The sequence below is a fragment of the Cajanus cajan genome, chromosome 7, assembly GCF_000230855.2.
Source record: "Cajanus cajan strain Asha chromosome 7, NIPB_CcT2T_4, whole genome shotgun sequence".
NCBI classification, from domain to species: domain Eukaryota; kingdom Viridiplantae; phylum Streptophyta; class Magnoliopsida; order Fabales; family Fabaceae; genus Cajanus; species Cajanus cajan.
In genome coordinates, this window is record NC_138523.1 from 29,237,012 (window position 1) to 29,381,190 (window position 144,179).

The 144,179-nt window shown below is 38.9% G+C and overlaps 3 protein-coding genes and 1 non-coding gene across 8 annotated transcripts; all 4 read left to right on the forward strand.

Annotated features, from left to right (window-relative positions):
- The first annotated feature begins 16,499 nt into the window (after positions 1 to 16,499).
- Positions 16,500 to 19,758, forward strand: LOC145949939 (uncharacterized). Its single transcript, XM_083060848.1, has 6 exons — positions 16,500 to 16,573; positions 16,823 to 17,720; positions 17,835 to 17,978; positions 18,117 to 18,185; positions 19,391 to 19,494; positions 19,668 to 19,758. The coding sequence occupies exons 1-6, from the start codon at positions 16,500 to 16,502 to the stop codon at positions 19,756 to 19,758; spliced, it is 1,380 nt and encodes a 459-aa protein (XP_082916974.1).
- A 2,619-nt stretch (positions 19,759 to 22,377) lies between these two features.
- On the forward strand, positions 22,378 to 25,132 carry LOC109791246 (chaperone protein dnaJ 6). Of its 2 annotated transcripts, XM_083059493.1 has the most exons (9): positions 22,378 to 22,658; positions 22,761 to 22,856; positions 23,458 to 23,556; positions 23,643 to 23,744; positions 23,911 to 23,970; positions 24,058 to 24,164; positions 24,254 to 24,336; positions 24,558 to 24,648; positions 24,734 to 25,132. In XM_083059493.1, exons 1-9 carry the CDS (start codon positions 22,566 to 22,568, stop codon positions 24,939 to 24,941), a joined length of 939 nt encoding a protein of 312 aa, XP_082915619.1. In that variant the 5' UTR covers positions 22,378 to 22,565; the 3' UTR covers positions 24,942 to 25,132. The 2 variants fall into 2 exon arrangements, with proteins under 2 accessions (XP_082915619.1, XP_020206105.1); XM_020350516.3 differs by lacking the exon at positions 22,761 to 22,856 and having other exon boundaries at positions 22,382 to 22,658.
- A 3,575-nt stretch (positions 25,133 to 28,707) lies between these two features.
- On the forward strand, positions 28,708 to 38,859 carry LOC109795417 (uncharacterized). Of its 3 annotated transcripts, none has more exons than XM_020354919.3 (14): positions 28,708 to 28,854; positions 29,047 to 29,354; positions 29,703 to 29,769; positions 30,586 to 30,651; positions 30,807 to 30,853; positions 32,442 to 32,487; positions 32,754 to 32,834; positions 32,911 to 32,953; positions 33,044 to 33,090; positions 33,320 to 33,401; positions 33,494 to 33,543; positions 33,656 to 33,729; positions 34,846 to 34,897; positions 34,974 to 38,859. In XM_020354919.3, exons 2-14 carry the CDS (start codon positions 29,251 to 29,253, stop codon positions 37,065 to 37,067), a joined length of 2,853 nt encoding a protein of 950 aa, XP_020210508.1. In that variant the 5' UTR covers positions 28,708 to 28,854; positions 29,047 to 29,250; the 3' UTR covers positions 37,068 to 38,859. The 3 variants fall into 3 exon arrangements, with proteins under 3 accessions (XP_020210508.1, XP_020210510.1, XP_020210511.1); XM_020354921.3 differs by having other exon boundaries at positions 28,733 to 28,854; positions 29,053 to 29,354; XM_020354922.3 differs by having other exon boundaries at positions 28,836 to 28,854; positions 29,065 to 29,354.
- Positions 38,860 to 90,806: 51,947 nt separating this feature from the next.
- LOC109791678 (uncharacterized) lies at positions 90,807 to 95,927 on the forward strand. Of its 2 annotated transcripts, XR_014427757.1 has the most exons (8): positions 90,807 to 91,005; positions 92,428 to 92,579; positions 92,664 to 92,711; positions 94,384 to 94,417; positions 94,658 to 94,745; positions 95,044 to 95,086; positions 95,381 to 95,441; positions 95,561 to 95,927. It is a non-coding gene; the product is annotated as an uncharacterized LOC109791678 (transcript). The 2 variants fall into 2 exon arrangements; XR_014427756.1 differs by lacking the exon at positions 94,384 to 94,417 and having other exon boundaries at positions 90,810 to 91,005.
- Positions 95,928 to 144,179: the final 48,252 nt, after the last annotated feature.

Here is a 144,179-nt window from a genome sequence, read left to right on the forward strand (position 1 = left end):
TTACTCAAAACATTGGAAAAAGAAGTTTAAGGCAATCGATTCAAAAATCGACTTCGGCCATGACAACCAGAGTCGGGTAAGGGAGTCGGTTACGCGTGGGGAAGGTGTTAGCACCCCACAGCGCCCCTTTCGGGTTCCCTATGACAGATTATTTCTAAAAATAATAGTGCGAAATTACTAAATTACCCCTATTTATTCTAAACAATTATAACTTAACTATCTACATGATGACAGTTAAATATACACACAGAAAGCAGTAAAAGGAAGGTCTTAAGAAGAAACCTTTGAAGCGTGCTTTTATATTCAAGTAAAACTGGGAAGCTTTTTGGCGTTCCCTCGCTCTACAAGCCCGCTCGCTCCCTCCTAGAAAATTTTAACTATGGAAATCCGGAGGATTTCCCTTCGACTCAGTTTGAGACTCAAGCAAAAAGCTCAGAACTCGAGAACTTTGTCGGATCAACTCTCCGAGTGATTTCTAGGCAGAGCACTGCTCAAAAAAACCCAGAATACTCAAGAAGAGGGTTAAAACTCAGTGTAAAAGTGTCCAATGACGTCCAATTGACGTCATATTTATAGGGATGAGGCGCAGTACGGCCTCTGGGGGTCAATACGGCCCGTATTGAGTTTTTGAACTACAATACGGCCGTATTGAATTCAGTACGGCCGTATTGAAGTTCAAAAAACCTCAATACGGCCGTATTGAGTTCAGTGCGGCCGTAGTGAACTTCAATCCGGCCGTATTGAGTTCAGTGCGGCCGTATTGTAGTTCAAAATGTTCAATACGGCCGTACTGAACTTTTGGGAGGCCGTATTGGGCTTCATTCCCTCCACTTCCTTATTTTGAGCTTATTACAAGACCTCTAGACCTACAGAGAATCCTCCTAGGGCCTTCCATGAGTCCTTCTGGCTGACTTTCCTTCAGTCCTCAAGAGTCTTCAAGCTTTATTTCCGACCCGGACAATTTTAGGGGTCTACATTCATCAGGAAGAACATTATATGCAGATACGGTATTCCCGATAAAATCATCACTGATAATGGATCTAATTTGAACAACAAAATGGTGGAAGAACTGTGCCAAGAATTCAAGATCCAACACCACAACTCTTCCCCATATCGGCCAAAGATGAATGGGGCAGTCGAGGCAGCCAATAAAAACATCAAGAAAATAGTGCAAAAGATGGTTGTCTCATTTAAAGACTGGCATGAGATGTTACCCTTCGCTCTTCATGGTTATAGGACTTCAGTACGCACATCTACAGGAGCTACTCCATTCTCCCTCGTCTATGGGATGGAGGCAGTTCTACCTGTTGAAGTCGAGATACCTTCGCTAAGGGTAATCATGGAAGCAAAACTTTCCGAGGCAGAATGGGTTCAAAGCCAATACGACCAATTGAATCTTATCGAAGAGAAACGGCTAAACGCCATATGCCATGGTCAAGCCTATCAGAGGAAGATCAAAAAGGCTTTTGACAAGAAAGTCCACCCTCGAGTCTACCATGAGGGAGAGCTGGTAATGAAGAAATTGCTACCAGCTCAAAAGGACAAAATCGGAAAGTGGGCCCCGAATTACGAAGGACCATACGTGGTAAAGCGAGCCTTCTCAGGAGGAGCATTGATCCTCACGGACATGGATGGAGAAGAACTTCGATACCCAGTCAACGCTGACGTGGTAAAAAAGTACTATGCTTGAAGACGTTGCTTGCATAGGCCCGCTAGGATGAAAACCCGAAAAGGGCGTCCTAGGCAAAAGTTAGGGCAAAATAAAAAGCCCGCCAGTACAAGGGTACTAGGCAAAACAAAGGCGAATTTATCCCCGCTAGGATACGTCCTAGGCAAAAATTAGGGGCAAAAGAATAAGATACAAAAACAAAGCAAGCAACGATCACTTGAATCGAAAACCGAAAGGCGGTTCAGGTGATTATCTTCTAGAAGCAAGCGTCTTGCAGTATCTACACTCCTGGCTCAGGCATCTCACCCGAAGCAATTAGGGGAACGTAAGAGCAACGATTACAGATATAATTGTTAAGCCTGATGTATATAAGCCTACCCTGGCCAGCCATTCTTCAGAAATTCCTTTTGTATATCTTTCTGTAAAACCATTTGTGAATATCAATAAAATATCTATTCATTTCTCTTCTCTCTTGACCATGTGATTATGCCTCTAAATTGGTGTTTCTAAAAAATTGTATGAAATTCCTTTAATAATCGGTCAATAAAGAAAGTTGGAGGGGTTCCTATAAAATCCGTAATCTCCTGCGTAAAAGGCTCACAAAAATATTCTCTCGCGTCGACGACAGAAATTCCTCCAAGAAGAGGAGGATAGGGAGAGCCATTCATTTTTCTAAAAAAAAAAAAAAAATTAACAAAATGATTAAACTTGCATTTGTGCATCACACACACATTAGTTGCACATTCAAAGACCTTATCATGAGGCAGTCGCATAAAATAGAAAAGTAGGAAAAATTGCTTGTGTATGACAGCAGTCAACAGAAAAAGCCGCAAATCGACAGAAAAGGCAAAAAATCAGAAAATCAACCGCATCGTACAGAATAACTGAGCCTGGAGAGGCTTGCCGAAATAATACTCCCCAAGAGACATCTCAGCTTGCACTCTTGGGCTGAACAGAAAATCAATAAATCGTACAGAATAACTGAGCCTGGAGAGGCTTGTTGAAATAATACTCCCCAGAGACTTCTCAGCTCACACTCTTGGACCAAATCCCCAGTAAGAGCTATCAAAGCAAGATCAGTAAGATCCCCCAATGGAAGCAATGATCATCCAAACGAAATATCCGAGTCAAAGGACTCAGACTTCCTCAGTGGAAGATAGCTTTCCAACTCGAGCGACGAGTGAAGCTAAGCCTGAAGAGGCTTTCTAAATAATACTCTGGGATACATAAGATCCTCAATCCCCATTCGCCTACTCAGAGGCACCCCTTCAAAAAGAGAAAAATCAAAAACATCAACAACCATTCCCCAAGCGGAATCCGGCACTCAGCCGAACACCAAACATCAAGATAATTCGCCTACTCAGAGGCACTCCTTCAAAAAGAGAAAAATCAAAAAGATCAATAACCATTCCCCAAGCGGAATCCGGCACTCAGCCGAACACCGAACATCAAGATCATTCGCCTACTCAGAGGCACTCCTTCAAAAAGAGAAAAATCAAAAACATCAATAACCATTCCCCAAACGGAATTCGGCATTCAGCCAAACACCGAACGTCAAGATAATCCGCCTAACAGAAGAGACCAATCAAGATCAAAACGACAGAATCCCCCAGCGGATAACAGCCTACGCAGAGGTAACAAAACCAGAAAATCAAAAGAGTCACCCGAATAAGGATAACCGGGATACTCCACCAACGTCGAAAGGACGTCAGCCAATCATAAGGCATCGCTCACTTCGGAAAGAGCATCTTTGTGTCTGCATCCCTAAGGAATCAGAAATTCCCCAGTGGGTACCAACTACGCAATGGAAAGTTGGGACACAAGAACCTATGAGTAACTGCACATCCCCTAGACGGATCCCTGCGTTATCCAGCCCTCAGCGGCATCAAAATCAAAAACAACCGTCGAAGCAGCATCGTGGACTGTGGAGACAAAATCATCACAAATCCCTGGAGAGGGCAAACTCACGCTACCAAAGTGACCAGAAGCACGGAGGTATGCAACCCTGGGGAGGGCAAACCGCAGACCCTGGAGAGGGCAAACTCAAGCTGCCAAAGTGATCAGAAACACTGAGGTATGCAATGAGCCTGGAGAGGTGTAGACCCCTAAAATTGTCCGGGTCGGAAATAAAGCTTGAAGACTCTCGAAGACTGAAGGATAATCAGCCAGAAGGACTCCTCGAAGGCCCTAGGAGGGTTCTCTGTAGGTCTAGAGGTCTTAGAATAGCTCAAAATAAGGAAGTGGAGGGAAAAAGCCCAATACGGCCGTACTAAAGTCAATACGACCGTATTGACACTTCAATACGGTCGTACTGAAGTCAATACGACCGTATTGACACTTCAATACAACCGCAGCGAACTCAATACGGGCGTATTGAAATTTCTGAATTTCAATACGACCGTATTGAACTTCAATACGACCGTATTGAAGTTCAAAAATTTCAATACGGCCGTATTGCCCCTGTAGGCCGTATTGCGCCTATTCCCTATAAATATGACGTCAATTGGACGTCATTCCACACTTTTTTACTCAGTTTTGACTCCCTCCTTGAGTATTCTGGGGTTTTTGAGCAGTGTTCTGCCCTAGAAATCTCTCTGGGAGTCGATCCGACGAAGTTCTTGAGCCCCGAGCCATTTTGCTTGAGGATCGAACCTAGTCGAGGGGAAATCTTTTTGATTCCCTTAGTTAAAATTTTGTTCTAGGAGAGCGAGGAGCGGGCTTGTAGAGCGAGGGAACGCCAAAACGCTTCCCAGTTCTTTGCAATATATAAAAGCACGCTTCAAGAGGTTTCCCTTCAATCCTTCCTTTTACTGCTTTCTGTGTGCATATTTAAACTGTCATCATGTAGATAGTCAATTTATAATTGCTTAGAATAAATAGGGGTAATTTAGTAATTTTATACTGTTCTTTTAAAAATAATCTGTCATAGGGAACCCGAAAGGGGCGCCGTGGGGTGCTAACACCTTCCCCACGCGTAACCGACTCCCTTACCCAACTCTGGTTGTAATGGCCAAAGTTGATTTATAAAATCGATTGCCTTATCTCTTTTTCCAATGTTTTGAGTAAAACATTGGTGGCGACTCCACGAACCCTCCTTTTACGAAAACCACTAATCCATGGAGGGTCCCGCTTGGGATTAATATGGATTGGTGAGCCTTTTAATAATATTGCTCGTTTGACGAGGTCTCAGTTTGAGAATAAGTCATTCTAGCAATCCACATTTTTTAAACAAATAAACGAGTCCAACCATCCTTCGCGAATGCCGAAAGCCCGTTTCGGGCCGGTGGCGACAGATGGCGACTTCACTGGGGAAGCTTCGAGGGTCAGTCCCATTTAGTGACAGATTATTTTTAACAAATAATAGTTAAAAATTACTTTATTACCCCTCACTTGTATGATAACATGTTTATCTATTTGGCTTTAATAACTGTTGTATTTTTAAATTTACGCAATTGTTTGAAATAAAAACTGCACACAAACCTTTGCACACAACAGTTCCCTCTATACCCGGGGGCATGAGTGATTAACCATAGGGAGTGGATGTTAGTACGGCCGGTTGTCGAATGGGTCTATAGGTGCCCGTAGACCGTTGTCGGAAAACATCACTCAAGGTGATAACCATGAACTTGAGTCCGACGGTGCGTTGGAACTTTCCATCGACCTACGACGAGAGGAATTGGGTCCCTATAATGGGGGCACCTTGGGGGCCTTGGACTAGTGAGAACAGTTAGATCCTCCTTGAATATGCACTTTTCTGCAGGAGACCCCTACCTCGTGATTCGCTCGTGACTGTTCGTGGATGAGTGAATTGTTTGTGTAAATGCTTATGTGCAATTGTTTGTGCATTAATAAATAACCTCGTGATAAGGTCTAAAAATGATCCCCATGCATAAAAAACCATGACATGAGAGGAAAGACCATGTGTGAAAATATAATAAAAGTAAGGAGCATGTACATCATTACCAATAAGACATCATGCATCCTCATAAAAACATACATTTTTAGGATCACCAATACCTCTTGACATGAGTGAAAGAGACCCATGACTATAGAGATTCTCCGTTGAGGAGAGATCATAAGTCAAGGAGGGTGGTAACACTCTATTTTAAAAAGGCAGCGCCTTAAAAATGGAGGGTTATCGAGCTCATGTCAAGAGCGTATTCATTCCATAAATTAATTAGATTAAATATTCATTTTTAGAAAGTGGCTGGTCATCTCTCTGTCCTCACACGCGCAAAGAAGATCAAGAAAATGGAAGCATTGGAGGAGCAAAACAAGAAGCTCACAACCGAGCTTTCACAGCTTAAAGAGCAAATGGCGCAGATGATGGAACTCATGCGTCATCACAACATCCATGAATCTCATCATAGTGATCATGGGTCCCATCATGAGGGAGAGGAGGAAGAGCATGAAAAAGATCCTCCAAACGCCGTACCCCTTGGGGCAGGAATTATAATAAAAGAGCCCGAGGTCTCAAAGGAACAATTCCATGCCCTCGAGGATCGGCTAAGGGCTATGGAGGGGCATGATTTTGATGTCAAAGATGCCGCCGATATGTGCTTAGTGAGGGACATTCAATTCCCTCCTAAATTTAAAGTGCCAGATTTCCCGAAGTACGTGGGATCGACTTGCCCCAAAAGTCATCTCACTATGTACTGTCGCAAAATGGCTGCATACGCCACAAATGAAAAGCTCTTGATCCACTGCTTTCAAGAGAGCTTAGCTGAAACTGCACTCAACTGGTATATGCAGCTAGATGGAAATCTAGTACACACATGGAGGCAGTTGGCCGACGCCTTCCTCAAGCGCTACAAATACAACATCGACCTAACACCCGATAGGTCTGATCTTCAAGCCTTGAGTAAAAAGAACGATGAATCCTTCAAGGCGTACGCCCAACGTTGGAGGGAGTTGGCGGCACAGATAGAGCCCCCGCTGTCGGATAAGGAGACGGTGTCCTTATTCATCAACTCGTTGACTGGTCCCTATTACGATAAAATGATAGGGAACACAACGACACTCTTCTCGGACATCATCACCATAGGAGAAAGGGTGGAACAAGGACTTAAAAGTGGGAAGCTGGCTAAGCCTTCCCAATCATATGAAGCTAAGAAGGCCTTTGGGAAGAAGAAAGAAGGAGGAGTCAACGCTGTAACCATTGCTCCGTCTTCTTCCGCTTCGAAGTCAGGCAAATCGCAAAACAACTCTGTGAAGAAGTTTGATAGACTTCCGACCACTTACAGCGATCTCCTGCCGAAGCTAGTAGAGGCGCGTCTTATAGCTTACATTCCACCAAAGAAGGTGAATCCACCCTACCCCGATTGGTACAATCCACAAGACAAATGTCTATACCACTCGGGGGCACAAGGGCATTCAACGGAGAACTGCCGAGCTCTCAAGTATAAGGTCCAAGACCTTATCGACGCTGGGTGGGTCACTTTCGATTCGACGGCGCCCGACGTGAGCAAGAATCCTCTACCGTAGCAGGAGTAGAGAGAAGGGCAAGCCATGATAGGGCCCCTCCACATTTTTTTTTTCTTTTAGGGACTCATGATCAGTACCCGAGATCATGAGGACCTTTTCATGTAAATAAAGGGTTTTGTACAGTTTTACACTCATATATCAATAAAAAGGCATCTTTCACACATTATTCTCTCATTTTGTTCTATTCTCTCTCTCTCATTAATATTAATAAACTCTAAACCTAAACAGAACCAATAAATAATTATGTCTGTGATTGCTCGCTCTGACCGGGATCCGAAAGCCGAGGGTGAATGGGTTGAGTTGGACAGTGATGAGGAGACCATCTCTCCGGATCTGCAAAGACTGCTAGATCAAGAAGCTCGTCTACTCCAACCGAATCAAGAAGAATTGGAGACCGTGAATTTGGGGCAGGGTCAAGAATTGAAAGAGGTCAATATTGGGACCCGTATCAGTGATGGAATAAAAACGCAATTGATTCAATTGTTGAGGGAATACAAGTACGTATTTGCATGGTCGTACCACGATATGCCCGGTTTGGACTCCAACATCGTTGAACACAAGTTGCCCTTAAAAGAGGGGTTTCGACCTATTAAGCAAAAGCTTCGACGAATCAAGCCCGAATGGTCCTTAAAGATTAAGGAGGAGGTGGAAAAACAATTAGACGCGGGATTCTTGGTTGTATCCCAGTATCCCGAATGGCTGGCTAACATTGTGCCAGTCGTCAAAAAGAATGGGAAGGTTAGAGTGTGTGTTGATTATAGGGATTTGAATCGTGCCAGTCCAAAGGACGATTTTCCCTTGCCACATATTGATACACTCGTGGATCACACAGCCACAAACACGCTCTATTCCTTTATGGATGGATACTCGGGATATAATCAAATCAAGATGAATATAGAAGACCGCGAGAAAACTTCTTTCATTACACCCTGGGGAACTTTCTGCTACAGGGTGATGCCTTTTGGACTTAAAAATGCGGGTGCCACCTACCAACGAGCGATGGTGACGCTATTCCACGATATGATCCACAAAGAAATTGAAGTATACGTGGATGACATGATCGCAAAGTCAAAAGACGAGATGGACCACGTCCAATATTTGAGAAAATTATTCAATCGGCTTCGTAAGTATCAGCTTAAGCTAAACCCGGCTAAGTGTACTTTCGGAGTTCGGTCGGGTAAGCTTCTTGGGTTCATCGTCAGTGAAAAAGGCATAGAGGTGGACCCCGATAAAGTAAAGGCAATAATGGAAATGCCTCCTCCTAAAACTGAGAAAGAAATTAGAGGATTCCTCGGCAGGGTGAACTACGTCGCAAGGTTCATCGCACAGTTGACTGACACGTGCAAACCGATATTCAAGCTATTGCGCAAGAATCATTCCGAAACTTGGGATGAGAATTGTCAACGAGCTTTTGACAAGGTCAAACAGTGCTTGGCCAATCCACCAGTATTGGTGCCACCTGTCGAGGGAAGGCCATTAATCCTCTATCTGACAGTGCTTGATGAGTCCATGGGAGCCGTGCTAGGGCAACAGGACGAAACTGGAAAGAAAGAACAAGCCATCTACTACCTGAGCAAAAAGTTCCTTGATTATGAAATCCGCTACACGCCGTTAGAAAAGACTTGCTGTGCGTTAGCGTGGGCAACACAAAGGCTCAGGCAGTACATGATAAGGCATACTACTTGGTTGGTTTCCAAAATGGACCCAATTAAGTACGTGTTCGACAAACCAATAATCACTGGGAAGATTGCCCGATGGCAAGTGCAATTATCAGAATTTGACATCATACATGTCACACAAAAGGCCATCAAGGGTAGTACCTTAGCTGATTACCTAGCACACGGGCCGACCAATGACTATCAATCCCTTCAGGATGATTTCCCCGATGAGCATATAATGAGTATACAACATGAAGAACCAAAAGACGATGCGTGGACCATGTATTTTGATGGAGCCTCCAACATGCTTGGACAAGGGATTGGGACAGTGTTAATCTCCCCACAAGGAAGGCATATCCCTCTAACAGCAAGACTCAATTTCGACTGTACAAATAATATGGCCGAATACGAGGCTTGCGCGTTAGGAATCCAAGCGGCTATCAACAATGGTATCCTCAAACTCAAAGTATTTGGAGATTCGGCTTTAGTCATCCATCAGCTACGAGGTGACTGGGAAGTCCGAAATCCTAAACTGATACCATATGTTGAGCATATCAAAGATTTGACACAATTCTTCCAAAGTGTCATCTTTGAATACATTCCAAGGGAGGAGAATCAGTTTGCTGACGCCCTTGCTACACTATCATCGATGTTCGCCTTGGATAAGGAGCATGAAATGCCCATCATCAATATCCGGCGGCACGATAAGCAAGCGTTCTGCCTACTGATAGATGAAGCTGTTGACGATCATCCATGGTTCCATGACATCAAACAATATTTGTCAAAAGGGGAATATCCTGATATGGCTAGTGATAATGATAAAAAGCATATCCGAAGAAGGGCCATGGGATTTCTGTTGATTGGAGAAACCCTCTACAAAAAGAATTATGACTCGGTCTTGTTGAGATGTATAGACCAAGTCGAAGCTCAAAATGTAATCAAAGAAATACATGAGGGGGTTTTCGGTACCCATATTCCCGGGCCTGCAATGGCTAAGAAAATCCTCAGAGCAGGGTACTATTGGTCGACCATGGAAAGGGATTGTTACCAATACGTTCGGAAATGCCACAAATGTCAAACATATGCCGACAATATTCATGTCCCACCAACGCCACTCAATGTGTTGGCTTCACCTTGGCCATTTGCAATGTGGGGCATGGATGTTATTGGACCCATCGAGCCAAAAGCATCCAACGGACATAGGTTCATCCTTGTGGCCATTGACTATTTCACCAAATGGGTAGAAGCGGCATCGTATGCTCATGTGACCCGAAAGGTGGTAACGTCCTTCATCAGAAAGAATATCATATGCAGATACGGTATTCCCGACAAAATCATCACTGATAACGGATCCAATTTGAACAATAAGATGGTGGAAGAGCTGTGCAAAGAGTTCAAAATTCAGCACCATAACTCTTCCCCATATCGACCAAAGATGAATGGGGCAGTCGAGGCAGCCAATAAGAATATCAAGAAGATAGTACAAAAGATGGTTGTCTCATTCAAAGACTGGCATGAGATGCTACCCTTCGCTCTCCATGGTTATAGGACTTCAGTACGTACATCCACAGGAGCTACTCCATTCTCCCTTGTTTATGGAATGGAGGCAGTTCTGCCGGTTGAAGTCGAGATACCGTCTCTGAGAGTAATCATGGAAGCAAAACTTTCCGAGGCAGAATGGGTTCAAAGTCGACACGACCAATTGAACCTTATCGAAGAAAAACGACTGAACGCCATATGCCATGGTCAAGCCTACCAAAGGAAGATCAAAAAGGCTTTTGACAAGAAAGTCCATCCTCGAGTCTACCATGAGGGAGAGCTGGTGATGAAGAAATTGCTACCGGCTCAAAAGGACAAAATCGGAAAGTGGGCCCCAAATTACGAAGGACCATACGTGGTAAAGCGAGCCTTCTCCGGAGGATCATTGATTCTCACAGACATGGACGGAGAAGAACTTCGATACCCAGTCAACGCTGACGTGGTAAAGAAGTATTATGCTTGAAGACGTTGCTTGCATCAGCCCGCTAGGATGAAAACCCAAAAAGGGCATCCTAGGCAAAAGTTAGGGCAAAACAAAAAGCCCGCCAGTACAAGGGTACTAGGCAAAACAAAGGCAAAATTATCCCCGCTAGGACACGTCCTAGGCAAAAATTAGGGGCAAAAGAATAAGATGCAAAAAGTAAAGCGAGCAACGATCACTTCAACCGAAAACCGAAAGGCGGTCCGAGTGATAATCTTCTAGAAGCAAGCGTCTTGCAGTATCTACACTCCTGGCTCAGGCATCTCACCCGAAACGATTAGGGAAACGGGAAGAGCGACAATTACAGATATAATTGTTTAAGCCAAAAATGTATAGCCTACCTTGGCCAGCCATTCTTCAGAAATTCCCTTTGTAAATCTTTCTGTATAAACATTTGTGAATATCAATAAAATATCCATTTGTTTCTTTTCTTTCTTGACCTTGTGATTATGCCTTTAAATTGATGTTTCTAAAAATTGTACGAAACTCTTAATAATCGGTCAATAAAAGAAAATTGGAGGGGTTCCTGTAAAATCCATAATCTCCTGCATAAAGGCTCACAAAAATACTCCCTCGCGTCAATGACAGAAAGTCCTCCAAGAAGAAGAGGATAGGGAGAGCCACTCACTTTTCTAAATAAATGAACAAAAATAAAAAATTGTATTGCATTTGTGCATCACACACACATTAGTTGCACATTCAAAGACCTTATCATGAGGCAACTGCATAAAATAGAAAAATAGAAAATTGCTTGTGTATGACAGCAGCAAGCAAAATACAAAGATTCAGAAAATCAGCAGCATCATACAGAATAATTGAGCCTGGAGAGGCTTGCCGAAAGAATACTCTCAAAATAACTGAGCCTGGAGAGGCTCGCCGAAATAATACTCTCTCATAATAACTGAATTTAATTTCTTTAGCAATTTAAATTCTGTACAGCAAAAGCCAAAAACATAAAAAGGCAAAATACAGAAAAAAGCCAAATCTAAAGAAAAGGCAAAATACAGAAAAAGCCGAAAATGAAAAAAGGCAAGGATATAGAAAATCCGACAAACAGTTTATACAGAATAACTGAGCCTGGAGAGGCTTGCCGAAACAATACTCCTCATCCCCCACATCAAAGAATAACTGAGCCTGGAGAGGCTCGCAGAAATAATACTCCCCAGAGAAACCTCAACTCACGCTCTTGGACTCAAAATCCCCAGCAAGAGCTATCAAAGCAAGATCGACGACATTCCCAATGGAAGTACGATCACCCAAGCAGAATATCCAAGTCAAAGGACTTAAACTTCCTCAGTGAAGATAGCTCTCCAGCTCAAGTGTCGAGTGAGGCTAAGCCTGTAGAGGCTTCCTAAATAATACTCTGGGATACATAAGATCCCCAAATCCCCAGTCGCCTACTCAAGAGGCATCCCTGCAGAAGGAGAAAAAATAAAAAAATCAATAATCATTCCCCAAGTGGAATCTGGCTCTCAGCCAATCATTGAACGTCAAGCTGATACGCCTAACAGAAGAGGCTAATCAAAATCAACGACAAAATCCCCCAGTGGATAACAGCCTACACAGAGGCAGCAAAATCAGAAAACCAAAAGAGACACCCGAACAAGGATAACCGGGATACTCCACCGACATCGAAAGGACGTCAGCCAATCATAAGGCACCGCTCACATCAGAAAGAGCATCTTTGTGTCTGCACCCAAAGGAATCAGAAATTCCCCAGTGGGAACCAACTACGCAATGGAAAGTTGGGACACAAGAACCTATGAGTAACTGCACATCCCCTAGACGGATCCCTGCGTTATCCAGCCCTTAGTGGCACAAAATCAAAAAACAACCGTCGAAGCAGCATCGTGGACTGTGGAGACAAAATCATCACGAATCCCTGGAAAGGAGATATTCACGCTACCCCGTCGTCACAAACACGGAGGTATGCAGCTTCCGGCTCGGGCAATGAGCGAAGCTATCTCTGGAAAAGGGGTACTCACCACTTACCGTTGTCACAAAGGTACTTAGCTTCCGGCTCAAACGAAGAGTGAAGCTAAGCCTGGAGAGACGGTACTTACAGCTTCCAGCTTGGGCAACAAGCAAAGCAAGGCCTGGAGAGGCAAAACTCACACTGCTCACCGTCGTCACAAAGGTGCTTGGTTTCCGGCTCGAACAAAGAGCGAGACTAGGCCTGGAGAGGCAAAACTCATACTGCTCACCGTCGTCACAAGGATACTTAGCTTCCGGCTCGAACAAAGAGTGAAGCTAAGCCTGGAGAGGCGGTACTCAACCATCATCGTCATCAGAGGCGCGTTGATGTCCAACTTCCGGCTCGGGCGTCGAGTGAAGTTGACCTTGGAGAAGGTAAACTCAGCTACCGAGGATGTCAGAAGCGCCGAGGTATGCACCCACCTGGGGAGGCTACTCAACATTTTTCCACCGGAAGACGCTACAAGTCAGAAGGTCGGCACAATACCCGGACAATTGGGTCAACTCCTTTACTTGTCAGCCGATACACCAAAAGGCCGTCCGACTAAGTAAAGGGGGGGCAGCTGTAGACCCCTAAAATTGTCCGGGTCGGAAATAAAGCTTGAAGACTCTCGAAGACTGAAGGATAATCAGCCAGAAGGACTCCTCGAAGGCCCTAGGAGGGTTCTCTGTAGGTCTAGAGGTCTTAGAATAGCTCAAAATAAGGAAGTGGAGGGAAAAAGCCCAATACGGCCGTACTAAAGTCAATACGACCGTATTGACACTTCAATACGGTCGTACTGAAGTCAATACGACCGTATTGACACTTCAATACAACCGCAGCGAACTCAATACGGGCGTATTGAAATTTCTGAATTTCAATACGACCGTATTGAACTTCAATACGACCGTATTGAAGTTCAAAAATTTCAATACGGCCGTATTGCCCCTGTAGGCCGTATTGCGCCTATTCCCTATAAATATGACGTCAATTGGACGTCATTCCACACTTTTTTACTCAGTTTTGACTCCCTCCTTGAGTATTCTGGGGTTTTTGAGCAGTGTTCTGCCCTAGAAATCTCTCTGGGAGTCGATCCGACGAAGTTCTTGAGCCCCGAGCCATTTTGCTTGAGGATCGAACCTAGTCGAGGGGAAATCTTTTTGATTCCCTTAGTTAAAATTTTGTTCTAGGAGAGCGAGGAGCGGGCTTGTAGAGCGAGGGAACGCCAAAACGCTTCCCAGTTCTTTGCAATATATAAAAGCACGCTTCAAGAGGTTTCCCTTCAATCCTTCCTTTTACTGCTTTCTGTGTGCATATTTAAACTGTCATCATGTAGATAGTCAATTTATAATTGCTTAGAATAAATAGGGGTAATTTAGTAATTTTATACTGTTCTTTTAAAAATAATCTGTCATAGGGAACCCGAAAGGGGCGCCGTGGGGTGCTAACACCTTCCCCACGCGTAACCGACTCCCTTACCCAACTCTGGTTGTAATGGCCAAAGTTGATTTATAAAATCGATTGCCTTATCTCTTTTTCCAATGTTTTGAGTAAAACATTGGTGGCGACTCCACGAACCCTCCTTTTACGAAAACCACTAATCCATGGAGGGTCCCGCTTGGGATTAATATGGATTGGTGAGCCTTTTAATAATATTGCTCGTTTGACGAGGTCTCAGTTTGAGAATAAGTCATTCTAGCAATCCACATTTTTTAAACAAATAAACGAGTCCAACCATCCTTCGCGAATGCCGAAAGCCCGTTTCGGGCCGGTGGCGACAAGAGGCGACGACTAATACTCAGCTACCCCGTCGTCAGAAACACGGAGGTATGCAGCGGCCAACGTCGTCAGAAACACGGTAACCGCAGACCCTGGAGAGGGCAAACTCATGCTACCGAGGTTGTCAGAAACACCGAGGTATGCGACGAGCCTGGAGAGGCGACGACTAATACTCAGCTACCCCGTCGTCAGAAACACGGAGGTATGCAGCTGCCAACATCGTCAGAAACATGGAGGCATGCAGACCCTGGAGAGGGCAAACTCATGCTACCGAGGTTGTCAGAAACACCGAGGTATGCAACGACCCTGGAGAGGCGACGACTAATACTCAGCTACCCCGTCGTCAGAAACACGGAGGTATGCAGCGGCCAACGTCGTCAGAAACACGGTAACCGCAGACCCTGGAGAGGGCAAACTCACGCTACCAAGGTTGTCAGAAACACCGAGGCACGCGACGAGCCTGGAGAGGCGACGACTAATACTCAACTTGGAGAGGCTACTCAACAGTTTTCCCACCTGAAGATGCTACAAGTCGGAAGGGTGGCTTGCTCCCCGGACAATTGGGTCAACTCCTTTACTTGTCAATCGGTACACCAAAGAAGCCGTTCGACTAAGTAAAGGGGGGGCAGCTGTAGACCCCTAAAATTGTCCGGGTCGGAAATAAAGCTCGAAGACTCTCAAAGATTGAAGGAAAGTCAGCCAGAAGGACTCCTAGAAGACCCTAGGATGATTCTCTGTAGGTCTAGGAGTCTTAGAGTAGCTCAAAATAAGGGTGTGTGAGGATTGGAGCTCAATACACCCTCCTAGAGGTTCAGTACGGCCGTACTGAGCCATTTGAACTGCAATACGGTCGTAGTGAACTCAATACGACCGTACTGAAGTTTTTGAACTTCAGTACGGCCGTACCAAATTCAATACGGCCGTACTGAAGTTTTTGAACTTCAGTACGGCCGTACCAAATTCAATACGTACGGCCGTACTGTAGTTCAAAAAACCCAGTACGGGCCGTATTGACCTCCCAGGCCGTATTACGCCCCAATCCTATAAATAAGACGTCATTTGCACGTCCTTACACACTTTTTCCAGACTTTTGGACCCTCTTGCTGAGTATTCTGGGGTTTTTGAGCAGTGTTCTGCCCTAGAAGTCTCTCCGAGAGCCGATCCGACAAAGTTCTTGAGTTCTGAGCATTTAGCTTGAGGATTCGAACTAGTCGAAGGGAAATCTTTTTTATTTCCATAGTAAAAATTAATCTTTAGGGAAGGAACGAGCGAGCGTGTAGTGGGAAGGAGCGCCAAAAATCCTCCTAACGTCTGTTTAAATATATAAAAGCACGCTTCAAAGGTTTCTTTTTCAAATCCTTCCTTTTATTGCTTTCTGATTGTTGCATTGCATTTTTCATCATGTAGATATCTCGTTTATAGTCGTTTCTAATAAATAGGGGTAATTTAGTAATTTTACACTGTTATTTATAAAATAATCCGTCATAGGGAACCCGAAAGGGGCGTTGTGGGGTGTTAACACCTTCCTCGCACGTAACCGACTCCCTTACCCGACTCTGGTTGTAATGGCCAAAGTTGATTTATGAAATCAATTGCCTTATATCTTTTTCCAATGTTTTGAGTAAAACATTGGTGGCGACTCCAAGAACCCTTCTTTTGCGAAAATCACTAATCCATGGAGGGTCCCGCTTGGGATTAACATGGATTGGTGAATCATTTAATAAAACTGTTAGTTCGATGAGGTCTCAGTTTGAGAATAAGTCGTTCTGACAATCCATCATTTTTCAAACCTTTAAAAAGAGTCCAACCATCGTCGCGAATGCCAAGGTCCGTTTCGGCGGGTGGCGACATATACTAAAGATGTTGTTACTTTTGTAGACAATGACTAGAACCAATGAGCAGATAGCCCGTGCCATGGAGATGATGGCCATGGCTATGCAGCAACAAAATGCCTATTTTGCTCGGATGGATGCTGATAGAGCTACAGCTGGTGCAGCAAGGCCCGTGAGGTCATAGGAGAGTCGGGATCTAGCTGAGTTCCAGAAATGTCATCCTCCACAGTTCAAGGGAGATGCAGACCCAGAGGTAGCTGACCACTGGATCTGAGCTGGAGAAGATCTTTGCTATTTTGGGATGTTCTCAGGAGAGGAGGCTGGCATATGCTGTGTACATGCTGGTTGGGGAGGCTGAGCATTGGTGGAGGGGTACTCACCATATGCTTACTACTAGAGGAGTGGTTGTTGACTGGGAGTCTTCAGGAGAGTGTTCTTGGAGAAGTACTTCCCGGAGAGCGTGAGGCACGCCAAGGAGGCTGAATTCATGCGGTTGCACCAGGGAGGGATGATAGTTTCTGAGTATGCGATGAGATTCGAGCACCTAGCTCGTTTCTATTCGCAAGCTATATCTGAGGCCTGGAAATGCAGGAGATTTGCTGAGGGGTTGAAACAGGAGTTGAAGAGGGTGGTGGTGCCTATGGCCATCACTGAGTTTTCGACCTTAGTTGAGAATGCGAAGGTTGTTGAGCGGTTGGAAGGTGGCAATCGTGTGATGAAGACTGCTGAGGGACCAGCTGGGTCCAAGAGAGGAGGAAATCAGAGGAATCCATATGATATGCCCCAACCACAGCAAGGGGGTCCTGTCATTAGGCAACCTGCTGATGTTGCTAGAGGAGGGAGACAGGGTAAAGGTGCTACCCTTAGATGCTACAGGTGTGTTGGGCCCCATTTTGTCAGGGATTGTCCACACGTAGAGAGCCGGTGTTTCAGGTGTCAGCAGATGGGCCATGAGTCGTTCAATTGTCCCACCAGAAACAGACCGGAGAGGGGTGCCCAGAGGAGTGATACTCAAAGAGGCGACGCTCAGAGGGGTGACAAACCCATTATAGCTGGTAGAGTATTCGCTTTGACTGGGACTGAAGCTTCTACTTCCTTAGATCTTGTGAAGGGGAAAGGTAGAGCTGCTGGTAAGGATGTGATGTTTTTGTTTGATTCTAGAGCTTCCCACTCCTTTATTTCTTATGCTTGTGCTACTATGCTGGGTGTGCCGGTATGTGATTTGGGGTTGAGACTACTAGTGTCGACGTCCGCTTCTGCTTCGGTAGTTGCTTTGGAGTTGTGTGCTGGTTGTCCGATTGAGGTGAATGAGAAGAGATACAAGGTGAACTTGATCTGTTTACCTTTGGTGGACATTGACATAATCTTAGGGATGAATTGGTTGTCTGCCAATCGCATCCTTATAGATTGTGCCAATAGGAGGCTGATCTTTCCTCAGGTGGAGGAGGAGCTGTTGATTTCAGCTGGTCAAGCTGAATCATTGCTGAGAGATGGAGTAGAGTGCTATCTTCTGCTTGATGCCATGAGTGTGGAGACCGAGAGAGTCATTGCTGAGATTGATGTGGTGAGGGATTTTGCTGAGGTGTTCCCTGATGAGGTGCCTGGGTTGCCTCCTATTAGGGAGATGGAGTTTAGCATTGACTTGGTTCCAGGTGCAGGGCCAGTGTCGGTGGCTCCCTATAGGATGGCTCCTGCTAAGTTGGTTGAGTTGAAAGGTCAGCTGGAGGACCTGTTGAAGAAGCAGTTGGTGCGGCCAAGTGTTTCGCCATGGGGTGCTCCCGTGTTGTTGGTAAAGAAGAAGGATGGTGGTAGTCGACTGTGTGTTGATTACCGACAGTTGAATAAGTTGACCATTAAGAACAAATATCCACTTCCCCTGATAGATGACTTAATGGGTCAACTAAAGGGAGCATCGGTTTTCTCGAAGATTGACTTGAGGTCAAGTTATCACCAAATCAGGGTGAAGGAGGGTGACATACCGAAGACTGCTTTCAGGACTAGGTATGGTCACTATGAGTATGTTGTGATTACATGAACAGGATCTTCCGGCCCTTCTTGGATAAATTTGTGGTGGTATTTATTGACGACATCCTGATTTATTCAAGGACCCCGGAGGAGCATGGAGAGCACTTGTGATTGGTGCTGGAGATTTTGAAGGCGAAGCAGCTGTACGCTAAGCTTTTAAAATGTGAGTTTTGGTTGGATGAAGTGAAGTTCTTGGGACATGTGATCTCAGTTGAGGGGATTGTTGTTGATCCGGCCAAGGTGGAGTCGGTGTTGTAGTGGGAGCGTCCAAGAACTGTCACTAACATTCGAAGTTTTGTGGGTCTAGCGGGTTACTATCGAAGGTTCATTGAGGGATTTTCCAAGATAGTAGCGCCTCTAACCCAACTAACAAGGAAGGAGCAGCCATTCATTTAGACTAATGCCTGTGAGCGGAGTTTTGATGAGTTGAAGAGGAGGTTGACTACTTCTCCTGTGCTGGTGTTGCTCGATTCTGGTGAGCCCTTTGATGTGTATTGTGATGCTTCTCACTAGGGCCTGGGGTGCGTGTTGATGCAAAACAGGAAAGTGGTGGCATATGCTTCAAGGCAACTGAAGAACCATGAGAGGAATTATCCTACTCATGACTTGGAGTTAGCAGTTGTGGTGTTTGCCTTGAAGATATGGAGACACTATTTGTATGGTGCTCGGTTCAACGTCTTTAGTGATCACAAGAGTCTGAAGTACCTGTTTGATCAGAAGGAGCTAAACATGAGGCAGAGGCGGTGGATGGAGTTTCTGAAGGATTATGACTTCCAGTCGATGTATCATCCTGGTAAGGCCAATGTTGTGGCGGATGTGCTGAGTAGGAAATCCATCCACATGTCTGGTATGATGGTGGAAGAGCTGGAGCTGGTGGAGAAGTTCAGAGATTTGAATCTCTATGTGGAGTTAGCTCAGGATCACATTAGTTGTGGGATGATTACCATAACTAGTGAGTTCTTGAGGCAGGTTGGACTTAAGAAGTTGCAAGATGTTGAGCTGGTGAAGCTTCTTGGTTTGCTGGGAACTGAGAAGGCTCTTGGTTTTGAGCTGGGCGGAGATGGAATCTTGAGGTTCAAGGGCAGAATTTGCCTACCTCAGGATGCTGAGCTGAAGATAGCTGTGTTGGAGGAAGACCACAAGAGCAGACTTAGCATACATCCTGGTATGACTAAGATGTACCAAGACCTCAAGAAGACCTTCTGGTGGTCTGGTATGAAGAGGGAGATAGCTGAATATGTGGCAGCCTGTCTGACCTATCAAAAGGTGAAGGTGGAGCATCAGAAGTCGAGTGGGTTGATGCAGAAGATGGAGATTCCGGAATGGAAGTGGGATAGTATCACTATGGACTTCATCGTCGGGTTGCCTAGGTCGGCTAAGAATAGTGATGCTATCTGGGTGATAGTTGATCGGTTGACCAAGTGTGCGCATTTCTTGCCTGTCAACATCAAGTGGTCCTCGGAGAAGCTGACGCAGTTGTATTTGAGAGAAATAGTACGATTGCACGGGGTGCCTTCTAGTATTATTTTAGACAGAGATCCGAGGTTCACTTCTAGATTTTGGCAGAGTCTACATCAAGCCTTAGGCACGAAGCTGAAGCTGAGTTCTGCTTACCATCCACAGGCGGATGGTCAGTCAGAGAGGATAATCCAGTCCTTGGAGGATCTGTTGAGGGCTTGTGTGTTAGACCACTTGGAAAGCTGGGAGGAAGTCCTATCGTTGGTGGAGTTCACTTACAATAATAGCTTTCATGCTAGTATTGGGATGGTGCCGTTTGAAGCCTTGTATGGCAGGAGATGTAGGACTCCTCTATGCTGGTATCAAGATGGTGAATCAGTGGTTGTGGGACCGGAGCTAATCCTACAGACTACTAAGAAGGTGAAGCTGATTCAGGAGAGAATGAAGACTGCTCAGAGTAGGCAGAAATCCTATGCTGATAAAAGGCGAAAACCTTTGGAGTTTGCTGAAGGGGAACATGTGTTTCTGAAGGTGACCCCGACTTCTGGTGTGGGTAGAGCGTTGAAGGCTGAGCTATTGTAGGCCGTAAGGCTGAGCTGTTGTAAGAGATCTCCGAGATGATATGCGTGACGACGCATTGTGTGTTTTATCGCTGTTTATGCTGATTAGTTGATGAATTGTATGTTGATGATGTGTTGATAGCTGTAGTTGTTCACTACATGTATATTTTCATATATGTATGTTGATTCTTTTCACTAGCTTACCCTTTGTTGTTTCCATGTGTTTGGACTACGATGATCATACGTTATATGGGAGCAGAGCAGGGTTCGGTTGGTGAGTTAAGGCAGGTCTACAGCTGGCAGATAGAGTTAATTCTTTTTGATGTTTTGGCCACTAGTTTGGCTACTTTGGGTTGTATTTGTATACTCTGATGTTAGCTCAGATTGGACCTTGTGTATATATGTATATTGTAGCTACTTATGTATATGCATGTCCTTTCTGTGTGATTCTGTGGTGTTGAGTAGTGTGTAGTGGTCAGCCGGGTCATTACACTATTTGCATTAAATGTGTTTCACCAAATTGTTACTTTTTATCTAATTAAGGAAGTTACTTATCACCCTTTAAGTACCAAATAGATGGAGTCATGCATGTGTTAGTTCAAAACAAACTTTTTATTTAGAATTTTTGTGATTCAAGGCATCTGCTTATCTTTTTATGATGAAAAACATATTTTCCTTCTCTTTTGTTATTGTGGGTACCAAGGAAGCTATTTTACTTCGAATTAAGGAATCATATATACAAAGATTGACTTATTTATCAAACATCTTAAATGATATGAATTCAAAATAAATTTCTTATAGATGAATTGTTTCATCTGTTAGACTTTTTATGTCAAGATAATTTATCGTCTTAGGGCATTCATCTTATTGAATGATTTGAAAAAAATCTTTTAAATTGTCAACTAATAAAATATAATGTCTTCATAACTTTTTAAAATAGTTACTTTAAAAGTCAACAAATGCAATAATAGATTGTAATTGAATCACCTTATAAAACTACTTTATACTCACATTGCATAACCTTTTTATTCAAAAAGATGCAATTTAGGGTGGAATAGTATCGCATATCTTTCATCCCTAGACCACCAAAATTACTGGTTATTAAAGGTTTAGCGGGTATCCAGTCAATTTTGTACAATATTTTTAAGGTTTTAAGAAATTGCAAAATAGTCCTGTTGTTACTATTTGGCCTTTTTTATCCTAAAATTTTATTTTTGGAATTATTTCCTTTTTGATTTTTTTGCAAGGATTCTCACATTGAGGGTGTTAAATAATATTTCAATGTGTAGTAGACCGAAACAATCAATAAGAAACAAATCAAAAACTAAAACGTGGGAGAGAAGGAGAGAGGAAACACTAACAAAAAAGGTTACATTTGCAATAGTTTACCAAAATTGTGAGTGAAAGGAGTACGTAAGGAGAAGTGAGAAAGAAACAAAAATTAAGACAACAAAAAAAAAAAAAGAAAGAGAAAGAAGTGGTAGAGAGAGAAAATATAAGTATAAAAAGTGAAAGAGGGGTGGTGGTGGTTGAAAGTTAATGTGATGGATGTTATGGAAACTTCCATTTTTTGCTCAAGCACTTCTATTTCATTTTTATTTTTATTTTCATATCTTTTCTTGTTAAAAATTATCCATTGCCAATTTTTTCTTATTTGAGTTGATTAATTTGTACACTAATAAATTATATATCATTTATATAAATCATCATTATTAAATATTTGTCGAAGAAAGAGAATTTCAAAAATAAAAATTAATATTATTTATTATTTTCTTGATTAACAAAAAGATGAAGGACATATATGAAATTAAAAATAATACTTGAGTATCTATTACCATTTTATAAAATTTTACTAATATTACATATACTAGTAATTAAAGATAATTAATCTACATCCTTTATTATATTATTGTTATATCTAATGGTTGTGAATACAAGTATACCCTAAACCAGTCCGTAGCAGAAGATGACGGCGGGAAAAGAATGAGAAGATAAGCGAATGGCGGGAAGAAATTGAGGAATTCCCAATCCCATTTCATTTTATTTTAATTATTTATGATTTTAAAGCCATAAAATTGATTTAAATAAACCAACCAAAGCAGAACCAATATCAACTAGTTATAAAAATGGGGAAGAAGAAGAGAAGTAGGGTTTCCGAAGACGAGGAAATCGAATCCGATGTCAACCCTTCCGATCACAACCAAAACACCCTCTATCAGGTACCCTGCATTTTCTTAATCCTTCAATTACGTTTCCCTTTAATTCCAATTTGTACTCGCTTTAGATTGTTTATAAGTTGTAGGATCGATTTATTTTGCCAGGAATGTGTTATTCGAGCTTGTGGCAGTTACACTGCTATTAGAGGGTTTGGTTCTACCCAGTGGGGTAGCGGATTTTTTTTATTATTTTTTATTAAGGTTAGTAGATTAATCTTCTCTTGATTCGGTTTATAACCCATGGGTAGTGTTTGCTGGGATTCGTATTCTAAGCTTTTACATTGTTGGGGGTATTGGGTAGGTTGGAGACTTTGGGGTGAGGTTTTCTTACTTCGTGTTTGAAAGTTGTGAAACATCTTATCATATCTCTTATAGGATGTAAAGACATGTTGATTGTTGAGCTTATGTTTTTGTATATCCTCAAAGTTCCCTACATTGATTTATAGTGATTTCACCAACATCGGGGTCCTTAGGCATGTGATTATGGTCCTGGCCCGTTAGAGATGTCTTACTTCTTGGACGGGAATATGCTATAGAAATCAGAAAAATAATTACTCTAATTTCCCTTGTTATAGAAATTTAGGGACCTCAAGACACAACCTTGGTATAGTTCACTCTCTAATCACTTTACAAAAGGAGAATTCAGTATTTCTAATGTTTCCTATCCTAGTCTTCTGTGCGTTTGCCATGCTGAAGCTAATGGGTGTTCCACTCATCGGTGTTGTATTTGTGGTGCTTGTGACATGGTGATGTATGAACAAGGATGTTTTGGAAATGACCCATTTCTTGATATTGTTCTTAGGTTCTTGGTGTGGAGAGAACAGCATCACAACAGGAAATAAAGAAAGCATACTACAAGTTAGCATTGAGGCTGCATCCTGATAAGAACCCCGATGATGAGGTGTTTTGTCTAGTGTTTACTGTTGTTCTCCAATTGGTATGCTGAAATTATACATGTTTCCGGTTGTAATTGATCAGTTTTTACAGGAAGCTAAAGCAAAGTTTCAACAATTGCAAAATGTTATCTCAATTCTCGGGGATGAAGAAAAACGAGCAGTTTATGATCAGACTGGTTGTGTTGATGATGCTGTAAGCGTTTCACATGGTTTATCTTTATGTCTGTTAGCTCATTGGAGGGAACTGTTCTCATTATATCAATTTCATTGTAACTCACCACAACAAAATGAAAGATTAGATTTCAGGATACTTTAGCATTTTCCTAGACATTTGCAACTCAGTTATATTTTAAAATCAGGAGCTTGCAGGGGACGTTGTTCAGAATCTTAAAGAATATTTCAGAGCAATGTACAAGAAGGTACATGTTTTAGCTATGATCCCCTTTTTTTCCTGATGCCTTGCGGTATGTTTTTTTTCATCCGTGTGGTCTTGTATATGCTAATAGGTCACTGAAGCTGACATTGAGGAGTTTGAAGCAAACTATAGGGGATCTGACTCTGAGAAAAATGATTTGATTGATATGTACAAGAAGTGCAAGGGTAATATGAACAGGTAAAACATTGTGATTACTGATAATTAAGAACCTTTTGTTGGGTAAAGGATTTCACTTCAGCTTGATATCTTGTAACTTCCCTTTGCAGGCTATTCTGTTCGATGCTTTGTTCAGATCCTAAACTTGACTCTCACCGATTCAAGGATATTCTTGATGAGGCTATAGTTGCTGGTAAGAATACCACTAGCTATTCTTGCCCCAAATTTCGACCAGACATTTGATCTAGATGTAGGTTTCATTGTTAGAAAAGAGATGTACAGAATTTTAAATGTTTGGGATATATCTTGAAGTTCATAAGATAATGGGAGACCATGTAGTAATATAGGCAAATATTTTACTTGGGTTGTTCAACAATTTCCTTGATGCTTGTTTTCTTCTCTTCATGTCTTTAGGAGAGTTGAAGGATACAAAAGCTTACAAGAAATGGGTAAAGAAAATATCTGAAATGAAGCCACCGACAAGTCCCTTAAGAAGAAGGGCAAAGTAAGTTTATCAGTAGGGTTTGGTTTGGTTTATGTTATTCAGTTGTGCTGTAATATAGAAATACTCATGCTTAAATCTTCCACAGATCATCAAATAAGCAATCAAAAACAGATCTGTATGCTATGATATCACAACGCCGAGATGAGAGGAAAGAGCGCTTTGATTCTATGTTCTCATCTCTAATTTCAAAGTATGGTGGCGGTCCGATGCCAGAACCCTCCGAAGAGGAATTTGAAGCTGCACAGATAAAGTTGGAAAGCCGAAGGCCCTCAAAAAAGTCTAAGCGAAAATAACCAACTTATGGTTTTGTTTTGTGTAAAATTTGGTCGAGTTTGAACAGTACATCAGCTATTGTTAGTGGAAGTTCTTGTGAACTAGGGGTAATTTGTTAATGTGACTGGTTAGTGGATAATGTGAATGCTGAAACAGCATGAACTTTACTAAAAGCTTTAGGCTTATGTTATCTTCTATCATTTTTCTCTGATCCCTGTTATTTGTTTTTGATGCTTCAGTACCTAGATCACAATTTGATCTCAGTGAAATACTAGTATCAATTACCTTCAATGTTATCAGTAAATTCATGCGATAAAGCAGCCGTGGGCAAAAAGCTAGTTTAAGCTTTAAATATGTTTAAATATAAGTTAAAGGTGTTTTTTTAAAAAAATTTTTAATTTATTGAAAAAGTTCTTTATTTTTAGTAAAAAAATGTTCTAAAAAGTATTTTTAAACTTGAATTAAAACAGGTTCATCTTGCCCTTCAGAAATTTGGTGAACTATAAGCTTATCTATTTGCTGATTCTTTTTCTAAACACGCACAAACTGAGATATGAAGTTGTGGACTATAAAAAAGCCGTTGGTTTAAAATTAAACCGTTGCAGCTATTAGTTGGCACCTGCACATGTGTGTTCCGTATCAAATGTGTATCGATTATTTAATGACCCTTTTGGTTCCATCTTAAGAAATGTGACTTGGAGCCTATCATGCGATGCAGTCATGTGAATTGTTGCACCTCTATTTTATTTATTTTTTCTCTTCCACAATATTCTTAACGTGATAAGTGTTGGAAAAACACTGGAGGGTGTCCACCGGTGGTTTTAGACAATATATACATATTATGTCCTAAAATGAAAATTAATAATTAATAATTGAAGGTTAAATAATAGCAATATATATGATGCCCTTATGTGTGTGTTTACTTATTTAAAAAAATTGAACGTTTTATTTTAAAGATTTAGAAGAACATTTTTTCTTCTAAAGAATATGGGTTAAAACAAGTTTTCTGCCATCAATACTTTAGCTTTGACAAAAGGGTAATTTTGTCATTTGAACACAATTTATATCTTATTTCATTATTATCAAGTTTATCATGTCAAATACAAGACATAGTAACACCTCAATATTATCTTGTTCCTTGTATGATATCAAACAGGTGATAAAATTAAAATTTATTCTATTCTTATTTTATTTATATATTTTATCTTATCCTAATATATTGCGACCATTATACTATACATGTCCTAAAATAGGATGTAAGGTTTCTTCAATGCATAAATATATTTTTCTCAAAAATAAATTGTTAAACGCATAACAAAATGACATTACATTAATAAAACGGTCAACCCATTTCATTTCCAGTACAACATTTTGGGGGGAAAAAAATAGCTGTTGGCTTTATATTCCAAAATTTAGTGATTTTTTAAAATTTATTTTCTTTTAGGGTACAAAGTGTTGCCATCACAACTTCTTGCTATTGTGAGTGACCTTGCTGAAATTTGTACTAAATCCTAGTAAGTTTATCTTTTTTTCATCCATGCCTTTTATCTCCTCCATGAAAGTTTGCAAGCATGCATATATTTTACATCAATCACCTACATTTTGATTGATTAAATACTTTTCATTGCAATATTATTATTACTTTTTTATAAGCAAATAAAGTTAATCTTATTATTAAATGTTTGAGTGCATATTTATGAAAAGTTAATTTCTAATAAAAGTAATAGATTATTTTTTAAAAACTCTCGCTAAAACTCGATAAATAAGAGATTATTTCCCCAACTTAAGTTCATAATATTTTTTCAAATTCAATAAAACCTTAATATTGTTTTTACTTAATATGTCTTTTTCTTATCCATATAGCCAAATTTAGTTTTTTATTTATTTATTTTTAATTTCGGTCATCGTAATTTTTATAACTAAAATTGTTTCTGTCATCATTAAAGGGGATGTAACTTGCATATAGTTATACAATTTCAGTTATCATTCTGAAAATCATATGGTATGATAAGTTTATATACATACAACATTATCATAGCATCATCTTCAAAAAAAATTTGAAAAATTATATGGAACACATGTAACAATTTTATTAGAAGACTAAAATAAAATTTTGCAATATTTAGAAGCCATTAAAAGTATATCAAGTAAATTTGTTTTTTTTAAAGTACAATACCTAATAAAAAGTAATATAATCATCGAGACACTGTAAAATTAATATATATATATATATATACATACATATATATATATATATATATATATATATATATATATTAATTTAGTCAAATGAAAGTAAAAAAAGATCAATCTAATTTTATCAAGTTTTACTCATTCTAACCAACTCCCTTATTAGAAGAATTAGAAGGTTGTGCCTACTTTGCACAAAGAAACAACCTTGACATTAAAGATGAAGTCAAAATAGATAGTATTTTGAAGTCATTTTTCTATAAGAACATCTTTAAATAGGTTATAAATGCAAGATTTTATGAAAATTTGAAGGAAAGAATAACACTAACAAAGTTGTGTAAAACTCTATTGAAATGTTTTCTCAAGCTCTTGTAAATTCTTTAAGTTAATTGTCTAGTAAAACTTGTATAAACTTGAATAGCTCTATCATTGTCTTAGTAAGTTATGGTACATCGAATCTAAACTTATATATTCTCTTTATGAAAGTAATATTTGAAATACCAATCATTTATTTAGTTAAGCATGAAAAAACTTGGAAATAATATTTGTGTAAATGTGTAGTTTATGACATCACCCAAAATATATTATATAACTAGAAATGATAGCTGAGATATTCGTTGTAACCGGTTGTGGTTATTGAAACCTTGTTGAAAAATAACAAAATATAGTTCAAATGGAATAAACCAATACAAAAACAAACAAAATTTTACTATTTCATCCTTTATGTTCCTTGGAAGAAAGTGTTTGAGTTATATCTAGTTATAACTATTATATTTATCTTTTGCAAAAAAAAAAAATGTTTTTTTGAAAATTTTTACACACACTCAACCCTTCACTGAATTTGTTTAACTTTCACAATTATGCGAAAACATAAATATTTTTATTTTTTAATTTATAACTTCATCATTCCATCAAATAAAATAATTATATTTCATTATAAAAATAAACAAAAGTTATATGACATTTTCTATCACATATATATAATAAATAATTATATAATTTGTTAAAATTAATAATATAATTAACTCACTTTCAGAAATATCCGTAGCATTAAATGATTTAAGGCAGCATAATTATGGACACTAATTCAAAGGATAATTAGGACAAAAAATTGGAATATTTAACGAGCGATATTTAATGAAACTAATACATTCAAGTGTTATTTATATTTATATTTTTCTCTATATATATGCTTTTTTTTTCACTATGTTAAAAATTATTTTTTTTTTATAGAATTTCGTTTTTTAAATGACTATATTAAAAAATAAACTTAAAAAATAAAATAAAAGATTGGCAATATATAAATAAATAATAAATAAAAATAATTAATAAAAATTATATAATATTTTGATAAAATAACTTTACTATTGTATATAAATAAGCTAATAATTTTATAACACAATTGATATAAATCGGAAAAAGTAATCGTTTATTTTAACTCAAACAAATAATTATTTCTTCAAAAACAAACTATACTAAGCACATTCATATTGACATTAACTTTTCAAGCCATGAATAGTCTTAAAAGTAATTTATATGGATAAGAAATTTTCGAAACGAAATTAGCATAAATAGCATCCTTTGGTGATGCCTTAAATTATGGTAGCCACAACTATGCTAAACATAGTCACTGTTACACGCTTATCAATTAAAGCAATATTAAAGTGACAACATGTCTCTTCTGCATTTCTTTACTTGACTTTGTTGTCCTTCCATCACTTTCTCTCTCTCAACTTTCTTTCGGTAAGTCATCAATCAAACTCTCTCAATTTGTTTTTGGTATATTCCACTTTCTCTCTCTCTTCAATCTCCTGAGAAGCTAGTTTTTAGTGTCAATATAGTTGTGAAAGTTGATACCTGATACGCCTTCATGGTTGCTGAAGTTCATTCAATACGCACCTAAAGTTAGTCTCATAATAATTGTTGCTATTGAAGCTATAGGTTTGTGTTCAGTTACAGCATTTGGAAGAAGCAAAAGGGTTGGTGGTAGCTGAAATTCACACTCACAACAGCAAAGCTTTGTCATAGAATAAGGCATCAAAGGTTTTCCTGAATTGGGTTCTCAGCGAATCAGGATCTGCTGCTTGCTTCAGTGCTCCACTGTTTTGTTTTGTCTTCTAGCTTCTTCTGGAGTTTTCCATGGAGAGTAGTGGCAAGATGGAAGACTATGAAGTGATTCAGCAAATTGGAAGAGGAGCACTTGGTGCAACTTTTCTTGTTCTACACAAGATTGAGAAAAAGAGGTATGGCACTGTTCCTTTTTGTGTGTTCTGTGTAATTGCTGGAAGGAACCATGCAACATGAACTCTTCAAGATCTTTTCTTTGGTCAAATTTTGACAACCGCACAAAGAAATTTTCAATCTTTTTGAGATTTTAGTGGTCAATTGAGGCAATTGATACTCTACAAGTTCAATAGAAGTTAGCTTTTAACATGGGCCATAGAAGAATCCATTTTCAGTTCAGAAATGGACAACCCCAGAAAAAATTATAATTTTTAGGACTAAAAGCTGCGCTAATTAACTAGCAGTTTTTCTTTCCGGCTTCAGTTTTTTTATCGCTTTTCATGATGAAACTTTCATGTCTCCGGTAGGTATGTGCTGAAGAAAATTCGCTTGGCCAAACAAGCAGACAAGTCCAAAGTGACAGCTCAACAAGAGGTTGGTGTAACAAATTCTTCCACTTAATGCATATATTCAGTATCAGCCAGGAAATTATTTAATTATTGGTATTATCTTCTCTTGTTTTCTTACTTTCTATTATAATTGATAGGACAAGTTACTGTTTTGTGCTAATTATGAACATTGATGTTTGGGTTCTTCCTTTAACTTTTATTGTTTCTTTTTGGAAGTGGTTTTTAATCTGTACCATCACCAAAGAATAAATAGTAATGATTGATCCATTTCCTACTATCTTTTGAGTCATGCATGGCTTGAATAAGATCAACCTAACTAGTTAATTGTATTTCTCAAAATCTTTCCCTATCTTTCATGATTATATATGAACAATGCATAGCTGGTTATGCTTCATTCCTGCTGTGCTACAGTTAAACCAGTCATCTGAAATGAGTTAATTCCAGAAGCAGCATTCTTTCTCCAAAGACATAGACACATACTTAAAAACATACTAGTGAGTAGTAACTCAAATTGAATTTCATCTCATTTGATGAAATTTGTAGAATTGTAGGTGCTCTGCTACATCATCATTGTCTGTTTCAAGTACTGCTCAGACATCTACTCCAGAGTAGAGGATATTTGTTTTGTGAATTTTATTATGCCTACAAAACGCTATGAGCACTGTGTGATATGCAATTTTTATTTGAGCCAAGAACCATCCGAATTTTGAAACTAATTTTTATATAGTATTATTGATAATGGTTGCATTGCTGAGAGATTCCCCTTCATGGTTTTGAATGAGTGTTCCCTTACCTTCTTAGTTCTGACAAAATGCTAATATTGTCTCTCTTTCTGTCTCAGATGGACCTGATAGGAAAACTAAATTACCCTTATATTGTGGAGTACAAAGATGCTTGGGTGGAGAAGGTAAAGATTAACCTTTTCTTTCCTTTAGTCTTTTAGAGTTTTCAGTTGTACTTTTACATATTGCTGTAAATTGAAGTTTGAAGTTCTGTAGAATTTATAGGCTTATTTAAATGTTCATCAATCCTTAATATTTGTGGTATTATCATGTTCTGTAGGAAGACTACATATGCATTATAACTGGCTATTGTGAAGGAGGTGACATGTAAGTATGGTAATATCTGTTAGCAATACTGATTGTTTCTAGCATAAGGAGCTGAGTTATTCATTGTTTACGGAGAATGACATATAATGGTAACTAAGAAGTAAAATGATTTATTAGCTATCTGCATCAAACCTATTTACCTAAATGCTTAAGCATTTGGTAAGATTCCAAGAATGATTTTCACAACTCTTAAATCTTAACACACCCCTTTGTGTGAAGGCCTACTAGACTTGAAATGTGGATAAAAGACAAACTTCTACGATCTATCTTGTATGGAGGCTACACTTAACTTTATAGTGAATTCAATCCTTGGGAGGAAAATGTTATTTTAAAACTTCAATTAGTAGACAGGGAGTGACAAGTATTGAATTTTAGATTTGTTCAATTTGATTGTTGTACCTGCTAGGGATACACTCACGAACTTCTAGGCGGTATTGAATTTTAGATTTGTTCAATTTGATTGTTGTACCTGCTAGGGATACACTCACAAACTTCTAGGCTTTTGATCAAGCTTCTTCTTCCATTTCTACCTCCACGTGCTGGAGTGTGAGATACTTGCGAAGACACTCTGACGCTTAATTAAGGCAATAGATATGTATTAAATGAGTGAACAGTACAATAATGAACAATATCTATTTCTTGACCTGTTCTCAATTTATGCTAACCTTAGTGGGCATTGGGATTTACACTTGATTACCAAAATTAGTGGGCATTGGGATTTACACTTGATTACCAATTAAGTAATGTGTTTGTTAATGGGGGTTAAGGGTAGTTTACCTTAATGTAAGTATCTTGTTAATCCTGCCTTATTGTCTCTTTCCTTAATTATACTGGCAAGGTAACTGCTTGTTTATGTAGCCGAACAGTCTTCGGCCCTTGGAATGGCCAAACTGTGTTCGGCCTCTTCAAGGACTGAGGGGTCCTCATCATCGGGCCTCACCTGAAGGGGTTTCCAGTGTTCAGCCATGATAGGGACTGATGGGGTATATGCTTGTACGTGGGGTTTGGGAGGAAAAATTTCAGCCTTTTTGGTGGTGGCTAGAACTTGTTCAGCCTTGCTGATGGCTGGAATGTGTTTGGCCTTGCTGGTGGCCGAACCACGTTTGGACTATGCGGGAGCCGAAGGGTGTAATTGTAATACATTAAGTAAATTGTAATATCTGGTATAATTGTAATACATTAAATAAATTCTTGACCTAAAAGTTTAAGCTGTTAGATAGTGGCCTAGAATTTTTTTAAAAACTCTGGAATATAAGTGATCTGTAATATACTAATATGTCATGCGGAGATTTTTATAGGATTTTTGTTTATTGATGTTTATTTTTTGCAATAATATAAATAAACTTTCTACATTGAATCTTGACACACACACACATATATATTGACAAGATTATTTATAACATTGGTAATTTTAATCACATTCTAAGACTGGAATGGAGTACTTGGGATAAAGGCTTTGGGGTTCCATGGTTCTCATGTATTATAAAGCATATCATATGTGTTTAGCATACATTTATATGACACTTGGGAGAATTATTACTTGTTACCTGGTGTCTAAATCATGGAATACTATATTCTTCTGGAGCAGGGCTGCGAATATAAAGAAAGCTCGGGGATCTTATTTTTCGGAGGAGGTAACTAATAAGGTTTTATGTTCCATTGCTTAGTGTTTGTTTGGCTGGGGGACAATGGGAGGACAGGGAGAGGAGGAAAAGTCTTAAGTAAACCTCCCCCTTATTTGGGAGTCTTTATAAATTAGGAATTATCATGTAACCCTTGGCCCAAAAAAATGGAGGAAGGAAATTTTGTACTTAACCTCTCATCTTCCGTTTGCCTTCATTCTCTCTGGATTCCTTTTCCTTATTCCTTACCCACTCTGCATTGCCATTTTCTGCAATAGAAAGTCTGCAAATGGTTGACTCAGTTGTTACTAGCTGTTGACTACCTTCACTCCAATCGGGTACTCCACAGAGATCTTAAGGTACCTTTTATTCTTATATCCTGGCAATGAAATCCATACATGGTGTTTATGTTAATGCAACTTCATCTAATTTCAGTGTTCCAACATATTCCTTACCAAAGAAAATAACATTCGGCTAGGTATGAAGGCGTATCCTTTGAATGCTCATCACTTTAGGTTTCCATATAACATGTTGTCTAAAGAAAAAATGTATTACATGGACATTGCAGGTGAATTTGGTCTTGCGAAGCTTCTTAACGAAGACCTTGCTTACCCGGTAATATATATGTTAATGTCTTAGCATTATCTGCTACCTTCTTCAAGAAACTCTTTTGCAGTTGTTCCCCTGATAGTGAATTGTCATGCCAAGTAATTGATGATTTTTAACTAAAACTGAATAAATTTTTCTTTCTTTCCTTAAACCTTGTATTACTAATGATAATTCTACTTAACTAAATTTACATATTGAAGTATGTTTGTCGTTTGTATCCTTATATATTTTGTAGGCTGTTGGAACTCTAAACTACATGTGTCCTGAGGCCATTGCTGGTATGCCTTATGGTTATAAATCTGATATGTGGTCACTTGGTAAGAATTACAGATGCCTTGCTTCTAGTTGACAAAGTCACATGCCATGATATCTGACCTTGTGTAAGAATGATGTCCCTTTGCATGTAAAGGTTGCTGCATGTTTGAAATTGTTGCACATCAACCGGCATTTCGTGCTCCAGTAAGAACAAAACTGAACGATCTATGATAGTTTGATGTTATTACTGACAATGAAGTGTCTCCAATATATGTTTAACTGAAATAATTTGGTGAATAATGAATGAATCAAACAGGACAGGGCTGGACTTATCAATAAAATAAATAGATGCTCCATTTCTCCTCTACCAATTGTTTACTCTTCCACACTGTAAGTAACTTCATTTGATAATATCTACAAAGTATTCAGAATATATCTACTGTATCTTAGAATGTTGTAGGATACCTTAACTCTTAAGATTTACGAAGTCAATTAGTCATCTAATCGAGGAACCAATCTTACAAGTGGTTTCCTAATTTTATTATGTTTCCTTATTTAATGATAGGATTTTTAATCTTATTCTATTTGTGAGCTTGGGTATATACTGGTAATGCTATCCCAATACTTAACCTAATTTATGTTTATGTTGGAAATTATCATAGTTAATGTACCTGGGAAGTATTATGTTCAATTATCACATGATAAAATACGTTTAGTAATCATGGGTATCTGTGTATCTTAGACTGTTGAATTTAGAGAGATTTAGAGGAAGATAGAACATAATATTATAGAAGAATTTACTAATGGAAATGCTTTGTTATTTAGTAAAAATATAGAATCATCGTGTTAGCATTTTTCAATGTATACTAGTATACTACCCCATATTAATCTCATATAGAATGATTGTTATATGGATTTGATTCACTGTCTGCTTCAGGTTTTAAGTTTGGGGGCTACTAAATTTTCTTTCAACTCGAAGATTCCAAATGCTATTTGTGATGATTTTGAAGATGTTTGGGCCTTGTCTGTTAGTCATTCTAGCCATGCATCTCTGGAGTTGTCTTATCAACTATGTTCTTAGCTGACGCCATTTTCAGAATTATTTTCTTTTAGTTTTTTTTCATTGTCACAAGCTTAGAACTTTAGTAAGCTTCAGCTTCAAGGGAAGTGTTAGAATACATACAAAATATCTCGGTATATATTAATGCGTCTTAAAATATTTTAGAATATATCTGAATGTAATACAAGTCCTTAGAATAATATTGTAATCAATTAGACATCATGTTTCCTCCTTCACTACCAAAACCTCATAATTTGAACACCTAAAAACCATTAGCAGTCACACTGCTGTCATGCTTTTTCCCACCTGAGCTTTCAAAAATTATTATATCTATTTAAATCAAACAAAAATCTACCAGTCAATTCCTCCATTTCCTTTAAATATGTGATTGAAATGATAATTGATAAAACTGAAGCTATAAGATTTATGTCATTTATGTGCAACAGGAAACAACTTATCAAGAGCATGCTGAGGAAAAACCCAGAACATAGACCAACAGTGAGTTCAACTGAACTCTTCCTGTGTAATTCATTTATGTGGAGCTGTTCATTCTTACAGTACACTTTGTTGACAGGCATCTGAATTATTAAGGCATCCTCATTTGCAACCTTTTGTTCTCCGCTGTCGTAATGCATCATCTATTTTTCTACCGGTACATCTTATATCTAGTAACTCAAACTCAAAGGAAAAAACAAAAAACAAATCTAGTGGTGATCAACACCTTTGGGACAAGGAGGCAGGATTAGCAGGATTAGTAAATCGTTTGGAGCGAATTTATCCAATTGAGGGAAATGGAGATGTACAGACACAGAACCGGCCTAATGATGGCAAGCTAGCAGTGTCAACCAGTGCAGAAGACAACCTTGAGATTAAAATGGTTGATTCTACCAGCAACACTGTGGAATTTTCTACTAGTATTAGTGGCTCGAAAGATGGCTCAACAACATCTGAATCAACCGTATGCAGTGTGTGCAAGGAAGGAGACTTTAAAAATAGACTTGCAAGGGACGCGGCTGACAGCGAGATCACTTCAAAGAGTACACTAGATTCTGTGCTTGAAGAACAAGGATTTGCTGCTCATAAGTCATATGCAGCTGACATAAATGAAGCAATTAATCAAGTTGAAGATACTTTTTTCAATGAAGACTTAAATACAGATGAAGCACTGAGTGAAGGTGCCAAACCTGAGGACTCCAGTAAATCAATAATGTCCAGTGAAGACAGCAACAGTAATGATAAAGATGAGTCCATTGATGAAATCACATCAAAGAGTACTCTAGATTCTATGCTTGATGAACAAGGATTTACATCTCAACATTTTCAGAACTCAGATGTGATTGACACAGATGCAGTGGCTACAAAAGTTGATGATAATTTTTCCAATGGTTTTGATCAAACTGAAGCAGAGAGGGAAAATGCCAAGTCTGATGACTCCAGAAAATCATTAGCATCCATTGAAAACAGCAACAGTAATGTTAATGAAGGATCCATTGATAAGATCATATCAAAGGGTATGCTCGACTCTATGCATGAAGAGCAAGGGTTTGCTGCTGAACATGTTCAGAAGTCAGATGTGATTGACCTCAATGCAGTGGCTACAAAAGTTGAAGATAATTTTTCCATTGAAGATTTTGACAAAACTGAAGCAGAGAGCGAAAATGCCAAACCTGAGGACTCCAGAAAACCAGTAATGTCCGGTGAAAACAGCGACAATAATGATGAAGATAGGTCCATTGATGAGATTGCTTTAGAGAGTACGCATGATTCTGTGCATGAAGGGCAAGGGTTTATAGCTGAACATGTTCAAAAGTCAGATGTTGACATAAATGCAGCAACTTCAAAAGTTGAAGACTTATTTTCTGATGAAAGATTTGATAAAGCTGAAGCACAGAGGGAAGATACCAAGCCTGAGAGCTCCAGCAAATCAATAATTTCCTGTGAAAACAGCAATGGTTACGATAAAGATGGTTCTGGCGATGAGATCACGTCCAAGAGTATGCTAGATTCTGTATGTGAAGAACAAGGACTTGCTGCTGATCATTTTCAGAAGTCTGATGCAATTGACATAAATGCAGAGACTACAGAAGTTGGAGATAAACTTTCCAATGAAGGTTTTGATAAAGCTGAAACACAGAAGAAAGATGCTAAACCTGAGGACTCCAGTAAACCAAAATCCATTGAAGACAGCAACAATAATGATAAAGATGGGTCCATTGATGAGGAAAGTTCATCACCAATTGCACATCCTGTTAGGGTTGAACATGACACTGAAACTGGAAACAGCTTGAAGGAAAATGAAAATCCTGAAGCATTTATGGAAGGCTCATGCATGGACAGCTTGACTTCTGAGAGTGACAAAACACATACGTTCAGTTGTTCAACGCATAAAAAAGATGACAATGCCGTTGTTGCCGATAAGCCACCCAATGGCATTTCAATAAGGACACGTATATCAAGAGGCAGTGATAGTACCTGCCAGCAAAGAGCTGATGCTCTAGAATCTCTGCTCGAGTTATGTGCACAGCTACTTCAGCAAGGAAAGCTTGAAGAGCTTGCTGCTGTGCTGAGTCCATTTGGAGAAGATGCTGTATCTGTATCATCCAGAGAAACAGCAATATGGCTTACAAAAAGCCTCATGGCCTCACAAAAACTTAATCCTGAAACATAGTTTGTGAAAGGTGCTGTGCTGCATATTATTTATACATTATTGTAAGCAAAACGTGTATTTCCAAATGTTACATGAGTTTGTTTCTTTGAGACTTTTGCTTGATTGAAGATTCGAGGCTGGAAAATAACATCCCATATATTCTTTGCTGGTAAACGGTGTATTGTAAATGGATTAAATTATATTTGAAATGGTTGGGTTGAATATTAATTGGTGTTTTTTTGTAAGCTATGGCCATTGATTGCATGAACATTGATATCGTCATAGCCACCCTCCCCTCTCAAACTAGGAAAAATGAGGCCCTGAGCTTCATGTTTTATTTATTTGGTGGATTTGTTTGTAAGTTATCTTTATTTTCTTGGCCTGATTAGCCTGTTTTTCTGGTTATATTTGACATACTAGTATTGAATAATATACTAAATTAGTTCTTGAATTGAGTATCGGTTAATTTATTGTTAAAATTATATAATAATATTTATTTAAATTCTAAAAGGACTAAACATTGGTGATTTTACTTCATAGTAATGATTTCATGGATTAAAATGATTATTGTTATGATAATATTAGGAACTAAAATGATATTTTCAAGTACTCAATTAATCGATGCTGGTTATTTGAAGGACTAAATTGATATATTATTATCCCTATGTTTTGTCGTCTTGTATATTTTCAATCATTTTAGAACACCAAAGCTATTGAGGAGACAACAGTAAAAAAAGAAAAATAAAAGAAATGAAACAACTTCATATTTTTGTAATTGATCAAATTTTTTTATTTATATTTAATTACTTTTTGTTGCTGGTCAGATAAAGTGGTGTGAGATTTCAAAAGATGTTTTGTCATGTGTTAATTAATGTTTTTTGCTATAACTTGTTAGAGTTATGTTATGATAATTGTTTAAGAGAAAAAGATATATTTATCAATAGAAGGGTTATTTTATCTTATTTTTATTTATTACTTATGGTATTTGCACTCACATCTTCACAATAAAAAATATATATTCATTTTGAATCTAAGTTTTTATTATTTTATTTTTAGTCATTATTTTAAAGACTTTTTTATCAATAAATTATTTTGTTTTATAAATTCTTATTTATTTTTTTTATTCTAATGATCTTATTTGTATTCCAACATAATCTTCATACATATGTTTCCTTTGTATGTATGCATAGCAGAATAGATTCTGATATCATGTTAGATATTATCTTAAAACTAATTCACATTATCTGATTTTTTCTAATATATATATTGGTTGCATGTATTCCTAGAATTGAGACTTGCCATATTAGATCTTCCAATACATATAGCGGGTTCAAAGAACCGAAGCTTGTGAGATTTCTTCAGGATCCCACCAAAATTTGTGGGAGTACCGTGAGATATAAATTGAATGAAACATTAAGGCCGAAGGAAGAAAAAATGCTTAATATAATAAATTTTTCATTATGAACACAAAACAATTACATTTTCAAAATGGTAAAGATAAATTGATATTACATATCAACGCACATATATAATTGATGTGTTCACTCTTTATTCCATACTAATAAATAAGCATATGCAGCCTCCTTCCTTAAAGTGCATGTTCCTTAGTGGAAAAGGGCAAAGAATGACAAGACTGAAGCACCAACAATGGAGCCAACAGCAGTGGCTGAGGCACCACTGCTAGGGCCAGGAGCAGGTGCAGGAACCTCAGTGGCAGCCAAGACTGCACTCATGGAGGCAGCAGCAATGAGAACAGCACAGGTAACCTTCCTCATGTCCATGATGAAGTTTGTGGATAGTTGGGGAGACCCGCTTGGTGTTTGTGGTGAAAGAAGCTGCTCTTTATGGTGCTTTTTTTGTTGTTTTTGTTGCAGGTCTGAGGAAGAATGGAGTCTTGGAAGGGGTTTTATAGGGTAGGGGTTGGAGCTGTTGTGGGGTATGCTCCTTGGTTGGTTGTGGAAGGGTCTTGCATGTGTGGTTTTGCATGGTTTTAGGGTGGATTAGTAGGGTTGTGTGACAAGTGTTTGGTTGGACTAGGATTGTATCTGTGGCACATAAATTTGGTCAACCTTTGCTATGTTGGTGTTGCTGTGCACACTTTTTAATAATTCATTTGACCAAAATGAATAAAAAAAAAAACAGAAATACTAGTACATAATCCATCCTCAATAAATGCATTGACAAATTGGGATTTCGTTTTTCTTCATTTTTCTTGATAGTAGTTGATTTTTCTTGGTCGATTCATTACACTAAAATTATTTTTTTGTGACAATTAATTTATTATTTAATGGCCATTTAAATGACCATTATTTTTTTTACCAACATTTGTGACACCCTCTATCCCAATATACATATATAATAATTATATAAAATAAATAAAATAAAATACAATTCTTCAACATAAGACAGTCAAATTTCCAACAACATAAGGGTAAAGAGTTCACATTCATAAACTTAATCCAAATAACATATAGAGAAATTACAAGGAAATGAAACTGATTTTTTTAAAAATGATTTAATAAAAATAACATTTCAATCTAATCCTATTTATGCCCCAATGTCATATGTCCTATCAGAGCAAATCCCACGTAGAAGCCTAAGCTTCATCACCAACATCCTCAGCCTCATGCTGGTAATAACCTGTATGACAGTTAGAGAAAACAACACAAGAGAAAAGGGAGTGAGAAACATCTCACTCTGGCTCATAGTGTAGAAATATACGCCGAATAGCTAAACACAAACAAAATAAGTATAACATAGATAAATTAATAATAACATCACACTCATCCAAGACATAAACCATCACTTTATCATATAACATTAAGAATGCATATGCATGGACACGGACTACATATTATCATGCATGTGGCGCCAGTAAAACATCACATGACATATTGCCGCTAGCAATACACGAAGAGTAGTCTAGGAGTACATGCTGGGTCACACCCTCTGCGCACTCTCACTAGAAGGACATACTACCAGAGTCTCGTCGGGATAGCTAAGCCGCGCAAGATACATCCCATGCACACGATGGGCGAGACTGAGACTTCCAAACCGAGCTATCCCCAAGGACTAATCCCCAAAGCTTTTACACTAGGGGGCCTTCTCTGGCAGTGTATTCCATATCGTATCCTTAAAAACATTTATGCATATGATGCATGTCAATCAAGACTCCATGCTTTTCTCATATCACATTTTCATGTCTCATTCCCATATCACATTATCATGTCTCATTATCACTTTTCACATCATCTCATCATATTCACATAGTCATCACTTTTCACATCATCTCATGATATTCACATAGTCATCACTTTTCACATCATCTCATCATATTCACATAGTCTCTACAGAGCACTCAAAATCATATCAAAATTAGTCTATTTTTAAAAATAAACACATATTTATACATCTCATTCAATAAGAAATACATCAGAACAATCAGAAAGCAAAACAAAAAACATTCATATTTTGCCTGTTTCTCATAGGGTTCTTACAGTAACCCACAGAGCACTCTAATTCATATCAAAACTTGTTCATTTTCAAGATTAGACACACATTTACACTCAGCAAATATCAAGAAACATAATAGAAAACTCAGAAGGTAAAATAGAAAACTTTTAAAATTTGCCTCTTACAATTATCAATGCATTCCCTTAGGGTTTCCCATAGGAACCCATAGAAATCTCAATTCATACAATTAATTACATATAAGAAAAAAAATAGGCAAAATAGATACAATTGGGAAAAATCCCTCATACATAAGCATACAAAAAATACAACAAACACAGGATTGGGGCCAATCTCACTACCCTACATACAATCCCACACTCAGAGCAAAGTTTCTCACTCCCCCCTTACCTCGATAAGCAGGAGCCAAATCTTGCTGGTCGCCCCCTCTAGGTTCACCTTCGTCTTCAGAGAAGAAGGAGGAAAAATATTAGAAAATGAAAAAAATGAGTTTTAGAGAGTGCAAAACGCTTTATTTATAGGCATCAGGCCACGGCCAGAACGACCCGTTCCGAATCCGGAACAGACCCGTTCCGAATCCGGAACGGCCTGTTCTGGGCACACAGAACAGGTACAAAAGACTCTCCCAGAACGTCCCTTTCCAAAACCAGAACGGCCCGTTCCCAAAGTGGAACAGCCCGTTCCGGGCTATGAAAATCGAGAATTATTAATTAATAAATAAATTATATATATATATATATATATATATATCAAATGAAAATAAAATATCAATACAATTTAAAACATAATTTTCTTCAAATAATAATTATAACAAAATATCATAATTAATAATATTATACAAAATAATTTTCATAAATGATTATTAATAAAAACCTTTAAAAATTCAATCAAACCCATTTAATTAATCAAAATAATTATAAGGAAATAATTTTCATAAATACAAAAATAAATAATAATTATTCGTAGTATTAGTAGAAAAATTTAGGATGTTACAATTCTCTCCTCCTTTTAAAAATTTCGTCCCCGAAATTACTTGAGGCAAATAAAAATGGATGTCTCCTACATTTGACTTTCTAATGTTCCACCTTAGACTTCTGGAATACTACACACGAGTCCACAACTTCCTCTACCCCTTTCTTCACCTTAGACCATCACGCTTCCGCTACGCCACTCTCATACATCCTTCTAAGGTCCTAATCCATCTTAATAACTCCTAAGTGAATACTAAGAGTACTCTTATTGTCTTCTTCTAAGATCATCTTTCTTAATTCGGGATTATTAGACACATAGATTCTATCCTGAAACCACAAAACACCATCAACTTCCACTCGAAATGGGCTATATATACCCTTACCAATCTTCTCCACTTCGTTCACTAAGAAAATGATGGAATAACACTAAGGCCGAGAAGACCAAGAGGTGATATATTAAAGGAGGCAAGAGGAATGGGTTAGTGAGGCCACTTTTGGACCTTAGATCCTAAGTTCTTTTTAATCATAGAATTTATTTTACTTGTATTTCCAATTTTACCCTTGTATTTTGGGGTGTTTAGGACTTAGAATTTATTTTCCCTTGTATTTCCCTTTTTACCCTTGTATTATGGGGTGCTCTAGATGATTAGTGTAACGACCCACCCTAGGCCGTCACATCAATAACCAACCAAAATAAAATAATATAAAATAAAGAAAATAGAGCAAAAGCCAGCTACGCTAGAGTGTAATTATACAATAACATATAAATTGTTTCCAAAATATATAATATAATCTTCTATAGCAGAGTCATCATCCTTAGTAAAGTTATACAGTAATCCAAAAAGATAATATAATTACAATGTCATGAAAACATCAAAATAAGACACCCTAGGTGCTGGTCAAGCTCTAAACCTAGCCACTTCTCAAAGCAGCTATCCAAAAGACTCCTTGTTATCCCAAAGCCTCATACCTGATCTGCTCCCCCACATAGTGAGATCATCACAGTCCACATCATGGAAATATAAGGGTTAGCACATATAAAACCAATCATAGTACATCATAATAAAATATCATTAAACAAATATTTATCCACAATATTTATCCAGACCAACAAGTCATTTTCAAGCTAAATATAGACCAACCCAAAATATAATGTATACACGTCCATGCCAATGTATACATATTTTATGATAATAAAATAATCCATAACCAATGTATACAATCCATACCATATGTATACATATTCCATATCCAAAACAAAGTCACACCACTGTATAATCCATGATGTAACCAACACATCCAAACCAAATGTTGGCCTCAACACCATCCAAACCAAGTGTTGATACGGTGAAACATGTCAGCAACCCATGTCCCACGCCTAACCTCTCATGGAAAATATACAGTTGGATTACGTCGTCACGTAACCCTGGTGGGGCCACCTCAACCATCGGTATGACTCGGCCTAGACCCATACCGGTAGCAAATAGAATACTTAGAGGAGTACTTCAGAATCCACCTAACATCTGAAGTGGTTTATTATATAACCTTTGGAAAAGTTTCACATTGGAATCCTCACCATGGGATTCCCAAATTCCATATTTTTCCAAAGATTATATCCTGATCTCACCAAGAGATCTAATCCATACCATAACCTTACTCCTTTAAGTCCTATTTACTTTTCCAAACCACATACACATAGCATATTCCATAATTAAACATAACCATAACCATGCCAATTTGTCAATATAATAATAATATAAATAATTAAATATCCAAAACAACCATCAATTGATCCAAATTATATTATGTGAAATGAAAATCTCCACATAAAATAGCATATTAAAATTATACTATTCCTATCATGCTCATACACACTAGATTAATTTTATAAGCACTACCCTTACTTGGATAAACCTGAACTGAAACTCGGGCAGAACCTTCTCCTCTTTCTTGCTTAAACAAGAACCGAAACTCGGGCAGAATCTCCTCTTCTCCCTCCTCTTTTCTCTCCCCTGGCAGAACCTCCTCTACTGGATTCCTCTTTCTCTCTCCTCTTTTCTTTTCTTTCTCTCTCTCTCTCCCTTCTCTTTCTCTCTCTCTCTCTTCTCTTTCTCTCTCTCTAAGATTTTCACTTCCCTCCGTATATTTTTTTTTCACCCCCCCTGGCCCCTATTTATAGGCGACCAGAGTCACCCGGAACGGCCCGTATTGAATTCGGAACGGCCCGTTCCGAATCTTTCAAATGTACGCAAATTTTTAAACTGGAACGGCCCGTTCCAAAATCGGAACGGCCCGTTCCCAAAAAGCAGAACGACCCGTTCTAAAATCAGAACGGCCCGTTCCGAGACTCATCCAGAACGGCCCGTTCTCCCTCCGGAACGGCCCGTTCTCCCTCCAGAACGGCCCGTTCTCCCTCCAGAACGGCTCGTTCCAAAACCAGAACGACCTGTTCTCCTTTTGGAACGGCCCGTTTGGGCCCGTTCTCACTAAAAAAATTTAGTATAATTTTTAAGCTTGGAACGGCCCGTTTTGCTTTTGGAACGGCCCATTCCAAGTTACCAAAACACCCCTTAATTTTTTTTTTAAAATTGCGAAAATGCCATCAGTAATAAAATTACAAGAATACCCCTATACCTTTATAAAATTTACGAAAATGCCATTGATAATTAATAATAATAAAAAAAATGGGTATTACAATTCTCTCCAACAACAAAAATTTTCGTCCTCGAAAATTCACTTACTCTAAAAGAGATATGGGTATTGATCCTTCATCCTTTCCTCCAACTCCCAAGTAGCTTCATTAGTAATCTCATCCCAAATAACTTTCACCAAATTGATAGATTTACCTCGCAACTGTTTAACTTTCTTATCTGCCACTGAAACTGGCTGTTTCTCAAAAGTTAAATTCTCCTTAACTTGTACTGCCTCTGATTCCAAGACATGACTTGGATCGTGAATATATTTCCTCAGTTGTGAAACATGGAACACATCATGCAGATTAGAAAGGAATGGAGGTAATGCATTCTGATATGCCACTGGTCCAATCCTCTTGAGAATTTGATACGGCCCAATAAACTTAGGATTCAACTTCTTAGCTTTGATAGCTCTTCCCACACCTGTGGTAGGAGTTACTTTCAAAAACACATGTTCTCCTTCTGAAAACTCCAAAGGTTTCCTCCTTTTGTCTGCATAAGACTTTTGCCGACTCTGAGCAGCTCTCATTCTTTCCTGAATTTGTTTCACCTTTTCAGTAGTCTGTAAGATGATCTCTGGCCCCACCATCACTGATTCTCCCTCTTTAAACCAACACAAAGGTGTTCGACATTTCCTCCCATACAGAGCCTCAAATGGTGCCATTCCTATACTTGCATGAAAACTGTTATTATAAGTGAACTCGACCAAAGGCAACATCTCTTCCCAATTCCCTAGATGATCCAAAATACAAGCCCTCAACAAGTCCTCCAAAGATTGGATAGTCCTCTCAGACTGCCCATCAGTTTGTGGGTGATAAGCAGAACTGAGCCTCAACTTAGTCCCTAACGCTTGATGCAAACTTTGCCAAAATCGGGATGTAAAACGAGGATCCCTATCAGAGATGATACTGGAGGGTACACCATGTAATCTAACAATCTCCTTAATATACAATTGAGTTAACTTTTCCAAGGACCACTTTATATTCATTGGAAGGAAATGAGCACACTTAGTTAATCTATCCACGATCACCCAAATAGAATCACAATTCTTAGCAGATCTTGGTAATCCAACAACAAAATCCATGGTTATACTATCCCATTTCCATTCTGGCACTTCCATCATTTGTAACAAACCTCCTGGTTTTTTATGTTCTACTTTAGCTTTTTGACACACAATGCAAGATGCAACATACTCAGCTATCTCCCTCTTCATACCATTCCACCAAAACATTTTCTTCAAATCTTGATACATTTTTGTCATACCCGGATGTACACTCAACTTACTTTTATGACCTTCCTCAAGTATCAACTTCTTCAACTCCTCATCTTGTGGAATACAAATTCTACCCTTGTACCTCAAGATTCCATCCATATCTTGTTCAAATCCTTCAGCTTTCTCAGAACCCAACAACTCTCTAACCTTATTCAATCTCGTATCCTGAACTTGTTTTTGTTTCACCATCTCCAAGAAATCACTAGTAATGGTAGTCATACCACAACTAATAAAATCTGAGGCAATCACAACATTAAGATTCATATCCCTGAATTTCTCTACTAACTCCATCTCTTTAACCATCATGTAAGACATATGAAAAGATTTTCTACTCAAAGCATCTGCCACCACATTTGCTTTACCTGGATGGTACATTAACTGAGTCATAATCTTTCAAAAACTCAATCCACCTCATTTGCCTCATATTTAACTCTTTCTGATCAAACAAATATTTCAAACTCTTATGATCACTAAACACATCAAACTTTGCTCCATAGAGATAATGTCTCCAAATCTTCAAAGCAAAAACCACCGCAGCCAACTCTAGATCATGCGTAGGATAATTTCGTTCATGAGTCTTTAACTGCCTAGATGCATAAGCCACAACCTGTCTATCTTGCATAAGAACACATCCTAAACCTTGATGAGATGCATCACAATAAACCTCAAAAGATTTATTAGGATCTGGCAGAATCAACACTGGAGACGAAGTCAACTTTTCCTTTAACTCTTGAAAAATCCTTTCACACTCCTCCGTCCATATAAAAGGATGATCCTTCCTGGTTAGCTGTGTCAAAGGCATAACTATTTTAGAAAATCCTTCTATGAATCTTCTATAATAGCCAGCCAATCCCACAAAACCTCTAATTTCAGTAACTGATTTTGGACGCTCCCACCTCAAAATCGCTTCCACCTTAGTAGGATCAACTGCAATTCCTTGTGCAAAAATCACATGACCCAAGAACTTAACTTCAGATAACCAAAACTCACATTTTGACAACTTTGCAAATAACTGTTTCTCCTTCAATACCTGCAAAACTATCCTCAAATGTTCTCTATGTTCCTCCATAGATCTAGAATAAACCAGAATATCATCAATAAACACCACCACAAACTTATCCAGAAAGGGTCTGAAAATCCTGTTCATATAATCCATGAAAATAGCTGGAGCATTCGTCACTCCAAAAGGCATGACAACATACTCATAATGGCCATACCGAGTCCTGAAAGCAGTCTTTGGTATGTCCTCCTCCTTTACCCGAATTTGGTGATATCCAGATCTCAAATCAATCTTGGAGAAAATAGTAGCTCCCCTTAACTGATCCATCAAATCATCTATTCTTGGCAATGGATATTTATTCTTGATTGTCAATTTATTTAACTGCCTGTAATCCACACATAACCTCACACCACCATCCTTCTTCTTTACCAATAACACTGGTGCTCCCCACGGAGATACACTAGGTCTGATCATCTACTTCTCCAAAAGTTCTTCAACCTGCTTCTTCAATTCAGATAACTCCGCTGGTGCCATTCTATAAGGAGAAATGGACACTGGTCCCGCCCCTGGTATAAGATCAATACTAAACTCTAACTCTCGCTTTGGTGGTAATCCCGGAACATCATCCGGAAAAACCTCTGGAAATTCTCTAACAACATCAATACTATTCAACAACTTTTCATTCTCTACACTAATAAAAGATAAGATCATAAACCCAAGAGCTCCATCCTTCAACAACCCATCCACCTGTCTATTAGAAATAAATCTCTCATGTTCATCAGTAGGAAAGATTAATTTCTTCTCTGAACAATCTATCAAAATCCTATTGGCAGAAAGCCAATCCATCCCTAAAATCACATCCAAATCGGATAGAGGTAAACAAAACAAATTCACTTTATAACAACGCCCTTCCACCTCCACTGGACATCTCAAACAAACCTCAAAAGTCAAAATAGACCCTGAAGCTGGGGTAGAAACAACTAGATCCACACACAAGGAACTCACAACTAAATTTAACCTTGCCACGCATTCATAAGAAATAAAAGAATGTGAAGCACCAGAATCAAATAAAATAGAAATATCATTACCATCAGCTTTGCCCTTTCCCTTTACCAGCTCAGATGTCGTTTCAGCTTCAGCACCTGTTAAAGCAAAGACACGACCTGCTGCAGTAGGCCGATCCACTTTCTGGTTCTCTCTAGCTGGAATATTTTTGACATTGCAATCTTTAGCCATGTGACCCACCTTGCCACATTTAAAACACGTATAGTTCTTTGTAGGACAGTCCTTCATCATATGTGGGCCTCCACAGATATAACATCTAATACTCTGAACATCTCTTGTGGTAGTAGTCCCCATCGGTTTCTTATTAGCATTTCCAATTTGAAACTGAGATGGTCTCTTTTGAGGATGTTTCCCCCTCCCAAATCCAGATGATCCCTCTAGACCCTTTGCCACTCTATTTCCTCCTTCAAATCTCTCAACTGTTTTTGCCTTTTCAACTAGAACTGGGAACTCCATAATTTCCATAGGGACAATAGTCTTTTTCAGCTCAAATCTTAGACCCTCACTAAACTTCCTGCATCTCCAGGCTTCAGTGATAGCTTGAGAATAATACCTAGCCAAGTGTTCAAACTTGACCACATACTCTTGTACTGACATATTTCCTTGTTGCAATCTCAAAAATTCAGCTTCCTTAGCATATCTGGCGCTATCTGGAAAATATTTCTCTAGGAATACCTTTTTGAAATTTTTCCAATTTATCACCTCCCCTCTAGCTTCCATCATAGCTTGAGCACCTTTCCCCCAGAAACTAGCCTCACCCACCAACATATAAACAGCATAAACTAGCTTCCTTTCCTCAGGACAATGCATCACCATAAAGATTTTCTCCATCTCCTCAATCCATTGATTGTAGACCCCTAAAATTGTCCGGGTCGGAAATAAAGCTTGAAGACTCTCGAAGACCAAAGGAAAGTCAGCCGGAAGGACTCCTGGAAGACCCTGGAAGACCCTAGGATGACAATCTGTAGGTTTAGAGGTCTTAGAGTAGCAAAAAATAAGAAAGTGGAGGGAATGAAGCCCAATACGGCCTCCCGAAAGTTCAGTACGGCCGTATTGAACATTTTAAACCACAATACGGCCGCACTGAACTCAATACGGCCGTATTGAAGTTTCTGAACTTCAATACGGCTGCACTGAACTCAATACGGCTGCACTGAACTTCAATACGGCTGCATTGAACTCAATACGGCCGTATTGAGGTTTTTTGAACTTCAATACGGCCGTACTGAATTCAATACGGCCGTATTGTAGTTCAAAACTTCAATACGGACCGTATTGACCCCGAGAGGCCGTATTGCGCCTCATCCCTATAAATATGACGTCAATTGGACGTCATTCTACACTTTTACACTGAGTTTTAACCCTCTTCTTGAGTATTCTGGGTTTTTTTGAGCAGTGCTCTGCCTAGAAATCACTCGGAGAGTTGATCCGACAAAGTTCTCGAGTTCTGAGCTTTTTGCTTGAGTCTCGAACTGAGTCGAAGGGAAATCCTCCGGATTTCCATAGTTAAAATTTTCTAGGAGGGAGCGAGCGGGCTTGTAGAGCGAGGGAACGCCAAAAAGCTTCCTAGTTTTACTTGAATATAAAAGCACGCTTCAAAGGTTTCTTCTTAAGACCTTCCTTTTACCGCTTTCTGTGTGTATATTTAACTGTCATCATGTAGATAGTTAAGTTATAATTGTTTAGAATAAATAGGGGTAATTTAGTAATTTTGCACTATTATTTTTAGAAACAATCTGTCATAGGGAACCCGAAAGGGGCGCTGTGGGGTGCTAACACCTTCCCCACGCGTAACCGACTCCCTTACCCGACTCTGGTTGTCATGGGCGAAGTCGATTTTTGAATCGATTGCCTTAAACTTCTTTTTCCAATGTTTTGAGTAAAACATTGGTGGCGACTCCATGAACCCTTCCTTTTTATGAAAACCGCTAATCCATGGAGGGTCCCGCTTGGGATTAACATGGATTGGTGAGCCTTTTAATAAAATTGCTCGTTTGACAAGGTCTCAGTTTGAGAATAAGTCATTCTAGCAATCCATATTTTTAAACAAATAAAAGAGTCCAACCATCCATCGCGAATGCCGAAAGCCCGTTTCGGGCCGGTGGCGACAGATGGCGACTCCACTGGGGAAGCCTCGAGAGTCAGTCCCATTTAGTGACAGTTTATTTTTAACAAATAATAGTTAAAATTACTTTATTACCCCTTGTTTGTATGATAACATGCTTTATTTATATGGCTTTAATAACTGTTGTATGTTTAATTTTACGCAATTGTTTGAAATAAAAACTGCACACAAACCTTTGCACACAACAGTTCCCTCTATACCCGGGGGCATGAGTGGTAAGCCATAGGGAGTGGATGTTAGTACAGCCGGTTGTCGAATGGGTCTATAGGTGCCCGTAGACCGTTGTCGGAAAGCATCACTCAAGGTGATAACCATGAACTCGAGTCCGACAGTGCGTTGGAGCTTTCCATCGGCTTACGACGAGAGGAATTGGGTCCCTATAATGGGGGCACCTTGGGGGCCTCAGACCGGTGAGAACAGTTAGATCCACCTTGAATATGCACTTTTCTGCAGGATACCCCTACCTCGTGATTCGCTCGTGACTGTTCGTGGATGAGTGAATTGTTTGTGCATTGATTATGTGAAATTGTTTGAGCATACATTGCATTTCTTTAAACATACAACATTCCTATTCTTTAAAAAAAAAATAAGAATAAATAGGAATAAGAATCTTCCATTATATGGTGTTAACATCTACCTTCATCACATTCATATAGGTAGTTTCCCTTTTCACCCAAAAAATACAAAAAATACCCAAAAGAAAAATAAAGAAAAATATTATTTATCCAAACCAAGCAATATCATGCATCATCTTAGGGACATCCTAAAAAACATGATAATGTTTAGTTGAATAAACACAATGCATGCATATTCAACGTCATCATCTCATGTCATGCATTCTTATCAAAGATCATGGAGGGATCTAGGTTTGCATTTAATACATCCCTCCCAATAAATCATTAATAAACATTAATAAAAAGAAAGAAATAATCGATGCGTATGTTCAAGATGGATTGCACGCCATTTGTTATTAAGTGTAAGCCAACAACCGCGCCAAGCGAGCATACGTCAACTCCGTTGTTGGTAATCAAGACAAACAAAGGGGAAGGTCCAACGCCGTTAAGGATCATCTCTCCAAGGCCTTTTCCCTACGAATCAAATAAGGCTGTGCCATGGATATACGACATCCATTCTTCTGCCGACAACGATATTTCCAACATCGCTGGACTTGGGGGCATGACTAGGAGTGGCAGGATCTACACTCCCGAAGATCTTCATGATAAAGCCCCCAAGAATAAAGAAAAAGAAGAAAAGAAAACCGAGGAAAAAGAATCCGAGAAGGAGACAGACGAGCTGTTAAAGTTTATCCGACAGAGCGAGTACTCCATTGTGGATCAACTTCACAAGACACCAGCAAAGATCACTTTGTTGTCGTTGATCCTAAGCTCCGAACCGCATCGGCAAGCTCTGTTGAAAGTCTTGAACGAGGCATATGTGTCGCATACTATCTCCCAAGACAAATTTGAGGGGATTGTTAGTCACATCACGGCTAATGATCACCTCTCTTTCACCGATGAAGAGATCCCCGCTGAGGGACCGAACCACAACAAGCCCTTGCACATCTCTGTAAAGTGCAAGGAGTATAACATCGCAAAGGTCTTGGTGGATAATGGATCTTCCTTGAACGTAATGCCAAAGAGAACGTTCGACCAAATGACAATCAAGGAAGTCCAAATGCGCCCGAGCAACATGATCGTTCGAGCTTTCGACGGCTCTAAAAGAGAAGTGGTGGGAGAAATCAGTCTTCCAATCCAAATTGGGCCCACTATCTTTAATGTCGAATTCCAAGTAATGGATATTACTCCTGCATACAGCTGTCTCCTCGGCCGACCTTGGATTCATGATGCGAAAGCTGTACCCTCTACGCTCCACCAGAAAGTCAAGTTCATAGTGGGTGACAAACTGGTGACCGTACAAGCTGAAGATGACATACTCATCAGCAAGCCATCCACCATACCTTATGTGGATGCAGCAGAGGAAGCTTTGGAAACCGCCTTCCAAGCATTGGAAATTGCCAATGTTGAGACGTTTCCCCGAGAAATGAAGAAGGTAGCCCATATGCTCACTAAGAACGGATACTTGCCAGGACAAGGATTAGGCAAGGACTCCCAAGGAATCCCGGAGCTACCCATTATCAAGGATAATCCGGGGAAACAAGGGTTAGGATACAACCCTGTTAAAGATCAAAGAACGAAGAGGAATCAAGATCCTTCTCGACGTTCTTTAAGCCAGATCTTTAGGAAGGCCGGTTCACAAGCATCAAGGCCGGTCGTCGTCATCAAGTGCTCTCCTCCTTCCGATAGGGATGTGTAAACCTGATGACTATTAGAGATTACTCCTCGGGGACAGCCCGACCCCCGAGCCTCGATAGGGCACATGTTTCCACTATGATTATAATAAAATCATTCTTCATTATTTCTTATTGCTTCTTTTCTTGCTTACAATAAAATTCTAGACCGCATTATTTAACCTTGTTTGAATAAACATAAATGAGGTTAAAATCGTCTTAATAAAAATAAACCCGCATCTTTTTTATGTGGAAGTGTGTGACAACTTGGAGCACCTTTCCTTGGCCTCAATAAGTGCCGTCATGGATAAAAAGAAATCCATTCAGGACAAAAATCCTAAAAAACAAAAAGCTCGGCAGGAAACCCAAAAAGGGGACTGCGCAAAAATAAGAGCAAAAGACCCGCTAGGAATCCCACAAAAGGGTGACCTAGGCAAAAATTAGGGTTACAAAATAATGAACAAAAACAAAAGCCCGCTAAAACTCCACAAATGGGTGTTTTAGGCAAAAGTTAGGGCAATCGAAAAACAGAATAAATCCATGATGGTACCACCAACTGAATTCAACAAAAGGGGCTCAAGAAAAGCTATCCAAGTTGTCAAATCACAAATGTTAATAACCAAGACGTGCTTAACTTCATAAGTGTTTAATCAAACAAGCCTAAACACTTAAGCCTACCATTGGCCAAGCCATTCTTACAAAATCCATTTTTCAAAAAATAAATAATCCCCTCTAAAACACAAACTTTCGAAAAAAAAAATATAACCTTTCCTTCTTTTCTCTCTTGTCCCAAACGATTTTTGAATAATCTAGTGGAAACATGGAGATATAGTAGTCAATAGGAGGGTTGACACATCTTCTAAAGGAAAGGAAAATCATTTGGTTGATGACACCAAATCTCAATATAACATGCATCATTCCTCGGTTACAGAAATCGGCAGCACACAGCCCGTCTAGAGGAATGGCAAAAATCCAAACAGAGAAACGCATCGGTTAATTCTTTTGAAAAGTGAATCAAATAGAATTAGGTGCATCATACTGCATACATGCATACAGATGATAGGTGTAATGGAAGATCACTTATTCTCTGTTTATTGAAAAAAACAAAAAATATAAACTTCAGAAAAACAATACGCCCGTATCATGTTCAGTATGCCCGTACCAAAATTAGGGTTATGAACAAATTTTCAATTCAATACGGGCATACTGAAATGAATAACGGCCGTATTGGCAATAACATAAATCCTCCCTCACGTCAATGACAAAATTCCTCCAAGAAGAAGAGGATAGGGGGAGCCATTCATTTTTTCCAAAAATAAAATAATTAAACTTGCATTTTGTGCATCACGCACATTAATTGCACATTCAAAGACCTCATCATGAGGCAGTCGCATAAAATAGAAAAAATAGAAAAATTGCTTGTGTATGACAGCAGCAAACAAAATGCAGAAATAATACTCATACAGAATAACTGAGCCTGGAGAGGCTTGCCGAAATAATACTCCCACAGAATAACTGAGCCTGGAGAGGCTTGCTGAAATAATACTCCCACAAAATAATTAAGCCTGGAGAGGCTTGCCGAAATAATACTCTCCAAAAGACGTCTCAGCTCGCATTCTTGGGCTGAACAAAAAACCAATTCTTCATACAGAATAATTGAGCCTGGAGAGGCTTGCCGAAATAATACTCCTTCAGAATAACTGAGCCTGGAGAGGCTTGCCGAAATAATACTCCTTCAGAATAATTGAGCCTGGAGAGGCTTGCTGAAATAATACTCTCTCAGAATAACTGAGCCTGGAGAGGCTTGCAGAAACAATACTCCCTCTTAGAATAATTGAGCCTGGAGAGGCTCGCCGAAATAATACTCTCTCAGAATAACTGAGCCTGGAGAGGCTCGCAGAAATAATACTCCCCAGAGAAACCTCAGCTTAAGCTCATGGAACAAATCCCCAGCGAGAGCTATCAAAGCAAAGATCGTCAAAATCCCCAATGGAAGTGCGATCATCCAAGCAAAATATTCAGTCAAAGGACTTGAAACTTCCTCAGTGGAAGATAGCTCTCTGACTCAAGCGCTGAGTGAGGCTAAGCCTGCAGAGGCTTCCTAAATAATACTCTGGGATACATAAGATCCCCAAATCCCCAGTCGCCTACTCAAGAGGCACCCCTACAAAAGGAGAAAAAAAAAATATATATATATATATATTCCCCAAGCGGAATTCGGCATCCAGCCAAACACCGAACATCAAGATGATTTGCCTAACAGAAGAGGCCAGTCAAGAATTGAACGACAGAATCCCCTAGTGGATAACAGCCTACGCAGAGGCAACAAAACCAGAAAAACGAAAAGAGTCACCCGAATAAGGATAACCGGGATACTCCACCATCGTCGAAAGGACGTCAGCCAATCATAAGGCACCGCTCATCTCAGAAAGAGCATCTTCGTGTCTACACCCCAGGGAAAAGAAATTCCTCAATGGGCACCAACTATGCAAAGGAAAGTTGGGACACAAGAACCTATGAGTAACTGCACATCCCCTAGACGGATCCCTGCGTTATCCAGACCTCAGTGGCACAAAAATCAAAAACAATCGTCAAAGCAGCATCGTGGACTGTGGAGACAAAATCAAAATCAACATCCAGAATCCCCCAGTGGATAATAGCCTACACAGAGGCTACAAAATCAGAAAATCAAAGAGAGACACCCGAATAAGGATAACCGGGATACTCCACCAACGTCAAAGGACGTCAGCCAAACATAAGGCATCGCTCAATTCAAGAAGAGCATCTGTGTCTACACCCCAAGGAGTCAGAAATTCCCCATGGGTACCAACTATGCAAATGCAAGTTGGGGCACAAGAACCTATGAATGACTGCACATCCCCTAGACGGATCCCTGCGTTATCCAGCCCTCAGTGGCACAAAATCAGAAAAACCATCGAAGCAGCATAGTGGACTGTGGAGACAAAAAATCATCTCAGATCCCTGGAGAGGGTAAACTCGCATTGCCGAAGTGATCAGAAGACACGGACGCAGACCCTGGAGAGGGCAAACTCAGTTGCCTAGGTCGTCAGAGACAACCGAAGCAAAGTCTGGAGAGACGGTACTCAAAGTCTGGAGAGACGGTACTCAAAGTCTGGAGAGACGGTACTCAAAGTCTGGAGAGACGGTACTCAAAGTCTGGAGAGATGGTACTCAAAGTCTGGAGAGACGGTACTCAAAGTCTGGAGAGACGGTACTCAAAAGTCTGGAGAGACGGTACTCAGAGTCTGGAGAGACGGTACTCAGAGTCTGGAGAGGCGGTACTCAGAGTCTGGAGAGACGGTACTCAAAGTCTGGAGAGACGGTACTCAAAGTCTGGAGAGACGGTACTCAGAGTCTGGAGAGACGGTACTCAAAGTCTGGAGAGACGGTACTCAAAGTCTGGAGAGACGGTACTCAAAGTCTGGAGAGACGGTACTCAAAAGTCTGGAGAGACGGTACTCAAAGTCTGGAGAGACGGTACTCAAAGTCTGGAGAGACGGTACTCAAAGTCTGGAGAGACGGTACTCAGAGTCTGGAGAGACGGTACTCAAGGTCTGGAGAGATAGTACTCAACCATCAGCGTCGTCAGAGGCACATTGGTGTTCAACTTCCGGCTCGGGCGTCGAGTGAAGTTGACCCTGGAGAGGGTAAACTTAGCTACCGAGGTTGTCAGAAGCGCCGAGGTATGCAAACAACCTGGAGAGGCTACTCAACAATTTTCCACCGGAAGACGCTACAAGTCAGAAGGTTGGCACATCACCCGGACAATTGGGTCAACTCCTTTACTTGTCAGCCGGTACACCAAAAGGCCGTCCGACTAAGTAAAGGGGGGGCAGATGTAGACCCCTAAAATTGTCCAGGTCGGAAATAAAGCTTGAAGACTCTCGAAGACCAAAGGAAAGTCAGCCGGAAGGACTCCTGGAAGACCCTGGAAGACCCTAGGATGACAATCTGTAGCTTTAGAGGTCTTAGAGTAGCAAAAAATAAGAAAGTGGAGGGAATGAAGCCCAATACGGCCTCCCGAAAGTTCAATACGGCCGTATTGAACATTTTAAACCACAATACGGCCGCACTGAACTCAATACGGCCGTATTGAAGTTTCTGAACTTCAATACGGCTGCACTGAACTCAATACGGCTGCACTGAACTTCAATACGGCTGCATTGAACTCAATACGGCCGTATTGAGGTTTTTTGAACTTCAATACGGCCGTACTGAATTCAATACGGCCGTATTGTAGTTCAAAACTTCAATACGGACCGTATTGACCCCCAGAGGCCGTATTGCGCCTCATCCCTATAAATATGACGTCAATTGGACGTCATTCTACACTTTTACACTGAGTTTTAACCCTCTTCTTGAGTATTCTGGGTTTTTTTTGAGCAGTGCTCTGCCTAGAAATCACTCGGAGAGTTGATCCGACAAAGTTCTCGAGTTCTGAGCTTTTTGCTTGAGTCTTGAATTGAGTCGAAGGGAAATCCTCCGGATTTCCATAGTTAAAATTTTCTAGGAGGGAGCGAGCGGGCTTGTAGAGCGAGGGAACGCCAAAAAGCTTCCTAGTTTTACTTGAATATAAAAGCACGCTTCAAAGGTTTCTTCTTAAGACCTTCCTTTTACCGCTTTCTGTGTGTATATTTAACTGTCATCATGTAGATAGTTAAGTTATAATTGTTTAGAATAAATAGGGGTAATTTAGTAATTTCGCACTATTATTTTTAGAAACAATCTGTCATAGGGAACCCGAAAGGGGCGCTGTGGGGTGCTAACACCTTCCCCACGCGTAACCGACTCCCTTACCCGACTCTGGTTGTCATGGCCGAAGTCAATTTTTGAATCGATTGCCTTAAACTTCTTTTTCCAATGTTTTGAGTAAAACATTGGTGGCGACTCCATGAACCCTTCCTTTTTATGAAAACCGCTAATCCATGGAGGGTCCCGCTTGGGATTAACATGGATTGGTGAGCCTTTTAATAAAATTGCTCGTTTGACAAGGTCTCAGTTTGAGAATAAGTCATTCTAGAAATCCATATTTTTAAACAAATAAAAGAGTCCAACCATCCATCGCGAATGCCGAAAGCCCGTTTCGGGCCGGTGGCGACATTGATCAGCAACTTCAGGTCCATTAACACCTGTAAATTGAGGTGGATTCCCTTTTCTGAACTCTAACAAGCCTCTATACTCATCAGGTATCTCAGTCCTAGCTGCTTCAGCTGCAGCCCGGTTGGTCTCCATCTGAGCCAACAAAGTATTCTGTTGTCCAATAGCAGCAGCAATTAGCTCCATAGCCTGAGCAATCTGCCGCTCATCTACACCTGAAGAAGGATGAGAATGGTTTCCCCTACCAACCATCCTAATAAAGATAAAAGATCAAGGAACCCATGAGTTTACACTAAAACACATAAGAAATTCCTTTCAAAAAAATCTATTTCCACTCAACAGAAACATAATAAGACCATTTCCCACAAACCCTAAAGAGACTCGACCAGCTCTGATACCAAAATTGTAACGACCCACCCTAGGCCGTCACATCAATAACCAACCAAAATAAAATAATATAAAATAAAGAAAATAGAGCAAAAGCCAGCTACGCTAGAGTGTAATTATACAATAACATATAAATTGTTTCCAAAATATATAATATAATCTTCTATAGCAGAGTCATCATCCTTAGTAAAGTTATACAGTAATCCAAAAAGATAATATAATTACAATGTCATGAAAACATCAAAATAAGACACCCTAGGTGCTGGTCAAGCTCTAAACCTAGCCACTTCTTAAAGCAGCTATCCAAAAGACTCATTGTTATCCCAAAGCCTCATACCTGATTTGCTCCCCCACATAGTGAGATCATCACAGTCCACATCATGGAAATATAAGGGTTAGCACATATAAAACCAATCATAGTACATCATAATAAAATATCATTAAACAAATATTTATCCACAGTATTTATCCAGACCAACAAGTCATTTTCAAGCTAAATATAGACCAACCCAAAATATAATGTATACATGTCCATGCCAATGTATACATATTTTATGATAATAAAATAATCCATAACCAATGTATACAATCCATACCATATGTATACATATTCCATATCCAAAACAAAGTCACACCACTGTATAATCCATGATGTAACCAACACATCCAAACCAAATGTTGGCCTCAACACCATCCAAACCAAGTGTTGATACGGTGAAACATGTCAGCAACCCATGTCCCACGCCTAACCTCTCATGGAAAATATACAGTTGGATTACGTCGTCACGTAACCCTGGTGGGGCCACCTCAACCATTGGTATGACTCGGCCTAGACCCATACCGGTAGCAAATAGAATACTTAGAGGAGTACTTCAGAATCCACCTAACATCTGAAGGGGTTTATTATATAACCTTTGGAAAAGTTTCACATTGGAATCCTCACCATGGGATTCCCAAATTCCATATTTTTCCAAAGATTATATCCTGATCTCACCAAGAGATCTAATCCATACCATAACCTTACTCCTTTAAGTCCTATTTACTTTTCCAAACCACATACACATAGCATATTCCATAATTAAACATAACCATAACCATGCCAATTTGTCAATATAATAATAATATAAATAATTAAATATCCAAAACAACCATCAATTGATCCAAATTATATTATGTGAAATGAAAATCTCCACATAAAATAGCATATTAAAATTATACTATTCCTATCATGCTCATACACACTAGATTAATTTTATAAGCACTACCCTTACTTGGATAAACCTGAACTGAAACTCGGGCAGAACCTTCTCCTCTTTCTTGCTTAAACAAGAACCAAAACTCGGGCAGAATCTCCTCTTCTCCCTCCTCTTTTCTCTCCCCTGGCAGAACCTCCTCTACTGGATTCCTCTTTCTCTCTCCTCTTTTCTTTTCTTTCTCTCTCTCTCTCTTCTCTTTCTCTCTTTCCTTAAGATTTTCACTTCCCTCCGTATATTTTTTTTTCACCCCCCCTGGCCCCTATTTATAGGCGACCAGAGTCACCCGGAACGGCCCGTATTGAATTCGGAACGGCCCGTTCCGAATCTTTCAAATGTACGCAAATTTTTAAACTGGAACGGCCCGTTCCAAAATCGGAACGGCCCGTTCCCAAAAAGCAGAACGGCCCGTTCTAAAATCAGAACGGCCCGTTCCGAGACTCATCCAGAACGGCCCGTTCTCCCTCCGGAACGGCCCGTTCTCCCTCCAGAACAGCTCGTTCCAAAACCAGAACGGCCTGTTCTCCTTTTGGAACGGCCCGTTCTGGGCCCGTTCTCACTAAAAATTTTTTTATAATTTTTAAGCTTGGAACGGCCCGTTTTGCTTTTGGAACGGCCTGTTCCAAGTTACCAAAACACCCCTTAAATTTTTTTTTAAAATTGCGAAAATGCCATCAGTAATAAAATTACAAGAATACCCCTATACCTTTATAAAATTTACGAAAATGCCATTGATAATTAATAATAATAAAAAAAATGGGTATTACAATTAGGGTTTTTAATTTTGGGCTAGGGTGTTAACTAGAAGGGTGACGCATTTTTTTGGTGTTCATTGGATCTATTTTTGGTGTTAGAAAGGCTTAGGCCCAAGTGGAGGGCAAAGGTTGCATGGTCTTATCATGCACCTAGATATAGCCAATCTAAACCCAAAGATTCCATCCTTGGCCACCAAGTTGCATCTAGGGTTCATTTGCATTTCATTTGGAATGCATTTGCCTACTCCAAATGCAACCCTAGATGCCTCCCCTCCTATAAATACCCAACACCCCACACCTTGTAAATACTTTGGATATTGAATATAAAGAGAGCCTTTAGTGCCTTTATATCTTTCCTTAGTCACCCTTGGCTATCTTCGGCCAAACCCTACCATCTCCACCTTGAGAGAAACAACCCTAGAAGTGGCCTTCATCATCATGAAGTGAGCCAACCCTAGAGTACCATTCTCAAGCATTTCCTCAAACACCTTCTACCCAACCTTCATTTTCGTCCATTCCATCATCATCCACCCTAAAACCTTGGTCCACCTTTGAAGAACTTGATCCTTGGAGAAGGCGTCCTCCTCCTTACTCATCATCTCAAGTTCATGCAAGTAAGGATGCCATCAAGTGGTATCTAGAGCCTTGGTTCTTCAAGGGTAACAATCTCTTTATCTCTAAAAATATTCAGTCATGTCATGTCTTCCTTACATGTCTCCTAAGTGTGCCTAAATGAATCATCTTAATTGCTATATTTTGATGATCCATAAATCTCTTCTCATGTGTTGATTCATACCATATGTTCTTTGTGAATCATCTTGGCATTTTAGGCTTTCTTATTTAGGTTCTTGCTTTTTTCTTTAAATTTTTGAGTTGCTGGAAATTTTGGGCTGCATGTTATACATTAATGTTTTTATTTTTTTAATCCATCCGGTTTTGTCATAAGCTTGTCTCTTTGAACTACCTTGAAAGAAATTCCAAGTTTTTTATGCTTAGCCTTTGAAATGAACAAAAAATGACATGCATGCCACTTGTTTGATAAAATGGCCGTGAGTCCTTGATGTGCTTTAGAGAGTCAATCATGCATGCTAATTGTAGACCCCTAAAATTGTCCGGGTCGGAAATAAAGCTTGAAGACTCTCGAAGACTGAAGAAGGATCAGCCAGAAGGACTTCCAGAAGGCCCAAGGAGGGTTCTCTATAGGTCTAAGAGGTCTTAGGATAGCTAAAAATAGAAAATAGGAGGAATTGGGACCAATACGGGCTGCTTGGGGACCAGTACGGCCTGTATTGAAGTTTTGAACTTCAATACGGCCGTACTGGACTCAATACGGCCGTATTGAAGATTTGTGAACTTCAATACGGCCGTATTGAGTTCAATACGGCCGTATTGAAGAACAAATTCTCAATACGGGCCGTATTGACCCCAGCGCCCGTATTGCTCCTATTTCCTATAAATATGGCGTCATTTGACGTCAATAGACACTTTTGAACCATTTCTTGACTCTCTTATTGAGTGTTCTGGGGTTTTTGAGCAGTGCTCTGCCTTAGGAACCTCTCTGGGAGTCAGGACCGGTTAAATCCTCGAGTTCTGAGCGCTTTGCTTGAGTCTCGGATTTAACCGAAGGGGAAATCTTTTTGATTCCCTTAGTCAAAAATTTTCTTCGAGGAGAGTGTCGAGCGAGCTTGTAGAGGGAAGGAGCGCCGCAAAGCCTCCTAGCATTTATTGAGATTTATAAAAGCACGCTCCAAGAGGTTTTCTTTAATTCCCTCCTTTTACTGCTTTCTGTGTGTTTAATTTAAGCATCATGTAGATATTTAAGATAATAATCGTTCATAAATAAAAGGGGTAATTTAGTAATTTTGTGCTATTATTTGTAAAATAATCCGTCATAGGGAACCCGTTAGGGGCGCTGTGGGGTGCTAACACCTTCCTCACGCGTAACCGACTCCCTTACCCGACTCTGGTTATAATGGCCGAAGTCGATTTTTGAAATCGATTGCCTTAACTTCTTTTTCCAATGTTTTGAGTAAAACATTGGTGGCGACTCCACGAACCCTCCCTTTTTACAAAAACCACTAATCCATGGAGGGTCCCGCTTGGGATTAAATTGGATTGGTGAGACTCTTTCAATAATAAATTGGATAAGATCGACGAGGTCTCAGTTTGAGAACAAGTCGTTCTAACAATCCAATACATTTTCAAACAAAAAATAAAAAGAGAGCTCGACCGTCTTCGCGACCGCCGAGGCCCGTTTGGGCCGGTGGCGACAGATGGCGACTCCGCTGGGGACGCCTTGAGAGTCAGTCCCATTTAGTGATGGATTATTTTCAAAATAATAGTCTAAAATTACTTCACTACCCCTCACTTGTATGATAACATGATTTATTATATGGCTTTAATAACTGTTGTTTGTTTAATTTCCGCAATTGTTTGAAATACAAACTGTACACAAACCTTTGCACACAACAGTTCCCTCTATACCCGGGGGCATGAGTGATAATCCATAGGGAGTGGATGTTAGTACGGCCGGTTGATGGGTTTATAGGAGCCTATGAGACCGTTGTCGGAAAAACATCACTCAAGGTGATAACCATGAACTCGAGTCCGACAGTGCGTTGGAACTTTCCATCGACTTACGACGAGAGGAATTGGGTCCCTATAATGGGGGCACCTTGGGGGCCTTTGACCAAGTGAGAACAGTTAGATCCTCCTTGAATATGCACTTTTCTGCAGGAGACCCCCACCTCGTGATTCGCTCGTGACTGTTCGTGGATGAGTGAATTGTTTGTGCATTGACTATGTGACATTGTATGAGCATACATTTGCACCTTTTAAACATACAACATTCTTTTTTAAATAAAAAGAATAAATAGAAATAAAGATCTTCTAGTACATGGTGTTAACATCTACCTTCATTGCATTCATATAGGTAGTTTCCCTTTTCACCCAAAAAATATAAAAAGATACAAAATATTCAAAAGAAAAATATGTATTTACCCAAACCAAGCAATATCATGCATCATCTTAGGAAAATCCTAAAAACATGATAATGCTTAGTTCAATAAACACAATGCATGCATATTCAACATCATCATCTCATGCATATAGATCATGGAGGGATCTAGGAGTTATTCATTTCATACATCTCTCCTAGTATTCCATTAATAAACATAAATAAAAAGAAAGGATTAAATCGATGCGTATGTTCAAAAATGGATCGCACGCCGTTCGTCATCAAGTGTAAGCCAACAACCGCGCCAAGCGAGCGCACATCAACTCCGTTGTTGGTAATCAAGACGAATAAAGGGGAAGGTCCGACACCATTAAGGATCACAGTTCCAAGGCCTTTCCCTTACAAATCAAATAAGGCTGTGCCGTGGATATACGACATCCACTCTTCTGTCGACAGCGATATCTCCAACATCGCTGGACTTGGGGGCATGACTAGGAGTGGCAGGATCTACACTCCCGAAGATCTTCATGACAAAACTCCCAAGAATAAAGGGAAAGAAAAAGAGGAAAAAACCGAGGAAAATAAGGAATCCGAGGAGGAGACAGACAAGCTGTTAAAATATATCCGACAGAGCGAGTATTCCATCATGGATCAACTTCATAAGACGCCAGCAAAGATTACTCTGTTGTCGTTGATCCTATGCTCCGAACCGCATCGGCAAGCTCTGTTGAAAGTCTTGAACGAGGCATACGTGTCGCACACTATCTCCCAAGACAAGTTTGAGGGGATTGTTAGTCATATCACGGCTAATGATCACCTCACCTTCATCGATGAAGAAATCCCCACCGAGGGATCAAACCACAACAAGCCCTTGCACATCTCTATAAAGTGCAAGGAGTATCACATCGCTAAAAGTCTTGGTAGATAATGGATCTTCCTTGAACGTGATGCCAAAAAGAACTCTCGAGCAAGTGGCAATCAAGGGAGTCCAAATGCGCCCGAGCAACATGATCGTTCGAGCTTTTGACGGATCTAAAAGAGAAGTAGTGGGAGAAATCAATCTTCCAATCCAAGTTGGACCCACTATCTTCAACGTCGAATTTCTAGTGATGGACATTACTCCAACATACAGCTGTCTCCTTGGCCGACCTTGGATTCATGATGCAAAAGCTATTCCTTCTACGCTCCACCAGAAAGTCAAGTTCATAGTGGGTGACAAACTGGTGACTGTACAAGCTGAAGATGACATACTCATCAGCAAGCCATCCAATATACCATATGTGGATGCAGTAGAGGAAGCTTTAGAAACCGCCTTCCAAGCATTGGAGATCGCCAGTGTTGAAACGTTTCCCCGAGAAATGAAGAAGGTAGCCTCCATGCTCACAAAGAATGGATACTTGCCAGGACAAGGATTAGGCAAGGACTCCCAAGGAATCCCGGAGCTACCCATTATCAAGGATAATCCGGGGAAACAAGGGTTAGGATATGACCCTAGTAAAGATCAAAGAACGAAGAGAAACAAAGATCCATCTCGACGTTCTTTAAGCCAGATCTTTAGGAAGGCCGGTTCACAAGTATCAAGGCCGGTCGTCGTCATCAAGTGTTCTTCTCCTTCTGATAGGGATATGTAAACCTAATGACTATTAGAGATTACTCCTCGGGGACAGCCCGACCCCCGAGCCTCGATAGGGCACATGTTTCCACTGTGATTATAATAAAATCATTCATTATTATTTCTTATTGCTTCTCTTCTTGCTTGCAATAAAATTCTAAACCACGTTATTTAACCCTGTTTGAATAAACATGAATGAGGTTAAAATCATCTTAATAATCAATAAACCCGCATCATTTTTATGTGGAAGTGTGCACGACAACTTGGAGCACCTTTTCTTGGCCTCAATAAATGCCATCATGGATAAAAGAAATCCTAAAAAAACAAGAGAGGCTCAGCAGGAAACCCAAAAAAGGGGGCTGCACAAAAATAAGAGCAAAAGACCCGCTAGGAATCCCACAAATGGGTTACCTAGGCAAAAATTAGGGTTACAAAAAATAAACAAAAACAGAAGCCCGCAAAGACACCACAAAGGGGTGTTTTAGGCAAAAGATAGGGCCATCAAAAAGGAAAAACAAAAATAAATCCATGATGGTACCGCCAACAGAATTCAACAAGGGGCTCAAGAAAAGCTATCCAAATTGTCAAAAGCACAATCATTAATAACAAAGATGTGCTTAACTTCATAAGTGTTTAATCAAACTAACCTAAACACTTAAGCCTACCATTGGCCAGCCATTCTTTCAAAATCAATTTTTCAAAAATAAAATTGAATCCCTCTAAAACACAAACTTACAGGAAAAATATATTCTTTCCTTCTCTTCTCTCTTGACCCACGCGATTTTAGAATAATCTAGTGGAAACATGGAGATATAGTAGTCAATAGGAGGGTTGACGTATCTTCTAAAAGAAGGGAAGTATCATTTGGTTGATGGCGCCAAATTCAAACTCAATATGCATCATTCCTCGGTCATAAAAGTCGGCAGCGCACAGTCCGTCTTGAGGAATGGCAAAATCCAAACGAAAAACGCGTCGATTAATTCTTTTGAAAAAATGAATCAAATAGAATTAGGTGCATCATACTGCATACATGCATACAGATGATAGGTGTACTGGAAGATCACTTATTCTCTGTTTATTGAAAAAACAAAAAAATAAATAATATAAATTTCAAAAAAAAAAACAATGCGCCTGTACCATGTTCAGTACACCCGTACTAAAATCAGGGTTATGAACAAAATTTTCAACTCAACATGGGCGTACGGAAATGGATGCGGCCGTATTGGCCATAAAGAAATTTTCAAAGACCTCGTCATGAGGCAATTGCATAAAAATAGAAAAAAATAGAAAATTGCTTGTGTATGACAGCAGTCAACAAAAGCCGAAAATGGAAAAAGGCAAGGATATAGAAAATCCAACAAACAGATTGCATAGAATAACTGAGCCTGGAGAGGCTTGCCGAAAGAATACTCTCAGAATAACTGAGCCTGGAGAGGCTTGCCGAAAGAATACTCTCAGAATAACTGAGCCTGGAGAGGCTTGCCGAAAGAATACTCTCAGAATAACTGAGCCTGGAGAGGCTTGCCGAAACAATACTCCCACAGAATAACTGAGCCTGGAGAGGCTTGTCGAAATAATACTCTCTCAAAATAATTGAGCCTGGAGAGGCTCGCCGAAATAATACTCTCTCATAATAACTGAGACATTTCTGTACAGAAAAAGCCGAAAAACAACAGAAAAGGCAAAAATACAGAAAAAGCCAAAAAATGACAAAAAAGGCAAAAATACAGAAAAAGCCAAAACATGACAAAAAAGGCAAACATACAGAAAAAGTCAAAAGTCGACAAAAAAGACAAAGATTTCACATCTTTCAGAATAACTGAGCCTGGAGAGGCTCGCCGAAATAATACTCTCAGAATAATTGAGCCTGGAGAGGCTTGCTGAAATAATACTCTTTCAGAATAATAAAGCCTGGAGAGGCTTGCAGAAATAATACTCTCTCAGAATAAATGAGCCTGGAGAGGCTTGCAGAAATAATACTCCCCCAACTGTATAGAATAATTGAGCCTGGAGAGGCTTGCTGAAATAATACTCTCATCAGAATAACTGAGCCTGGAGAGGCTTACTGAAATAATACTCTCTCAGAAATAACTGAGCCTGGAGAGGCTCGCCGAAATAATACTTTCAGAATAATTGAGCCTGGAGAGGCTTGCAGAAATAATACTTCCTCAGAATAATCGAGCCTGGAGAGGCTCGCAGAAATAATACTCCCCAAAGGGAACCTCAGCTCATGAAGCCAATATCCAACAAGAGCTTTCAAAGCAAGATCGTCAAAATATCCCAAAGGAAGTACGATCATCCAAGTAATATATCCAAGTCAAAGGACTTCAGACTTCCTCAGTGGAAGGTAGCTCTCCGACTCAGGCATTGAGTGAGGCTAAGCCTGTAGAGGCTTCCTAAATAATACTCTCCCGATCAGACAGAATAATCGAGCCTGGAGAGGCTCGTAGAAAGAATACTCCCTTCAGAATAACTGAGCCTGGAGAGGCTCGCAGAAAGAATACTCCCTCAGAATAATTGAGCCTGGAGAGGCTCGCAGAAAGAATACTCCCTTCAGAATAATTGAGCCTGGAGAGGCTCGCAGAAATAATACTCCTTCAGAATAATTGAGCCTGGAGAGGCTCGCAGAAAGAATACTCCCTCAGAATAATTGAGCCTGGAGAGGCTCGCAGAAACAATACTCTTCCTTCAGAATAGTTGAGCCTAGAAAGGCTCGATTCACCAGAGATATCTCAAGCTTACACTCACGGGCCAAATTCCCCAGTGAAAGCTATCAGAATGCGATCAGCGAAATCCCCAAAGGAGGCCTGATCATCCAAGAAAAATGTCTAAGGACTTTAAACTTCCCCAATGGAGGATAGCTTTCCAACTCAAAAGCGATGAGTGAAGCTAAGCCTGAAGAGGCTTTCTAAATAATACTCTGGGATGAATAAAAACTTCAAATCCCCAATCGCCTACTAAAGAGGCATCTCTTCAAAAGGAAGACCAATAAACTATTCCCCAAGTGGAATTTGGCTCTCAGCCTAACAAATGAACGTCAAGATGATCTGCCTAACAAAAGAGGCCAATCAACATCAATCCCCAATGGATGATCGCCTATCCAAGAGGCATCCCCACAAAAGGGGAAGAAAATCAAAAAGATTAATAAAATTCCCCAAGCGGAATTTGGCATCCCGCCAAAACATCGAACATCAAGACTATCTGCCTAACAGAAGAGGCCAGTCAAAAAAATCAACATGTCAACATCCCTAGCGGATAACAGCCTACACAGAGGCTACAAAACCAGAAAAGTCAAAAAGAGTCACCCGAATAAGGATAACCGGGATACTCCACCAACGTCGACAGGACGTCAGCCAAACATAAGGCATCGCTCATTTCAAAAAGAGCATCTTTGTGTCTACACCCCAAGGAAACAGAAATTCCTCAATGGGCACCAACCATACAATGCAAAGATGGGACACAAGAACCTATGAGTAACTGCACATCCCCGAGACGGATCCCTGCGTTATCCAGCCCTCAGCGGCATCAAAATCAAAATCAAACCGTCGAAACAGCATCGTGGACTGTGGAGACAAATCAATCACAGATCCCTGGAGAGGGCAAACTCGCCATGCCGAAGTGAACAGAAACACGGAGGCAGACCCTGGAGAGGGCAAACTCACTTTGCCAAAGTGATCAGAAACACGGAGGCAGACCCTGGAGAGGGCAAACTCAGTACCGAAGTGTTCAGAAAGCACGGAGGTATGCAACTTTCGGCTCGGGCGGCGAGTAAAGTTGTATCTGGAGAGACAGTACTCACAGCTTCCGGCTAGGGCGTCTAGTGAAGCTACCCTGGAGAGGGCAAACTCAGTACCGAAGTGTTCAGAAAGCACGGAGGTATGCAACTTTCGGCTCGGGCGGCGAGTAAAGTTGTATCTGGAGAGACAGTACTCACAGCTTCCGGCTAGGGCGTCTAGTGAAGCTACCCTGGAGAGGGCAAACTCAGTACCGAAGTGTTCAGAAAGCACGGAGGTATGCAACTTTCGGCTCGGGCGGCGAGTAAAGTTGTATCTGGAGAGACGGTACTCACCCTGGAGAGGGCAAACTCAGTACCAAAGTGTTCAGAAAGCACGGAGGTATGCAACTTTCGGCTCGGGCGGCGAGTAAAGTTGTATCTGGAGAGACAGTACTCACAGCTTCCGGCTAGGGCGTCTAGTGAAGCTACCCTGGAGAGGGCAAACTCAGTACCGAAGTGTTCAGAAAGCACGGAGGTATGCAACTTTCGGCTCGGGCGGCGAGTAAAGTTGTATCTGGAGAGACGGTACTCACCCTGGAGAGGGCAAACTCAGTACCGAAGTGTTCAGAAAGCACGGAGGTATGCAACTTTCGGCTCGGGCGGCGAGTAAAGTTGTATCTGGAGAGACAGTACTCACAGCTTCCGGCTAGGGCGTCTAGTGAAGCTACCCTGGAGAGGGCAAACTCAGTACCGAAGTGTTCAGAAAGCACGGAGGTATGCAACTTTCGGCTCGGGCGGCGAGTAAAGTTGTATCTGGAGAGACGGTACTCACCCTGGAGAGGGCAAACTCAGTACCAAAGTGTTCAGAAAGCACGGAGGTATGCAACTTTCGGCTCGGGCGGCGAGTAAAGTTGTATCTGGAGAGACGGTACTCACCCTGGAGAGGGCAAACTCAGTACCAAAGTGTTCAGAAAGCACGGAGGTACGCAACTTCCGACTCGGGCAGCGAGTGAAGTTGTACTCACAGCTTCCAGCTAGGGCGACTAGCGAGGCTAACCTGGAGAGGCTACTCAACCAATTTTCCACCGGAAGACGCTACAAGTCAGAAGGTTGGCACATCACCCGGACAATTGGGTCAACTCCTTTACTTGTCAACCGGTAAACTAAAAGGCCGTTTGACCAAGTAAAGGGGGGGGCAGCTGTAGACCCCTAAAATTGTCCGGGTCGGAAATAAAGCTTGAAGACTCTCGAAGACTGAAGAAGGATCAGCCAGAAGGACTTCCAGAAGGCCCAAGGAGGGTTCTCTATAGGTCTAAGAGGTCTTAGGATAGCTAAAAATAGAAAATAGGAGGAATTGGGACCAATACGGGCTGCTTGGGGACCAGTACGGCCTGTATTGAAGTTTTGAACTTCAATACGGCCGTACTGGACTCAATACGGCCGTATTGAAGATTTGTGAACTTCAATACGGCCGTATTGAGTTCAATACGGCCGTATTGAAGAACAAATTCTCAATACGGGCCGTATTGACCCCAGCGCCCGTATTGCTCCTATTTCCTATAAATATGGCGTCATTTGACGTCAATAGACACTTTTGAACCATTTCTTGACTCTCTTATTGAGTGTTCTGGGGTTTTTGAGCAGTGCTCTGCCTTAGGAACCTCTCTGGGAGTCAGGACCGGTTAAATCCTCGAGTTCTGAGCGCTTTGCTTGAGTCTCGGATTTAACCGAAGGGGAAATCTTTTTGATTCCCTTAGTCAAAAATTTTCTTCGAGGAGAGTGTCGAGCGAGCTTGTAGAGGGAAGGAGCGCCGCAAAGCCTCCTAGCATTTATTGAGATTTATAAAAGCACGCTCCAAGAGGTTTTCTTTAATTCCCTCCTTTTACTGCTTTCTGTGTGTTTAATTTAAGCATCATGTAGATATTTAAGATAATAATCGTTCATAAATAAAAGGGGTAATTTAGTAATTTTGTGCTATTATTTGTAAAATAATCCGTCATAGGGAACCCGTTAGGGGCGCTGTGGGGTGCTAACACCTTCCTCACGCGTAACCGACTCCCTTACCCGACTCTGGTTATAATGGCCGAAGTCGATTTTTGAAATCGATTGCCTTAACTTCTTTTTCCAATGTTTTGAGTAAAACATTGGTGGCGACTCCACGAACCCTCCCTTTTTACAAAAACCACTAATCCATGGAGGGTCCCGCTTGGGATTAAATTGGATTGGTGAGACTCTTTCAATAATAAATTGGATAAGATCGACGAGGTCTCAGTTTGAGAACAAGTCGTTCTAACAATCCAATACATTTTCAAACAAAAAATAAAAAGAGAGCTCGACCGTCTTCGCGACCGCCGAGGCCCGTTTGGGCCGGTGGCGACACTAATTAGTTCTAGCATGTTCTACATCACTTAAAATATCATGTGTGATTAATTCCTTTACACATACTTACTTCAAATTTTCGGCCAATTTTTTGTGTATTCCTTGGTGAACTTGTATGCCTACATGATGTTTGATAATTTGAGTGTGAAATTGATTTCAATATGCCTATCTTTGCTGCTGGACGTGGGCTATTAAAAACTTAAGAAAAACACTCAAATTTTGTCTCATTGAGCTAGTGTAAGTTGCTAAAAGAATACTCCAAAAAGTTGCTAACAAAACCACCAAAAACAAGTGTAAAACCCAAGCAAAGGAATAGTATAAAATTCAAAAGAAAAAAGAGAAAAGTGGATGGACTTTGAACAAAAAAAAAAGCCAAGACTTGGACAAGCCCAAAAAGAACAAAGAAACCAAAAACAAGAAAAAGGGAACCTTTGCTAGACTTGTGGAGTTTTGGACCAACTTTCATACCATAGCATTTGGAGTTAATTCTTGGACCATTGGACAATACTTAATGGCCGAATGAGACAATAAATCAAACATGTTAAGTGCATAATATTTCTTTTAAGCCTACTTGCTAAATTCTATTCTAGTGCCATTCTAGGAATTACTCTTTTGTGTGCTTTCCTTTTATTAATGTGCCTTAATTTCAGTTTTTGAGTCTTTCTTCTACTCTTAAGTTTGTCTCATAAATTCCATTTGAGTTTAGCCTTTTCTTAATTGTGCCTTTTTAGTTTTTCTTTCTTGGCCTCTTGTACTCTTGGGTTGTGTTTTCTTCTTGATCTAGGTGTGGAAAACTTCTAAAACACTACACACTTTCTTGGTGGATTGAGTGGAGGGGTTGTCCGATTGGAGTTCAAGGAACTTTGGAGGATCACACCAATTCAAAGAGTGCAAACACCATTTCAAGACTAACATTGGGTGTTCATTGTGAAGGGGTGGAGAATTGAAGACTTGGAGACTTCCTTTTTTTTCTTCTACTTATTTCTTTCTTGTTAAATTTTGGCCTCTTGTGTTTTTGGCCTTGGTTTCATTCATTTTTGGTTTGTAATTGGCCATTTTTAAACCTTTTCAATTTGGTGGTAGTTTCGTGTAGTTTGAAGGTGATTTGAAAACCTTCACCTAGGAAACCGACTAGCATATGCTTTAAGTGCTTTCCTTTGCATGCTTTAAAGCTTTGGTAGTATATTTGCCTAGGACTTTACATTGTTTATTTGTTTCGTTAGAAGGCTTCATTTGCCTACTAGGGGGGCGTGCACATCACACACCTTAGTATTGTGAAAATTGTTTTTGTGAGAAAAGTGTGAAAAGGCTTAGTGATTTTTACTTGAAAAGGCTTGGTTTTTAAGTGATTCTTAGTAGTCCACCTCCCTTGATAGTTCACTTTGTACACTTAGGCCTTTTCATACCTATCTTGCACCTTGAAAATCCTTTTTTGTGAAAACCCTTTTATCACTCACTCTTTGTGAAAACTTTTTCAAACCTTTTTGAAAACACTTTCTGAAAACCTTTTTGGATCAAAGATGAGTGATCATTCTAGTGTCCATGGTCATAACTCTTGTAGTACTAGGTCTAGTGTTAGGGAAGAAATTAGGCAACTCAAAGAGTACCTAAGAAAAAAAGAAGAGGAAAATATAAAAAGAGAGGAAGAATTGAGAAGAAAAGAAAAAGAGTTTGAAAAAAATAATGAGGAAATAAAACAACTACTTGCAAAATTAGTTGAGAGGAGAGAAACTAGTGGATCCCAACCTAGGATTGTTCCAACTAGATCTCAAAAAAGCAAAGAAGTTAGAGTTCCTAGGAGTATGCATGAGCAAGAAAATACAACAAGAGAGGAGGAACTTAGAAGGAAAGAAAAAGAAAAGAAAATAGAAAAGAAAGAAAAAATAAAGAAAAGTATAGAGAAAGTTAAAGAGTGGCTAGAAAATGAAAAAAAACAACCAACACTCTTAGAGAAGAGTAAGGAGGATAATGTTTCTTTCAAAGGGCTTATGCTTGAAGAGAGTCACTTTCCCATTGAAAATGATTTTAAAAAGACTTTCTTCATTCATCAAGACCTTAACTCTTTCTCTCATGTTGCCACTAGTCATGAAGTGGAGATTCAAAAACAAATCCTTTTTAAAGAAAAAGAATCTCAACTTCAAGATTTAGTGAAGAAGAAGTGGACTTCACTTAGTCCCACTTCTTGTGCTACTTCCTTGGTGGTGCCCAAGGAAGATAAGCCTTCTTTCTTTAAGACTCTTTCTACTTTAGTTTTCTTCATAAAGCACCCAACTTTTGGTTTGTATGGTTTGTTGGATACATCTCATGGTGTTGTATCTTCTATTTTTGATCTTGAAGGAAGTTCAAACTTATTTGAACTTAACTTGAATACTTTCCTACAAGACAAACTTAGATTATATGAGTTTCCTAGACTCCTCTTAACACCTTTTTCTCATATGTATCTAACAAATTATGCAACATAAAGTTGTTTAGGTAATTTTTTAGTTAAGTTTTCTTTATTTTCCAATACATACCTAGGTCATTACATTGGGCACCTCCAACAAGATATTTTAGTTTTTAGGACTAATACATTAGTGTGCGATAGTTTTAGTCTTTTTACCTTTTTAGGTTTTAGTTATACACCTAGACTTCACCGTGGGGAGGATCCTATCCTTAACATTAGAAAGTCTAGTCCTTTTAATTTAGACAATCTTTTTAGCATTTTTAGTAGAACTCCTCTTAGGATACACTTTCCATTTCTATCATATACTATTACCTCTAATGCTTATTTTTATGTTTTTGTTGGTCATGATGCCCACCATGAGGAACCTCTTGATTTGAGGTCAAATCCTTTTCAAGAGGGAGGGAATGATGGAATAACACTAAGGCCGAGAAGACTAAGAGGTGATATATTAAAGGAGGCAAGAGGAATGGGTTAGTGAGGCCACTTTTGGACCTTAGATCCTAAGTTCTTTTTAATCATAGAATTTATTTTACTTGTATTTCCAATTTTACCCTTGTATTTAGGGGTGTTTAGGACTTAGAATTTATTTTCCCTTGTATTTCCCTTTTTACCCTTGTATTATGGGGTGCTCTAGATGATTAGGGTTTTTAATTTTGGGCTAGGGTGTTAACTAGAAGGGTGACGCATTTTTTTGGTGTTCATTGGATCTATTTTTGGTGTTAGAAAGGCTTAGGCCCAAGTGGAGGGCAAAGGTTGCATGGTCTTATCATGCACCTAGATATAGCCAATCTAAACCCAAAGATTCCATCCTTGGCCACCAAGTTGCATCTAGGGTTCATTTTCATTTCATTTGGAATGCATTTGCCTACTCCAAATGCAACCCTAGATGCCTCCCCTCCTATAAATACCCAACACCCCACACCTTGTAAATACTTTGGATATTGAATATAAAGAGAGCCTTTAGTGCCTTTATATCTTTCCTTAGTCACCCTTGGCTATTTTCGGCCAAACCCTACCATCTCCACCTTGAGAGAAACAACCCTAGAAGTGGCCTTCATCATCATGAAGTGAGCCAACCCTAGAGTACCATTCTCAAGCATTTCCTCAAACACCTTCTACCCAACCTTCATTTTCGTCCATTCCATCATCATCCACCCTAAAACCTTGGTCCACCTTTGAAGAACTTGATCCTTGGAGAAGGCGTCCTCCTCCTTGCTCATCATCTCAAGTTCATGCAAGTAAGGATGCCATCAGAAAGGGTCTAACTCTTAGGTTCCTCTAATCTCATCCATTAATTCACTAGTCACCTTCGACATACTCAATTCAATGCTTCTAAGGGTAAGCTCACAAATCAAGCTTAAATCTCTAAACTCTTCAATCAAATTTAACCTTTAAATCCTCAAAATGATAGATGAATGATCATCCTACTCAAGGCATCTGTCACCACATTGCCTTTACCTAGATAGCAACTGAGATTAAAATCCTAGTCCTTAAGAAATTCCAACTATCTCCTTTGGTCAAAAGATATTTAAGACTCTAACAATCGCAAAATACCTCAAGCTTAGAATCATATAGGTAGTGTCTCCAAATCTTAATGTAATATCATAACCACTAACTCATAGATAAGGTAGTTCCTCTCATGAAGTTTCAATTTTTAGAAACATAAGCTACTACCTTTCCTTCTCGCATCAACAATGCATCCAAATTCATCATATAAGTACTACTATATACCACAAAAGGCTTACTAAAATCCAATAATATTAACACTAGTCAATCTTGCCTTAAGAGTTGGAACTACTCTCATACTTACTATCCCACATAAAGACAATACTCCTCTCCTAGTGAATGTAGTTAAGGGCAATGCTATCTTAGAAATTTTTTCAATAAATCTCCAATAATAATAAGTTAACCTCATAAAACTCTTATCTCACTAACTGGCTTAGATATCTCCCCACTTAAACACAACTTCTACCTAAGACAGATCCATGTTTACCTCAACTGGAATTTACAGGAACTAGAAAACTTACCTCATACAATAAAAATAAATAAAATAAGATAAAATAAAATAGTAATACTTAGATAACTTAACATACAACCATCTTGGATATATCTCCACCCTCAACTACAATATGATCATATCACACCCTAAGATCAATCTCACTAACCACACGACATTCACCAAATGATGGAATCATGCTTTGGAGTGCAAGAGGTGACATACTCAAAGATCCAAGAGGAGTTGGCTAGACATGAAGGTTTGGGCCATCCAGGGCCCAATGGGCCTTATGGGCCTGGGAAGGCCCAAGTTGAACTTTTCATGGGCCATAGTTTGTTATAGCTATCTTCATATGTTTTGTATACATCATGTTAGTATAGGTATCATATATTTTGGTCTTGTATTTTGGACCACATAGAGTAGCATTTTAGGTTTTAGGCTAGTTGGGCCTAGTTTTGGGCTTCATGGGCCTTTGGGCTTTTGGTACCCAATATTGGGCTCATTTTCATTCTTGTAATTTTTCCTTTCCATTGTATTTGTTTGGCCATTGTAATTAGGCCATTAGATTAGGATTAAAGGAGGATTACTAGTTTAGTTAAATTAGGGTAAACTAGGTTTAATTTAGCATGCATTTAAGTTGCATTTTGAGTCACATGGATCATGCTACCTTGGCTGAACATGTGTGACTCAAATTCAACCCTAAATGCACACTAAATCAAAACCAAATGCACCAAGCACTCATGGGACCGGTCATACACATGTGTGACAAGATTTGAATTCAAATTCAAATTTGAATTCAAATCTTGGCGCCAACATGGTGACCACTCATGTGGCGCCAAGTGTATTCATATTTTCGGATGCATATATGTTCCCTCCTTCACCTATTGTACTCACTTTGAATATTGAATAGAAATTTGAGAGCCTTTGGCCGAGTTTCTCCCCTTCAAAGTCACCAAGATTACTCACCTCAAAACCTTAGGAGTTCATCTTCTTCTTCTCTTTGAAGTGAGTAATCCATTGCTTCTTGAGCTTGGATACTTCCCTCCATAGCTTAGGAAACCTAGATCCGAGTTTCTCTTGTCTTCAAGTGTTCTTCATCACGGTTTCTAATCTCCTTTGAAGAAGATCCTAGCATTGGCGGATTCAAGGAGGAGGTCTTACTTCACTTCTCCTAGTCTTCTCCATCATTTTTGGTATCAAGAGCAAGGTTCTTCAAGGAGATAAGTTGTTTCACTTTTGAGTCCGTTTCTTCTTGTGTTCTAGTGTGTTCATTGTGTTCTTCTTGTCTTGTTTGAGTTTATTTTCGGATCTATATGTTTTGAATCACATTTTGTTCCATAGATCCATTGGTTGATTGTTTTTGAATTTTCTTCCACAATCAACATGTTTAGGACCTATTAGCTTGTGCTTGTTTTGATTTAATTTGAGTCTCTCCATTCTTGTATGTGTCCGTGATTGGACTTCATGCATTTGCATTAGATTTTGGTTTTTAATCCATGTTTTGTCTTAGAGTTTGTGTTTAGTTCTTATATGTTCAAAAACTCCTTGAATAGCATGTTGACCTAATTGTTTTTTTAGTACATTGTTCATCATTTTTTTTGATTCGGTCATACTTCTAATGTGCCTACCTATATGTGCTTTTTCTTTTACCTTATTGTGTTCATGATTTGCTATTAGTCCTAGCAAGTTTCCTTAGAGTTAGGTTTCCTTTGTGTCTTAAGTTTTCAAATCACATTTCCATTGAAAATCTTCTAAAAAAATTTGTGACTCAAAATTTCAAGTGTAATCCTACTTCTAGTGCACTTTTCTTGTGGATTCAAATTTAAAAAAAAAATGATGAGTTAAGAGGCTGGAAAACAGAGTTTAAAACAGAGCCTAAAAGACATAAAAGTTGAAAAGAAAAATAGTTCAAAAGGAATCCAAACCAAAACCTAAAAACTAGTGCACTAGTTTCTCATTTTCACTTGAAATTTGACCTAATTTTTGGCTGATTTGTATTCTCATTTTCTATAGCTTGGAATCATATAAAAATTTGAAACAAAAGGCAAATATACTCTCTGGACTCTTAACTTGATACTGGAAAAAGAAAGAATAAAAAAAAAATATAGAGAAGACAATTTAAAAGGAAAAAGCCGAGAGGTGTACAAGCTGAAAAATCCACTTGATTCCTTGTTATTGTTTTGGCTACTACTTTTGCTATACTTGTCCAATTGTCTTCAAATTTTTTTTGTTTTGTTCATCTATTCTAGTACCTATCTAGGAACTCTTCTCTCTGAGTGCTAGCTTTTAGTTGGAGTCTTAATATTCAGTTTTACTTGTTGAACCTCTTTGAGTCTTGTCATATTATTACTCTTAGTTTTGGTATAAGCTTTTCAAATTGTGCTTTTATTGCTTGTCTTGTTTTCTTTCAATAAATTCCTGTGCTGGAAGTGGCCTCAAATCCTTGCTCAAGGATCAAGCATTGCTCAACAAAGATTAGGAAAAGTTTGGACACTAAGACCTAAAAATTTGACCTAATTTAGTGGCCAAAACTTATCCTAAACTTCCTTCACTTGAGTGACCTTTTCCTTCACCTTGTGAGGCAGCCACCCTTAACCTCTTGTTGTGTATCTTTTGCAGGTCCAGTAGCATCCATTTGAAGGATTAGTGGTGGATTAAGACACTTAAACAAGTGTTAGAAAAGTTGAACACAAAACCGCCACTAATTGGTCACCAAAGCTGCCACTTTATTGCTTTTTAGGCTAGTTTAATTTTTGTCAATTCTCTTGTATTTTTAAACCAATTTGTAAAGCTTGGAGGGAGTATTAAGAAGCTGGTCAGGTATATCTACATCCTTGATAGACTCTCACGTGTAGTACTAGTGGAAGTGGCTTGGAAATTTCATATGTTTCAAGCTTCCACTTAGGATATCCGACTAGTTGCTTAACTTGCTTCTTTTTAAGTTTTCTTGTACTTAATTGCTTTACTTTGTTGCCTATAAACGTCTAGAATTGTGTAGTTTTATTTGCTCACGCTTAGTTAAGTGTCAAAAACAAACAAATTTGTGAAAAGCATACAAAATTTTTGTGAAAAGTTTTGGGGAATTGAAAATACCACAAAGGAGTTTAGTGATTTCCACTTGAAAAGGCTTGGTTATTAAGTGGCTCTTTGTAGCTCACCTCCCTTGATAGTGCAACTTGTACACTTAGACTTCCAAGTGCTATTTTCATTCCTAGAAAATACCAAAAATATTTTATACCTTTTTGCATAGCATATAAACTCTTATTGCTTAATCATGAGTCAACATTCTCAAAATAGTAGTGACTTTCAATCTCCTAAAAGTTTTAAAAGAATTGTAAAGGAGGTTGAAGCACTAAAACTTTGGAAGCAAGATGAAGTACTTCAAAAACAAAAAGAAAAACTTGAAAAAGAAGTACAAATCATGGCTTTAGAACAAGAGATTCAAATGATTAAGCAACGAGAAGAAAAACTTTTGAAAAGATTAAATAAAAATAAAAGTCCAAAAGGTTCTTCTAGGAGCTCAACCAAGAGCTCCAATGATTCTCAAAGCCAAGAATATGATGGTAGTTTGCACATGGATGCATACTACCAACCTCATCCTAGGAGAGTCATTAAAGAACACAAAGTGAGGGAATCAAGGGTTGATCTCCCTTACTTTCATGGAAAAGAAGATGTGGATGCCTACTTGGACTGGGAAATGAAAGTGGAGCAAATCTTCACTTGTCACCAAGTAGGTGAAGAAAGAAAAGTTCCCTTGGCCACCTTAGCTTTCCAAGGACAAGCTATGTATTGGTGGACATCCTTAGAGAGAGAGAGAAGACTTCACAATGACCCTCCAATCACTTATTGGAATGAGTTGAGGAGTGCTATGAGAAGAAGGCACATACCTTTTTATTATAGTAGGGAGCTTATGGATAAGCTCCAAAGACTCCAACAAAAGAATATGAGTGTTGAGGAGTATAGACAAAAGATGGAGTTGTATCTCATGAGGGCTGGCATAAGGGAAGAGGAAAGATTGACCATTGCTAGGTTTTTGAGTGGTCTAAATTTTGACATAAGAGATAGAGTTGAGTTACTCCCTTATAGGGATCTTGATGATTTGGTCCAACTTTGTATAAGGGTGGAACAACAAAATTTGAGAAAAGGAAAAACTCAAACTAACTCTTATATCAAGAATGACTACATGAGAGAGGGTCAATATGACTCTTCTAAAAACTCTAGTAAGGGTCAAGAAAAAGAAATAAAAAAAGAAAATGATAAAAATGTTGTCACTTCTAGTAGTAAAACTAGTGACATCAAATGCTTTAAATGTCTTGGGAGAGGCCATATAGCTTCTCAATGTCCCACTAAAAAGGTCATGATTTTGAGAGGACAAGACATTTATAGTAGCCTTGATGAATCTAGTTCTACCACTTCAAGTGATAGTGAGACTAGTAAGGAAGATCCTCAAATTGAAAAGCTATATCCTGTTGATGGTGATCTTCTTATGGTCAAAAGGCTTCTTGGAAGTCAACCTTGTCCCACTTCACTGTCACAAAGAGAGAACATCTTTCACACAAGATGTTTAGTTTCCAAAAGAACTTGTTCTCTCATTGTTGATAGTGGATCATGTTCAAATTGTTGTAGTACAAGGTTGATTAACAAGTTATCCCTTACCACCATTCCTCACCCTCACCCTTACAAACTTCATTGCCTCAATGAAGGTGAGGAATTGGAGGTGAATCAACAAGTGAAGGTCAAGTTTTCTATAGGGGATTATAAAGACAAAGTTTTATGTGATGTGATCCCTATGGAAGCTTGTCATATTTTGCTTGGTAGGCCATGGCAATTTGATAAACAAACTATACATGATGGCCTCACTAACAAAATATCCTTCACTCATAAAAATAAGGAAATTGTTTTTAATCCTTTAACACCATCCCAAGTGTTTGAGGATCAAAAGCAAATGAAAAAGAAAAGAAACAAAGAAAAGAAAGAAGGAAAGAGTGTGGATAAAGGGGACTCCACTAAGACCTTTATGACAAAAGAGAGTTATTTTATGACCAAACAAGACTTGAAAAGAACTCTCTTTATTCACAAAAGTCTTGACTCTTATCCTAATGCTGCCACTTATCTTAAAGTTGAGAATGAGGAACAAAATGAATTTCAAGTAAAGAATTCTTCTCAACTTCGAGATATAGTGAAGAAGGAGTGGACTATACCTAGTGTTACTCCTTATACTACTTCCTTGAAAGTGCACAAGGAAGGAAGTATTTCTTTCGATTTCATAAAGCACCCAATTTTCGGTTTACATTGTTTAGTAGATATAACTTGTAATAATCTATATTCTATGTTTGATCTTATGGGAAGTTCTTATTTTTTTGAACTTAATATGTTTCCTTCCCTACAAGACAAAAATAGATTATATGACTATGAGTATCTAATAAACAATCAAATCCAAAATTGTTTAGGACGTTTTTTAGTAGTATTTTCTTTATATTTTAGGAAAAGCCTAGGCTACCATTTAGGGTACTTTAGGCAAGATATTGTAGTATTTAAAAATCAGTCTTTTCATTGTCTTAGTCATAGTGTTCTTACATTTTTAGGTTTTACTTCTAGGTTATGCTTAGAAGAGGAGCCTATTTCTAGAGAGTCTAATATTTTATCTTTCTTTAGGTTAGATACTAGGACTCCTCTTAGGATCCATGATCTTTTCTTTTACCATGTTACTTCTTATTCCTTGCATGTTTTATATGTAGGTGTTAATTTTTCTTTTTCTTCTTCCATTCATCCTCGAGATTTGAGGACAAATCCTTTTCAAGAGGGAGGGGATGATGGAATCATGCTTTGGAGTGCAAGAGGTGACATACTCAAAGATCCAAGAGGAGTTGGCTAGACATGAAGGTTTGGGCCATCCAGGGCCCAATGGGCCTTATGGGCCTGGGAAGACCCAAGTTGAACTTTTCATGGGCCATAGTTTGTTATAGCTATCTTCATATGTTTTGTATACATCATGTTAGTATAGGTATCATATATTTTGGTCTTGTATTTTGGACCACATAGAGTAGCATTTTAGGTTTTAGGCTAGTTGGGCCTAGTTTTGGGCTTCATGGGCCTTTGGGCTTTTGGTACCCAATATTGGGCTCATTTTCATTCTTGTAATTTTTCCTTTCCATTGTATTTGTTTGGCCATTGTAATTAGGCCATTAGATTAGGATTAAAGGAGGATTACTAGTTTAGTTAAATTAGGGTAAACTAGGTTTAATTTAGCATGCATTTAAGTTGCATTTTGAGTCACATGGATCATGCTACCTTGGCTGAACATGTGTGACTCAAATTCAACCCTAAATGCACACTAAATCAAAACCAAATGCACCAAGCACTCATGGGACCGGTCATACACATGTGTGACAAGATTTGAATTCAAATTCAAATTTGAATTCAAATCTTGGCGCCAACATGGTGACCACTCATGTGGCGCCAAGTGTATTCATATTTTCGGATGCATATATGTTCCCTCCTTCACCTATTGTACTCACTTTGAATATTGAATAGAAATTTGAGAGCCTTTGGCCGAGTTTCTCCCCTTCAAAGTCACCAAGATTACTCACCTCAAAACCTTAGGAGTTCATCTTCTTCTTCTCTTTGAAGTGAGTAATCCATTGCTTCTTGAGCTTGGATACTTCCCTCCATAGCTTAGGAAACCTAGATCCGAGTTTCTCTTGTCTTCAAGTGTTCTTCATCACGGTTTCTAATCTCCTTTGAAGAAGATCCTAGCATTGGCGGATTCAAGGAGGAGGTCTTACTTCACTTCTCCTAGTCTTCTCCATCATTTTTGGTATCAAGAGCAAGGTTCTTCAAGGAGATAAGTTGTTTCACTTTTGAGTCCGTTTCTTCTTGTGTTCTAGTGTGTTCATTGTGTTCTTCTTGTCTTGTTTGAGTTTATTTTCGGATCTATATGTTTTGAATCACATTTTGTTCCATAGATCCATTGGTTGATTGTTTTTGAATTTTCTTCCACAATCAACATGTTTAGGACCTATTAGCTTGTGCTTGTTTGGATTTAATTTGAGTCTCTCCATTCTTGTATGTGTCCGTGATTGGACTTCATGCATTTGCATTAGATTTTGGTTTTTAATCCATGTTTTGTCTTAGAGTTTGTGTTTAGTTCTTATATGTTCAAAAACTCCTTGAATAGCATGTTGACCTAATTGTTTTTTTAGTACATTGTTCATCATTTTTTTTGATTCGGTCATACTTCTAATGTGCCTACCTATATGTGCTTTTTCTTTTACCTTATTGTGTTCATGATTTGCTATTAGTCCTAGCAAGTTTCCTTAGAGTTAGGTTTCCTTTGTGTCTTAAGTTTTCAAATCACATTTCCATTGAAAATCTTCTAAAAAAATTTGTGACTCAAAATTTCAAGTGTAATCCTACTTCTAGTGCACTTTTCTTGTGGATTCAAATTTAAAAAAAAAATGATGAGTTAAGAGGCTGGAAAACAGAGTTTAAAACAGAGCCTAAAAGACATAAAAGTTGAAAAGAAAAATAGTTCAAAAGGAATCCAAACCAAAACCTAAAAACTAGTGCACTAGTTTCTCATTTTCACTTGAAATTTGACCTAATTTTTGGCTGATTTGTATTCTCATTTTCTATAGCTTGGAATCATATAAAAATTTGAAACAAAAGGCAAATATACTCTCTGGACTCTTAACTTGATACTGGAAAAAGAAAGAATAAAAAAAAATATAGAGAAGACAATTTAAAAGGAAAAAGCCGAGAGGTGTACAAGCTGAAAAATCCACTTGATTCCTTGTTATTGTTTTGGCTACTACTTTTGCTATACTTGTCCAATTGTCTTCAAATTTTTTTTGTTTTGTTCATCTATTCTAGTACCTATCTAGGAACTCTTCTCTCTGAGTGCTAGCTTTTAGTTGGAGTCTTAATTTTCAGTTTTACTTGTTGAACCTCTTTGAGTCTTGTCATATTATTACTCTTAGTTTTGGTATAAGCTTTTCAAATTGTGCTTTTATTGCTTGTCTTGTTTTCTTTCAATAAATTCCTGTGCTGGAAGTGGCCTCAAATCCTTGCTCAAGGATCAAGCATTGCTCAACAAAGATTAGGAAAAGTTTGGACACTAAGACCTAAAAATTTGACCTAATTTAGTGGCCAAAACTTATCCTAAACTTCCTTCACTTGAGTGACCTTTTCCTTCACCTTGTGAGGCAGCCACCCTTAACCTCTTGTTGTGTATCTTTTGCAGGTCCAGTAGCATCCATTTGAAGGATTAGTGGTGGATTAAGACACTTAAACAAGTGTTAGAAAAGTTGAACACAAAACCGCCACTAATTGGTCACCAAAGCCGCCACTTTATTGCTTTTTAGGCTAGTTTAATTTTTGTCAATTCTCTTGTATTTTTAAACCAATTTGTAAAGCTTGGAGGGAGTATTAAGAAGCTGGTCAGGTATATCTACATCCTTGATAGACTCTCACGTGTAGTACTAGTGGAAGTGGCTTGGAAATTTCATATGTTTCAAGCTTCCACTTAGGATATCCGACTAGTTGCTTAACTTGCTTCTTTTTAAGTTTTCTTGTACTTAATTGCTTTACTTTGTTGCCTATAAACGTCTAGAATTGTGTAGTTTTATTTGCTCACGCTTAGTTAAGTGTCAAAAACAAACAAATTTGTGAAAAGCATACAAAATTTTTGTGAAAAGTTTTGGGGAATTGAAAATACCACAAAGGAGTTTAGTGATTTCCACTTGAAAAGGCTTGGTTATTAAGTGGCTCTTTGTAGCTCACCTCCCTTGATAGTGCAACTTGTACACTTAGACTTCCAAGTGCTATTTTCATTCCTAGAAAATACCAAAAATATTTTATACCTTTTTGCATAGCATATAAACTCTTATTGCTTAATCATGAGTCAACATTCTCAAAATAGTAGTGACTTTCAATCTCCTAAAAGTTTTAAAAGAATTGTAAAGGAGGTTGAAGCACTAAAACTTTGGAAGCAAGATGAAGTACTTCAAAAACAAAAAGAAAAACTTGAAAAAGAAGTACAAATCATGGCTTTAGAACAAGAGATTCAAATGATTAAGCAACGAGAAGAAAAACTTTTGAAAAGATTAAATAAAAATAAAAGTCCAAAAGGTTCTTCTAGGAGCTCAACCAAGAGCTCCAATGATTCTCAAAGCCAAGAATATGATGGTAGTTTGCACATGGATGCATACTACCAACCTCATCCTAGGAGAGTCATTAAAGAACACAAAGTGAGGGAATCAAGGGTTGATCTCCCTTACTTTCATGGAAAAGAAGATGTGGATGCCTACTTGGACTGGGAAATGAAAGTGGAGCAAATCTTCACTTGTCACCAAGTAGGTGAAGAAAGAAAAGTTCCCTTGGCCACCTTAGCTTTCCAAGGACAAGCTATGTATTGGTGGACATCCTTAGAGAGAGAGAGAAGACTTCACAATGACCCTCCAATCACTTATTGGAATGAGTTGAGGAGTGCTATGAGAAGAAGGCACATACCTTTTTATTATAGTAGGGAGCTTATGGATAAGCTCCAAAGACTCCAACAAAAGAATATGAGTGTTGAGGAGTATAGACAAAAGATGGAGTTGTATCTCATGAGGGCTGGCATAAGGGAAGAGGAAAGATTGACCATTGCTAGGTTTTTGAGTGGTCTAAATTTTGACATAAGAGATAGAGTTGAGTTACTCCCTTATAGGGATCTTGATGATTTGGTCCAACTTTGTATAAGGGTGGAACAACAAAATTTTAGAAAAGGAAAAACTCAAACTAACTCTTATATCAAGAATGACTACAAGAGAGAGGGTCAATATGACTCTTCTAAAAACTCTAGTAAGGGTCAAGAAAAAGAAATAAAAAAAGAAAATGATAAAAATGTTGTCACTTCTAGTAGTAAAACTAGTGACATCAAATGCTTTAAATGTCTTGGGAGAGGCCATATAGCTTCTCAATGTCCCACTAAAAAGGTCATGATTTTGAGAGGACAAGACATTTATAGTAGCCTTGATGAATCTAGTTCTACCACTTCAAGTGATAGTGAGACTAGTAAGGAAGATCCTCAAATTGAAAAGCTATATCCTGTTGATGGTGATCTTCTTATGGTCAAAAGGCTTCTTGGAAGTCAACCTTGTCCCACTTCACTGTCACAAAGAGAGAACATCTTTCACACAAGATGTTTAGTTTCCAAAAGAACTTGTTCTCTCATTGTTGATAGTGGATCATGTTCAAATTGTTGTAGTACAAGGTTGATTAACAAGTTAGCCCTTACCACCATTCCTCACCCTCACCCTTACAAACTTCATTGCCTCAATGAAGGTGAGGAATTGGAGGTGAATCAACAAGTGAAGGTCAAGTTTTCTATAGGGGATTATAAAGACAAAGTTTTATGTGATGTGATCCCTATGGAAGCTTGTCATATTTTTCTTGGTAGGCCATGGCAATTTGATAAACAAACTATACATGATGGCCTCACTAACAAAATATCCTTCACTCATAAAAATAAGGAAATTGTTTTTAATCCTTTAACACCATCCCAAGTGTTTGAGGATCAAAATCAAATGAAAAAGAAAAGAAACAAAGAAAAGAAAGAAGGAAAGAGTGTGGATAAAGGGGACTCCACTAAGACCTTTATGACAAAAGAGAGTTATTTTATGACCAAACAAGACTTGAAAAGAACTCTCTTTATTCACAAAAGTCTTGACTCTTATCCTAATGCTGCCACTTATCTTAAAGTTGAGAATGAGGAACAAAATGAATTTCAAGTAAAGAATTCTTCTCAACTTCGAGATATAGTGAAGAAGGAGTGGACTATACCTAGTTTTACTCCTTATACTACTTCCTTGAAAGTGCACAAGGAAGGAAGTATTTCTTTCGATTTCATAAAGCACCCAATTTTCGGTTTACATTGTTTAGTAGATATAACTTGTAATAATCTATATTCTATGTTTGATCTTATGGGAAGTTCTTATTTTTTTGAACTTAATATGTTTCCTTCCCTACAAGACAAAAATAGATTATATGACTATGAGTATCTAATAAACAATCAAATCCAAAATTGTTTAGGACGTTTTTTAGTAGTATTTTCTTTATATTTTAGGAAAAGCCTAGGCTACCATTTAGGGTACTTTAGGCAAGATATTGTAGTATTTAAAAATCAGTCTTTTCATTGTCTTAGTCATAGTGTTCTTACATTTTTAGGTTTTACTTCTAGGTTATGCTTAGAAGAGGAGCCTATTTCTAGAGAGTCTAATATTTTATCTTTCTTTAGGTTAGATACTAGGACTCCTCTTAGGATCCATGATCTTTTCTTTTACCATATTACTTCTTATTCCTTGCATGTTTTATATGTAGGTGTTAATTTTTCTTTTTCTTCTTCCATTCATCCTCGAGATTTGAGGACAAATCCTTTTCAAGAGGGAGGGGATGATGGAATCATGCTGTGGAGTGCAAGAGGTGACATACTCAAAGATCCAAGAGGAGTTGGCTAGACATGAAGGTTTGGGCCATCCAGGGCCCAATGGGCCTTATGGGCCTGGGAAGACCCAAGTTGAACTTTTCATGGGCCATAGTTTGTTATAGCTATCTTCATATGTTTTGTATACATCATGTTAGTATAGGTATCATATATTTTGGTCTTGTATTTTGGACCACATAGAGTAGCATTTTAGGTTTTAGGCTAGTTGGGCCTAGTTTTGGGCTTCATGGGCCTTTGGGCTTTTGGTACCCAATATTGGGCTCATTTTCATTCTTGTAATTTTTCCTTTCCATTGTATTTGTTTGGCCATTGTAATTAGGCCATTAGATTAGGATTAAAGGAGGATTACTAGTTTAGTTAAATTAGGGTAAACTAGGTTTAATTTAGCATGCATTTAAGTTGCATTTTGAGTCACATGGATCATGCTACCTTGGCTGAACATGTGTGACTCAAATTCAACCCTAAATGCACACTAAATCAAAACCAAATGCACCAAGCACTCATGGGACCGGTCATACACATGTGTGACAAGATTTGAATTCAAATTCAAATTTGAATTCAAATCTTGGCGCCAACATGGTGACCACTCATGTGGCGCCAAGTGTATTCATATTTTCGGATGCATATATGTTCCCTCCTTCACCTATTGTACTCACTTTGAATATTGAATAGAAATTTGAGAGCCTTTGGCCGAGTTTCTCCCCTTCAAAGTCACCAAGATTACTCACCTCAAAACCTTAGGAGTTCATCTTCTTCTTCTCTTTGAAGTGAGTAATCCATTGCTTCTTGAGCTTGGATACTTCCCTCCATAGCTTAGGAAACCTAGATCCGAGTTTCTCTTGTCTTCAAGTGTTCTTCATCACGGTTTCTAATCTCCTTTGAAGAAGATCCTAGCATTGGCGGATTCAAGGAGGAGGTCTTACTTCACTTCTCCTAGTCTTCTCCATCATTTTTGGTATCAAGAGCAAGGTTCTTCAAGGAGATAAGTTGTTTCACTTTTGAGTCCGTTTCTTCTTGTGTTCTAGTGTGTTCATTGTGTTCTTCTTGTCTTGTTTGAGTTTATTTTCGGATCTATATGTTTTGAATCACATTTTGTTCCATAGATCCATTGGTTGATTGTTTTTGAATTTTCTTCCACAATCAACATGTTTAGGACCTATTAGCTTGTGCTTGTTTTGATTTAATTTGAGTCTCTCCATTCTTGTATGTGTCCGTGATTGGACTTCATGCATTTGCATTAGATTTTGGTTTTTAATCCATGTTTTGTCTTAGAGTTTGTGTTTAGTTCTTATATGTTCAAAAACTCCTTGAATAGCATGTTGACCTAATTGTTTTTTTAGTACATTGTTCATCATTTTTTTTGATTCGGTCATACTTCTAATGTGCCTACCTATATGTGCTTTTTCTTTTACCTTATTGTGTTCATGATTTGCTATTAGTCCTAGCAAGTTTCCTTAGAGTTAGGTTTCCTTTGTGTCTTAAGTTTTCAAATCACATTTCCATTGAAAATCTTCTAAAAAAATTTGTGACTCAAAATTTCAAGTGTAATCCTACTTCTAGTGCACTTTTCTTGTGGATTCAAATTTAAAAAAAAAATGATGAGTTAAGAGGCTGGAAAACAGAGTTTAAAACAGAGCCTAAAAGACATAAAAGTTGAAAAGAAAAATAGTTCAAAAGGAATCCAAACCAAAACCTAAAAACTAGTGCACTAGTTTCTCATTTTCACTTGAAATTTGACCTAATTTTTGGCTGATTTGTATTCTCATTTTCTATAGCTTGGAATCATATAAAAATTTGAAACAAAAGGCAAATATACTCTCTGGACTCTTAACTTGATACTGGAAAAAGAAAGAATAAAAAAAAAATATAGAGAAGACAATTTAAAAGGAAAAAGCCGAGAGGTGTACAAGCTGAAAAATCCACTTGATTCCTTGTTATTGTTTTGGCTACTACTTTTGCTATACTTGTCCAATTGTCTTCAAATTTTTTTTGTTTTGTTCATCTATTCTAGTACCTATCTAGGAACTCTTCTCTCTGAGTGCTAGCTTTTAGTTGGAGTCTTAATATTCAGTTTTACTTGTTGAACCTCTTTGAGTCTTGTCATATTATTACTCTTAGTTTTGGTATAAGCTTTTCAAATTGTGCTTTTATTGCTTGTCTTGTTTTCTTTCAATAAATTCCTGTGCTGGAAGTGGCCTCAAATCCTTGCTCAAGGATCAAGCATTGCTCAACAAAGATTAGGAAAAGTTTGGACACTAAGACCTAAAAATTTGACCTAATTTAGTGGCCAAAACTTATCCTAAACTTCCTTCACTTGAGTGACCTTTTCCTTCACCTTGTGAGGCAGCCACCCTTAACCTCTTGTTGTGTATCTTTTGCAGGTCCAGTAGCATCCATTTGAAGGATTAGTGGTGGATTAAGACACTTAAACAAGTGTTAGAAAAGTTGAACACAAAACCGCCACTAATTGGTCACCAAAGCCGCCACTTTATTGCTTTTTAGGCTAGTTTAATTTTTGTCAATTCTCTTGTATTTTTAAACCAATTTGTAAAGCTTGGAGGGAGTATTAAGAAGCTGGTCAGGTATATCTACATCCTTGATAGACTCTCACGTGTAGTACTAGTGGAAGTGGCTTGGAAATTTCATATGTTTCAAGCTTCCACTTAGGATATCCGACTAGTTGCTTAACTTGCTTCTTTTTAAGTTTTCTTGTACTTAATTGCTTTACTTTGTTGCCTATAAACGTCTAGAATTGTGTAGTTTTATTTGCTCACGCTTAGTTAAGTGTCAAAAACAAACAAATTTGTGAAAAGCATACAAAATTTTTGTGAAAAGTTTTGGGGAATTGAAAATACCACAAAGGAGTTTAGTGATTTCCACTTGAAAAGGCTTGGTTATTAAGTGACTCTTTGTAGCTCACCTCCCTTGATAGTGAAACTTGTACACTTAGACTTCCAAGTGCTATTTTCATTCCTAGAAAATACCAAAAATATTTTATACCTTTTTGCATAGCATATAAACTCTTATTGCTTAATCATGAGTCAACATTCTCAAAATAGTAGTGACTTTCAATCTCCTAAAAGTTTTAAAAGAATTGTAAAGGAGGTTGAAGCACTAAAACTTTGGAAGCAAGATGAAGTACTTCAAAAACAAAAAGAAAAACTTGAAAAAGAAGTACAAATCATGGCTTTAGAACAAGAGATTCAAATGATTAAGCAACGAGAAGAAAAACTTTTGAAAAGATTAAATAAAAATAAAAGTCCAAAAGGTTCTTCTAGGAGCTCAACCAAGAGCTCCAATGATTCTCAAAGCCAAGAATATGATGGTAGTTTGAACATGGATGCATACTACCAACCTCATCCTAGGAGAGTCATTAAAGAACACAAAGTGAGGGAATCAAGGGTTGATCTCCCTTACTTTCATGGAAAAGAAGATGTGGATGCCTACTTGGACTGGGAAATGAAAGTGGAGCAAATCTTCACTTGTCACCAAGTAGGTGAAGAAAGAAAAGTTCCCTTGGCCACCTTAGCTTTCCAAGGACAAGCTATGTATTGGTGGACATCCTTAGAGAGAGAGAGAAGACTTCACAATGACCCTCCAATCACTTATTGGAATGAGTTGAGGAGTGCTATGAGAAGAAGGCACATACCTTCTTATTATAGTAGGGAGCTTATGGATAAGCTCCAAAGACTCCAACAAAAGAATATGAGTGTTGAGGAGTATAGACAAAAGATGGAGTTGTATCTCATGAGGGCTGGCATAAGGGAAGAGGAAAGATTGACCATTGCTAGGTTTTTGAGTGGTCTAAATTTTGACATAAGAGATAGAGTTGAGTTACTCCCTTATAGGGATCTTGATGATTTGGTCCAACTTTGTATAAGGGTGGAACAACAAAATTTGAGAAAAGGAAAAACTCAAACTAACTCTTATATCAAGAATGACTACAAGAGAGAGGGTCAATATGACTCTTCTAAAAACTCTAGTAAGGGTCAAGAAAAAGAAATAAAAAAAGAAAATGATAAAAATGTTGTCACTTCTAGTAGTAAAACTAGTGACATCAAATGCTTTAAATGTCTTGGGAGAGGCCATATAGCTTCTCAATGTCCCACTAAAAAGGTCATGATTTTGAGAGGACAAGACATTTATAGTAGCCTTGATGAATCTAGTTCTACCACTTCAAGTGATAGTGAGACTAGTAAGGAAGATCCTCAAATTGAAAAGCTATATCCTGTTGATGGTGATCTTCTTATGGTCAAAAGGCTTCTTGGAAGTCAACCTTGTCCCACTTCACTGTCACAAAGAGAGAACATCTTTCACACAAGATGTTTAGTTTCCAAAAGAACTTGTTCTCTCATTGTTGATAGTGGATCATGTTCAAATTGTTGTAGTACAAGGTTGATTAACAAGTTAGCCCTTACCACCATTCCTCACCCTCACCCTTACAAACTTCATTGCCTCAATGAAGGTGAGGAATTGGAGGTGAATCAACAAGTGAAGGTCAAGTTTTCTATAGGGGATTATCACTACTACAAAAATACTATTTTACATCACCATTTTTACATCGGTTAAGCAAGAAACGATGTAAAAAGAAAGCACGGTGGCATTATTGTAGTTAAGGGTATAATATTAAGCATATTTACATCGGTTTTTAGTGGGACCGATGTAAATATTACATATTCTACATCGGGTTTAAGACGAACCGATGTAATATTAAAATCACGGTGGCATTTTTGTGAATAAGAGTTTCAATCATAAAGAGATCTACATCGGTTTACATAGTGACCGATGTAATATTGAGAACTCTTTCCTACCCCGCGCGTGCCCAAGAGTAGGCATTCTCCCTGAAGCCCTTGCTAGCTACTGAATATTGAGAAGGTTTCCCTGTGCGCGCGCATGAGCCTTTGCCCCCCATTGCACCACCGTCGCCCCGCCGTTGCCGCGCCCTTTCCGCGCCCTTTCCCCTGAATAACCCTCTGTAAGCATCATCGATTCATTTCTCTCCTTTTCTCAGTTTAGGGTTTATTTCCTTTTTTTTTGTTTCTATCAAATTGGGCCGCGAAGGTTAAGTGAAGGGAGGGAGAGGCCCACTACTCTACCGTTTGGGGAGCATTCGACGCCGCGCCATGCGGCGGAGCAGGCGTCGGCGGTGGTCCAGTTGGTGAGGAGGTTGCCGTGGGTGTCGCTTTGGAGGCGGAATTGGGTGAGGGCGTGTGTATCATTCTGGTATGCTCCCTCTGCGATGCAGAGGATGGACAGGGCCAAGGTTAAGGCCAGTTCGGGGTTTATGGGAGAGAGAGAAAGCCTTTTCATGTTAATGTTATGGTGTGTGGGAAGGGAGGGAAGGCGGGTGCACCAAGGTAGCAGGTAGGGCCGCACCCAAGTGGGGACGCATAGTGCTTGGTGGCGTTGTGAGGGTTTTGGGGAATGTCATCTGTAAGTGACAGAATGTGAGTTATTAGTGTGTGTGTGTGTCTCAAATGCCTATGTGTATGTATGTGTGGGAGACAGAGACAGTAATGCAAATCTTTGACCGTTGACTTTTCACATTACATACTTATAAATTTGTATAAAGATGGAAACTATCCTATCTTTATTATGATCCATTTAACATCTCGAGAAAAATCCTGACATCTAACATATAGATTGGGATTAAATTATAAGGTGTGTGGTGTTTTTATAATGCCCCTAATTGCCACTGTGTGTGTTTGTGTCTCCCATTACCCAATTTGCCACTATTACTTTCCTTGTTATCTATATTGTATACACAACCATTGCATAATTGGATGTTTCATTTGCAAAAGGGGAGAAAAACCATTACTTTATTTCCCTTTTTTTCTGCTGGTCAAAATATCAGTTTTATATCTCAATCTTTGGACCCCTACCCTCACCGGAATTTCATTACTAGGCACTAGCTAGGCTGGGAGTAGAAGTCAAAAACAATATGAGATTGAGTGAGGGAAAAGGATTTGTTGTGAGATGAAATAAAGTGACTTAATTTGGCATTAGAAACATAGGTTAATCCGATTAAAATACATGGTTAGAAAATCAATTTCCAAAAGCTTGTGTATAAAAAAAACATTTGTCATAATATGTCAATGCCCTAATTAAGAAGGAAAAAAGTTGTGAATTTGTAATATGAAACAGTTTTACATCTCATTTAATTACAATCCGTCATATATTTTATTAAGAAATTAACATATTAATTAACTTTTCAGGAGATATGTTTAATGCTAATAACTTAGTTTAAAGAAAGAAAGTGTTGATAAAGTATTATGGGTAAAAAAATGTCATCATTTTCTCATTGAAAGTCATAAGAAAATTTATTTCTGTCATGACCTGCAAATCCTGGACCTCAGCAAAAGTTTCAAGCTTACTGATCGTTCATTGTATGCTGTAGGCCTTGGTTGCCGTGATCTTACAAAACTGAACATCAGTGGTTATTCAGCCTTCAGTGACAGTGCCCTGGCTTACCTTGCCAGCTTCTGCCGAAAGCTGAAAGTTTTGAATCTCTGTGGATGTGTTAAAGCTGCATCTGATACTGCTTTACAGGTATGATTGAGACTTGTTGGTTTGTCATCTTCATAGAAGAACTAAGATGGTTGAGTATTAATCCAATAAATAAATGAAATGCAGGCTATTGTCGTAGCATTCTGGGATTCCTCCTAATTAAAAAGGCCAAAGGTTCGTAAAAAGAAGTTTATTTACCCTTTGCATTTTGACATTTCTTTAAATTTGATCTTGTTTTAGTGTAACTCTGTTTTATTTGTTTTAGTGTAAATCTGTGATTTGGGTTTTTTGATTGTTTTTCGTTTGTGGGGGTCTTGAATTCTCTCTAAGTTTTGAACCAAAATTCAGAATTTAGAATTGAATATAAGCCTATTATAATAGGAATTTTGTGCAGTACTGAATCTACCTATTGCTTATTTTGAAAGTTCAAAAATTAGTAATGAGAATTTTCAGTTTAGTGCTATAACCACTAATACTATATCAAGTTCATAAACTTGATTTTATTTAGAAATATAATAATCAACTCCTATCTACTTAAAAAACCACTTTTGTTTTATAAGTACATTTTTTAATTTTAAACAAACTGGTCCATTGTGGTAGCATACTATAGTGGAGTAGCATAGCAGTGGTCCTGGGTCGCTATGAGATTCAAATAGTGAATCAGTTTTCAACAGCAGCCATTGTTGCTACAAAATAATATTAACAAATTCATAATCAAAAAAGGATCCAAGTAAAGTTACTGCAATGGCTGGAACGGATGATAATTGTGCAGCCGGGAATGAGGCTGCTGGTCCTAAAAAGGATGCAGTTGCTGCTGCTGGACATGATCAGGATAATACACAAGCAGGTGCTGGCCCTGGCGGTGCTGCCACACCTGCAGTTGGTGCCTTGGTGGTCACGGCTGATACACTAACGCAAGGTGATGCAGCAACTATTGCTGAAGGTGACTCAGCTGCTGCACCAAAAGTTACAGACGGAGGAACACTAAATGCTTCTGTTTCGGGTCCAACATTGGAACTGACTTGCGTTGATAACCACACTAAGGCTGCTCCTGCAGTAGGAGCTGTCCAATATGCAGCTGATCCAGCACCGTTTGGGAAGCAGCTAGTTAGCACCGCAAGTAGAAACACGCAGCAGCTAAACCAGCTTCACCAACTTGCCGTGGACAACAGTAAGAGAGATAATTCACTTGAAGGAATGCCATCCTTGGAAGATATATCTACTGAGCAAAGACAGTCTGGCTCGGATGATAATGAAGATGCCTTAGCATATCCACCTTTTTTCAAAAAAAAAAAAAATTCATCCAATCCTCTAAAATTTGGTAATCACATCTAATTTGGTAAACTCCCCTACGCTGATATCCAATTGGATCATTTCTTTTGGGGCTCCTACTTTTCATCATGAAGCTCTACTGATTCTTTCTACTTCTGAATTATTTTAAAGTATGTTTGTTATGGTTGGAAATATTGAACGATTATAATGATTAATGCAAAACATATGGTCATGTCAAATTTTTATGACATTTCAGTTTTGAAAACTTGTCTAGGTCATTTTATCTTAGTTTGGTATCCACAGTAAGATGTTTTACTTTACTTTTTATGAGTACAAGCCGCTTTGATTTTTTATTTATCTGTTTATTTTTTTGTTGGTAATTCTTTTTTTTTTCCTTGGTAATTCTTGTTATTATTGTTGCATTTGAAGTTTTTAAATGCTTTCTTGGAAAAGAATTGAATTAGTAGTTAGCAATGGTGAACTGCTAGACTTGTAATGTTCCATATGTGGTGTGTTGCTTTTCATGATATTAGTATTTTGTCTCTACAAATAGCTTACATATGTTCGTTAACAGCCAAGGCATCACTGCAGTAGATTTTGACAGCAAGGTAAATACAAATTGATATTGAAAGGCTTTAGTTGAAAAGAGAAACTGTTTAAGTAAATGTCATTGTGATGCTTGATGCTTCAAAAGTAAATAATTCGTGTGTAATGTTCTAAAATAAGAAAAACATCACATTCAAATATACTTAAATTTAATGAGAGCTAGCATTTGAATTAATCTTTATTTCTGTGTTCATAAAATTCTCAAGCCTTTCCTGGTTTTAAAACCTTTCATTTTGGTGCAGGAGTATTTGAAGGAAGACCCATATATAGGTGTAGAAATTACTGGGTAAAAGTTGGTGCAGGAGTATTTGAAGGAAGACCCATATCCTGGTGAAGTTTCCTCTAGTTCTATTTGTTTCTACATTGCTACTTAATGAGTTTTGCAATCTATTTATATATAGTATTTTATATATTTCACAAAAGTCTATCAGGTATATATGGTTTACTTGTTCTGCCCAGGCAATTATCAGACAGTTGAAAACATGAATTTTCATGTAGTAAAGCTAATGATATTTGTGCCCAGGCAATCCATATTAATGTGTTTTCTTGGCAGCATATAACATGTATTTAATTTTGGCCATATTATTTATTTAAATTTCCAGTTTAATTATGATAATGTTATGTACAGATTGCAATTCAAGTAGTGAAGGTGAACACCAAGACACATGATGGTACTAGTTACTTGTAAATAGTTGGTTACTTGATTTGGATTTTTTATGTTCCTTTCAAGACATGAAAACAAAATCAATCTTTTTAAACTTAGCCAAAGAATCAGTTTATTATAAAATAGAACCTGCTCACTATTCTGTTGTAACTGGTCTCACTATTCAGTTGTAACTGGTAAACTAATTACCTTTTATAACAGATTGGCACTCATAGGACAAAGACTGTTGAAATGATTTGTATTGTCTTATTATTGCATATATATTTTATGTGATTAGTTATTAATTTATCTTTGATAGCAGAAATACAGGATCAGTAAAAATATGCATGGACAAACCAATTATACTGGCAACAATAAAATTGGTGAGGGAACATTTTCTTTTTTAATTTTCTTTACATGTATTTCATAAGCAAAATATGAACTAAGAAGGACCTATCTTTTACCAAGCATTAATTTTTTGAAAATGAATTTCTCTTACCAGCATCAACCACAGAAGCAACAGGCAGAATGCCAGAAGCAAGTGGAATTCAAATGAAACATTTAAACATAGGCCTCCAGACAAGGGTGAAATCATCAAAGAACACATAGTCACTCAATTAGATTTAGAAATTGTACTATGAATGACTTTTGAGAGTCTGTTCAGAGACATTGTTTTTGTTTTGGCTCTTGGTTCAATGTTTTCATTTTGGCTCTTGGTTTCAATGTTTTCATTATTTTGTAATGATTTTATTCTGGGAAATGCTTCTATATAGCAGCTGGCATAGCACTTAGAAATGGTTCAACAAACATGGATGTCCTCCTTGCTTTAGGAACTACAACATCTAATATTTATTCTGTTTGTGCTCTTCTGGATGGTGCCTTTACTGGATTTTGGTCTCCAATATACTTTGAAACAAGTGTTGTATTGTTGGGCAAGTATTTGGTGTGCCTTGTTTTTTTCACAGAAAATGAAAGTGAAACTACTTTTGTTTTGTTTATTTTATACTTAAGGATCAAAACTTGTCAATCAGGGGTGTTTTATATTTCATGAAATCTGCTTGATTAACAAACTTGATTACTAAATTTTCAACTATTTTAACATATACTTTTGTTTGTAGGTTATCATGATTATATGTCATTGTCGCCACCGGCCCGAACGGGCCTCGGCGGTCGCGAAGACGGTCGAGCTCGCTTTTATTTTAGTTTTGAAAATGTATTGGATTATTAGAACGACTTGTTCTCAAACTGAGACCTTGTCGATCTTATCCAATTTATTTATTAAATGTCTCACCAATCCATATTAATCCCAAGCGGGACCCTCCATGGATTAGTGGTTTTCGCAAAAGGAGGGTTCGTGGAGTCGCCACCAATGTTTTACTCAAAACATTGGAAAAAGGGATAAGGCAATTGATTTTATAAATCAACTTCGGCCATTACAACCAGAGTTGGGTAAGGGAGTCGGTTACGCGTGGGGAAGGTGTTAGCACCCCACAGCGCCCCTTTCGGGTTCCCTATGACAGATTATTTCTAAAATAACAGTGTAAAATTACTAAATTACCCCTATTTATTCTAAGAAATTATAAATTAACTATCTACATGATGACAGTTTAAATATGCACACAGAAAGCAGTAAAAGGAAGGACTTTAAGAAGAAACCTTTGAAGCGTGCTTTTATATATTTCGTAAAACTGGGAAGCTTTTTAGCGTTCCCTCGCTCTACAAGCTCGCTCGCTCCTTCCTAAAAACTTTTAACTAGGAAAATCCGGAGGATTTCCCTTCGACTAAGTTCGAATCTCCAAGCTAAGTGCTCGGAATTCCAGAACTTCGTCGGATCGACTCCCAGAGAGATTTCTAGGGCAGAACACTGCTCAAAAACCCCAGAATACTCAAGGAGGGAGTCAAAACTGAGTGTGAAAGTGTCAAATGACGTCCAATTGACGTCATATTTATAGGGAACAGGCCCAATACGGGCTACAGAATCAATACGGCCGTATTGAAATTTTTGAACTTCAATACGGCCGTATTGAGTTCAATACGGCCGTATTGAAGCTCAGAAATTTCAATATGGCCGTATTGAGTTCACTGCGGCTGTATTGAAGCTTCAATACGGCCGTATTGATTTCAGTACGGCCGTATTGAAGTTTCAGAAACTTCAATACGCCGTATTGAGTTCACTGCGGCCATATTGAAGCTTCAATACGGCCGTATTAAGTTTAGTACGGCCGTATTGGGCTTCATTCCCTCCACTTCCTTATTTTTAAGCTATTCTAAGACCTCTAGACCTACAGAGAACCCTCCTAGGGCCTTCCAGGAGTCCTTCTGGCTGATCTTCCTTCAGTCTTTGAGAGTCTTCAAGCTTTATTTCCGACCCGGACAATTTTAGGGGTCTACAGCTGCCCCCCCTTTACTTAGTCAAACGGTCTTTTGGTGTACCGGCTGACAAGTAAAGGAGTTGACCCAATTGTCCGGGTGATGTGCCAACCTTCTGACTTGTAGCGTCTTCCGGTGGAAAATTATTGAGTAGCCTCTCCAGGTTGTTGCATACCTCGGCGCTTCTGACAACCTCGGTAGCTAAGTTTAACACCAACGTGCCTCTGGCGACGCTGATGGCTGAGTATTGTCTCTCCAGACCTTGAGTATTGTCTCTCCAGACCTTGAGTACTGTCTCTCCAGACCTTGAGTACTGTCTCTCCAGACCTTGAGTACTGTCTCTCCAGACCTTGAGTACCGTCTCTCCAGACTTTGAGTATCGTCTCTCCAGACTTTGTTTGAGTACCGTCTCTCCAGACCTTGTTTGAGTACCGTCTCTCCAGACTTTGTTTGAGTATCGTCTCTCCAGACTTTGTTTGAGTATCGTCTCTCCAGACCTTGTTTGAGTACCGTCTCTCCAGACCTTGTTTGAGTATCGTCTCTCCAGACTTTGTTTGAGTACCGTCTCTCCAGACTTTGTTTGAGTATCGTCTCTCCAGACTTTGTTTGAGTACCGTCTCTCCAGACTTTGTTTGAGTATCGTCTCTCCAGACCTTGTTTGAGTACCGTCTCTCCAGACCTTGTTTGAGTACCGTCTCTCCATACCTTGTTTGAGTACCGTCTCTCCAGACCTTGTTTGAGTACCGTCTCTCCAGACTTTGTTTGAGTACCGTCTCTCCAGACTTGTGCATACCTCGGTGCTCTCGACAACTGGGTAGCTGAGTATTGCCTTTTAGGCTTTGAGATGATTTTGTCTCCACAGTCCACGATGCTGCTTCGACGGTTTTTTCTGATTTTGTGCCACTGAGGGCTGGATAACGCAGGGATCCGTCTAGGGGATGTGCAGTCATTCACAGGTTCCTGTGCCCCAACTTGCATTGCATTGTTGGTACCCAGGGGGAATTTCTGACTCCTTGGGGTGTAGACACAGATGCTCTTTCTCTCTGAGTTGAGCGATGCCTTATGTTTGGCTGACGTCCTTTGACGTTGGTGGAGTATCCCGGTTCATCCTTATTCGGGTATCTCTTTTTGATTTTCTGATTTTTGCTGCCTCTGTGTAGGCTGTTATCCGCTGGGGATTCTGGATGTTGATTTTGTCTCCACAGTCCACGATGTTGTTTCGACGATTGTTTTTGATTTTTGTGCCACTGAGGGCTGGATAACGCAGGGATCCGTCTAGGGGATGTGCAGTTACTCATAGGTTCTTGTGTCCCAACTTTCCATTGAGTAGTTGGCGCCCATTGAGGAATTTCTGTTTCCTTGGGGTGTAGACACGAAGATGCTCTTTCTGAGATGAGCAGTGCCTTATGATTGGCTGACGTCCTTTGGACGTTGGTGGAGTATCCCGGTTATCCTTATTCAGGTAACTCTTTTTAATTTTTGGATTTTGTTGCCTCTGTGTAGGCTGTTATCCGCCAGGGGATTTTGTCATTGGTTTGTGATTGGCCTCTTCTGTTAGGCAGATCATCTTGATGTTCAATGATAGGCTGAGAGCCGGATTCCACTTGGGGAATGATTATTGATCTTTTTATGATTTTTCCTTTTGAAGGAGTGCCTCTTATGTAGGCGACTGAGGAATTGGGGTTCAGTGTTCGGCTGAGTGCCGGATTCCGCTTGGGGAATATTTATTGATATTTTTTTGATTTTTCTCCTTTTGCAGGGATGCCTCTGAGTAGGCGATTGGGGAATGAGGGATCTTATGTATCCCAGAGTATTATTTAGGAAGCCTCTGCAGGCTTAGCCTCACTCAGCGCTTTGAGTCGGAGAGCTATCTTCCACTGAGGAAGTGTTAAGTCCTTTGACTTGTATATACTGTTTGGATGATCGCATTTCCATTGGGGATTGCGTCGATTTTGCTTTGATAGCTCTCGCTGGGGATTCGTTCCGTGAGCTTGAGTTGAGGTTTCTCTGGGGAGTATTATTTCTGCGAGCCTCTCCAGGCTCATTTATTCTGAGAGAGTATTATTTCTGCAAGCCTCTCCAGGCTTTAGTTATGATGAAAGAGTATTATTTCGACGAGCCTCTCCAGGCTCAATTATTCTGAAGGAGTATTATTTCGGCAAGCCTCTCCAGGCTCAATTATTCTGCGGGAGTATTATTTAGGCAAGCCTCTCCAGGCTCAATTATTTTGCGGGAGTATTATTTCGGCAAGCCTCTCCAGGCTCAATTATTCTGTATGATTTGTTGGATTTTCTGTATTTTGCCCTTTTTTCGATTTTGGCTTTTTCTGTGTTTTTGCCTTTTTTATTGATTTTGGCTTTTTCTGTGTTTTTGCCTTTTTTGTTGAGTTCGGCTTTTTCTGTATTTTTGTTGATTTCTGTATTTTTGCCTTTTTTGTTGGTTTTGGCTTTTTCTGTATAGAAATGTCTCAGTTATTCTGAGAGAGTATTATTTCGGCGAGCCTCTCCAGGCTCAATTATTCTGAGAGAGTATTATTTCGGCGAGCCTCTCCAGGCTCAGTTATTTTGAGAGAGTATTATTTCGGCGAGCCTCTCCAGGCTCAGTTATTCTGAGAGTATTCTTTCGGCAAGCCTCTCCAGGCTCAGTTATTCTGAGAGTATTCTTTCGGCAAGTCTCTCCAGGCTCAGTTATTCTGTATGACGCTGTTGATTTTCTGAATCTTTGCATTTTGTTTGCTGCTGTCATACACAAGCATTTTTTCTATTTTTCTATTTTATGTGGTTGCCTCATGACGAGGTCTTTGAAAATTTCTTTATGGCCAATACGGCCGCATCCATTTCAGTATGCCCGTATTGAATTGAAAATTTGTTCATAACCCTGATTTTAGTACGGGTGTACTGAACATGGTACGGGCGCATTGTTTTTTCTGAAATTTATATTTATTATTTTTGTTTTTTCAATAAACAGAGAATAAGTGATCTTCCAGTACACCTATCATCTGTATGCATGTATGCAGTATGATGCACCTAATTCTATTTGATTCTTTTTTCAAAAGAATTAACCGATGCGTTTTTGGATTTTGCCATTCCTCCAGACGGGCTGTGCGCTGCCGACTTCTGTAACCGAGGAATGATGCGTATTATATTTGAGATTTGGTGTCATCAACCAAATGATCCTTCTCTTTCTTTAGAAGATGTGTCAACCCTCCTATTGACCACTATATCTCCATGTTTCCACTAGATTATTCAAAAATCGTTGGGACAAGAGAGAAAAGAAGGAAAGGGTATATTTTTCAAAAGTTTGTGTTTTAGAGGGGATTATTTTATTTTTTGAAAAATGGATTTTGTAAGAATGGCTGGCCAATGGTAGGCTTAAATGTTTAGGTTTGTTCGTTTAAACACTTATGAAGTTAAGCACATCTTTGTTATTAATGATTGTGCTTTGACAACTTGGATAGCTTTTCTTGAGCCCCTTGTTGAATTCAATTGATGGTACCATCATGGATTTATTTTGTTTTTTTTCTTTTTTTGACGGCCCTAACTTTTGCCTAAAACACCCTTTTGTGATGTCTTAGCGGGCTTTTGTATTCATTTTGTAACCCTAACTTTTGCCTAGGTCACCCTTTTCGTGGGATTCCTAGCAGGTCTTTTGCTCTTATTTTTGTGCAGCCCCCTTTTTGGGTTTCCTGCCGAGCTTCTTTTATTTTGAAAGATTTCTTTTTACCCATGATGGCACTTGTCGAGGCCAAGGGAAGGTGCTCCAAGTTGTCACACACACCTCCACATAAAAATGATGTGGGTTTATTATTATTAAGATGATTTTAACCTCATTTATGCTTATTCAAACAGGGTTAAAATAATGTGGTCTAGAATTTTATTGCAAGCAAGAAAAGAAGCAATAAAGAATTAATGAAGAATGATTTTATTATAATCGCAGCGGAAACATGTGCCCTATCGAGGCTCGGGGGTCGGGCTGTCCCCGAGGAGTGATCTCTAATAGTCACTGAGTCTATACATCCCTATCGGAAGGAGAAAAACATTTTGACGACGACGACCGGCCTTGACGCTTGTGAACCGGCCTTCCTAAAGATCTGGCTTAAAGAACGTCGAGAAGGATCTTGGTTCCTCTTCGTCCTTTGATCTTTGTTAGGGTTGTATCTTAACCCTTGTTTCCCCGGATTGTCCTTGATAATGGGTAGCTCCGGGATTCCTTGGGAGTCCTTGCCTAATCCTTGTCCTGGCAAGTATCCGTTCTTAGTGAGCATATGGGCTACCTTCTTCATTTCTCGGGGAAACGTCTCAACATTGGCAATTTCCAATGCTTGGAAGGCGGTTTCCAAAGCTTCCTCTGTTGCATCCACATAAGGTATGTTGGATGGCTTGCTGATGAGTATGTCATCTTCAGCTTGTACAGTCACCAGCTTGTCACCCACAATGGATTTGACTTTCTGGTGGAGCGTAGAGGGTACAGCTTTCGCATCATGAATCCAAGGTCGGCCGAGGAGACAGCTGTATGCGGGAGTAATGTCCATCACTTGGAATTCGACATTAAAGATAGTGGGTCCAATTTGGATTGGAAGATTGATCTCTCCCACCACTTCTCTTTTAGAACCATCGAAGGCTCGAACGATCATGTTGCTCGGGCGCATTTTGGACTCCCTTGATTGCCAATTGCTTGAGCGTTCTTTTTGGCATCACATTCAAGGAAGATCCATTATCTACCAAGACTTTAGCGATGTGATACTCCTTGCACTTTATAGAGATGTGCAAGGGCTTGTTGTGGTTTGATCCCTCGGTGGGGATCTCTTCATTTGTGAAGGTGAGGTGATCATTAGCCTTGATGTGACTAACAATCCCCTCAAACTCGTCTTGGGAGATAGTGTGCGACACATATGCCTCGTTCAAGACTTTCGACAGAGCTTGCCGATGCGGTTCGGAGCTTAGGATCAACGACAACAGCGTAATCTTTGCTGGCGTCCTATGAAGTTGATCCATGATGGAGTACTCGCTCTGTCGGATATATTTTAACAGCTCGTCTGTCTCCTCCTCGGATTCTTTATTTTCCTCGGTTTTCTTTTCTTCTTTTTCTTTATTCCTGGGGGCTTTATCATGAAGATTTTAGGGAGTGTGGATCCTGCCACTCCTAGTCATGCCCCCAAGTCCAGCGATGTTGGAAATATCACTGTCGGCAGAAGAATGGATGTCGTATATCCACGGCACAGCCTTATTTAATTCGTAGGGGAAAGGCCTTGGAGCGATGATCCTTAATGGTGTCGGACCTTCCCCTTTGTCTGTCTTGATTACCAACAACGGAGTTGATGTGCGCTCGCTTGGCGCGGTTGTTGGCTTACGCTTGATAACGAACGGCGTGCGATCCATTCATACGCATCGATTATTTCTTTCTTTTTATTAATGTTTATTAATGGATTACTAGGAGAGATGTATGAATGACTCCTAGATCTCTCCATGATCTATATGCATGATATGAGATGATGAGGTTGAATATGCATGCATAGTGTTTATTCAACTAAGCATTATCATGTTTTTAGGATGTCCCTAAGATGATGCATGATATTGCTTGGTTTGGATAAATAACCCTTTTTTTCCTTTTTTTGGGTATTTTGTTTTTTGTATTTTTTTGGGTGAAAAGGGAAACTACCTATATGAATGCAATGGAGGCAGATGTTAACACCATGTACTAGAAAATCTTTATTTCTATTTATTCTTATTTTTTTATTGTAAACAAGAATGTTGTATGTTTAAAAGGTGCAAATATATGCTCATACAATGTCACATAAAAAATGCACACACAATTCACTCATCCACGAACAGTCACGAGCGAATCACGAGGTAGGGGTCTCCTGCAGAAAAGTGCATATTCAAGGAGGATCTAACTGTTCTCACTTGGTCAAAGGCCCCCAAGGTGCCCCCATTATAGGGACCCAATTCCTCTCGTCGTAGGTCGATGGAAAGCTCCAACGCACCGTCGGACTCAAGTTCATGGTTATCACCTTGAGTGATGTTTTCCGACAACGGTCTACGGGCACCTATAGACCCATTCGACAACCGGTCGTACTAACATCCACTCCCTATGGTTAATCACTCATGCCCCCGGGTATAGAGGGAACTGTTGTGTGCAAAGGTTTGTGTACAGTTTGTATTTCAAACAATTGCGGAATTTTAAACATACAACAGTTATTTAAAGCCATATAATAAAACATATTATAATACAAGCAAGGGGTAATGAAGTAATTTTAACTATTATTTGTTAAAATAATCTGCCACTAAATGGGACTGACTCTCGAAGCTTCCCCAGCAGAGTCGCCATCTGTCGCCACCCGGCCCGAACGGGCCTCGGCGGTCGCGAAGACGGTCGAGCTCGCTTTTATTTTAGTTTTGAAAATGTATTGGATTATTAGAACGACTTGTTCTCAAACTGAGACCTTGTCGATCTTATCCAATTTATTTATTAAATGTCTCACCAATCCATATTAATCCCAAGCGGGACCCTCCATGGATTAGTGGTTTTCGCAAAAGGAGGGTTCGTGGAGTCGCCACCAATGTTTTACTCAAAACATTGGAAAAAGGGATAAGGCAATTGATTTTATAAATCAACTTCGGCCATTACAACCAGAGTTGGGTAAGGGAGTCGGTTACGCGTGGGGAAGGTGTTAGCACCCCACAACGCCCCTTTCGGGTTCCCTATGACAGATTATTTCTAAAATAACAGTGTAAAATTACTAAATTACCCCTATTTATTCTAAGCAATTATAAATTAACTATCTACATGATGACAGTTTAAATATGCACACAGAAAGCAGTAAAAGGAAGGACTTTAAGAAGAAACCTTTGAAGCGTGCTTTTATATATTTCGTAAAACTGGGAAGCTTTTTGGCGTTCCCTCGCTCTACAAGCTCGCTCGCTCCTTCCTAAAAACTTTTAACTACGGAAATCCGGAGGATTTCCCTTCGACTAAGTTCGAATCTCCAACCTAAGTGCTCGGAATTCCAGAACTTCGTCGGATCGACTCCCAGAGAGATTTCTAGGGCAGAACACTGCTCAAAAACCCCAGAATACTCAAGGAGGGAGTCAAAACTGAGTGTGAAAGTGTCAAATGACGTCCAATTGACGTCATATTTATAGGGAACAGGCCCAATACGGGCTACAGAATCAATACGGCCGTATTGAAATTTTTGAACTTCAATACGGCCGTATTGAGTTCAATACGGCCGTATTGAAGCTCAGAAATTTCAATATGGCCGTATTGAGTTCACTGCGGCTATATTGAAGCTTCAATACGGCCGTATTGATTTCAGTATGGCCTATTGAAGTTTCAGAAACTTCAATACGCCGTATTGAGTTCACTGCGGCCATATTGAAGCTTCAATACGGCCGTATTAAGTTTAGTACGGCCGTATTGGGCTTCATTCCCTCCACTTCCTTATTTTTAAGCTATTCTAAGACCTCTAGACCTACAGAGAACCCTCCTAGGGCCTTCCAGGAGTCCTTCTGGCTGATCTTCCTTCAGTCTTTGAGAGTCTTCAAGCTTTATTTCCGACCCGGACAATTTTAGGGGTCTACAGTCATTCTTGTGTGTTTGATATATATATATATATATATATATATATATATATATATATATCTGTTTATTACAGGTAACCAGAAAAAATAAAAAATAAATAATTTTTTTTTAAAACTACAATCTACATCGGTTGTAAATAAAACCGATGTAGATTAATCTACATCGGTTTTATTTACAACCGATGTAGATTGGTGTACAAAATCTACATCGGTTTTTTAGAACCGATGTAGATTTGTACACAAATCTACATCGGTTTTTCTGACAACCGATGTAGATTTTGCACAAATCTACATCGGTTTTAAAACCGATGTAAAATAAAATGTGTTTCTACATCTCCCAATTCTACATCGGTTTTCAAACCGATGTAGATTACCTATTTGAACCGATGTAGATGATAGATCTTGTAGTAGTGTATAAAGACAAAGTTTTATGTGATGTGATCCCTATGGAAGCTTGTCATATTTTGCTTGGTAGGCCATGGCAATTTGATAAACAAACTATACATGATGGCCTCACTAACAAAATATCCTTCACTCATAAAAATAAGGAAATTGTTTTTAATCCTTTAACACCATCCCAAGTGTTTGAGGATCAAAAGCAAATGAAAAAGAAAAGAAACAAAGAAAAGAAAGAAGGAAAGAGTGTGGATAAAGGGGACTCCACTAAGACCTTTATGACAAAAGAGAGTTATTTTATGACCAAACAAGACTTGAAAAGAACTCTCTTTATTCACAAAAGTCTTGACTCTTATCCTAATGCTGCCACTTATCTTAAAGTTGAGAATGAGGAACAAAATGAATTTCAAGTAAAGAATTCTTCTCAACTTCGAGATATAGTGAAGAAGGAGTGGACTATACCTAGTGTTACTCCTTATACTACTTCCTTGAAAGTGCACAAGGAAGGAAGTATTTCTTTCGATTTCATAAAGCACCCAATTTTCGGTTTACATTGTTTAGTAGATATAACTTGTAATAATCTATATTCTATGTTTGATCTTATGGGAAGTTCTTATTTTTTTGAACTTGTCGCCACCGGCCCGAAACGGGCTTTCGGCATTCGCGAAGGATGGTTGGACTCTTTTATTTGTTTAAAAATATGGATTGCTAGAATGACTTATTCTCAAACTGAGACCTCGTCAAACGAGCAATTTTATTAAAAAGCTCACCAATCCATGTTAATCCCAAGCGGGACCCTCCATGGATTAGTGGTTTTCATAAAAGGAAGGGTTCATGGAGTCGCCACCAATGTTTTACTCAAAACATTGGAAAAAGAGGTTTAAGGCAATCGATTCAAAAATCGACTTCGGCCATTACAACCAGAGTCGGGTAAGGGAGTCGGTTACGTGTGGGGAAGGTGTTAGCACCCCACAACGCCCCTTTCGGGTTCCCTATGACAGATTATTTCTAAAAATAATAGTGAAAAATTACTAAATTACCCCTATTTTATTCTAAGCAATTATAAATTAACTATCTACATGATGACAGTTTAATATGCACACAGAAGGCAGTAAAAGAAGGGATTTTTAGAAAAGAAACCTCTTGAAGCGTGCTTTTTATATATCAAGTAAAACTGGGAAGCTTTTTGGCGTTCCCTCGCTCTACAAGCCCGCTCACTCCTTCCTAAAAATAATTTTTGACTTGGAAATCCGATGGATTTCCCTTCGACTTAGTTTGAGACTCAAGCAAAATGCTCGGAACTCAAAAACTTCGTCGGATCAACTCTCCGAGTGATTTCTAGGCAGAGCACTGCTCAAAAAAACCCAGAATACTCAAGAAGAGGGTTAAAACTCAGTCCAAAAGTGTGAAATGACGTCCCATTGACGTCATATTTATAGGGAAGAGGCTCAATACGGTTTATGAGGGTCAATACGGTCAACATTGAAATTTTGAACTAATACGGCCGTATTGAATTCAATACGGCCGTATTGAAGTTCAAAAAACCTCAATACGGCCGTATTGAAGTTCAGTGCGGCCGTATTGAAGTTCAGTGCAGCCGTATTGAATTCAATGCAGCCGTATTGAAGTCCAGAAACTTCAATACGGCCGTATTGAGTTCAGTGCGGCCGTATTGAAGTTCAAAATGTTCAATACGGCCGTACTGAACCTCTGGGAGGCCGTATTGGGCTTCATTCCTCCCACTTTTCTTATTTTAGCTATCCTAAGACCTCTAGACCTATAGAGAACCCTCTTTGGGCCTTCTGGAAGTCCTTCTGGCTGATCTTCCTTCAGTCTTCGAGAGTCTTCAAGCTTTATTTCCGACCCGGACAATTTTAGGGGTCTACAGCTGCCCCCCCTTTACTTAGTCGGACGACCTTTTGGTGTACCGGCTGACAAGTAAAGGAGTTGACCCAATTGTCCGGGTGATGTGCCAACCTTCTGACTTGTAGCGTCTTCCGGTGGAAAATTGTTGAGTAGCCTCTCCAGGTTGTTGCATACCTCGGCGTTTCTGACAACCTTGGTAGCTAAGTTTACCCTCTCCAGGGTCAACTTCACTCGACGCCCGAGCCGGAAGTTGAACACCAACGTGCCTCTGACAACGCTGATGGTTGAGTACCGCCTCTCCAGGCCTAGCCTCACTCGACGCCCGAGCCGGAAGCTAGACACCAGTGTTAACATCACCGATGATCCAGGCTCTGCTTCGGTTGTTTCTGACGACCTAGGCAGCTAAGTTTACCCTCTCCAGGGTCAACTTCACTCGACGCCCGAGCCGGAAGTTGAACACCAACGTGCCTTTGACGACGCTGATGGTTGAGTACTGCCTCTCCAGGCCCTGCCTCTCAACATGAGGTAGTTGAGTATTGCCTCTCCAGGCCCTGCCTCTTAACATTCAGCAGTTGAGTATTGTCTCTCCAGGCCCTGCCTCTTAACATTCAGCAGTTGAGTACCGCCTCTCCAGGCCCTGCCTCTTAACATTCGGCAGTTGAGTACCGCCTCTCCAGGCCCTGCCTCTTAACATTCGGCAGTTGAGTATCGCCTCTCCAGGCCCTGCCTCTTAACATTCGGCAGTGTGAGTTTACCCTCTCCAGGGTCTGCCTCTTAACATTCGGCAGTGTGAGTTTACCCTCTCCAGGGTTTTGAGATGATTTTTTTGTCTCCACAGTCCACAATGCTGCTTCGACGTTTTTTTCTGATTTTGTGCCGCTGAGGGCTGGATAACGCAGGGATCCGTCTAGGGGATGTGCAGTTACTCATAGGTTCTTGTGTCCCAACTTTCCTTTGCATAGTTGGTGCCCATTGAGGAATTTCTGTTTCCCTGGGGTGTAGACACGAAGATGCTCTTTCTGAGATGAGCGGTGCCTTATGATTGGCTGGCGTCCTTTCGACGATGGTGGAGTATCCCGGTTATCCTTATTCGGGTGACTCTTTTTGTTTTTCTGGTTTTGTCGCCTCTGTGTAGGCTGTTATCCGCGGGGGGATTTTGTCATTGATTGTGATTAGCCTCTTCTGTTAGGCAGATCATCTTGACGCTTGATGTTTGGCCAAGAGCCGGATTCCACTTGGGGAATGATTATTGATCTTTTGATTTTTTTTCTTTTTGTAAGAATGCCTCTTGAGTAGGCGACTGGGGATTTGGGGATCTTATGTATCCCAGAGTATTATTTAGGAAGCCTCTACAGGCTTAGCCTCACTCAACGCCTGAGTTGGAGAGCTATCTTCCACTGAGGAAGTTTTAAGTCCTTTGACTAGATATACTGCTTGGGTGATCGTGTTTCCATTGGGAATTTTGTCGATCTTGCTTTGATAGCTCTCGCTGGGGATTTGTTCCGTGATCTTGAGTTGAGATATCTCTGGGGAGTATTATTTTTGCGAGCCTCTCCAAGCTCAATTATTCTGTATGATGAATTGGTTTTTTGTTCAGCCCGAGAATGCGAGCTGAGACGTCTTTTGGAGAGTATTATTTCGGCAAGCCTCTCCAGGCTTAATTATTCTGTGGGAGTATTGTTTCAGCAAGCCTCTCCAGGCTCAATTATTTTGTGAGAGTATTATTTTGGCAAGCCTCTCCAGGCTCAGTTATTCTGAGAGTATTATTTCGGCAAGCCTCTCCAGGCTCAGTTATTCTGTACAATTTGTTGGATTTTCTGTATTTTGCCTTTTTGTTGATTTTGGCTTTTTCTGTGTTTTTGCCTTTTTTGATTTTGGCTTTTTTCTGTATTTTGCCCTTTTTTGTTGATTTTGGCTTTTGTTGTACAGAAATAAAAGTGTTAAAAGATTTAGACTCAAAGAGTGAAAAAATTTCATTCATTAAATAAACATGAAATTTTGTACAAGGGAAATGATGGGACGCAGCCCATTCAAACAAATACATAAAAATAGGAAAAAGAAAACCGGTCTTCATTCTTCTGCCGGCGGGTCCTGTGGAGGAGCGGGGAACTGGCGGTGCATCCAGACCGAGAGGTTGTCGAACCCCTGCACCAAAGTGTCCAGTCGAGCATCGGTGCTCTGCTGCCATGCGCCGATACTGTGCTGAAAAGCATCGAATTGAGTATCGATGCTTTGCTATAAAGCGTCAAAGCGGGCATCAAAGTAGGCCCTATCCGACTGTGAGGTGCCGGCCTCTGGTTGTGGGCTGCCGTCGCCCTGAAGATCAACGTCATTGAAGAGCTCGGCGAAGGCATCAGGGCCGTCCGCTCGTACATACCTCCCTCCTGACCTCGCTATGATCTTCATACTGATCAAGGTGGAGGCATTAATTGGCTTCGGTGCCAATGGCCCTGGCTCTACGCCGTCTGGGCATCCCCAAGTCTCCGCAAGCCGTGAGAGGAGTGAGGCAATCAGGATGTATCCCTGCCTAGATCCTCCTTCTCGTGCCCCCAAGTTCCTAACGTGCTCGAGGAAGAAGTATCCGGGGTTGGCCCTCCGACTGGTGGCCATGCAGTATAATGCTAATAAATCCGGCCGTGTCACCGACTCGGGGCTCTTCCACCTGCCATGGATGGTGCTGGTGAGGATCTTGTGACAGATCCGAAGAGCGGTCGGGAGCCGGGTGCCCTTCACCCCGGCATGATAGTCCTCGTGGCCTGTGATCGCTCTCCACATGTCGACCGGGGTCCACTGATCAGGCCACTCGCATATAGCATCTCGATATGCGAGCTGATCAGTCCTGCTGAAAAATCCTGCCTGGACGTTGAACTCGTCCAACGTCAGTGAGCGGTACCCCTGATTTATCCAGAAGTCAACTGAGCAGACAGCCTCCCCAAAACTGTTTGTCGACTCAGTAACGCCGACAGTGGCCAAAAACTCCTTCGTCGCCGTCAAGTACAGGTGAGAAGGGGAATCAAGGAGGAATCCCCATCCTATACTGTTGAAGTAGCCTCGGACTTCATCCTCCAAGCCCACTGTACGGAGAATATCAAAGTCGAGCACCCTCGACGGCTCGAAGGTGAATGACTCTATGAGCTGCAGCCGTTCCTGATGTCTGTCTGTCATCTCACGTCGAGCTGGGGCCCTCTGCCTCTTTCTAGATGATTCTGCCATTTCTGAGGTTTCTTCTTGAGGTTCACTCACAAGCAGGATGCAGAGGAATGAAGATTGGAATGCAAAAATGAGAAGGAAAACGCTTATTTATAGACAAATTTTCGCCAATACGTCCCGTATTGATTCAATACGGCCGTATTGGTGTAGCCGTTATTGGGCAATTTTGTCAACCAATACGGCCCGTATTGAATTTAATACGGGCGTATTGGAGGTCAATACGGGCGTATTGGATTTAATACACCCGTATTGAAGCTGAAAGGTTGCTTCAACGGTCGTCTTAATACGGCCGTATTGAATTCAATACGGGCGTATAAATTTTTTTTTTTTTTTTTTTTTTTTTTTAAATAAACAGAGAATAAGTGATCTTCTAGTACACCTATCATCTGTATGCATGTATGCAGTATGATGCACCTGATTCTATTTGATTCATTTTTCAAAAGAATTAATCGATGCGTTTTTTGCTTGGATTGTGCCATTCCTCCAGACGGACTGTGTGCTGCCGACTTTTATGACCAAGGAATGATGCATATTTGTTTTTTTTTGTGTCATCAACCCAATGATCTTTCCCTTCCTTTAGAAGATGTGTCAACCCTCCTATTGACCACTATATCTCCATGTTTCCACTAGATTATTAAAAAAATCGCTGGGACAAGAGAGAAAAGAAGGAAAGGATATATTTTCAAAAGTTTGTGTTTTAGAGGGGATTATTTATTTTTTGAAAGATGGATTTTGTAAGAATGGCTTGGCCAATGGTAGGCTTAAGTGTTTAGGCTTGTTTGATTAAACACTTATGAAGTTAAGCACGTCTTGGTTATTAACGTTTGCGATTTGACAACTTGGATAGCTTTTCTTGAGCCCCTTTGTTGAATTCAGTTGGTGGTACCATCATGGATTTATTCTGTTTTTCGATTGCCCTAACTTTTGCCTAAAACACCCATTTGTGGAGTTTTAGCGGGCTTTTGTTTTTGTTCATTATTTTGTAACCCTAATTTTTGCCTAGGTCACCCTCTTGTGGGATTCCTAGCGGGTCTTTTGGTCTTATTTTTGCGCAGTCCCCTTTTTTGGGTTTCCTGCCGAGCTTCTTTTATTTTGAAAGATTTCTTTTTACCCATGATGGCACTTGTCAAGGCCAAGGGAAGGTGCTCCAAGTTGTCACACACATCTCCACATAAAAATGATGTGGGTTTATTATTATTAAGGTGATTTTAACCTCATTCATGTTCATTCAAACAGGATTAAATAATGTGGTTTAGAGTTTTATTGCAAGCAAGAAAAGAAGCAATAAGAAAGAATGATTTTATTATAATCATAGTGGAAAACATGTGCCCTATCGAGGCTCGGGGGTCGGGCTGTCCCCGAGGAGTGATCTCTAATAGTCACTGAATTTACACATCCCTATTAGAAGGAAAAGGACACTTGATGACGACAGTTGGCCTTGACGTTTGTGAACCAGCCTTCCTAAAGATCTGGCTTAAAGAACGTCGAGAAGGATCTTGATTCCTCTTCGTTCTTTGATCTTTAACAGGGTTGTATCCTAACCCTTGTTTCCCCGGATTATCCTTAATGATGGGTAGCTCCGGAATTCCTTGGGAGTCCTTGCCAAGTCCTTGTCCCGGCAAGTATCCATTCTTGGTGAGCATATGAGCTGCCTTCTTCATTTCTCGGGGAAACGTCTCAACATTGGCAATTTCCAATGCTTGGAAGGCGGTTTCCAAAGCTTCCTCTGCTGCATCCACATAAGGTATGGTGGATGGCTTGCTGATGAGTATGTCATCTTCAGCTTGTACGGTCACCAGTTTGTCACCCACTATGAACTTGACTTTCTGGTGGAGCGTAGAGGGTACAGCTTTCGCATCATGAATCCAAGGTCGGCCGAGGAGACAGCTGTATGCAGGAGTAATATCCATTACTTGGAATTCGACATTAAAGATAGTGGGCCCAATTTGGATTGGGAGACTGATTTCTCCCACCACTTCTCTTTTAGAGCCGTCGAAAGCTCGAACGATCATGTTGCTCGGGCGCATTTGGACTCCCTTGATTGCCACTTGATCAAGCGTTCTTTTGGGCATCACATTCAAGGAAGATCCGTTGTCCACCAAGACTTTTGCGATGTGATACTCCTTGCACTTTACAGAGATGTGCAAGGGCTTGTTGTGATTTGATCCCTCGGCGGGGATCTCTTCATCGGTGAAAGTGAGGTGATCATTAGCCGTGATGTGACTAACAATCCCCTTAAACTTGTCTAGGGAGATGGTATGCGACACATATGCCTCGTTCAAGACTTTCAACAGAGCTTGTCGATGCGGTTCGGAGCATAGGATCAACGACAACAGAGTAATCTTTGCTGGCGTCTTATGAAGTTGATCCATGATGGAGTACTCGCTTTGTCGGATAAACTTTAACAGCTCATCAGTCTCCTCCTCGGATTCTTTTTCCTCGGTCTTCTCCTTTTCTTTTCCTTTATTCTTGGGAGCTTTATCGTGAAGATCTTCGGGAGTGTAGATCCTGCCACTCCTATTCATGCCCCCAAGTCCAACGATGTTAGAGATATCGCTGTCAGCAGAAGAGTGGATGTCGTATAACCATGGCACAGCCTTATTTGATTCGTAGGGGAAAGGCCTTGGAGTGATGATCCTTAACGGTGTCGGACCTTTCCCTTTGTCTGTCTTGATTACCAACAACGGAGTTGTCGTGTGCTTGCTTGGTGCAGTTGTTGGTTTGCATTTAATTACCAATGGCGTGCGATCCATTCTGAACATACGCATCGATTAATTCTTTCTTTTTATTAATATTTATTATTAAATTACCGAGAGAGATAAATGCAAATGAATGACTAATGAGATGCAAAGGCAATAAATCTCAAAAATACAATTTTTATTAATTGAAGAAAGTGTATAACTTTTATACAATGCTTTGAAGCAACTTTTTACAAAAAGAGAAAAGCCGGTAAAAACCCACAGGCGGGTTCATATGTCTTTGCCATTAATCTTCGGCTTCCTCCACATGACGGCCCATTGCTTCAATCTGAGTATGGACTGCTTGGCTCATATCATCACTGATTTTCTGAGCATCTTTCGCTTTTTGTATATGATAGTTGATCATGGCCTGCAGCTCATTAAGCTCATCCTCGGCCCGATCCTTCTCCTCTTGGAGTTTGGCCATTTGTGCCAATCCTTCCCTTTCCTTTTTGCGGAAGTCGGAAAGGTTTGCGGCTTGTCGTTGAACAACTTCCCGCCATTGTTGCGCATCGGATCGAGTCAAAAGTAGATCGTCTTGCATATCCTTGATCAACTATGCCTGCTTTGAATACTCGGCCTCAAGGTGTGCTATCTTCATGTTGACTTCTTGGAGTTGACTACTCGGTTCAACCTTTGGCATTTTGGGTGCCCGAGTAGTCTCCTCATTGAGGTTAGCACACTCATCCTTGAGCCGCTCTATCTCGTGGTCTTTCTTCTTGCATTGCCTTTGAAGACCATCAATAGTGAAACTGGATTCTTCATTTTTTTCTTCAAGAACTCTCATCTGAGCTCCCATGATTTCCAGTTTCTTGGTCAAGGCGTCGACTTGCTCTTGCAACACCTTCCTTGTTGCTGTGGTTGCACAAGAAGTGGATGGTTGAAGCACCCCCCTCTCGCTCCTCCATTTCTCATAATCGATGGAGACGGATACCCGAGGCTTTCCAAGCTCGAGATCTCCCTCATAGGTTGGTCTCTCCCACGCTCTCATGACAGCGTGCATGTCCTTCTGATGCTCGGAATCGAAGGAGAAACACGACCCTCCAAGCTCCTCTATAGTAGGAATGGTCTGAGTCCTCATCAGTTGCCTCATAACCAATCTAGGTGAGTAGGCTATGCAACCTCTGAGGCCCATCAATGGTATGCTTGGATAACTGCCACATCTCATCAATACATGGCTTGGACGGAACCAAGGGCAAACCCACGTGAAGTGCTCGATACTCCACTGTTCCATCTCTTCCTTCCACTCAGAAGCATATCGGCGGCGTACGGGAATTTTCGAAAAACTCCTCAAAGGGTCGGGCAAGGTCCCCATATGACTAGAGGCATAGAAATGAGTGATGCTCCATACATACAGCAAGGAGGTGCAGCATCGGATGATTTTTCCTTGCTTCTGTTGAGACAGATGAACAGAGAGCAAGGTGTCGGCAAGAATAGCAGGCACGGGACTCTTCATGTGTACGTCCCAAGCGAAGAAAGCGTCCATCGCAGCATGGTCCACTATGTTAGCGTGAAAGGGGAATAGGATCATCCCAAACACAGCTAACGCTAGAGTCTTGTTGAAAGCTAACCAATCTCCCTCACCAGCCAAGGAAGAAAGGTGGTCCTCAATCATAGCAAGCTTCCAACCTTTAATACTGCCGTTCCCCACTAAGGCAGCTGATCGTGATGGTAATTTGACCTGAGTGGCAACTCTCTCCACTGCCACATGGTTGTCATGAAAGATATAGACCCCGGCTGATTTGGGCCATCGTAGCATGAGCTCGTACTCCTCGAGAGTAGGAACTAGATCAAACTGGGGGAACTCGAAGCAGTGCAAATCGAGACTCCAGAAGTGAACCAGTGCTCTCAGAAATGCTGGATCCACACAGATCTTCATCAAGTCGAGGACTCGTCCATATGATTTCTCAAACTTGACGCTAGCCTCTCTTGGCATCAAAGTACAGAGGTGATCCAACCTCTCAGCACGGTATAACAAGAAGTCTACTTTCTTCAATTGCCCATGCATCTCCTTAGACCTCTCCATATTCTACAATACAATGCATGATATGAGATGATGGAGATGAATATGCATGCATAGTGTTTATTCAACTAAGCATTATCATGTTTTGGGATTTTCCTAAGATGATGCATGATATTGCTTGGTTTAGATAAATATATATATATATTTTTTTTTTGGATATTTTGTATCTTTTTGTATTTTTTGGGTGAAAAGGGAAACTACCTATATGAATGCAATGAAGGTAGATGTTAACACCGTGTACTAGAAGATCTTTATTTCTTTTTATTCTTTTTATTTAAAAGAATAGGAATGTTGTATGTTTAAAGAGATGCAATGTATGCTCAAACAATGTCACATAAACAATGCACAAACAATTCACTCATCCACGAACAGTCACGAGCGAATCACGAGGTAGGGGTATCCTGCAGAAAAGTGCATATTCAAGGTGGATCTAACTGTTCTCACCGGTCTGAGGCCCCCAAGGTGCCCCCATTATAGGGACCCAATTCCTCTCGTCGTAAGTCGATGGAAAGCTCCAACGCACTGTCGGACTCGAGTTCATGGTTATCACCTTGAGTGATGCTTTCCGACAACGGTCTACGGGCACCTATAGACCCATTCGACAACCGGCCGTACTAACATCCACTCCCTATGGCTTACCACTCATGCCCCCGGGTATAGAGGGAACTGTTGTGTGCAAAGGTTTGTGTGCAGTTTTTATTTCAAACAATTGCGGGAATTTAAACATACAACAATTATTAAAGCCATATAAATAAAGCATGTTATCATACAAACAAGGGGTAATAAAGTAATTTTAACTATTATTTGTTAAAAATAATCTGTCACTAAATGGGACTGACTCTCGAGGCTTCCCCAGTGGAGTCGCCATCTGTCGCCACCGGCCCGAAACGGGCTTTCGGCATTCGCGAAGGATGGTTGGACTCTTTTATTTGTTTAAAAATATGGATTGCTAGAATGACTTATTCTCAAACTGAGACCTCGTCAAACGAGCAATTTTATTAAAAAGCTCACCAATCCATGTTAATCCCAAGCGGGACCCTCCATGGATTAGTGGTTTTCATAAAAGGAAGGGTTCATGGAGTCGCCACCAATGTTTTACTCAAAACATTGGAAAAAGAGGTTTAAGGCAATCGATTCAAAAATCGACTTCGGCCATTACAACCAGAGTCGGGTAAGGGAGTCGGTTACGTGTGGGGAAGGTGTTAGCACCCCACAACGCCCCTTTCGGGTTCCCTATGACAGATTATTTCTAAAAATAATAGTGCAAAATTACTAAATTACCCCTATTTTATTCTAAGCAATTATAAATTAACTATCTACATGATGACAGTTTAATATGCACACAGAAGGCAGTAAAAGAAGGGATTTTTAGAAAAGAAACCTCTTGAAGCGTGCTTTTTATATATCAAGTAAAACTGGGAAGCTTTTTGGCGTTCCCTCGCTCTACAAGCCCGCTCACTCCTTCCTAAAAATAATTTTTGACTTGGAAATCCGATGGATTTCCCTTCGACTTAGTTTGAGACTCAAGCAAAATGCTCGGAACTCAAAAACTTCGTCGAATCAACTCTCCGAGTGATTTCTAGGCAGAGCACTGCTCAAAAAAACCCAGAATACTCAAGAAGAGGGTTAAAACTCAGTCCAAAAGTGTGAAATGACGTCCCATTGACGTCATATTTATAGGGAAGAGGCTCAATACGGTTTATGAGGGTCAATACGGTCAACATTGAAATTTTGAACTAATACGGCCGTATTGAATTCAATACGGCCGTATTGAAGTTCAAAAAACCTCAATACGGCCGTATTGAAGTTCAGTGCGGCCGTATTGAAGTTCAGTGCAGCCGTATTGAATTCAATGCAGCCGTATTGAAGTCCAGAAACTTCAATACGGCCGTATTGAGTTCAGTGCGGCCGTATTGAAGTTCAAAATGTTCAATACGGCCGTACTGAACCTCTGGGAGGCCGTATTGGGCTTCATTCCTCCCACTTTTCTTATTTTAGCTATCCTAAGACCTCTAGACCTATAGAGAACCCTCTTTGGGCCTTCTGGAAGTCCTTCTGGCTGATCTTCCTTCAGTCTTCGAGAGTCTTCAAGCTTTATTTCCGACCCGGACAATTTTAGGGGTCTACAGAACTTAATATGTTTCCTTCCCTACAAGACAAAAATAGATTATATGACTATGAGTATCTAATAAACAATCAAATCCAAAATTGTTTAGGACGTTTTTTAGTAGTATTTTCTTTATATTTTAGTAAAAGCCTAGGCTACCATTTAGGGTACTTTAGGCAAGATATTGTAGTATTTAAAAATCAGTCTTTTCATTGTCTTAGTCATAGTGTTCTTACATTTTTAGGTTTTACTTCTAGGTTATGCTTAGAAGAGGAGCCTATTTCTAGAGAGTCTAATATTTTATCTTTCCTTCTCGCATCAACAATGCATCCAAATTCATCATATAAGTACTACTATATACCACAAAAGGCTTACTAAAATCCAATAATATTAACAGTACTAGTCAATCTTGCCTTAAGAGTTGAAACTACTCTCATACTTACTATCCCACATAAAGACAATACTCCTCTCCTAGTGAATGTAGTTAAGGGCAATGCTATCTTAGAAATTTTTTCAATAAATCTCCAATAATAATAAGTTAACCTCATAAAACTCTTATCTCACTAACTGGCTTAGATATCTCCCCACTTAAACACAACTTCTACCTAAGACAGATCCATGTTTACCTCAACTGGAATTTACAGGAACTAGAAAACTTACCTCATACAATAAAAATAAATAAAATAAGATAAAATAAAATAGTAATACTTAGATAACTTAACATACAACCGTCTTGGATATATCTCCACCCTCAACTACAATATGATCATATCACACCCTAAGATCAATCTCACTAACCACACGACATTCACCAAATGATGGAATCATGCTTTGGAGTGCAAGAGGTGACATACTCAAAGATCCAAGAGGAGTTGGCTAGACATGAAGGTTTGGGCCATCCAGGGCCCAATGGGCCTTATGGGCCTGGGAAGGCCCAAGTTGAACTTTTCATGGGCCATAGTTTGTTATAGCTATCTTCATATGTTTTGTATACATCATGTTAGTATAGGTATCATATATTTTGGTCTTGTATTTTGGACCACATAGAGTAGCATTTTAGGTTTTAGGCTAGTTGGGCCTAGTTTTGGGCTTCATGGGCCTTTGGGCTTTTGGTACCCAATATTGGGCTCATTTTCATTCTTGTAATTTTTCCTTTCCATTGTATTTGTTTGGCCATTGTAATTAGGCCATTAGATTAGGATTAAAGGAGGATTACTAGTTTAGTTAAATTAGGGTAAACTAGGTTTAATTTAGCATGCATTTAAGTTGCATTTTGAGTCACATGGATCATGCTACCTTGGCTGAACATGTGTGACTCAAATTCAACCCTAAATGAACACTAAATCAAAACCAAATGCACCAAGAACTCATGGGACCGGTCATACACATGTGTGACAAGATTTGAATTCAAATTCAAATTTGAATTCAAATCTTGGCGCCAACATGGTGACCACTCATGTGGTGCCAAGTGTATTCATATTTTCGGATGCATATATGTTCCCTCCTTCACCTATTGTACTCACTTTGAATATTGAATAGAAATTTGAGAGCCTTTGGCCGAGTTTCTCCCCTTCAAAGTCACCAAGATTACTCACCTCAAAACCTTAGGAGTTCATCTTCTTCTTCTCTTTGAAGTGAGTAATCCATTGCTTCTTGAGCTTGGATACTTCCCTCCATAGCTTAGGAAACCTAGATCCGAGTTTCTCTTGTCTTCAAGTGTTCTTCATCACGGTTTCTAATCTCCTTTGAAGAAGATCCTAGCATTGGCGGATTCAAGGAGGAGGTCTTACTTCACTTCTCCTAGTCTTCTCCATCACCAAATGATCCCTATGGTCATCTATCCACATATCAACATACATGCATATTAAATCATATTAGAATACCTACTTTAAACCTTCAAATATATCATCCATAAGCATGTACATGAATAACCCTTACCACATAGCATCATACAACCTTAAACAACCTCTCAATCCACATGAAAACACTCCAAAACATCTTAACAAAATCAATTATTATCCTTGCATTGCCTAACAATTTAAAAATATCATGACACCATACATATCCCTTCAACAACGATCAAAGAAAATGATACCTAGAGATTTATACTCAACCAAATGATCTCAAACCTATCTCAAAAGAAAGCTAAGAGAATAAGCTACAACTCCTACGAAGACATAAGATTCTAAAAAGATCATCTTCTTAGCTAAAAATTTCAAAAACCTCAGCCAATATATTCAGCGCTTACAGCTAGACCTTTGATCACTAAAGTAGCTATAAATGAAGTTCTAGACCTCCTTTTTACCTAATTCCAGTTCCATTGGAAAGATAACGTCCAAGGCTACAACTTTTGTGAAGACCATAAAATCTAAATCTGTCAATATAGTACTCATACTGGCACAACAAAACTGCAGAGAAAATATCCTCTACACCAAACAGCAATAGTATATCAATATATCTAAGCCCACAAAAATATCTCAATCCTTCCAAACTCACACCTCAACTTCATATTCAAGCTTTCCACTACAATCCTAAACCAAAACAACTCACATATTCAATACAAAAGGCTTAGAAAATAAAATTCACATGCTATCTAAACCATAAAAGGTCAACATGCAACCATCAAACTCTAGAAATCATCAACACTTCAATCTCTCCTTAAGAATACCAAAACTCCGATTCTCAACATACATCATCCTTGGATTCAATCACTACAACTATAGCTTTCAAAAATTCCACCAATCGTAAACTCTTAATACACTAAAAAAAAATCAATGTCTTACCCAAATCTAAGGCCTCAATAGTTCCTACAATATTAGCACAATATCTCGTCTACCACTACTCGCACATATGCTTACAACACACGCGATATCACTCAACCACTACTTCTTACGTAAGCAAGAAGTATCAAACAAATAAGCAATCATAAGAATGAAGAAGAGCGGTCATAATGGTATTAGCTAACACTATCATGACTATCATTCCTCTAATTACAAAATAACTTAACAATATTAAACTCAACAATATCAACACAAGAAGAACATCATTATCATCAAAGCAAAACATCATCATAGTACATAACAAACAAGACACAGTCAGAGTACACAACAGAGTCGTGATAAGCACATAACACACATGGTCGATTGGATCGACCTGCTCTGATACCACTAAATGTGACACCCTCTACCCCAACATACATATATAATAATTATATAAAATAAATAAAATAAAATACAATTCTTCAACATAAGATAGTCAAATCTCAAACAACATAAGGGTAAAGAGTTCACATTCATAAACTTAATCAAAATAACATATAGAGAAATTACAAGGAAATGAAACTGAGTTTTTTAAAAATGATTTAATAAAAACAACATCCCAATCTAATCCTATTTATGCCCCGATGTCATATGTCCTATCAGAGCAAATCCCAACGTAGAAGCCTAAGCTTCATCACCAACATCCTCAGCCTCATGCTGGTAATAACCTGTATGACAGTTAGAGAAAACAACACAAGAGAAAATGGAGTGAGAAACATCTCACTCTGGCTCACAGTGTAGAAATATATGCCGAATAGCCAAACACAAACAAAATAAGTATAACATAGATAAATTAATAATAACATCACACTCCTCCAAGACATAAACCATCACTTTATCATATAACATTAAGAATGCATATGCATGGACACGGACTACATATTATCATGCATGTAGCGCCAGTAAAACATCACATGGCATATTGCCGCTAGCAATACACGAAGAGTAGTCTAGGAGTACATGCCAGGTCACACCCTCTGCGCACTCTCACTAGAAGGACATACTACCAGAGTCTCGTTGGGATAGCTAAGCCGCGCAAGATACATCCCATGCACACGATGGGCGAGACTGGGACTTCCAAACCGAGCTATCCCCAAGGACTAATCCCCAAAGATTTAACACTAGGGGGCCTTCTATGGCGGTGTATTCCATATCGTACCATTAAAAACATTTATGCATATGATGCATGTCAATCAAGACTCCATGTTTTTCTCATATCACATTTTCATGTCTCATTCCCATATCACATTATCATGTCTCATTATCACTTTTCACATCATCTCATCATATTCACATAGTCATCACTTTTCACATCATCTCCTCATATTCACATAGTCATCACTTTTCACATCATCTCATCATATTCACATAGTCATCACTTTTCACATCATCTCATCATATTCACATAGTCTCTACAGAGCACTCAAAATCATATCAAAATTGGTCTATTTTTAAAAATAAACACATATTTATACATCTCATTCAATAAGGAATACATCAGAACAATCAGAAAGCAAAACAAAAAACATTCATATTTTGCCTATTTCTCATAGGGTTCGTACAGTAACCCACAGAACACTCTAATTCATATCAAAACTTGTTCATTTTCAAGATTAGACACACATTTACACTCAGCAAATATCAAGAAACACAATAGAAAACTCAGAAGGTAAAACAGAAAACTTTTAAAATTTGCCTCTTACAATTATTAATGCATTCCCTTAGGGTTTCCCATAGGAACCCATAGAAATATCAATTCATACAACTAATTACATATAAGAAAACAATAGGCAAAATAGATACAATTGGGAAAAACCCCTCATACATAAACATACAAAAAATACAACAAACACAGGATTGGGGGCCAATCCCACTACCCAGCATACAATCCCACACTCAGAGCAAAGTTTCTCACTCCCCCCTTACCTCGATAAGCAGGAGCCGAATCTTGCTGGTCGCCCCCTCTAGGTTCACCTTCGTCTTTAGAGAGGAAGGAGGAAAAATATTAGAAAATGAAAAAAATGAGTTTTAGAGAATGCAAAACGCTTTATTTATAGGCATCAGGCCACGGCCAGAACGGCCCGTTCCGAATCCGGAACGGCCTGTTCTGGGCACACAGAACAGGTACAAAAGCCTCTCCCAGAACGGCCCGTTCCAAAACCAGAACGACCCGTTCTAGAGTTTTTGGAACGGCCCATTTCACGGTAGAACGACCCGTTCTGAGTCAATATTTTGTTCTATAAAACCACATCCAGAACGACCCGTTCCCAAAGTGGAACAGCCCGTTCTGGGTTGAAATTTTACCCAGGCATGCTGAAGTTGGAACGGCCCGTTCCCAAAGTGGAACGGCCCGTTCCGGGGCTATGAAAATCGAGAATTAGTAATTAATAAATAAATTATATATATATATATATATATCAAATGAAAATAAAATATCAATACAATTTAAAACATAATTTTCTTCAAATAATAATTATAACAAAATATCATAATTAATAATATTATACAAAATAATTTTCATAAATGATTATTAATAAAAACCTTTAAAAATTCAATCAAACCCATTTAATTAATCAAAATAATTATAAGGAAATAATTTTCATAAATACAAAAATAAATAATAATTAGTCGTAGTATTAGTAGAAAAATTCGGGATGTTACAACATTTAAATAAAGGCTGGTATATCCAGTGTTACTAATAATATTATCGGCATTTATATAAAATGTTGATAAAAATATACTAAATTATCGGAAAAACTTATTTTTTTTAATGGCAATTCTAGTAGCCATTTTGATGAAAATCTAATCCCCAAGGATCCCTTTGGAAGAGGTAAGACCAAGAAGGGTGAAGGGTGATCCAAGGATGCTCACACTTGAAGACCATTGGGCCTTTAACTAGGTCCATGGTTAGGAGGCTAGAGGAGGCTTCTAGAGAGGAGGTGCTTCTTAGACCTATGCTCAATATGAGTATTGAGTATGATTCCTCTTGTTAGTCTCATAGTCTCTATTGTAAATACATTGTATAGTTTGATTTCTTGTACCTTGTATATAGTAGATACTTGTATAGGTGTATTTTTGCCTTTGTATTTGTGAGGCACTTTATTTCCTTTTTAGTAGCTATTGTATATTGTTTCTAGGGTAGGTTACTTGGGCACTTTGACTCCATTTAACCTAACCTAGAAATACATTCTTTTCTTAGTTTTCTAGTAGTAGGATTGGGAGTGGCATTAGCAAGCTAGAGAGTGTTACTAGAAATTTAGCCAAAAGGTGGTCCTAGGCTAAAATTTACATATTGGACTCATTTTACTCCTAATTTTTCATAGATTTGATTTAGCTAGGTTCCATTCACATTGGATGAACCTAACTAAACCAAATTATCAATTTCAAAACCGGTTGGAGTAAATTAAGTCCAAAAAGCCGCCCACCTAGATGTGTTCACACTTGTGTTCACACTTGGCCAAATAGCTTGGTTCTTCTCAAGCTTGGAAGCTTGAAGCACAAGCTTCTCCTTAGCTAGCTTACCAAGCAAGCTAAGTGAGGAGCTTGCTCTCCAAGCCTCTAGACCATGGGTGGTTAGCTAGACCTTACCATGGTTCATAGTGAACCATGGTTAAGACTAGCTTACTCTCCAAGCTTCCTACTCCTATATTTTCGTTTTTTCCCTCTTTGTAAAACACTTTTGGATGTATTGAGATTTCATTTCTGAAATATTGTTCAGATTTCTCTCTTCTAAAAGTCCCTAAACCTCTTTGATATTCATCCAATTCTCTTATCCCTTCACTAGAAGAGTGTGGCGAGAATTGAAGAGGCTTATCTCTTCATCAAGGAGTGGCGCCTCTTGGGAAAGTTCTCCACCAAACCTTGGTGGTTCTAAGGCCTCCTCCTCCATAGGAGACCTTAGCCAAGCTTAGGAAGGATCAAGGAGCCGAAGATCTAGGGAGGAACTTGAAGAGGATTCACATCAATCCGGATTCTCCAAACAAGTTTCCATCACATTTTAAAGGCTATTAAAAGTTATTTTTTCAATTGTCTCCTTTACTTTAAATAATTTATTCCTATAATTTTCTTTTCTAAATTCATAACTTATATACTTTTTTTTTATCTCTACTCGATGTGGGATTTGTAAGATGAGAGTTGTCTTTTATTTATATATTTTTTAATTATCTTGTCTCTTAAGAAATGTAAGATTTATAAAGTGAAAGTTGTTCTCTAATTGTTTTATAACACTATTGAATTTGGTAATAATGGATAATTTGATACCAATTTAGAATAGTGAATTAGGAGTCAACCCTATAAAATGAATCTGTAAGGTGATAGTTATTACTCACTTATATACTATTTAATTATCTTATTTCTAATCGATGTGGGACTTAAGTTTTTCTTAATAAATAATTGTCACTAATAATAAACTTTAGTGTAATATAAATATATTTTTAGTGGCTATTATATATTAGCCATTAATATTTTTATATATGGCAGCAATTAAATTATTGCCATTAAATAATTATCGTTAATAAAAAAATTTGTTGTAGTGATTTGTTTCTAATTTGTATAGTAAAATGTGTCATTGATTCACAGTTCATTGTGTTTCTTTAATTTCTTTGAATATATGCAGATAGTATAAAACTTTTATATATATATATTATCATCTAATTATATATTATTATATTTGAAAATTTTGTTAATTTTTATAATAACTATTTTTAAAATCATATAAAAAAATTATTTCTAGTTGATTGATTATTGACTGATTATGTAAAATGAATAATGAAGCTGATGCATGTCTATTAAATTCTTGTACTTTCTGTTTATAGCACCTTCACTTCTTAGGCAGTGTTTGATAAAAATAAAAAAATTTAAGAAAAAAAACTCAATTTAAATTTTCATTAATAAAAGTGAAAATTTGAGTTCGACTTTTTTTTTTTTTTTTTTTGTTAAGAAAAGGGGTGAAATTCATAAAGGAAAAATATTAATATTAATATTAATACAAGGAAAAATATATTAAAGGTATTTAGGCTTGATAATTGTACCTGTCAAAGAGCACACTAGTAATCTTCTCATAGTCTGAAGGTCAAATGAGAGCTCCAAGCGAATATTCTGGTGGGGGGAGGTACCTACAAAAGGCACTCCGACGCTCAAGTTAGGACAAACACGAATATTCACTACAAGAAAAATGATAAATTGCGACGGACAAATTGCGACGGTTATCTAGAAACCGTCGTCGCTTTGATATTGCGACCCTTCATACGACAGTTTTTCAAAACCGTCGCAAAATTGTTCAATATTGCGACGGTTTATCGTAAACCGTCGCAAAATTTGTTTAACATTGCGACGGTTTATCATAAACTGTCGCAAAATTTGTTTAACATTGCGACGGTTTATGATAAACCGTCGCAAAATTGTTCAACATTGCGACGGTTTATCGTAAACCGTCGCAAAATTTGTTTAACATTGCGACAGTTAATTATAAACCGTCGCAAATTTAACATTGCGACAGTTAGTCATAAACCGTCGCAAAATTTTCAGCATTTTTTTTTATTAGAATTTAAAAGTTTTTTTTTGAAGTATTATGTATATTATCTTAATGAACTTATATTTTATTAACAATTTTATATATACTTTCTTTAATATGAGGTACACAATTTTTTTTTCTTTATATAATTTCAAAATCGTGACTAGAATATAAATTTATCTTTCAACAAACTTATGAATTTATCTTGTATGTAAGATGTGTTAGAGTATATAAATAAATATAATTATCATTTTATAACTTAATTTTTGAGTTATCACATGACATATTATTGAATAATTTACAATGTTAAATTTTATAAAAATCCAGTTTAATTTATTTATGATATAAATATGTTTTTAATATCTAATATATATTTTTAGATGATAATTTATTTTAAAATATATCTTATAATAATAATTCTAAATGGAACATAAATCTTCTGATTTTTCTTATTTTGATTTTTTTAATCAATATATACAATTTTACTATTTTGATTTTTTTAATCCACGTATACAATAAATAAAAAACACAAAAGATAAACATGCATGGTAAAAATTTTATTTTATCAAAAAACTTTTTATTTTAATATATTACATTATATATGTGAATATTAAGACATATATATATATATATACATATATATATATTATAATTAAACTTTTTTAAAAAATTAATTCATTATTAAGAGAATTTTTTTATTACATGAGAATTAATTTCTTTCAAAAATTTGACAGATATAAAATAAATAAACATTTTTTCTAAATCTATATTTTTATTTTATTAGAATAAAATTTTTTTAGATAAAAAATTATGTATATGTCAAATAGTAGTGGGGCAAGTGCCCACTATTCCAAACGTGCATCCGTCCCTGTATATATATATATATATATATATATATATATATATATATATATATATATATAATATAGGGGGTTATAATTATACCAATGTAACTTTTATTAAGTATTATGCTGCTCAATAACTTTATATTAAATGTGTATTTTGTAAATCCAACCGTTAAATTGAAAGTTCATATCACTTTATAAGTGTATATCAAATTTTGTTAAAATTGAACAACAACTGGAAGGTAATCAAATTGTTTATATTTTAGTGTATTTTGAAATGAATATATTACATCAATTTTGTTTTATAAAAATGAAGTATCAAATCATCTTGGGTTAATATAAAGTTTTGTATATATAATCTATGAGAGATATGAACTTTCAATCTAACAGTTGGATTTACCAAATTCACATTTAATATAAAGTTATTCAGCGGTGTAATACTTAGTAAAAGTCATATTTAATATATATATATATATATATATATATATATATATATATATATATATATATATATATATGAGGGGGTTTATAATTACATCAGTGTAAATTTTACTAAGTGTTACACCACTCAATAACTTTATATTAAATGTGAATTTTGTAAATTTAACCGTTAAATTGAAAATCTTTTACTGTTAAATCATATATACAAAATGTTATATTAATCGAAGATGATTTCTTATAAAAACAAAATTAAATCTGTCAGAAAGTTTATATTTTCGATGAGAAAATTTTTGTAGGAAAAGCTATATTATTGATGGAATATTTCAGAAAAATTTATATTTGTCGAAAATGTAAGAACTGGTTTTAAATTTGATATGAAAATATTATGATATAATTAGATAAGATTTTAAGTAAGTATTTTATTAATGGTTGATAATTAAAAAATAAAACAAGGATAAATACATTTTTTGAATTTTATATGTTTGATTTAAGATAACTTACAAAATAACTCTTGGTAAAGTTATTCCGCTCAATAACTCATCGTGTGTGTTGAATTTCATCGATCCAATTAATTGTTAATTTAAAAATTATTAAATTTTACTAATAATTAATATATAAAAATTAATTAGTTTTGGAATAAATTATTTGCTAATTAACAATATAATTGAAACATTAATTATTTTAAATTATTTAACTAAAATCTTATTGACAATTTACTATATGATCTTAATATTTTTGTATAACTAATATCTGGTTTTAAATTTGATATGAGAATATTATATATAATTAGATAATATTTTAAGTTAGTATTTTATTAATAGTTGATAATTAGAAAATAAAACAAAGATAAATACATTTTTTTTGAATTTTATATGTTTGATTTAAGGTAAATAAATATATTAAATTAATTAATAATTTATTTAAAATATTAAAATTTAATTTATAAGTATGTAATAAATAAATATTTATAATTTTATAAATTATATTATCATTATAAATTAAAAAATTTAAATAATTTAAATTATAATTTTAAATCGAAATAAGTAGATGTTAATTATAAAAGTAAGTACATATAAATAAAGAATAACTAAATATATTATTATTATTATTATTATTATTATTTGTAATATAAAATTATTATATATTATTAGTATAATACAAATATGAGATTGTATATTTGAGGATGACTTAAATGAATTAATTTATACAAGTTATACTGACAACATACATATACATTTCGGTAGCTTACTCATCAAAACTTCACAGTTAAGCGTGCTTGACTTGGAGTAGTACAGGGATGGGTAACCTTCTGAGAAGTTTCCCAGAAATTGCATAAGTAAGGATAAAACATGCTAAACAGTGAAATATCGTGAAATAAAATCCTTGAAAGGCCAAATATGAGGATTGTTACATTAATAAATTTATTAAAATAAAAAAATTATAATTTTCGACGGGTAAAAAAAGGGTTGTAATATTAATTTAGAGGCAGTTGGTGCGACAGTTGATGAAAGGGTCGCAATGTTAATATAGAGGCATTTGGTGCGACAGTTGATGAAACGGTCGCAATTCCAATTTTGCGACGGTTTGTGCAACGGTTCTGATAACCGTCGCAAAATTGCCTGGTGACGGACAATTCTGCGACGGTTCCCAAACCGTCGCAATGTTGTCTTTGCGGCAGTTCTAACCGTCGCAATGTAGGCCATATAACCGTCGCAAAATCGTCATTTTCTTGTAGTGATTGATAGTAATAAATAAACAATGACTTTACCTCGAGATATAAACTATTTATACTAACATTAATGGGTCTTGTCCTCAATGGGCCTTGAATTAGGGTTACCAAATTAGGTAATACTCCGTTAATCAGCTTACACACATAATTAACCTTTAATCACTACTTAGGGATGATGAACCAGTCAAGAAATCACCTTTGCCGACTCCTTTCGGTCATCGAGTATACCGATCGACCGTCAGCCACCGAAAGTGCCGAGTCTGGTTGGAAGAGACTCATTCGGTTGTCGACAGTGCCGAATGGTGTAACCCATTCGGTTGTTGACAGTGTCGAATGGTGTATCTCATTCGACTACCGATAATGTCGAATGGTGTAACCCATTTGGTTTTCGACAATGCCAAATGGTGTAACTCATTGGATTATTGACAGTGTTGAATGGTGTAACTCATTCGGTTACCGACAGTGCCAAATGGTGTAGGGGTTTCTCGGGGTGAAAGACATAACTAAGTGGGCCTCTCCTATTGGTTGCCAAAAGTGCCGATTGAGATTTTTTAGTGGTGCTGAATGACCAAGGGATATGGTCAAATGGCCTGACCCGTACAATAATCAAATAAAAGACTTAATTATAATTAACTTAATTTCACTTTAGCATTTTTTTTATCAATAAAAATTACAGAGAGAACAATAAAATTTGATCTTAGTAACTTGTATTCCAATAAATATTTAGACAAACAATACTGTTATCATATTGAACACATGATGTAATATCTATATATTTATATATACGAAGAGAATACGTAGGTGAGGTTTTTGTGTCACATATGAGCCCCATCCGATCTCACTCCTACCAATCGGATTGATTGAATTTGCACTATGTTTTTTTTGTCTAATCCAATTAAATATTATTGGATTGATATAGACCATTGTTTTTAAAATTCAAATCGAATTAATCTCACTATGATCAAATTTGAATCAGATTTATTGTTTAAAAAATTTATAATTTAAAAAAAATAAATTAATGTTATATTCGTTCTCACACGGTATGAGTAATTATGGCATACCTATATTTTTAGTTCATAAATATGATTCATTTATTATTTTAAAGTTGATAATTAATCACTAATTTATGTTCATAAGATGTAACTATCGTTATCTAAACATTATTTAAACACTAATACTAGTGTGATCCTTTCCAAATTTGATACACAATCAAATAAAATTGTGAATTTAATTTTTCACTTTATATATATATATATATATATATATATATATATATATATATATATATATATATATATATATATATATATATATATATATATATATATATATATATATATCTTAACATAAACATACATGTGATGGAGTTTAGGTTGAAGCAATGGAGTGATTCTTGCTTCTTGTGACCTTCTCCGAATTTGAAGACCTTTTCCTTGAGCTTGTTACAGTTTAAAAGATGGAAGAAGATGGAAGGAATGGTAGGAGAAAATCCCTAAGCTATGGATGGAAGCATCCAAGCTCAAGAACCAAAAGAAAGCTCACTTTCAAGCTTAGGAATGGAGGTTTTCCTAGAACTAGAGAAGGTGAGATTTCGGTGACCTTTGAGAGAATTAGGGCTGAAGTAAAATTCATAAATTCTCATTCATCAAAAGTGAATACAAGTTGTGAAGGATCATGCATATATAGGTTCGGCTAGGGAAGCATTTGGTGCCAAGATTCAAACACCACATGTGGCGCCAAGATTTGAATTTCAAATTTGAAATTTGAATTCAAATCTTCACTCCCATGTGCAAGTCCATGGATCTAGGTGCCCTCATGCATCTTAATTTGATTTAGGAAGCATTTAGGGTTGATTTGGCTAAGCACATGGTCAGCCACAAGTGGCACCATCCATATGATCCCAAATTCAACATAAATGCCTTCTAAATTAAATCTAGTTTAGCCTAATGAACCTATTTAAGTAATCCCTCAATAATCCTAATCTAATGGCCTAAATACAATGGCCAAGCAAATACAATGGAAAGTAAAAATTACAAGAATGAAAATGAGCCCAATATTGGATACCAAAAGCCCAAAGGCCCATGAAGCCCAAAACTAGGCCCAAGAAGCCTATGGCCTAATATGCTATCCTAAATGGTCCAAAATACAAGACCTAAAATGTAATACCCATTTTTTTTATTTTTTAATTATCAATGGCATTTTCGTAAATTTTATAAAGGTATAGGGGTATTCTTGTAATTTTATTACTGATGGCATTTTCGTAATTTTCAAAAAATTTAAGGGGTGTTTTGGTACCTTGGAACGGGCCGTTCCAAAAGCAAAACGGGTCGTTCCAATCTTAAAAATTATACTAAAATTTTTTAGTGAGAACGGGCCCAGAACGGGCCGTTCCAAAAGGAGCACAGCCCGTTCTGGTTTTGGAACGAGCCGTTCTGGAGGGAGAACGGGCCGTTCCGGAGGGAGAACGGGCCGTTCTGGATGAGTCTCGGAACAGGCCGTTCCGATTCTGGAACGGGCCGTTCTGCTTTTTGGGAACGGGCCGTTCCGATTTTAGAACGGCCGTTCCAGTTCAAAAAATTGCGTACATTTAAAGGATTCGGAACGGGCCGTTCCGAATTCAGTACGGCCGTTCCGGGTGCCCTAGAATGCCTATAAATAGGGGCAGGGGAGGGTGAAAAAAAAATATACTGAGGGAAGTGAAAATCTTAGAGAGAGAGAAAGAGAAGAGAGAGAGAGAGAAAGAAAAGAAAAGAAAAGAGGAGAGAGAAAGAGGAATCTAGTAGAGGAGGTTCTGCCAGGGGAGAGAAAAGAGGAGAGAGAAGAGGAGATTCTGTCCGAGTTTCGGTCCTTGTTTAAGGAGAGAGGTGGAGGTTCTGCCCGAGTTTCGGTTCTTGTTTAAGCAAGAGAGAGGAGGAGGTTCTGCCCGAGTTTCAGTTCAGGTTTATACAAGTAAGGGTAGTGCTTATAAAATTAATCTAGTATATATGAGCATGATAGGAATAGTATAATTTTAATATGCTATTTTATGTGGATATTTTCATTTCATATAGTATAATTTGGATCAATTGATGGTTGTTTTGGATATTTAATTATTTATATTATTATTATATTGACAAATTGGCATGGTTATGGTTATGTTTAATTATGGAATATGCTATGTGTATGTGGTTTGGAAAAGTAAATAGGACTTAAAGGAGTAAGGTTATGGTATGGATTAGATCTCTTGGTGAGATCAGGATATAATCTTTGGAAAAATATGGAATTTGGGAATCCCATGGTGAGGATTCCAATGTGGAACTTTTCCAAAGGTTATATAATAAACCACTTCAGATGTTAGGTGGATTCTGAAGTACTCCTTTAAGTATTCTATTTGCTACCGGTATGGGGGCAAGGCCGAGTCATACCGATGGATGAAGTGGCCATGATCACCAGGGTTACGTGACGACGCAATCCAACTGTATATTTTCCATGAGAGGTTCGGAGTGGGACATGGGTTGATCACCTGTTTCACCGTATTTGACACTTGGTCTGGATGGTGTCGAGGCCAACATTTGGTTTGGATGTGTTGGTTACATCATGGATTATACAGTGGTGTGACTTTGTTTTGGATGTGGAATATGTATACATAGGGTATGGATTGTATACGTTGGTTATGGATTTTCTTATTATCATAAAATATGTATGCATTGACATGGATGTGTATACAATATATTGGTTTAAATTTAGAATGGAAATGACTTTTTGGCATGGATAAATATCTGTTTAATGATATTTTATTATGATATATTATGGTTGGTTTTATATGTGCTAACCCTTATGTTTCCATGTGGTTTGGACTGTGATGATCTCACTATGTGGGGGAGCAGATCAGGTGTGAGGCCTTGGGATAGCAAGGAGTCTTTTGGATAGCTGCTTTGAGAAGTGACTAGGTTTAGAGCTTGACCAGCACCTAGGGTGTCTAACTTATATTTCATGATGATGTTTTCATGACATTGTAATTATATTATCTTTTTGGATTACTGTATAACTTTACTGAGGATGATGACTCTGCTATAGAAGATTATATTATATATTTTGGAAACAATTTATATGTTATTGTATATTTACACTCTAGCGTAGCTGGCTTTTGCTCTATTTTATTTATTTTATATTATTTTATTTTGGTTGGTTATTGATGTGACGGCCTAGGGTGGGTCGTTACAGTTTTGGTATCAGAGCTGGTCGAGTCTCTTTAGGGTTTGTGGGAAATGGTCTTGTTATGTTTCTATTGTGTGGAAATGGAATTTTTGAAAAGAAATTTCTTATGTGTTTTGGTGTAAACTTATGGGTTCCTTGATCTTTTATCTTTATTAGGATTGTTGGTAGGGGAAACCATTCTAATCCTTCTTCAGGCGTGGATGAGCGGCAGATTGCTCAAGCTATGGAGCTAATTGCTGCTGCTATTGGACAACAGAATACTTTGTTGACTCAGATGGAGACCAACCGGGCTGCAGCTAAAGCAGCTAGGACTGAGATACCTGATGAGTATAGAGGCTTGTCAGAGTTCAGAAAAGGGAATCCTCCTCAATTTACAGGTGTTAATGGACTTGAAGTTGCTGATCAATGGATTGAGGAGATGGAGAAAATCTTTATGGTGATGCATTGTCCTGAGGAAAGGAAGCTAGTTTATGCTGTTTATATGTTGGTGGGTGAGGCTAGTTTCTGGTGGAAAGGTGCTTGTAGACCCCTAAAATTGTCCGGGTCGGAAATAAAGCTTGAAGACTCTCGAAGACTGAAGGAAGATCATCCAGAAGGACTTCCAGAAGGCCCAAGGAGGGTTCTCTATAGGTCTAGAGGTCTTAGGATAGCTAAAATAAGAAAAGTGGGAGGAAAGAAGCCCAATACGGCCTCCCAGAGGTTCAGTACGGCCGTATTGAACATTTTGAACTTCAATACGGCCGCACTGAACTCAATACGGCCGTATTGAAGTTTCTGGACTTCAATACGGCTGCATTGAATTCAATACGGCTGCACTGAACTTCAATACGGCCGCACTGAACTTCAATACGGCCGTATTGAGGTTTTTTGAACTTCAATACGGCCGTATTGAATTCAATACGGCCGTATTAGTTCAAAATTTCAATGTTGACCGTATTGACCCTCATAAACCGTATTGAGCCTCTTCCCTATAAATATGACGTCAATGGGACGTCATTTCACACTTTTGGACTGAGTTTTAACCCTCTTCTTGAGTATTCTGGGTTTTTTTGAGCAGTGCTCTGCCTAGAAATCACTCGGAGAGTTGATCCGACGAAGTTTTTGAGTTCTGAGCATTTTGCTTGAGTCTCAAACTAAGTCGAAGGGAAATCCATCGGATTTCCAAGTCAAAAATTATTTTTTAGGAAGGAGCGAGCGGTCTTGTAGAGGGAGGGAACGCCAAAACGCTTCCCAATTTCTGTCAAGATATATAAGAAAGCACGCTTCAAAGGTTTATATCTTTAAAGTCCATTCTTTTACCGCTTTCTGTGTGTACATATTTAAACTGTCATCATGTAGATAGTTAAATTATAATTGCTTAGAATAAATAGGGGTAATTTAGTAATTTTGCACAATTATTTTTAAAATAATCTGTCATAGGGAACCCGAAAGGGGCGCTGTGGGGTGCTAACACCTTCCCCACGCGTAACCGACTCCCTTACCCGACTCTGGTTGTAATGGCCGAAGTCGATTTTTGAATCGATTGCCTTAAACCTCTTTTTCCAATGTTTTGAGTAAAACATTGGTGGCGACTCCATGAACCCTTCCTTTTATGAAAACCACTAATCCATGGAGGGTCCCGCTTGGGATTAACATGGATTGGTGAGCCTTTTAATAAAATTGCTCGTTTGACGAGGTCTCAGTTTGAGAATAAGTCATTCTAGCAATCCATATTTTTAAACAAATAAAAGAGTCCAACCATCCATCGCGAACGCCGAAAGCCCGTTTCGGGCCGGTGGCGACAGATGGCGACTCCACTGGGGAAGCCTCGAGAGTCAGTCCCATTTAGTGACAGATTATTTTTAACAAATAATGTTTAAAATTACTTCATTACCCCTTGCTTGTATGATAACATGTTTATCTATTTGGCTTTAATAACTGTTGTATGTTTAAATTTTTGCAATTGTTTGAAATAAAAACTGCACACAAACCTTTGCACACAACAGTTCCCTCTATACCCGGGGGCATGAGTGGTAAGCCATAGGGAGTGGATGTTAGTACGGCCGGTTGTCGAATGGGTCTATAGGTGACCGTAGACCGTTGTCGGAAAGCATCACTCAAGGTGATAACCATGAACTCGAGTCCGACAGTGCGTTGGAGCTTTCCATCGACTTACGACGAGAGGAATTGGGTCCCTATAATGGGGGCACCTTGGGGGCCTCAGACCGGTGAGAACAGTTAGAACCACCTTGAATATGCACCTTTCTGCAGGAAACCCCTACCTCGTGATTCGCTCGTGACTGTTCGTGGATGAGTGAATTGTTTGTGTAAATGCTTATGTGCAATTGTTTGTGCATTAATAAATAACCTCGTGATAAGGTCTAAGAATAATCCCCATGCATGAAAATGTCATGACATGAGAGGAAAAACCAATGTGTGAAAATATAATAAAAGTGAGGAGCATGTGCATCATTACCAATAAGATATCATGCATCCTCATAAACCATGCATTCTAGGTTCACCAATACCTCTTGACATGAGTAAAAGAGACCCATAATTATCGAGATTCTCCGTTGGGGAGGGATCATAAGTCAAGGAGGGTGGTAACACTCCGTTTTAAAAAGGCAGCGCCTTAAAAATGGAGGGTTATCAAGCTCATGTCAAGAGCGTATTCATCCCATAAATAAACTAATTAAAACATTCATTTTAGAAAGTGGCTGGTCATCTCTCTGTCCTCACACGCGCACAGAAAATCAAGAAGATGGAAGCGCTGGAGGAACAATATAAGAAGCTCACAATCGAGCTCTCACAGCTCAAGGAGCAAATGGCGCAAATGATGGAACTCATGCGTCACCACAACATACAAGGGGCTGAGCACAGTGACCATGAGTCCCATCATGTTGGAGGAAGAGTGGAACAAGAGCTGAAAGGTGGGAAGCTAGCTAAACCTTCCCAATCATTTAAAGCTAAGAAGACCTTTGGGAAGAAGAAGGAGGGAGGAGTCAGTGCCATAACCATTTCCTCATCTTCCTCCACTTCGAAGTCAGGAAGATCGCAATTCACCCCTGTGAAGAAGTTTGATAAACTTCCGACCACCTACAGCGATCTCCTGCCGAAGCTAGTGGAAGCACGTCTTCTAGCTTACGCTCCACCAAAGAAGATGGATCCACCTTATCCCGAGTGGTACAAACCACAAGATAAATGCCTATACCACTCGGGGGCACCAGGGCATTCAACAGAGAACTGCCTAGCTCTCAAACACAAGGTCCAAAGCCTTATTGATGCCGGGTGGATCACTTTTGATTCAACAGCGCCCGACGTGAGCAAGAATCCTCGGCCAAAGCAGGATTAGAGAGAAGAACAAGCCACGATAGGGCCCCTCCTTAATTTTCCATATTCTTCTTTTAGGGACTCATGATCAGTACCCGAGATCATGAGAACCTTTTCATGTAAATAAGGGTTTTACAGTTTTAATACATATCAATAAAGAGGCATTTTTCACATATCATTCTCTTTTTTGTTCTTTTCTCTCTTTCCTCATTAACATTAATAATTCTAAACCTAAACAGAACCAATAAAATAATTATGTCTGTAATTGTTCGCTTTGACCGGGATCCGAAAGTTGAGGATAAATGGGTTGAGTTGGACAGTGATGAGGAGACCATTTCTCCGGATCTGCAAAGACTGCTAGAACGAGAAGCTCGCCTACTCCAACTCGTCAAGAGAAATTGGAGACTGTGAATTTGGGGCATGGCCGAGAGATATAAGAGGTCAACATTGGGACCCATATCAGTGATGAAATAAGGACACATGTTTCCGCTATGATTATAATAAAATCATTTCTCATTGCTTCTTTTCTTGCTTATAATAAAATTCTAAACCACATTATTTTTAACCCTGTTTGAATAAACATGAATGAGGTTAAAATCATCTTAATAATAATAAACCCACATCATTTTTATGTGGAGGTGTGTGTGACAACTTGGAGCACCTTCCCTTGGCCTTGACAAGTGCCATCATGGGTAAAAAGAAATCTTTCAAAATAAAAGAAGCTCGGCAGGAAACTCAAAGAGGGGACTGCGCAAAAATAAGAGCAAAAGACCCGCTAGGAATCCCACGAAAGGGTGACCTAGGCAAAAGTTAGGGTTACAAAAATAAACAAAAACAAAAGCCCGCTAAAACTCCACAAATGGGTGTTTTAGGCAAAAGTTAGGGCAATCGAAAAACAAAAAAGAAATCCATGACGGTACCATGAACCGAATTCAAAAAGAAAGGTTCAAGGGAAGCTATCCAAGTTGTCAAAATCACAACGTCAATAAACAAAGATTTTCTTAACTTCATAAGTGTTTAATCAAACAAGCCTAAACACTTAAGCCTACCATTGGCCATCCATTCTTACAAAAACCATTTTTTGAAAAATAAATCCCCTCTAAAACACAAACTTCAGAACAAAAATATCTTTCCTTTCTTTTCTCTCTTGTCCCGAAAGATTTTAGAATAATCTAGTGGAAGCACGGAGAAATAAATCATCACTGAAAATGGATCTAATCTGAATAATAAAATGGGGGAAGAACTGTGCCAAGAATTCAAGATCCAACACCATACTCTTCCCCATATCGGCCGAAGATGAATGGGACAGTCGAGGCAACCAACAAGAACATCAAGAAAATAGTGCAAAAGATGGTTGTCTCATTTAAAGACTGGCACGAGATGTTACCCTTCGCTCCTCATGGCTATAGGACTTCAGTACATACATCTACAGGAGCTACTCCATTCTCCCTCGTTTATGGGATGGAGGCAGTTCTACCCATCGAAGTCGAAATACCTTCCCTAAGGGTAATCATGGAAGCAAAACTTTCCGAAGCAGAATGGGTTCAAAGCCGGTATGACCAGTTGAACCTCATTGAAGAAAAACGGCTGAACGCCATATGCCATGGTCAAGCCTATCAAAGGAAGATCAAAAAGGCTTTTGACAAGAAAGTCCACCCTCGAGTCTACCATGAGGGAGAGTTGGTAATGAAGAAATTGCTACCAACTCGAAAGGACAAAACCGGAAAGTGGGCCCCGAATCACGGAGGACCATATGTGGTAAAACGAGCCTTCTCAGGAGGAGCATTGATCCTCACAGACATGGATGGAAAAGAACTTCGATACCCAGTCAACGCTGACGTGGTAAAGAAGTACTATGCTTGAAGACGTTGCTTGCATAGGCCCGCTAGGATGAAAACCCAAAAAGGGCGTCCTAGGCAAAAGTTAGGGCAAAATAAAAAGCCCGCCAGTACAAGGGTACTAGGCAAAATAAAGGCGAATTTATCCCCGCTAGGATATGTCCTAGGCAAAAATTAGGGGCAAAAGAATAAGATACAAAAACAAAGCAAGCAACGGTCACTTGAATCGAAAACCGAAAGGCGGTTCAAGTGATTATCTTCTAGAAGCAAGCATCTTGCAGCATCTACGCTCCTGGCTCAGGCATCTCACCCGAAGCAACTAGGGGAATGTAAAGAGCAACAATTACAGATATAATTGTTAAGCCCAATGTAAATAGCCTACCCAGGCCAGCCATTCTTCAGAAAATCCTTCTGTATATCTTTCTGTAAAAACACTTGTGAATATCAATAAAATATCTATTCATTTTCTCTTCTCTCTTGACCATGTGATTATGCCTCTAAAATTGGTATTTCTAAAAAATTGTATGAAATTCCTTAATAATCGGTCAATAAAGAAAATTGGAGGGGTTCCTATAAAATCCATAATCTCCTGCATAAAAGGCTCACAAAAATATTCCCTCACGTCGATGACAGAAATTCCTCCAAGAAAAGGAGGATAGGGAGAGCCATTCATTTTTCTAAAAACATTAAATAATAAAACTTGCATTTGTGCATCACACACATTAGTTGCACATTCAAAGACCTTATCATGAAGCAATTGCATAAAATAGAAAATAGGAAAAATTGCTTGTGTATGGCGGCGGTCAACAGAAAAAGCCGCAAATCAACAGAAAAGGCAAAAATACAGAAAAAGCCAAAAAATGACAAAAATCAACAGAAACCTCAACTTCCACTCACGGGCCAAATTCCCCAGTGAAAGCTATCAAACCAAGATCAGCAAAATTCCCCAAGGGAGGCTTGATCATCTAAACAGAATATCCAAGTCGAAAGGACTTAAACTTCCTCAGTGGAAGGTAGCTTTCCAACTCAAGCAATGAGTGAAGCTAAGCCTGAAGAGGCTTTCTAAATAATACTCTGGGATAAATAAACTTTAAATCCCCACTCGCCTACTCAGAGGCACCCCCTCAAGAAAAATCACAAAAGACAAATAATCATTCCCCAAGCGGAATCCGGCACTCAGCCGAACACCAAACATCAAGATAATTCGCCTACTCAGAGGCACTCTTTCAAAAAAGAAAAAAAATCCAAAAGATCAATAACAATTCCCCAAGCGGAATTTGGCTTTTCAGCCAATCATTGAACATCAAGATGATATGCCTAACAGAAGAGGCTAATCAAAATCAACATCCAGAATCCCCAGCGGATAACAGCCTACACAGAGGCTACAAAAATCAGAAAATCAAAAGAGATACCCGAATAAGGATAACCGGGATACTCCACCAACGTCGAAAGGACGTCAGCCAATCATAAGGCATCGCTCACATCAGAAAGAGCATCTTTGTGTCTGCACCCTAAGGAATCAGAAATTCCCCAATGGGTACCAACTACGCAATGGAAAGTTGGGACACAGGAACCTATGAGTAACTGCACATCCCCTAGACGGATCCCTGCGTTATCTAGCCCTCAGCGGCATCAAAATAAAAAACAACCGTCGAAGCAGCATCGTGGACTGTGGAGACAAAAATCAATGACAAAATCCCCAGCGGATAATAGCCTACATAGAGGCAACAAAACCAGAAAAACAAAAAGAGTCGCCCGAATAAGGATAACCGGGATACTCCACCAACGTCAAAGGACGTCAGCCAATCATAAGGCATCGCTCACATCAGAAAGAGCATCTTCGTGTCTACACCCCAAGGAAACAGAAATTCCTCAATGGGTACCAACTACGCAAAGGAAAGTTGAGACACAAGAACCTATGAGTAACTGCACATCCCCTAGACGGATCCCTGCGTTATCCAGCCCTCAGTGGCACAAAATCAGAAAAAACGTCGAAGCAGCATAGTGGACTGTGGAGACAAAAACCATCTCAGATCCCTGGAGAGGGCAACTCACATTGCCAATGTCGTCAAGAACACGGAGGCAGACCCTGGGGAGGGCAAACCGCAGACCCTGGAGAGGGCAAGACTCACGCTACCAAAGTGACTAGAAGCACGGAGGTACGCAGACCCTGGGGAGGGCAAACCGCAGACCCTGGAGAGGGCAAACTCACGCTACCAAAGTGATCAGAAGCACGGAGGTACGCAGACCCTGGAGAGGGCAAACTCACCCTGGAGAGGGCAAACTCACCCTGGAGAGGGCAAACTCAGCCACCCTGGAGAGGGCTAACTCACCCTGGAGAGGGCAAACTCACCCTGGAGAGGGCAAACTCACCCTGGAGAGGGCAAACTCAGCCACCCTGGAGAGGGCAAACTCAGCCACCCTGGAGAGGGCAAACTCAGCCACCCTAGAGAGGGCAAACTCACCCTGGAGAGGGCAAACTCAGCCACCCTGGAGAGGGCAAACTCACCCTGGAGAGGGCAAGACTCATGCTACCAAAGTGACTAGAAGCGCGGAGGTATGCACCAACCTGGAGAGGCTACTCAACAATTTTCCCACCTGAAGACACTACAAGTCAGAAGGTTGGCACATCACCCGGACAATTGGGTCAACTCCTTTACTTGTCAGCCGGCACACCAAAAGGCCGTCCGACTAAGTAAAGGGGGGCAGCTGTAGACCCCTAAAATTGTCCGGGTCGGAAATAAAGCTTGAAGACTCTCGAAGACTGAAGGAAGATCATCCAGAAGGACTTCCAGAAGGCCCAAGGAGGGTTCTCTATAGGTCTAGAGGTCTTAGGATAGCTAAAATAAGAAAAGTGGGAGGAAAGAAGCCCAATACGGCCTCCCAGAGGTTCAGTACGGCCGTATTGAACATTTTGAACTTCAATACGGCCGCACTGAACTCAATACGGCCGTATTGAAGTTTCTGGACTTCAATACGGCTGCATTGAATTCAATACGGCTGCACTGAACTTCAATACGGCCGCACTGAACTTCAATACGGCCGTATTGAGGTTTTTTGAACTTCAATACGGCCGTATTGAATTCAATACGGCCGTATTAGTTCAAAATTTCAATGTTGACCGTATTGACCCTCATAAACCGTATTGAGCCTCTTCCCTATAAATATGACGTCAATGGGACGTCATTTCACACTTTTGGACTGAGTTTTAACCCTCTTCTTGAGTATTCTGGGTTTTTTTGAGCAGTGCTCTGCCTAGAAATCACTCGGAGAGTTGATCCGACGAAGTTTTTGAGTTATGAGCATTTTGCTTGAGTCTCAAACTAAGTCGAAGGGAAATCCATCGGATTTCCAAGTCAAAAATTATTTTTTAGGAAGGAGCGAGCGGTCTTGTAGAGGGAGGGAACGCCAAAACGCTTCCCAATTTCTGTCAAGATATATAAGAAAGCACGCTTCAAAGGTTTATATCTTTAAAGTCCCTTCTTTTACCGCTTTCTGTGTGTACATATTTAAACTGTCATCATGTAGATAGTTAAATTATAATTGCTTAGAATAAATAGGGGTAATTTAGTAATTTTGCACAATTATTTTTAAAATAATCTGTCATAGGGAACCCGAAAGGGGCGCTGTGGGGTGCTAACACCTTCCCCACGCGTAACCGACTCCCTTACCCGACTCTGGTTGTAATGGCCGAAGTCGATTTTTGAATCGATTGCCTTAAACCTCTTTTTCCAATGTTTTGAGTAAAACATTGGTGGCGACTCCATGAACCCTTCCTTTTATGAAAACCACTAATCCATGGAGGGTCCCGCTTGGGATTAACATGGATTGGTGAGCCTTTTAATAAAATTGCTCGTTTGACGAGGTCTCAGTTTGAGAATAAGTCATTCTAGCAATCCATATTTTTAAACAAATAAAAGAGTCCAACCATCCATCGCGAACGCCGAAAGCCCGTTTCGGGCCGGTGGCGACAGTGCTCAAGCTATGATGGAGGCTAGAGGGGAGGCGATAAATTGGGAAAACTTCAAAAAGGTATTCCTAGAGAAATATTTTCCAGATAGCGCCAGATATGCTAAGGAAGCTGAATTTTTGAGACTACAACAAGGGAATATGTCCGTTCAAGAGTATGTGGTCAAGTTTGAACACTTGGCTAGGTACTATTCTCAAGTTATCACTGAAGCCTGGAGATGCAGGAAGTTCAGTGAAGGTTTAAGATATGAGCTGAAAAAAACTATTGTTCCTATGGGGATTGTGGAATTCCCAGTTCTAGTTGAAAAGGAAAAAATAGTTGAGAGATTTGAAGGAGGAAATAGAGTGGTAAAGGGTCCAGAGGGATCATCTGGATTTGGGAGGGGGAAACATCCTCAAAAGAGACCATCTCAGTTTCAAATTGAAAATGCTAATAAGAAATCAATGAGGACTACTACTACAGGAGTTGTTCAGAGTATTAGATGTTACATCTGTGGAGGCCCACATATGATGAAGGACTGTCCTACAAAGAACTATACGTGTTTCAAATGTGGCAAAGTGGGTCACATGGCTAAAGATTGCATTGTCAGAAATCCTCCAGCTAGAGAAAACCAGAAAGTGGATCGACCTACTGCAGCAGGTCGTGTCTTTGCTTTAACAGGTGCTGAAGCTGAAACGACATCTGAGCTGGTAAAAGGAAAGGGCAAAGCTGATGGTAATGATATTTCTATTTTATTTGATTCTGGTGCTTCACATTCTTTTATTTCTTATGAATCTGTGGCAAGGTTAAATTTAGTTGTGAGTTCCTTGTGTGTGGATCTAGTTGTTTCTACCCCAGCTTCAGGGTCTATTTTGACTTCTGAGGTTTGTTTGAGATGTCCAGTGGAGGTGGAAGGGCGTTGTTATAAAGTGAATTTGTTTTGTTTACCTCTATCCGATTTGGATGTGATTTTAGGGATGGATTGGCTTTCTGCCAATAAGATTTTGATAGATTGTTCAGAGAAGAAATTAATCTTTCCTACTGATGAACAAGAGAGATTTATTTCTAATAGACAGGTGGATGGGTTGTTGAAGGATGGAGCTCTTGGGTTTATGATCTTATCTTTTATTAGTGTAGAGAATGAAAAGTTGTTGAATAGTATTGATGTTGTTAGAGAATTTCCAGAGGTTTTTCCGGATGATGTTCCGGGATTACCACCAAAGCGAGAGTTAGAGTTTAGTATTGATCTTATACCAGGGGCGGGACCAGTGTCCATTTCTCCTTATAGAATGGCACCAGCGGAGTTATCTGAATTGAAGAAGCAGGTTGAAGAACTTTTGGAGAAGCAGATCATCAGACCTAGTGTATCTCCGTGGGGAGCACCAGTGTTATTGGTAAAGAAGAAGGATGGTGGTGTTAGGTTATGTGTGGATTACAGGCAGTTAAATAAATTGACAATCAAGAATAAATATCCATTGCCAAGAATAGATGATTTGATGGATCAGTTAAGGGGAGCTACTATTTTCTCCAAGATTGATTTGAGATCTGGATATCACCAGATTCGGGTAAAGGAAGAGGACATACCAAAGACTGCTTTCAGGACTCGGTATGGCCATTATGAGTATGTTGTCATGCCTTTTGGAGTGACGAATGCTCCAGCTATTTTCATGGATTATATGAATAGGATTTTCAGACCCTTTCTGGATAAGTTTGTGGTGGTGTTCATTGATGATATTCTGGTTTATTCTAAATCTATGGAAGAACATAGAGAACATCTGAGGATAGTTTTGCAGGTATTGAAGGAGAAACAATTATTTGCAAAGTTGTCAAAATGTGAGTTTTGGTTATCTGAAGTTAAGTTCTTGGGTCATGTGATTTCTGCACAAGGAATTGCAGTTGATCCTACTAAGGTGGAAGCGATTTTAAGGTGGGAGCATCCAAAATCAGTTACTGAAATTAGAGGTTTTGTGGGATTGGCTGGCTATTATAGAAGATTCATAGAAGGATTTTCTAAAATAGTTATGCCTTTGACACAGCTGACCAGGAAGGATCATCCTTTTATATGGACGGAGGAGTGTGAAAGGAGTTTTCAAGAGTTAAAGGAAAAGTTGACTTCGTCTCCAGTGTTGATTCTGCCAGATCCTAATAAATCTTTTGAGGTTTATTGTGATGCATCTCATCAAGGTTTAGGA

Bases quoted from the DNA above. Each gene is read 5' to 3' on its own strand.
- LOC145949939 (XM_083060848.1), top strand. From the start codon at position 16,500: ATGCAGCAACAAAATGCCTATTTTGCTCGGATGGATGCTGATAGAGCT. The intron at 16,574-16,822 runs GTCATAGGAGAG...GGGAGTCTTCAG, and splicing joins GGTGCAGCAAGGCCCGTGAG to GAGAGTGTTCTTGGAGAAGT. The intron at 17,979-18,116 runs GTGTTCCCTGAT...TTGAAAGGTCAG, and splicing joins TGGTGAGGGATTTTGCTGAG to CTGGAGGACCTGTTGAAGAA.
- LOC109791246 (XM_083059493.1), top strand. From the start codon at position 22,566: ATGGGGAAGAAGAAGAGAAGTAGGGTTTCCGAAGACGAGGAAATCGAA. The intron at 22,659-22,760 runs GTACCCTGCATT...TTATTTTGCCAG, and splicing joins ACCAAAACACCCTCTATCAG to GAATGTGTTATTCGAGCTTG. The intron at 24,337-24,557 runs GTAAGAATACCA...TCATGTCTTTAG, and splicing joins TGATGAGGCTATAGTTGCTG to GAGAGTTGAAGGATACAAAA.
- LOC109795417 (XM_020354919.3), top strand. From the start codon at position 29,251: ATGGAGAGTAGTGGCAAGATGGAAGACTATGAAGTGATTCAGCAAATT. The intron at 29,770-30,585 runs GTTGGTGTAACA...TTTCTGTCTCAG, and splicing joins AAGTGACAGCTCAACAAGAG to ATGGACCTGATAGGAAAACT. The intron at 32,835-32,910 runs GTACCTTTTATT...ATCTAATTTCAG, and splicing joins TACTCCACAGAGATCTTAAG to TGTTCCAACATATTCCTTAC.